Raw genomic sequence first — 144179 nt, forward strand, 5'->3', positions numbered from 1 at the left:
TTGAATTCTGTCCTAATTTGATACAATCATAGAACTTTGATAATTTCCATGGATCCAATTCAAATCAATTTTCCAGGGGCTTAATATTGTTGTTGTAATTTGAGAGGAAGATTTCAAAACCTCCACTGTCAAGCACCATAACTCTCAGAAGGCTCCAAAGGTTGAAAATTAAAATGGAGCAGTCGGTCCAAGTGCTCCCACTCAGGACTTCACAGAAATGGATTAGTGAGTTCTATGACGCAGTCTTCTCTTCGCTGGCCATCTCTGCTGGGTATTTTCATATTAATGTCTGATCTTGTCTTGTTTATGATGGTCTTTCTTAGGCCCTCTATGTCAATTTTGAATCTAGTTTTGTCTGACATCCCTGCATGGTTAGCCTCTTCTACTTATCGATCTTAGCTTGTCAAGTTTCTGTATGGGATGCTTAGTTCTTAAGCCACAGGCCTACTCATCCTGTAGGCTCTATGTGCAGTTAATTTTGGTCGGTCTAGCCTGTAGCACTATGCTATGTCTGGTTATATAGACCTTTTGTATTTTTATGTAATTTTGTGGTATAATATGCATCTACTGATTTACAAAAAATGAGAAAGACACTCGATGTTCCTTACACATTTGGCATGACTTCCAAAGTGTATTTTTTAACTTTGTAATTTTCGGTAGACTTCCTACTTCTTCCTTTTCACTGACATTTACAATATGATCAAAATTAAAATTCCCTAGTCTTATGGTCCACAACCAACTTCCATCAACTTTTGCCAAATAATAGTCCTCATTTTATTCCTAGAGAATGTATATATTGTTTGAGGTTCTCACATCCTTTGATACTATTTTTCATGTGTTTGATGACTTTATCAAGATATTTCTACTCAAAAGTAACATCATACCCTCTATAACACATCTAGCTTACACTCAATAGATTTTGCTTAAGTCCATTTACAAAAATAACATCACGAGATTTACCTTTTCCATTGCCTATACTCACCCTCCCGTTTCCCACAATATTACCTAGAGCATCATTACCAAAGGTGAAAACTCCAAGTTATTTTCAATGAGTGAAAAAAACTTACTTTTATCATTGGTCATATGCCTATAGCATCCACTACCCATATACTAGGCCATATTTGTGTTTAGTTTCTTGTTTTTTCTTCTCCTACATTTGGGTTTTTCTTGTATTTCCTTATCCCGCGAAGAAAGTTTGAAGTACGTGAATCTAGACTCAGTCTCCTTATGACCAAAGTTATCACAGTTAAACCATTCAATAGCATCAAATAATAGAGCAAAAGGACTAATGTTCTTTGTATTATTTTTACCTTAATTTGCAATTATGCTATTTCTATTTGACTGGTAATAATCATTTATTTTATTTCTTGTATGATTGATTCAAAGCTATTTTTAATAGTTCATAGCATTGTGACCAAAGTTTATGTAGAAATAACAACAACCATAGAATAAATTTATGTACATGGGAGTAGTTGGTCTTTGTGAATGTAATATCCTTGAAATTTGATGACTTTATCTTTTATGGAGGTAGGGATTTTTATGCTTTTCTACTTGATCTTTAAATATGCTCAATGGTTTGTTATATAATTTTCTTGGTTGTTGTTGATTTTTATTATTACTGTATTGCTATTGATTTTTCACTTGTTCAGTGTGTCTATTTTTGCCAATATTTATTGACTATTTCTAAGATGCATTGCTTTAATTTTTCTTATTTTTTGATTTCTAATTGATGTCCTTCCCATGTATTCCATTGACATTATTTTCTATGACTTCTTTGATGAAGATGGTAGGTCATTTATCTCTAGGTTTCTTGTCGCTAGTTTCTCCCTCATAACCGAACCTACATTTTATGAGAGGGGACCTATGAGTATTAAGAATTTTATATAACTTGTTAGATTCGTTAAGATACTTTATATTCAAGTCTGCTTTAGCCCATGATTTCTCAAATTCCTTTCTTAGAGAGACTAACTCTTCTTCTATGTTTTCAAATTCCTTAGCTTTCCCTTTTAGTTGTTTCAATAGAATGTCTTTCACATTTTTAGCTTCTTCGAAATCTACCTTTAGTACAAGGAGTGATGAGTCTTTAAATTCAGTTTCTTATTTTACATACTTGATCAATAACTCTTTTTGTTTGTTATTATTTTTCTTAAGTCTATTGATTTCTTCTAAGGAACTAATTAACTAACCTTCTAGGTGTACTTCATCCTCTTCTTCACTGATTCCTTTTTTATAATAATACTAGTCATTTTATCTTCTAAGGAGGTATTATATTATTGGGTACAATGGTTTTTATTTTTGAAACTCCTCTCCTTCTTAGCATTCCTATATTTATTATTTTCTTTGATATTCAGTTTATTAGATTCCTTATTCAATGGAAATTTTGATGCATAATGACCTAGTCTTCCATAATTAAGGAATTTGAAACATATTTTACCTTTATATTTGCCGATTTATTTCTTTAGTCTTCTGACAAACTTAACCTCTTGTTCATTAGATCTAGAACTTGAGAATTATTCGTCATTTATGACTTTTATAACTTCTTTAAATGTTTCTTTATTTTATGTATAATTTTGTATTTCTCATTTCATATATTATTAGCGTTCTAAGAAATTGATCAAGTTCTAAATCTTGAAATTTAGATGTCTCCTCAAAAGGTCATAACTTATAATTAAATTTTCTAGGAAGGGACCTCAACACATTTTTCACTATTGTGGAGTACTTTATATTTTCATCAACATCTCTCATGAAATTACCTATTTCATTAATGTTAGACATCTAATCCATTAGGGCTCTAGTGGATGACAACTCCATGTCTAAGGAACCTTAGAAGTTGAATCCAATGGTTTTTATGTTGTATTTATATGCACATTGTTTTGGTCTTGTAATTTATAAGATTAGTTAGTGATTATTTGTTGTTTTTCTCCCATGAGAGGTTGTAAATAATTATTTAATTCTGAAAATTATTTTCAAAAGTTAAAAAAAAAAGGATAAGAAAAATAGAGAAAAAGAGAGAAAAAGAAATAAATATGTGATATATATGTGTGTGTGTGTGTGTGTGTTTAAAATAAAAGAAAAGAATGAATAAATTTAGGAAAAAAAAAGAGCCCCCCTTAGCGAGCTAATAAATATGTTGCTTTCAAATTCCAAAATGTCAAATTTATAATTATTTAGACCTTGATTTTAATTTTTTGTGTTATGTAATAATATGATAAGATAAATTAGTCATATGTGATTAAGTATCTCTCTAGAGTTAACGACTAGGATCATCCATGCCAGGATGTATGGCGGAGGGATGATTCTCCCCCCGTACTCCAAACAATTAACAAAAGGGGGGTGAGGGGCGGGGGGGGTTTGAATTTTTTTTTTTTTTCGCCCAAACCACTTAGGCTAACGTGACAGCACCTAGAGTATTTCATTTACCACTAGCACACCCCTGAAAAACCTCAAACGTCTCAATCTTCTCCACCACTCATCTCTTGCCACATCTCTTCTCCTCCTCCACTCATCTCCCCCCACCTAGCTATTAGCTCTGACACTCCTCTCTGGCCATATTTCCTGCCATGTCACCCTCTCCATGTAAGAGATAGTCATTAAACATTTAAAATCTATCACCAAATTTGATATGGAACATTATTACGTTACATTTTCCCATTGTTTATCTATTTTATCAATAAAACACTCCTGCTCCATAAACGTTAAAATGTTTGTTACACAACCAAATGAAAATGTTATAAAAAAAACCTTGGAGGTGAGAATTCGTTCCTTTCAACACGATATTCATCATAAAGGTTAAGGTCAAGCTGCCACCAACTACTAGACTTCAATTGCGATTTTTCTTCAATGATTTTAACTTTTTTCTACCCGAGTAACCATTCCTCCTTTAGAATTATGTTTGTCAAGTTTTTACTAATACTTTTCTTTTACCAACCTTTTATTTCATTTTCCCAATATTTAAAACCGTAAAGGAAAGGGAAATGTTTCAGAGCCAAATCCCATGATTCTCCCTATCCCTGATTTTGACAAATCACCCCTAATCAACACCAAGTATAAGATTGTCGAAACCCAATTTGAATTTGACCTATACAAGCTCCACAAATGGGCAAATAAAAAATTCATGGATAAAGGTGATGATCTTAATGTCTGGGAATCCCTTCTCCTTCAGTTTATTTTCCCCCAAATTCACTTTTTCCCTTGAGTTCTCTATTTATGCCATCTTGAATATTTTCCAAGCCAAAAGGTTTTTATTTCCCACAATAATGAAGTCATTTTCTCCATTTCCCTAGAAGTATCCTCCAAGACTTGCGATTTGAATAATAGGCCTACCATATACCTTTCTCAGCTGAAGTCCTCATGGAATTATATAAAAAATTGACTTTCCCTAAGAGAGCACAAATTCTTGAATGTTTCCTTCTAAAAAATGTTGAATTACCATGGACAAGTCCCCCATATCCAGTCTAAAGTTTCCAAAAAATGTCCAAACATGTAATTTATATGGTAACACAACTACTTGGGTATCATAATGATCAATCGGTAGATGACATAATTCTAGGATTTTTATCAATTTTTGTACTTTGCAAACATCCATCAATTATTTTCATCTACAATCAAATTTTTTCGAACTCAATCCATGATTAGTTTGTAAATTTCAAAGAAGAAGGTGTTTTTAATTATCAGTAAGTTTTGGTTTATCTTATGCCATTTTATTAGTTAGACAGGTTCATATTTCCTTTACAGAAGACAAATAATGAAGGCAATACTTTGTCAGTAGTTCACTAGACTTCTCTGGTAAGAAATAACTTGGAAAAATATTATTATATTGATTTTGTTGATAAATTTATGCATACATCATTATTTTTTATTAACAGTGATATGGTCCCAAGGATTTCACTAGAAATAAAGAAGTTTTTGCACTTGTCAAAGAAATATAAAGTTGGAGACTCTTATTTATATCAGAATTACATTGAAATTAGAGTATACAGATCAGAGTTACCTCCTTACAAGTTTCCAGTGTTTGTACTAGTCCCAATATTTGTATTGGAATACACTAGGAAAATGCTAAACATGGATGAGATGCATTTTGTCTCCTACAAAAGGAAAACACAGTTCAAGTTGAAGGCTCCTATAGGTCCCTATATTATGAACACCGGAGCTACAACAAAAGAAGTGGAAGCTATTTGAATCAAATGAAGTTCAAGCCTAGTTTCTCTTGGTCTTATGATCCCCTAGGTATTGTTTCAAAGCTAAGATTGGAATAGAAGAGTACTTCCTGTGCACACACACCAAGGTTTGAAATTCAACGGTATTCTAGCGAGGAGAAATGGAAAGATGACACTTTATAGGAAGCTGAAGAACAACTATTTAGTTAGCCATCCAGGCAGACACATGTTCCCAGGGAAAAGGAGATTAAAAGGGAGAGAGAAATCATGTCCCCTACTAATTCTGAAAATCAAGGTGCAGAGTTTCTTGTCTTTAAAAGGAGAAATAAGGACCCAATTAATTCACAAAAATCAGATCCTCAGTTTAATCCTTAGATGATTACTATTCAATATGGGTCTTGAGAAGAAAGAGATACACAAAAGCCAACCACACTAGTTTTATCAAGAACTCTTGTCACTCCTTTTCCTCAAATAGAAGAAACAGTTTAGTCACCTACTATACAAACAACAATCCAACGTCCAGTATCATCTACTTCTCAAATTTCCACTCAAAAGATCATATTTTCAAGATACAGAGAGATAAGGTTGAAGAATGAAGCTTTGAAAGCTTCAACCTACTCAAAAGTTTAGAAGCAAAGAGCTAAAATCTGTCACATATTTCTCTTTGCATTCGACACATACAAAGTAAAGTTCCAAATGGACTTCATGGAACCTTTAGTGGTAGTTCCAAGGATTTCTCAAGAATAGAAAGCCTCCATTTTCTCAATTGATCCCAAGAAGATATATGAAATTGATCAAATCAATTTACACAAGAAAACAATGGAGTTTATATTTTCAACACTTACTACTGTGGCCATGGTAGCTACCAAACTAGATTCATATCTGAACAACCTTCATTCCCAGTTGAAGATTGAGAAGATGCCCTCATTTTCCAAAAGACAAAAGAATCAAATCTCTAGAAGATTTGATAATACTACTTGGAGAGGACCTTGCTAATAGCAGGGCAGCAAAAGAGCTCATAAAGAACAAAGAGGTAGATATTCAAGCACTAATAAAACAACTAAAGCTACCATCCACAGAATATCCTCAAACTAAGGAAGTTTCAAAAATAAAAAATGAAAATGAAAAAGTGTTTGCCATAGTTGTTAGCAGAATTCACAAATATAAAATATGGAGCAGGGCATGGAAGCAATGTTAAAAGAAAACAAACAGTGGGAAGCAACAACAGGGACATCTACATTAGGCACAAGTACAATAGTAAATACTTCATTAGAGGCAACATCTTCAGATTCTACAAACGAGCTTGCTAAAGATTTACAAGAATTATCATCATTTTAGGCAGAAAAAGAGAAGTTATCAACCTCATTCACTCATATGGAAGAGAATAAAACTAAAACTGATAATGCATATGTGACAACAATACAAAAGAACTACTTCAAAAAATTCAGAAATATGAGGACCAATATTTTGTCATTCAGATGTTGGCAGAAGCCAAAAACAACATTTTGCATAATATAAATGCCAATATAACAGATATGTGGCCTTCAATTCAAATTAATTTTTGAGAAAGGGGAACTCATTCAAAGAGTTAAGACAAAAAAACAGAACACTAAAGAAGATTTGGAGCATAGCCTATAAGAGGCACAAAGTCTTATCAAACTATTAACCTCTAAGATGAAGGATGAACTAGAGGACTTGAATCTTCCAAATAGGACAACAATAATAATGAAGGTTAAGAGGGTATTAACAAAAAATAATTATATGATACAAATGGAAAAAAAATGTAAAGATCTTGAGTTCAAGGTTAGGAGGTTCAACAATAAATTCACACTGTTGAAGGAAAAGGGTTTACCTACTCAGACGAATTATACCGGAAAATTGATTCCATTAGAAAATTACGAGGACCAATTCGTGTAACATAGTTGTTGATGCTTCAAAGTTTGTAAAGGAAAAGGGAGTTATTAGTGGAGAAGCATTTATAGAATGCCTACAATTTGACTTGAATATTCAACATGAGTGTTGGGCCACCAAAATTAACATCCACTTTCGCTATTTTTCACCTTTATCCTCATTTTGTCACCTCATTCCATTACAGTATCATTACATAACCCTAAATTATCATTACTACATGATTTTACATTTATTAGTGGAGAATAATTTATAGAATTCCAAGGGAGTTATCAATGGAGAAGCATTTATAGAACGCCTACAATTTGACTTGGATATTCAACATGAGTGTTGGGCTGCCAAAATTAACATTCACTTTCACTATTTTTCACCTTTATCCTCGTTTTGTTACCTCATTCCATTACATTATCATTACATAACCCTAAATTATCATCACTACGTGATTTACAAACTTATTAATTTTATGTATTTAGAGTGAAATTATGATTAAAGTTATAGAAATAACATATAGTTTCTTATACCTAGAAGTGGCTTGAGCTTTATGACATGTGTAGATCATTTGGAAGCTTCCAAGGCACCCTTATGTGGCCTCCCAAGATCAATTTCGAATTTAAACTCAAGAGGTGGACCATATTCCAAGGAGAAAGATCATGGAGATCTTGATGTGTCATGTGATTTGTATCTAATATTTAGGGATAAGTTGAGACAAGTATGGATCTAATAGATATTTAAGGGATCTACATTTATTGAGTAGATATCCCTAATTCATGTATAAATAAGAGAAGCATCCTTCAGAGGAAGGAGGTAACAATTATCAGTTATAGATTAGCATCAAATTTATGTTCATTCAGCATGAATAATATCATTTTCTTCAAATAATGAGTTATGAGTGTTGTTTGATTCTTAAGGTGTGATAGTTGTTCATGTGTGCTCATTGTGTGTAGAGTAATGTTCATAGTTGTGAATATACTAGTTTTAATTCTGGATTTTCATCTTATTTATTCGTTGTAAATACTTGTAGATAATTTCAGTATGAATTCATATTATGTCCATGTTTTGTTGATTTCCTTTCAATAGCTAGTTTTTATGTGAGAAGGAAAACTAGGAACTCCTAAGTTAGGATATTCTTCTTCATGAGGTAGACTAAACTAAAACAAGATTTACTTTCTTATATGCTTTCCTACATTATATTTACGTGAATATTGAATTCCTTTCAGTAGCTAGTTTTTATGTGAGAAGGACAACCAATTCCTCCTAAGTTAGGAGACTCTTCTCCATGAGCTAAGAACCAAACTAAAAACAATATTTACTTGCTTTCATTTATATGCTTTCTTTCTTGCTTTCTTAGATTTTTGGCAATGTTATTATAGAAAGATGGTAGAAGGAAAATCAGGACTCTTGAACAAGAGACTCTTCTCTATCTTCTAAATTAAACTAATTCCATTGATCAAACATTTTTATGCTTTCATAAAATAGATTTGAATCTTTTCGTTTCAAAATAGTTTAAATTTGTAATATGCATTTCCATTCAAAGCAAACTTCCTACACCAGTTTCATTTTAGGTCCCATATATTTTTGTTTTCTTCTAAGTTTACGAAACCTCCGGGTTGACAAATTAAATGACAAGGATTTAATAGACAATTAAATCGCCCAACAATGCAATTCACCACCTTTTTGTCAAGAAGCCAACTTTTGACATCTACACCGAAGTGGATGAAAGGTTCAGAAGCATGGTAAAATTTTCCATCCCAAGTGAAGAAAGGTGGGACTGGTTGCTATAATTGATCGAGTAAAGTGTAACTTAAGCCCTAAAATTTTGGCGGCAAAGGAACAACATTTGCAGCAAAATAACCACAGTGAGCACCAGATTCCTTCAAATCCTCAATGGCAGAGCAAATTTTTACTAGACTTTCCTTATTTTATTCTTCTATATCATAAATATATGTGCCTTCAAAAAATATTATTTCACAAATATATTTTATTTTTAAAGTCTGATATGAGATATAAGAGCTTCTATAAATAGTTTTAAATAAGGCTTAGAGAGGGTTGGAACTTATATTAAGAAATCAGACATTTTGATGTAAGATGTACATGTAATGAAGTGATCAATTTCAATAATACAAAGAATTCATTCCAGGATTCCTATGTCAAGAAATTGGTGATGTTTCTTCTCAAGTGAAATTGTTATTTTCTCAGTTTTCCATATGTTTTTTTTGTCTCTATTGTTTCAAGAAGATAAAGGGCCGAATTTGTTTAAGTACACTTTGCTTGGCTTGTAAACAATATTAATGCTTTCAATCTGATGTTAAGTATAGAATTCATCTTAACAAGTTTTATATTTAATTGAATCTAAATCATATTCACTCTATTCACTCTATTTACTCCACCAAATACTTTTAAACATCCAAAATATTTCCTACCCTACCCTATTACAACTCCTCTATCATTTTTGTATTTGATCACCCAAAGACTCATGACTCCATGCCCAATGGACTTTCCCTGTAGTTTTCAATCAAATGTTTGAAAAGCCAACCTCATAACTAAATAACTAGCCTAATACCTTAAGACATAATTTAAATCAGATAGAGAGATCATGCTTTGAAGCTGGAAGGACTAGATCCCAGCTTTGCAAGTGGTTTTATGGTTACCTTTGGGTTTCCCTCCAAAGACTAGGGAAATTACAGAGTGATAACACTCTCGCGACCATGCTAAGGAAAACCTGATACAAAATACATTATTTCTCTCATAAATACTCCTTTGACAGCTTACATCTATTTCCAGTGTTTGAATATGAAATAAATTTTATTAAAATTATTCTTTGACATAGATTGTGTACATACATCCATCTGTAAATAATCTATTAAAGATCCATATCTTAACCCACCTAAAATTGTAAATATCCTTGAGAACCTTATTAGGAAGAAGACTTTCGCTGAGAGCCAAGAAAGAAATAATCCATTGCCTAGAGTTAATTTTGTCCCTTAAAGTTTCATAACTGTAGAAGATATTGAAGTTGAATTATCTTTTAAGCACAATATTTTCCCGACTAAGTTAGAAACTTTTGTCCCTGACAATATTTTCCTGACTAAGTTAGAAACTTTATGTATGTATATGTATGTATTTATTTATTTTTAGATAAATTCATATGTCCCTTTGACTTTTAATTTATTTGATAATATAACTAACTTCCTATTTAATAAATTAAATTAACTTACTTTATGCCCCTGGTCCTAGTCCATCTAACTGTTCCCCAGTCAAACTTAGCCATTTGTCAATATTGTTGGCATTATGACACAGGTTTGGCTCTATGACACAGGTATTGTCCTTAATGGCAACTCTCTCATCAAATCACTCAGATGACAATTTAGGCTCACTAGCTCTTAGAATAAAGGAAAAGGAGGTATACACAGTTTCTCGTTGACGAATTTGTGTTTACACGTGGTTTCACATACTAAAAGGCCCTTATACGTATACATGCACTTTCATGCACAAAAAAGCGCGTACAGTTTGGAAAACTTGGTTTTGGTCCGTGGTATTTGGTCCATAGTATTTTGGTATTGGTCCATGGTATTTGGTCCTAGGTATTGGGTCCAAGTATTGATTCTATATGGTTTTGGACCATGGTATTGAGTAAGGCCTAAGACTATGAAAGGGGAAGGAGATCATTAGGCAAAGGCACTCAAGGATCAAATATCTTATGAAGAACAAGATCTAGAATACTGGTCTTTGGGTAATGGTGCATAGCTGGATCTGAATGAAGGAGGAACCTAAGCGCTAGAAGAAGGATAGTTTCTATTGATGGGTCAAGATCTCAAGGCTTGAAGAGAAGTATCTTTGTGTGATTTTGATCTGTTATATTTGGAAAATGACTTGATCTATAAATTTGATGATCTGGGTATAACTGATGTCTAAATATTTGAAAATGGTAAATTATATTTTATAGATTTGTACGCAGGTTCTGCATAGAAAAGGCCCGTGTACACGCTAGTTGGGTATTTCAAAAATGTGTATACGCAGGCTTGCCTTAATATAACAGCATATGCATGTAGGTTATACATATTGAAGTAGTGTAAGTCTCATGAAATATGTTTTAGCTACTTGTGTTTATTGTTACAGTGTTCTGGGTTCAGGATTGGTTTCTGGTTACTATTACTGTATTCTGGTTACAACATTCAGAGAAGTGATTGTTTGATTCAGTTTTGGTTGGTGCAAAGGAGATTGATTGATGTAGATATATTTAATATTTGATTAATTCTATTGATGGATCCAGTCTGAAAATTTATGAAACGTGGTCCTTGGAAGAAAAGAGAAGGTTGTAGCCTTCTGTAGGTTAGCACATATGTACTAGTATATCAGCTAGTACAAGAGCTAAGGGGGTGGTAACTCCCTTCCAAGAGAAGTTGGAGAACGAGAGAAGGTTGGAGCCTTCTGCAGGTAGAAGCCTACATACTGGTATAATACTGCACCAGTACAAAAATATTGTAAAAAGAAGTTTCTTATTAAAAGAAGATAGAGACAAATTGCAACAGGTGGTTTTCACCCACATTGGGTTTCCACCTTATATCTTGTATTCATGTATGTGATTGCCTGTACTGTTTACTACACCTGATTACTATTTTATGGTTCTGATACATAAATTAAGATCAACTAACTAAATTAGAAGTCTACAAGATATATGTGGTTTTGTCTAAACACAGTTGCGTAGATACGCAGGTTTAATTAACAGAAGTAGCATATAGCAATTTGTTTATGGAAATGAAAGATTTTTAAATTGCTAATACTGATTCACCTCCCCCCCTCTCAATATTATTTCCAACAAATATAGTTGTTTCCTGGTCATGAATTATAGTTGTTGGAGGTATGCTCTATATATTTAACATGCATAGCTTGATCTGTTTCTTCAAGTTGTCCTGACGATGAACCACACTGGTTGGTTCGATACATGTCAACAAATGAAATATCATGTGATTTATGCCAAAAAATCTCTCATAAACTTGATATGGATCACAGAAGCCTCAATTCAACAAAAATGCATATAGATCACAAGTTATGAAGGCACTAAAGATAGGGGAGGGAACAAACTCAATTTAACTGATGACCAACCAAAATTATTATTTGGACCTGAAGTTGAAGGAAATTCTTAGGATGGTAGTGTGCCACCCTTCTATGTAACTTTTAACATCCATGACTACAGTATACACAATGTCATGCTTTATTCTAGTGCCTCACGCAATCTTATGCCTGAAGTCATTATGGAAAAGCTAGGATTAGATATAAAAAGAATCTACAATGATTTATATTTTTTGGTTTTAAAAAAATAATATATTTAGGTCTCATCAAGGATTTATGTGTGAATTTTTCTCAAATCCAAACAAAGAGTTTGGTAATGGAAATTGTAGTGGCAAACATACCTACCAAATATGGAATTCTTCTATCAAGATCATGGGTAGAAAAGTTACAAGGTACCTTGTAGATGGGCATGAAATATGCTTCAATCTTGTTTTTTATCAATAGAGAAGGTTGTACAAGGAAGCATTAATGAAGTATATGGTGAACAACAAAGACAAACCAAATAATTATCCCTTGTATTCTATGCATTTAGATATGGATTCCTTCATCCTATATAATGACATATGTTCAAAATAGGAATTTTTTGACTTGAAAACTGAATTGGGAAGAATAGAAGAGATCTAATTAGATGTTAGGAAGGAAGAGAAGGAGGGTGAAACCCTTTGGAACATGGATTTTGATGGGGTAGTGACAAAGGAAGGAATAGGGGCGGGTGTTTGGGTCTTAAATTCACGAACATGTATAGCCTAGGGATATTCTTACAAGCTCAATTTCCAATGCATAAATAATATAGCTGAGTATGAAGCACTAATTTTAGGACTAAAACTTTTGAAAAGTTTGGGAGCTAAAATAATTTTTGTACATGATGTTTCTAAACTCATCATTAGTCAAATGAAATGTGAGTAGTCGACTAAACACCCTAGACTAAGGGCCTACAGAAATGTTGTCTTAGATTTTCTGTAGTGTTTCCCAAAATATCAGTTATCTCTGATTCCTAGGGGTCAAAATATCTTAGTTGATGCATTGGCTACTTCAGCCAACACTTGTAAGATTCATTTTCATCCTAATAGAAAATTTGAGGTGGAAGTGAAGCATAGGCCAACTGTTCCAGATAACATTAGATATTGGCACGTTTTTGGTAGTGATAAGAAGGTAGAATTTCTTTTATTTTGAAAAGAATAATTTGAGCTTATACATATTGATTCAAATAACGATGTAGATAATGATACGAATGAAATAATGTTGAATGAGATTTATGAAAATCTAGAAGAGCTTGAGGTCCTACAATTGAAAGATAATGTGTTTCCAAGGGGTTTAGTACCATTAGAAGAAATATTTGATTTTAATGATATGGCTAAAAGGTCAAAGATAGAGCCTGTAGGAGCTGAGGTTGAAGACTGTAATATAGGTACTATGAAAAATCCTAAGATTGTAAAGTTCTCCAAGTCCTTACCTCCCAATGAAAAACAAAAGTATATTAATCTACTAAAAGAATATTCTGATGTGTTTCTTTGGGTTATAGAGACCTAAAGGCATATGACACCAATATTATAGAACATACCATTCTCATCAGATAAAACCAAAAACCTTTCAAGCATAAATTAAGGAGGGTAAATCCAGTTCCGTTACCCTTGATAGAAAAAGAGGTTAAAAACTTTTTGATGCCAAAATAATTGTGCTTTTAATATTTTCAAAATGGGTGTCAAATCTAGTGGCAACAAGGAAAAAGACAGGATAAATAGGACTATGTGTAGATTTCAGGAATCTGAACAAAGTGTCACTTAAAGATAACTACCCTCTACCTAAAATGGATCATATTTTACATAAAGTAGTTGGTTCTAGAAGAATTTATTTTCTTGATGGTTTTTCATGATATAACCAAATTCTATTGCATCATGATGACCAGCATAAAACAACTTTCACAACACCTTGGGGAACCTTCATGTATGAAAATATGCCATTTGGCCTTATGAATGCAAGGGTCACTTTCCGGAGAGCAATGCATATTGCTTTCATAGATGAGAAGGATAAATTTATTGTGATATACTTTATTTGTATGACATTACTGTGTTTTCCAAAATAGATGAAGATCACTTGCTTCAGTTAAGGATAGTTTTTTAGAAATGCAGGAAATATGGTATTTCCTTGAACCCCAAAAAGATTATTTTTAGTTTAGAGGAAGGAAATTGCTTGGTCACATTATTTCTAAAGATGGTATCAAAATAGACTCTAGCAGAGTTGAAGCCATAATGAAGATTGACGCTCCTAGGAACAAAAAACAAGTTTAGTCTTGGATTGGCAGGATAAATTTCCTGAGAAGATTCATCCCAAACCTAGCAGAGATTTTGAGAGCAATCACCAACATGTTGAAGAAGGATACTGAGATAAAATGGAATAGTGAAGCTTAAAAATATTTCAGTGAAGTGAAAGTAGCCTTGAAAGGTTATCCTATTTTAATTAGTGCTTATTTTACTAAAGGTTTCATGATTTTTTCTTTTGCATCAAAGCACACTATTGTAACAATTTTGATGCAGAAAAACAAGGAGTGACATGAATAACCTATACCATTTTTTATCAGAGTTTTAATAGATGTCTCCTTGAAGTACAATATCATGGAAAAACAATATTTTTCTTTAGTAAAGGCATTGAAGGACTTCAGATTCTATATTCTACATTCCCACATAATTTCTTTTGTTCCAAGTGCAGTGGTGAAATATATCCTCACTCAAACTGACCCAGATGGGAAAAGAGGTAAATGGATTATAGTAATTTTAGAATATGACATTGAGGTAAAACATACTAAACTCATCAAAGGTCAAGGACTAGAAAAAATAATGGCCGAGTCAAATTTTAATGCATTGGACATAAATTTTGTAGTTGCTCTAGATGAACAACAAGATATGATGACTCTACATGTATCTAAGATTTTTCTTAGTTCCCCTAGGTATGCAGATATTGTATATGTTTTGTAGAATTCACAAGCTCCTATTGGTTTGACCAAAACCAAGGCTAGATTTCTTAAACTAAAAGCTGTAAAGTTTTACATTTTGAATCAAGCTCTACATTGGAAAGATGTTGGATGCATTTTACTGAATTGTTTATTAAAGGATTAAGAAGATAAAGTCATGGAGTAATTTCATAATGGTGACTATGCAAGAAATTTATATTTGAAGGCCACTGCTAGCAAAATCCTCAGATTTGGTTTTTACTAGCCTACCTTGTTTGTAGATGTTCATAAAAAAGTTTCAAACTATCATCAATGTAAACATTTTTAAGGCAAGCAAAAACTCCTACCTATACCCCTCGAGCCTATTTCAGTGGAGGTGCCTTTCCAGTAGTGGGGTTTGGATTTTATTTAAGAAATCCACCCAAGCTCTTCATCTCAACATACATGGATCCTAACAAGAACAAACTACTTCACAAAATGGATAGAATCAATCCCAAACAGATAAGCTACAAAATATGTCATCATCTAGTTCTTAGAAGGTAACATTCTTTCCAAATTTGGATATCCATAAAAATTAGTGCTGACAATGTTATTGCTTTCAAATCAAAGAAACCGATTGATTTCTACCACAAGTATCACATAAATATAGGACATTCTACATCCTATTAGCGTTAGGGAAATTTGTTAGTTTAATATTATAATAAAAGTTTATTCAACATTATAACGAAGATGTTGCAGTAAAATAAGAAATCCTGGGAAAAAAAGTTAATTAATTCTCTATGGGTTGATAGGATAAGCACAAAGAAATTAATTGGAATGTCACCTTTCCAACTGGTTTATGGAGTAGATGGAATTTTTACTGTTTCCCTAGGAATTCCAGTGTTGAAATTGTTGCAGGAAGAGGAAACATAACCAAATTATGCTTAGAGAAGGATAAATCAATTAATACATTTACAATAGACTAGAGAATATGTTTACAATAATACACAGGTCATTTAAGATAAAATCAAGAAAATTCATGACATTAGGATTCACGCAGATGATTTTCAACTAGATGGTGATGTTTTAAAGTCAGATGCAAGGAATGAAGAAAAATGGAAACATCGGAAGTTTGACAATTTGTGGAAAGGCCCTTACAGGATTGCATTTTTCGAGGAATTCATGTATTTTTACTCGAAGATATCACTAGAGAAACATTTCCCAGAGGGCCTGTTAATGACGGGTTTCTCAAGCACTATTTCACTTAAGGATAGATAATTTTTCATACATGTGATTCTGAATATGATTTTATCTTTTGTTTCAAGTGAGGGTGGTTGACATCAGGAATTGAATCTCATAGAGAAGGCCCCAAGCTTCTGATGAGTTGCGGCCAATATTTATAATAACAACAACTAATCAAATCAGTTAGAGAAAATGAATAGAGGATCATTACCCAGTGGAAATAGGCTTATGATCTATAGCGTTCTTGACACCTCAAAGTGAGGATTCCATCCCCATTGGAGCCATTTTTAGGGTCCTATAATTTATAGGATCGGCCACTGATTATCTATTGTTTTTCTCCTATGAGAGGTTGTAAATAATTATTTCATTTAGCAAATTATTTTCAAAAGTTCAAAAAAAAGATAGAAAAAAGAAAAATAAAAAGAAATAAATAGGGGATATATGTATATGTATATGTATATATATGTATCTATGTATATCTATCTATCTATCTATCTATCTATCTATCTACCTATCTATGTATGTATATATATGTGTGTGTGTGTGTGTGTGTGTGAAACAAAAGAAAATAATGAATAAATTTAGAAAAAAAAAAAATGAGCCCCCCTTAGCGAGCCATTAAAAAATGTCACTTTCAAATTCCAAAAATAATAAATTTATAATTTTTTTGACCTTGGTTTTTATGTTTTATTTGATTATTATGTTTTGTCTTATGTGACAATAAGACAAGATTGATTAGTCATATGTGATTGAGTATCACGTTGGAGTTAAGGACTAGGATCATCGCCACTGAGATCTATAGTGGAGGGATGATTGTTACCCCACCCACCCACTCCTCAAAGTTTACACGAGGGGGGCATGCAACAAAAAACGGTTTCCACCCAAACCACTTGGGCTACCATGGCAGCACCTAGAGTATTTTGGGGTGTCCCCTCTTGATGCCATTTACCACTATCAACCCCCCCTGAAGTAACACCACTCTATTTCCTACCATCGGCTCATTCTCGTTTGCCACTCATCTCATGCCAACTAACCGTTACCTCTACCACATTGCTCTGGCCATGTGTGTTAGAATGTCACCCCCTCCACATTAGACATAGTTGTTCAACGTTCAAAATCTACCACCAAATCTGATATGGAATGTTGTTCTATTAAATTTCCCCATTGTTTATTCATTTTATTAACAAAAGGATCTCGCTCCATAAAAATTAAAATGTTGGTTACACAACCAATTGAAAATGTTATAAAAAACCCTTCGAGGCCAGCATTCATTATAAAAAACCGTAAACTCCTAGCCTTCACTAGTGATTTTTCCTCCACGATTTCAACCGTTTTCCACCTAGGTAACTGTTGCTCCTTTAGAATTATGTTTGTCAAGTTTTTACTAATATTGTTCTTCCACCATACTTTTATTTCATTTTACCAAGCTATCAAACTGTAAAGTAAAGGGAAAACTTTCAGAGTCAAATCCCATGATCCCCCTTGTCCCTGTTTTTGAAAAACCACCCCTAGTCGACACCAAGTATAATATTATTGAAACCTAGTCTAAATTTGACCCATACGAGCTCCATAACTGGGAAAACAAAAAAAACATGGATGAAAGTGATGATCTTAATGTCTGGGAATTCTTTCTCCCTTAGTTTATTTGTTTCCCCCAAACTCACATTTTCCCTGAATTCTCTGTCTAGTGCCATCTCTGATATTTTCCAAGCCAAAAGGTTGTTATTTCCCATAATAATGAAGTCATTTTCTCCATTTCCCCTGAAATTATCTATGAGGCCCTCCAATTTGAATACCAGGCCTCCCATCATCCTTTTTGAGCTAATGTTGTGATGGAATTATATAGAAAATTGACTTTCCCTCACAAAGCACAAATTTTTGAATGTTTGCTTCCAGAAAATGTTGAGTTACCTGAGACAAATCCCGCATATATAGTCTAAATTTTCCCAGAAATGTCGAAATAAGTAATTTCTATGGTAATCTAACTACTTGGGTATCATAATGACCAATGGGTAGATGAGATAATTCTAGTATTTTTATCAATTTCTACAGTTGGCAAACATCCATAAATTATTTTCAATTACAGTGTGTTTATATCCAATTCAATCCATGATTAGTTTGTAAATTTCAAATCATAAGGTGTTTTTAAGTATCAATATGTTTTGGTTTATCTTATGCTATTCTATGAGTTAGACATGTTCATATTTCCTTTAAATAAGATATATAATGAATTCAATATTTTGTGAGTAATTCACTCGACTTATTTGGTTAGAAACAACTCAAAGAAATATTCTTATACTGATTTTGTTGATAAATTTCTACATACATCATTATATTTCATTAACAATGATCTGATCCCAAGGATTTCCCAAGAAATAAAGAAGTTACTTCACTTGTCAGAGAAATCTAAATTTGTAGACTATATTAGAACTACACTAAAATTAGAATATATGGATCAGAGTTACCTCAATATAGGTTGCCAGTGTTTGTACTAGTTATAATATTTGCATTGGAATACACTAAGAAAATGTTAACCATGGTTGAGTAGCATTTTGTGTCCTACAAAAAAAAAGCGCAATTCAAGCTGAAGGCTCATATAGGTCCCTATATTATCAACACGAGAGTTATAACAAAGGATGTGGAAGCTATTTTGAATAAAATGAAATTCAATCTTAGCTTCTCTTGGTTTTGTGATCTGCTAGGAATAATTTCAAAGCACGTATTGGAATAGAAGAGTACTTCCTATGCACATACACCAAGGCCCTACATTTATCAAGATTCTAACTAGGAGAAATGGACAAAGGGAACTTTAGAAGAAGCTAAAGAATAACTGGTTAGTTAGTCATCCATGTAGACACATGTTCCTAAGGAAAATGATCTCAAAAGGGACAGAGAGGAAATGTCCCCTACTGATTCTAAAAATCAAGGTTCAAAGTTTATTGTCTTTAGAAGGAGAAAAATGGACCCAATTAATACACAAAAATCAGATACTCACTTTAATCCTCAGGTAATTACTATTCAAGATGAGTCTCTAGAAGAAAGAGATACACAACATCCAGCCATAGTAGTTTTATGGGGAACTTTTGTCACTCCTTTTCCTCAAATAGAAGAAATATTTCAGTCACCTATTGTAGAAACAACAATCTAATCTCTGATATCATCTAGTTCTCAAATTTCCACTCAGGAAAGAATACTTTCAATATACATAGAAATAATGTTGAAGAATGGAGATTTGAAAGCTTAAAAATACTCAGAATTTTGGAAGAAGATAGCTAAAATCTAACAAAGATTTCTCTCTACACTCTACTCAGAGAAAGTACAGTTCCAAATGGCCTTCATGGAACCTTTAGTTCCAACTCCCAAGAGTGTTGAAGACTACAAAGCCTCCATTTTCTCAATTGATACCAAGAAGATACATGAAACTGATGAAATAGATTTAATCAAGCAAATACAGGAGTTGGTATTTTCAACACTTACCAATTCAGCCACGGATGCTTCCAAACTATAGTCATCTCTCAACAATGTGCATCCCATTGAAGATTGAGAAGATTTCCTCATTTTCTAAAGATGATAGAATCAAATCTCTAGAAGATTTGATAATAGAACTTGGACATGACCCTATTGATATCAGGGCAACAAAAGAGCTCATAAAGAATAAAGAGGAAGATATTCAAGCATTAAGAAAGCAACTAAATCTACCATCCCCACAACATCCTCAAGCTAAGGAAGTTTCCAACATAAAAATGGAAAAGGAAAAATTGTTTACCATAGTTGTTGAGAAGAATTCACAAATACAAAAGATGGAGCAAGGCATGGAAGAACTATTAAAAGAGAAACAAGAGTAGGAAGTAGCACTTGGGATGCTACATTAGTAATAGGTACAGTAGAAGATACTCCAACAAAGGAAACATATTCAAATTCCACAGAAGAAATTGCTAAAGCCTTGCAAGAATTATCATCATTTTAGAAAGAGAAAGAGAAGTTATCAGCAACATTGACTCATATGGACGAGAATAAAATTAAAATTGATAATGCATATTTGACATAAATATAGAAGAATTAGAAGCTCATTTAGAAAATTCAAAAATTTCAGAAATATGAGGACCAATATTTTGTCGTTCAAATGTTGGAAGAAGCTAGAAACAACATTTGGTAGAATATAACTGCAAAAATAATAGATATGTAGGTTTCAATTCAAATTACTTTTGAGTAGGAGGAACTTATGCAAAGAGTTAAGACAGAAATACATATTTGGAGCACAAACCGGAAGAGGCACAAAATATTATCAAACTGTTAAACTCCAAGACCAAGGATGAACTAGAGGACCTGAATATTCTACATAGGCAAACAATAGTAATGGATGTTAAGAGGGTCTTAACAAAAAATAATTTGATGATACAGTTGGAGAACAAATGTAAAGATCTTGAGATGCAGTTCAGGAGGTTCAATAGAAGGTTCACATTGCTGCAAGAAAGGGGCTTACCTACTCTTAGGAATTCTAATTGTTAAACATACATATGGCAGCAACAAAATATTAAATATAAGCATGAGATTACATCTATTATTTGACAATGATATGCATTTATAGTACATTCGTGTGACCGTTGGGTTCCACATCCCAAGGTCTCTTGGACTCTCATGGTTGTTCACATTCTACACCAACCCATAGAGGATTAGGTGTCCAACATTCCCCCCCTTAATCCGAAGGGTTATGTATGAGTCCAAGAAGAGAGTTGTAATACAAAATGTGAAAAAATGCATGGTAGAACTAGGTTGAATGTGCTCTCTAAAATGTTGGTATAAAGGGTGGTGGTTTAAGGATGACCACCAACACTGGAATTCTTAGTGCAGTGTTATGTGTGGAGCATGATTGTTTAGAGGTCTTTGTTTCAGCTGGATGTATACCCCAAGAAGTTTGTACACACCTCCACACGGGGGGGACTTGTCCCCCCCCGCGGGGGGGCAATCCCCCCCGGCTGGGGGATCCGGGGGCCAGCGGTCCCTCGGCAGGGGCTCGGGGGTAGCGCCCCCGAAGCTAAAAACAAATGTAAAATTTCCTTGTAAAAGTATAGTAATTTCTAGTCAATCTGGGTCGTTCATTAGGCAGATGATTTGACGGTAGAACTTATGTTTAGTTTAGGGTTTTTTGCCCTAGAAGGAAACCCCTCTCTTTGTATGAGGGCCTTGTATTGGAGGCTGAGATATAGATGTGTATTCTGTGAGCGAGAAACTGAGAGGTGAGACTCTGAGAGAAAACAGAGGATGTTACAGTAGATTTGCTGTAGGTTGTGTCTCTTCATTTTGCTGGATAATAGAAAGGAAGGACTGGCTATTCGGGGTGGACGTAGCCCAAACTAGGTGAACCACATATATCTGTGTCTCTCTTGTTTTATGTGTTCTCTGTGTTTATATTTCTGCAATATTTTATGTGTTCCATTGCTCCATAATATATAATTTTCTAACAACTGGTATCGGAGCCGAAGGTCTATTTGGCTGATAAACTTGCAGGAAAGAAGGGTTCCTGGTTTGAGTGGGAGCAATGGCGGAAGATGGTAAGTTTAGGGTCGAGAAATTTAACGGCCAAAACTTCTCGCTGTGGAAGATGCAGATGGAAGATTATCTGTATCAGAAAGATCTATACCTACCATTGGGCGGAAAAACAAAGATGTCAACGGGTATGAAAGATGAAGAATGGAAACTTCTCGATAGAAAGGCACTCAGAACAATACGGTTGTGCCTCGCTGCATCAGTCGCCTTCAACATTTCGAAGGAAACAATGACAAAGGGTTTGATTGAGGCATTGTCGAAAATATATGAAAAACCCTCGGCCTCGAACAAGGTATTTCTCATGAAACGGTTATTTAATATGAAGATGTCAGAAGGTGGATCTGTTGCAGACCATTTAAATGATTTTAATACTGTTACAAGTCAGTTATGTTCTGTTATGGTGGTGCAAACATTTCTCTATAGGGATATGTTGATGCAGATATGGCAGGTGACAGGGATAACAAGAGGAGCACTACAGGATATGAATTTACTATTGGTGGAACAGTTGTCAGTTGGATTTCAAAAATCCAAAGTGTTGTTGCACTTTCAACAACAGAAGCAAAGTATGTTGCTGCTACAGAAGCTAGTAAAGAAATGATTTGGTTACAAAGGTTTATGGGTGAATTGGGTAAGGAGCATGATATGGGCACGTTATACAGTGATAGCCAAAGTACCATTCATCTTGCAAATAACTCAGCATTTCATTCTAGGACTAAACACATACAGCTCAAGTACCATTTCATACGATCAGTGTTGGAAGATGGAGAGTTGAAGCTAGAAAAGATACACACTAGCCAGAATCTTGAAGATATATTAACACAAGTTGTAACTAGGGAGAAACTAAGAATATGCTCAGTTTCAATTGGTCTTCAAGGATGACGATGAAGATGAGAAATAGCCTAGTCCAAAGAGGAGTCATTGTCTAGAAAATGAAGTAGCGGTGGAGTTTCTACAATCATTCTCCAAGTGGGAGATTGTTGTGTGTGGAGCATGATTGTTCAGAGGTCTTTGTTTCAGCCAGATGTATACCCCAGGAAGTTTGTACACCACTCCACGTGGGGGGGGGGGTGCGGGGGGGACTTGTCCCCCCCCGGGGGGTCCCGGGGGGGGCCAATCCCCCCCAGCTGGGGGGTGCGGGGGCCAGCGGTCCCTCGGCGGGGGTTCGGGGGTAGCGCCCCCAAAGCTAAAAACAAATGTAAAATTGCCTTGTAAAAGTATAGTAATTTCTAGTCAATCTGGGCCGTTCATTAGGCAGATGATCTGACAGTAGAACATATTTTTAGTTTAGGGTTTTTTGCCCTAGAAGGAAACCCCTCTCTTTGTATGAGGGCATTGTATTGGAGGCTGAGATATAGATGTGTATTCTGTGAGCGAGAAACTGAGAGGTGAGACTGTGAGAGAAAATAGAGGATATTACAGCGGATTTGCAGTAGGTTGTGTCTCTTCATTTTGCTGGATAATAGAAAGGAAGGACTGGCTGTTCGGGGTGGACGTAGCCCAAACTGGGTGAACCACGTATATCTGTGTCTCTCTTGTTTTATGCGTTCTTTGTGTTTATATTTCTGCAATATTTTATGTGTTCCATTGCTCCGTAATATATAATTTTCTAACATGCAGTTCCCAGAACTCTTCCAAGTCTGGCATGAAACTCAGGTCTTCCACTAGAGGAAGTGCTCCTGATGTTTTGAAGAGGGAAACCTTCAACCAATAAAGGGAGGTCTCACCCCACATAAAAGGGAGAACCTCAACCTGAAAAGGGAGGTATCAACCTATGATGGTTTAAGGATGACCAACAACTTTGGAATGCTTAATGCAATTCCTGGAACTCTTCCAAAACTAGCAAGAAGCTAAAATATTCTGCTAGAAGAAGTTTCCCCAATTCCTTGAAGAGGTATCACCAACTGAAAGTATTATTAGGGGCATATTTATCTCTACCTACAACTCTGAATCTGGTATGGCAAGTTGTGGCTCAGACTCGCCTGATGTGGATTTGAAGCTTGTAGATGATCATCATTTCCACCCTATCAGATAGAAGGTGAGATGATGGAGAAAACTCAATTGCAAGACTTTTCAATAATCTAGAACAAGTTTTGACATATTATTGGAATATCTTCTTGGTTGTTGATGCCCATTGCCAAGAAGCGATCCATCCAAGATGAATATTTTTTCTTGCAGGAGGTTTGTTTTTGAAGCATCTGTTTGAAGAATGACTGGTTTTATGACAATGCTTACAACGATGAAGATCAAAACAGTGATATTTCAGATGGCTAACTCGGTCACAGTGTTGGCATTTCATAATATGTTGCTATGGAAGAGGGGCTGAATCTAGAACAGCTGGAGGTGAACTGTCATGAAGGAATCCAACACTCTAAAACTAGATGGACTTTGAGTAATCTGGAATATGAAAGGACACGCCCTTGTCATATCCAAGACCAGTTCTATGCTTGTTATGGACAAGCTCTTCCCAAGGTCTAATGACCGACTTGGGAAGTGAAAATTGAACTTCTACATCTATCCTTGTTGCCTCATTGGGAACTGGATCTAAATTTGTAACATTATTGACTTGTTTTTTTTCTGCTAAATAAGATTAATCTATTATGTACAAAAAAGAGCACTGTTACAACTTTGCCGAGCAGAAATCCTTCAGGCCTTTGAGAAAGGCTGATTGTTCATGACAGTTTCTAAAATGGAGAGCATGAAACTTATATCCCACATAGGGGAGAACAGTATGGTGCAGGTAGCCGGAAACAGAGTATTGGACGACACAGTCATTATCGCCACACATTAGACAGACAACATACCAGACACAGGCATTATCGCCACACATTAGACAAACAACAGACCAGACAATAGACATTATGATAGGTACAGAAAAACTTGACCAAAGATTTGCAGACCGAACCATTGGTACGCTATTCCGTCGTTGCAGTGAGCCTTCAAAAAAGTGGAGGACTGGAACTTGGATTACTCGGGCGGCTTTTCCTCTACAATTCTACACCAGCCCTCTTCTGGTTCCTGCAAATCCGGCTGAGCATATGCCTCTGGCATGAAATTGATGGCATTGGCTGGCTGGGGTTGCCCCTGATTACTTTCGGAAGTAGGCTGAGTAAAACTGAGATTGTGGACTTCCTCAGATTGGGGGATAGGAGCACTGGGTCGCCCTCATTCTGAGCTTCCTCTGTGAAAAGAACAGACACATGGGCCGTAATACGAGGGTGCAGGAGTGAGCAGTTGAAAGAAAAAGTTGCTGAGCCAAAAGCTGAGGAATTGTCTGATCCTGAGTGTTCGAATCTAGGAATTGGCTTGGGATAAGTAGGCATGTTGATTCCCTTAGATGCGCTGGAGACTGAATGGACTCCGTCTCAGCAGGAGGCCTCGCCGGATTGCCGCGACCAGAGCCTCTGTGGCTCAATAAACGTTGTCGAGGTCTCATCATCTTGTGGCAATGAACATTAACTGCGATAACAATGTCACCAACGGCTGATGGAGCTTTACCCTTTATGCTTCCACACAAAATGATGTTGGCCTCAGACGTAGAAAGACACCCCTCTTCGTCCACAGAGCAACCCCAGAGCCAGTCTTTCTCCCATCTCCCAGATATACCAAACAGAATTTGTCTCTGGTTCAGCGAGTCGGGATTGTGGATATTTATTAACTGAAATCCGAACCCTCAAGACTCCCCCTCCATTACTCTGTCCAACGAAGTCATATCAGACCAGAATCCTTTCAAGCGAGTGGAGACGGGCTGCTCTTTAATGCTCACCGCACAACGTCCTACCTCATTTACCTTCGCGCAGACGTTCATCTGCCTGTCCTTATTACACCTCCTGCGTTCCTGTCTGGCGCGCATGCTGGCCATGTGCCAGTCATGCAGGTCCCTGGACAGTCTCATCATTGTTAGCGTCCCTGGCACCCGCATCCGGGGAACATTATTGACTTGTTGTTTATGGGAGTCTGTTTCATTGTTGTGAACAGAAACAGGTTCATAATGATGACTCCATTGTTGTAATTCTGCTTGCTCTATCTGAGATTCAAGCTGCAAAAAGTCAATTTTCTCTTGTGCATTTTCTCTACAGCCCTGAATGTCTGTGAGAGAAACTTTGCTGAATTTTAATATATCATGAGTAGTAGACAATATCAGAGTTTTGAGGAACTCTAATACTTCATTGATTCTGGCCATTTTTATTGAAAAAATAATGTGAATTTCACAAATAGAGATTCTTGATCTCAAGCCATATATAAATACACCAAGTTGCAGATATATATAATCAGCTCAAAACCACAATAGAATATGCAAGCCTTCAATGTATTCAAAGTAGCATACAGCAATTCGAAGCTGTGGAATTTCACCCACCCCTACTCAATTTTGAATAATACAACACCAAGGGGATTTCCTTATGAAATGCTCAACACTGAACATTAAAATGCTCATGCCAATGCACCAATACCCAAGGCAGTTCCAAGTTATTTAATAGCTGTATATTTCCTGTGAAATCATTGATTTCAAGTTTCAATTCTAATGCATATATCAACCTCAAACAACGAATAATTAATATATATATATATATATATATATATATATATATATATATATATATATATATATATATATATATATACCATCTTCAATTCAACATGCTTGGTTGTCCAACGCATTTTGGGCAAATGGAATGCCTGAAGTCTATTGCATCTGCTGGCTTTCCTCAAAAACACATAGGATATCTTGGCCTCATGTTACTTCTTGATGAAAGATAGGAAGTGCTTATGCTGGTTACAAGTTCTCTCAAACATGACTTGAATCACATGAATCAATGCATAGTAGGGATTTCACTTTGTATATATATATATATACCATCTTCAATTCAACATGCTTGGTTGTCCAACGCATTTTGGGCAAATGGAATGCCTGAAGTCTATTGCATCTGCTGGCTTTCCTCAAAAACACATAGGATATCTTGGCCTCATGTTACTTCTTGATGAAAGATAGGAAGTGCTTATGCTGGTTACAAGTTCTCTCAAACATGACTTGAATCACATGAATCAATGCATAGTAGGGATTTCACTTTGTGCACTAGGAAACATATGCTCAGCTGAAATGGCTCGCGACCTTGCCCCTGAAGTTGAGAAAATTGTTCACAATAGCAATCTGAACATCTGAAAGGAAGCTTTATGCTCTGTGCGGATTATACAGAAAGTTCCAGCCCTTGTAGAGAATTTTATGAAACCTACTTCAGTTCTCTGTCAAGTGGCTATCTAGAATGTTTTTCACTCACAAAATACCATGTTAAAACTTAAAATGGAAAAAATGCAACATATTAAGTAGTGTATCTCTATGAATCTTAGAAATAAATAATGTGAATTTTTGGATCAGGCATTACTTAATTTCTCACACCTATTATTTCCATATGCAATATAAATATCAAAACAACTTAGTTCGTGTTTACTCGTCAAAGGTTTGAATCTTGTTTGGTGACCATTAAACCCTCCACGAGCGTTCGATTAGAGCTATCATGCGTCTTTAAATCCAATAGATGGCATAAGACCGATGTTGTCTCCAACAACAGTTGAACAAGATAGCTCTCACATTGTCTGCTTTTGCTGCTGCTATAACCTAAAAGATAGAAGTTCTCAAAATTTTTATGGTTACAAGGATGTCGAATCCGTATAAGGACATCTAGTTTTCATACTTGACATCCTAGAATGACCTTTCAGCTTTGTGCATTCTCCATTAAATCTTTGCAAAAAATGGCAATTCATGTAAACTGAAGAGGATTGAGAGTTTCCAAGCTCATTCCAAGCATAAAGAGGGAGTCATGTAGCTAACCCGTTGCGTTTAGCACAACTCACGAGGTTCAATTATGGATTTCACTCACCTTTGAAGTCTTCTATCACTCATACACTCGGGGATTTCATAACCTTCTACTACCTCAGCTTTGGCTTCTTTTTATACTCAAAACATCTTTGTATTAGCGAATTGTTACAGTATCTTCAACTGAAATGCAAGGGGAGCCTGCATTCCAAGGCAATAGTTCCACCATCTACTCCAGCTAGAGTGTTTTTGTCAACACTCCCTTCAACTTGAACACAGTTACAGAATTCTGCACTGGTGCTATCGGATTCTCATGGCCACAGCTTGAAATCGCAGGAAAATCAATGCTAATCCATATACATCATAAATTTAATGTAGAGAGATGAATACATATACCCAACACACCTAGACATATTTTCTGCCAATGCAAATGTAATTTGAACCATTCAATGTAGAGCTTTGAAACAACATCCAATACTTCTCTTCAAAAACTCAACACTCCATTTCTAGTCAATGATGCTCCCTTTCCTGCTGAGAGCTCCATTCCAACACAGTCAAATAGCACGACTAGTGATTAATATATTCCAGTCACATGACCGGAGATTTAATGTTTTGCTTCAATTACTTTCATAGGAACTACTTCAATTCATTTCTCAGGACTTCAAATAAAATAACAAAAAATGCACCAGGAGTATGGACTTGTAATTAATGCACAACTAAAATGCAGAGGTAATGTTTAAACGAGGAATGGAGAAAGAGCGTACAACTTCCATTGGTTTACAGGAACAGGTGTGAGTGGGAGCATGAAACTAACAGAGAGTGTTAGATCGTTGCATTGGTAGAGAGGGACAGGTCTAGAAATATTCCTCTTTTCACTCGCAGGGGCAAGTCTGCTCACAACAGAGGAATGGTAAAGCTCATAGAGGTAACAACCTCTATTCTAACAAATGCTCAAAAAGGCATAAAATCCACAAGGACGAGAGCATTAGTTTACTAGGGCCACAAAAATAGGTGGCTCACACTTGAGTAGGGTAGGAGATCACCTACTCTGATACCATGTTAAACACACACATGGCAGCAACAAAATATTAATGATAAGTAGGAGAGTACACCTATTATTTGAAAATGATATACATTTATAGCACATTCGTGTGACCGTTGGGTTCCACATCCCAAGGTCTCTTTGTTAAGGGATAAAATCCGCTAGGGATTTGGGTCAAAACCCTAGCAAAGCAGGAGTAATCTACAGCAAGAAACAAGCATATAACACAAGAAAAATACTTAAACGAGCAAACTATGTGAGGATGTACATACCCAGGGGTCCTTCGTTCAGGTAGTTCCAGCCATGGTTCAAACCCTCTGCAACTCCTCATGATCTTTGAACCTACAAAACAACCAAATTCAAAGACGCACAACAACAAATAGATAAAGCATTATAGTGAAATCAACTTTATAACATATAAGTCAATGGTTAGTTATACATTGAAATAGTCACTCATATATAAACCATAACAACAACGTCAGATGCATGAACAAAGTTGATAGCAGGAACAAGCCAATGTTTCTTTTTATTGCAGATAACTATAACAGAACATAGAAAGAGTTCACCTGAGTCTTCCTCTTCTGGCTCCAAGTGGAACTGTCCTCCAGGTCCGTCCAATCCTGGTCTTCAAAAGGCTCCTTCCATAACCAATACAAGGATATCTCCAACAAGTGAAAGGATATCAACTATCAAGGAAACAAAGGTTTCCTGAACTTGGGGAAGTGATTGAAGCACAGGGATCTTCAGACTTGATATAATCTCAGCAGAGTAATTGTCTATTTTCTCTCCTCATTAAGGCCTTCCCATTGAAGTCTTTTTATACTTCTCCCAAAGTATTTTTTTAGTTGGGAACAGTTGGGCCATGGGCAATAATAGGTAACCAACAGGTAAAACCCATGATCTCCACCCATAATTAAGGAAATTTAATTTTCTAAAGTGTTTTAATACATATACGCAGGTTGGGTATATACTGACCCGCGTGTACACATGTTTAATATAGGGCAAAGTCATGTACAGGGAGTAAAACACTGTTTTTAAAATATTTGGACCAAGTCTGGAAGGAGGGGTTGCCCTAGGCCATAATCCAAGCATCACAAATACATAAGGTGATATTTGAAGCTATAAAAAATGCCCCCTAATATATGAGGTTAGAAAGGTAACATGATGGTCGAAACGTATTAAGTATATGGAAAGGAAACCTATCAAAAACTAAGATGGACTTCACCAGATTTTAGCCTGCCAAGACAGCAAAAGAAGATTAGAAAGAAACAACTGTCTGAGGCGGGCATACCCATGCTCAGAGAAATTAAATCACGTCCGCATATCAATTACAAGTAGATCCACTATGTATATAAGTATAAGGAACTGAAAGTACATAACGGATCATTTGATCACGATCGAACAGGTACATGTATGAATATCACATATAACAAGATGATCAATGAAGTTGATCACTGATGTCAAAATCTGATCCCAATAGTACCAAATGAACATGATGGAATAAGATCATACTACATCGCAACTTGGATGCCAGCATATAGGATGTCACTATGAAGGACTGCAATATATAATGTGGAATGGTGTCAACTAGCAGCAACAGAAGAAACTGACAAGTGAACCAAACAATGTTGATGCAACCCGAGGTCTTCACTGACCGCCATGGTACATTTTACACAATGGGAAAAAACAATATGAAGTCAACCATGTGAGAAATCATTTGCTTACTAGTCATTGATGTATACCATTAACGAATGCGAGACTAATCATCGATAATGATAATGAGAGTCAAGGTGCCCAGTAAAATCTAACAAGTGCAAATAGATGAGTTGAAGTGGAGCGCCTATAAGAATCTATCAATCAGGAGACAATGATGGTTTCCCACTGTTGATAGTGAAGGATCTGCCATTAATGACTACAAATCGAAGGTACTACCAAATGGTCTCTAGACCTTTGCCCTAGAGCAATGAGTCATAGCCGATAGGGAAAGATCTGCTAGAAGTAAGGCATTAAGGAATCCTTCATCAATCTAGCACGAGTGTAACCCGTATGCCAATAATGTCGAAGGAATCAAATGAAAAAGATGTAGTAACCTGACCGAAGCACGTTTTCGGCATACACAATATGTAGCTAGCACACGATAGAAACCCTCTGAACCAACCAATAATGAAAGCTGACACAGAGGAAAGGAATCCACCAATAGGGTCAAATGGAAACCAAGGAACTACATGAATCCCAATGTGTGATAATGAAAAATGATGTTGAACACAAGGGAAACCACTCAGTCAAAGACCCATGATACTGATCGATGCTGAGTACAAGGTGACCTATCAATAATGAAAATAGGGCTAAGGTGCAGCTTTAGGCTTGTCCTTAGAGTAAGATGTCTTCGTCGATAAGGAGAATACCCACCAACAAGAAGTTAATGGAGACCTTCTCAAACTAGCACGAGTAGAGGACCAATATAACTGATGTCATGCCAAAACAAGATACTCATAACCAGGGATGACCGACTGAAAATAGGTCAAGGGACACCGCAGAGAAGATGACTCAAGCTTACTTCCCTTGAACAAAAACATGACTCAGTGATGACCATGTGGTAGCATATGATGACTTTGTATAAGATCGTCATGCAAGAGGGATGAATGAACTCTCCATATGATTGGAAGAGATAACCAATCGAAGGAGAACTGACTCAATAACAAGGTTAAGGCGTACCTAAGTCAAGCTAAATCCCACCCAAATGGAGGAGATACTTTGTTCAAGTGCTTTGTTCAAGGGCGACATGACTGACTCTAGCTGCCAAAAATAAATGGAAATGTTGTCCCATTCACGCTCTTTTTTGGAATATATATTTTTTTGTCGTTTTCGTTAAGCTTGAAAAAAAAAATGCTATAGTACAATGGAAAGAATGAGTGTCAGTGAAACAGATGGTCTAGTTCCTAGGATAGGAATAATCCTATGCTCAATGCAGGGAGGTGAAATTGGTCAAGGACACTCAAACGCATGTTCCTTCCATGGGTCTCAGGGTGTGTTAAGTTGCAAAAGCTAAGGGATTGCAAGTTTGATTTTGCAAACATCATGGTCAAAAAGTGGCTTAAACATGAGTCCAAGTGAAGTCGGCTCAAGGCAAAAAAGGTGCAAATGGTCAAAATTCAATGCAGTAGTACAACTCAACACAAAGAAGCCTCTTGGGTATAAGGCCAAAACAAAGAAAAGAAGCAAAGAGGAATGAGTCTTCAATGCACAAGTCATGGTGGGACTAGAGAGGACTCTCGAGCCTATTCAATGAAGCAACATGGGCAACCAATGTCAGTGAGGTGCTAACTACAATACCCATGAAAAGGATGGCTCTACCATTGTGTCATGATTTGAAAAGTCGGTGAGTGAAGATGGTTTACGAACCATAACATGATGGGATTGACCCTGTGGAAAGTGTATTGACAAATGGAGGCTAGTATGTAAAATGCAACAGAAAAATGGCTTCCCTAACCTATATTCTAGTGAATAAACGATACCTGCCATGACGGGTTAGCAGTCATGGAACCGACGTGAAATTTCTGAAAAAGCCTCCAAAATGTTCTGAAAATCAACCTATTCTCGACAATCCAAGCTCCCTAGTTAAAAGATTCATGAAACGAAACAAAATCAAGTTTTGAAAAAAATTTGACATTTTCAAAGCTGATAAAATGACTTTTTGACTCACCATTGTTACCATTTGTGTTGACAACAAAATTTGTGGTGAAAAAGAAGTAAACTTGCTCCTCAAATAATTAAACCATTCAAATTGGCTCAAAATCATCAGGTAACCCCCAAATCTAGCTTGCATCAATTTGTGATTGTTTTTAGAAATTTTAATTGAGGTTTTACCATTGGAAATTATGTTAAAAATTTCAACGCAGTGTATACACTGGTTGGTTATGAGAAACCCGCGTATAAGCTGGCCCTGCATGCGACTGTGTATGAAATGGACCTGTGTATATGTGGTTTGGAATTAAAACTTAAAAAACTAAAGGTTAAACTCGATTTTCTTTAAGGATGACAATTAGCTGGAGGGAAAGGGAGCATGCTACTATTGATGATGAGCTTATGAATGATCGGCAAGCCTTAGATGCATTGAGGAGATGCAGCTTATTAAAATTCTTCAAAATGCCAAATATGAAAGCAAACACCCGCTTGCTTGAAATGTTAATCCACTATTGGAGTATCGAAGATGATGCATTCATGATTGATCAAATGCCGTTAAGGATAGATATAGAAGATATTTACTTTATCACTGGTCTCTCCCAGAGAAGAGAAGTTGTACATTCGACAGGTCGGTCATGAGGTAGTCTTTTAGTGGAAGACTACATACACATATATTGTCCAGGGCATCCGGAGAGGATTGGAAGCTAAATTCCAATCAAACATGTAGAGAGTTTCTCACTGAGGATCATACTATTCACCATAGCCAGGATACATAGATCAGCCTCATTGCACTAAGCATCACGACTATCCATGAGCTTGGCCATATATTGTCTCACTACTTTGTTTGATTGGTGTATGCCTCTTTTGACCAATATGAAGAGTCAGCTATGCGCCATTCAGAAAGGACAGAACAAGAAATTCGAATATGGGACCATTTTGTGCTCCTTCTTCTTCGAGAAGGTTCCAGGGTTACGTCCCAGAGTATCAGTTCCTATCAGTAGCCCCCAAGATCCTCAGATAGGTAGGTAGGCAGAACTGATGAAACGCCTTGGAGGCAGAGACATATTGAGGACTACTTTTGATGATGATTTCTTCTCCTGGTGGGAGCAGTATATCATCGTTGTGGATGACTATCCCTATGCTGGCATGGATTTCAAGGGAGATCTAGATCTGGCGCTGCTACCAGATGCAACATGGGGAGAGATAGGTAACCATTTTTTAAAATTTTGTCAATTTTTATGATTTTTATGTTTTTCAAATATGAAAATGAACTTAAAGATATTTTGATGGGATTAAATGACTGATATAATGATCATGTTCCAGATGTGGGTCTGGTATGACTGGATGGATTTCCGCGGCACAGGCATCGCAGAAGAGGTGCCGAAGAGGTGGTTGTGGAGGCTGAGAGAGTCTTATACGCAGTCCAATGAAACTTGGTGAGATTGACTCACTGGGTACCAATGGAGGGTGTAAAATATCTACCAAAGGATATGCAGTGCTGCATGGTAGGAGTTCCACGCGACTGGGTTCACCTTTTTTGGCTTGTGGCCAAAGCAGTAGTCACCTACTTAGTCACTCATCCTGAGCCAGGCCATTAGATGTACTGGACATGATTATGGGCATTTTAGTCCTGGTTTTGTATATTATTTTTCAAACACTATATGTACACACTGGAGATTTTATGATATATATATATATATATATATATATATATATATATATATATATATATATACAGTTCTGACCTTTTGATGTTTATTTTTATCTTGATGAATGAATGATGTGCCAATCTAAAGCTTGATTAGTGATAGAATCTGCTAATGAGTTATCAGATCGTGGAATGTGCAAATAAGTAATATAAATAAATGATCTTTGCAACACCCTCACTCTCAAATATTGGTTATATAAATAAGGAACCCAAACCCGAAAATGTTATTTAATTGTGACACTACTAGTTGTGGATCAAGATAGACTACCAAAGAATCGTTTCCATAAGAAATAACTTTGGATAGTAAATTAATGATGGCAATATACGCGGCCATATTATTTGATGCAGGACCAATATATACTCCCCTTGATAGCATCAACTAACTAGTTGGGTAATATATCACCCAAGCTACGGAAGTGAGGTTCCGAGTGTACCGACTAGCACCATCAGCGAATCTGAACTAGACCAAGTCATCCATCAAAACCTACCAAAGTATATCAAAAATAGTGTCAATATCACAAAAACTCCCGATAATATATGTACAAAAATACAAAATATACAAAGAATCCATTACTCGGCCATAACCTAGGCAAAGTACTTCTTGAGGTAGAGCCCATTTCAGGACTCTGCTAACTTGTTCCCTTCAAAATTGACTAACTCATAAGCCCCTTTTTCTAAAACTTGTTTCACTATAAATGGACCATACCACATAGACTTGAATTTTCCTGCCCCTAAGGCATATTTATCTTGGTCATAGACCAAGGCAAGGTCGCCTTCAGAAAAGACTTGAGGACAAACAACTCTATCATACTGAGTTTTAACCCTTTTCTTATGAGCCTCATTGATTGTGGTGGCATCTTGACGCTGCTCATCGAGATGTTCCAAATGAAGGAGGCACTCTCTGAGACTAGATTTCTCTGGAAGGAGCTCAACAACTAGCTTAAGAGATGTAATTTCACATTCAACAGGAAATATAGGTTCCACCCTATAAACTAACTAAAAATTTGTAAAATTGGTGGCAGTCTTTACCAAGGTTCGGTACGCCCAGAGAGCCGGATACAACATGAGATGCCAATTGGGGCGATTTTTTTCAATTGTCATTTGTAGGATCATCTTGAGGGACTTATTCACGGCTTATACTTGGCCATTGGCTTGAGGATAATACAAAGATGAATGCTCCTGCTGGAAACCCAATTTAAGAGCCAATTCGGACATCAGTTGGTTCTGGAAATGACTGCCATGGTCAGTGAGAATCTCTCTTGGGATACAAAACTGTGAATAATCTGATTGAATAGCAACAATGCTACTATTTCACTATCATTTTTATAAGTGGGCATGGCCTCAGTCCACTTCATAGAGTAGCCTACGACCACAATAATGTACTTGTGATTCATTGTTGAAGGCCGATTAAAAATAGTAAAGTGAATACCCCACTTTGTAAAAGGACCGATAGTGATAATAGGGAAAAGAGGAGCTGGACGCGCACGCATATTTCGAGTATAGACTTGACAAGGGTGGCAAATTTTGACCGCTTCAATACAATCTTTGAAAAGTGAAGGCCAAAAGTAGCCGGCACGGAAGATTTTATGGGTTATAGGAAGCCCTGAAATATGACCACCACAAGCTCCCCTATGGCAATCATTAAGCACATACTCTGCTTCCTCTAAGGTTAAACAATGCCTAAGGATTGAATCGACCCCTCAACGATATAATGTATCAACAATGATGACATAGTTCTTAGCCAGATGACGTAATTTTTTACGTTCATCCTTGGAGGCAGCAAGAGGGAACTTTGAAGTCTGGAGATAGATTATGATATCTCCATACCAGTGATCTTGTGAAGAGATGAGGAACATATGTTCATTAGGAAAAATTTCCTCATAAATGATATCTTCTTCACAAGGTAGCTCAAAAAATAATTCTGCAAAAACCAATGATTTCTTAGACTTGGCCGAGAACAACTCAAGATTGAACTCTTGTAAAATAACAATCCATCTATTGTATTTACCCCCAACCACTCACCTACTGAGGACAAATTGGAAAGGATTGACCACCTTTAAGACAAAAGTTTTGTGTAGTAGAATATAATGGCGAAGCCGCTAGACAACATGGACAGCTTCCAAGGCTAATTTCTTAACCGAAGAATAGCATAGTTCAGGGCCTACCAAGCCTCGACTCAAATAGTAAATCACATGCTCTGTGAGAGCATCATCTTCCTGAAACAAAACCATACCTATGGTTGATTCTGCAATTGCATGACATAAAAGGAAATCTCTACCATAATCTGGTGGACTCAAAAGCGGGCCAGAGATCAACGCCTGCTTCAAGGCATCAAAAGATCGTTGTGCAAAATCGTCTCATAAAAATGGAACTCCTTTCCTGACCAAATGCATAAACCCTTTAGTTATCTCAACATAATTCGCGATAAACCGTCTCAAGAAATTTGCCTTCCCCTGAAGACTTTGAAGTTGTCGGATGGAAGACGGGGGAGGCAACTGAACTATTTCCTCCACCTTGAAGGGATCAACTTGAATCCCTTCAGTTGACACAATGAACCCTAACAACTGACTAGATGTAACTGAAAAAAAAGTATTTATTTGGATTCAACGGGATCTTGTAAAAATGACATCGTTCAAACACCAACTGAAGGTGATTAGGATGATCAACTCTCTTCTCGGAATGAGCAGCTAAATCATCCAAGTATGCTTTGATGGCATGCTTGATGTCGTGGAAAGCGTATGACATGGCCCGATGGAATGTAGCTCCAACATTTTTAATACTGAAAGGAATAATTTTGTACGCAAAGGTACCCTAGGGACATATGAAAGATGTCTTGTGCTGGTCTTCTGGACAGATAGATATCTGATTGTAACCAAAGAATCCATCCATGAAGGAAAAAATATCATTACCCACACATTCATCAACTATATGATCGATAAACGGTGTGGGGTAATTATTTTTCAGACAAGCTTTGTTTAAATCCATAAATTCAATGCATACATGGATTTTTCCTTGCTTTTTATCAACTAGGACTGGATTAGAAACCCAATCCGTTAGAGGAACGAAGTATATAAAACCCGCCTTGAGAAGCTATTTTACTTTACCTTTAATAGCTGCTTCTTTCCTAGGATTGACCATCCAAAGCGTCTGACGTATCGACTTAGCATTTTCATATGTCTTGATCTCATGTTGAATGATGGATGGATCAATACCAGGCGTTTCTTCATAAGACCAAGCGAATAGATCCCAAAACTCTTTAAAAGGGTTGGTATAAATCTGAATTTCTTCAGGGGAACATTCGGCTCTGATGAAGACATTTTCTATCACATTAGGGTTCCTAGAGATGTTTAAAGGTACCATTTTTGAAATGACCGACATATTACCTTCAACATGGATATGTGTTGGAGCCAAAGGGTTTGAAACCATACAAACATCGCTAGTTGGATCAACTTCCCCTATCACTGAAAGTAAAGCAGTTCATTGAGTTGGACATGATTGGAGTACCTCTAAAGTAGACATAGCACATGGAATTTGAGCCAGATCCTCAACAATGGAGTACTTCTCAGCTGCCCTAGCATTACAGTTGATTGTCGCATGTTTGGCCAAAGCTTTCGGTATCTGAGGTATAGACTCGACAGAGGGTCGCTCAATATGAAGTGGATCCATAGTGTTAGTGTCAGTCTTTGCAACCTTCCTCCAGTGATCAAATACGCTCTTACAAAGTAATTTTAAGGTGTTAAGGCCAAATTTTGTCATTCCAGTGAGTCTTCAAGAAAAATTTGGTCACTAGGTATTAGGTCTAGGGTTTGTTTTCACTCCCTTCAAAGTTGTCCAAATGTCGGTCCAGGTCACCACTCAACTGAGTGTACCCTCATTCATAGGGTTGTCATGATCATGTTAGGTTCCAATGGGTCATTTTACACCTTGACCATGCTTCAGTTCTGCCTAGGTAAGGTTCGTTTCCCTCTCCTAGGGTTTTGAAGGTAATTTGATCCGGATTTAAACAGGAACGCAACAAATTACAGAGATAACCATATACACAAAGATGCAGCGGAAATAATACTTCATTTCATTAATGGAAAATACTCAAATATGCTTACAACAGAAATGGAAATAAACTAGCTAGGGCGATGGTAGCTTATCTCTGAGAAGAGATGTGATGGCTACATGCCTCTGAACTGTCTTACAATGAGGCTCGGAGGACTATTTATTGTTGAGAAACAATAGAAAACCCTTCACATTCCAAAATCTAACCCTAGAAGATGAAACGCCAAATTGTGGGCCCTGTTTTTGGGTAAGTTGGTACATCAACTTCCCGGGGTCGCGAATTGGTCATACTATCTCCGTTTGACGTGCATGATAGCCCGTTGGAAAGATCTCTCCGAGGACTACAACGGAAAAGACGATTTTTATTAGAAAAATCGTTGGCGGTCCCAAAAAACGTCGTTTAGGGCCTCAAAACGGCTCCGGAAGTTCAGGACCCGAAAAACTGCTAAAAATAGTAAGTTGTGCTACAATTAAGGAAACTGAAAATGCTGAGAAAGACAATGGTGGGGGTCCAGGTGGACTTGGTAGGTGGCCACCAATATCCACCTGGATCAAGGTGGCCACCAATATCCACCTGGATCATTCCTCCCCCCTTAGGAAGCAATGGTCCCCATTGCGTTGAGATCCTCCATGAGATGAGGAAACTTCTGCTGAACTTGTTCCCTGGTGAGCCACTTGCCCTGCTGAAGGAGTTGGCCTGCTTTGACAACTCGATACAGTTGGATATTCTGTTGGCGAGTGTTCTTGATCTGTGTGTCCATGATCCGATCAGTTGCAGCTTGTTCCATGCAATCTGGATTTAATTCTGTGGGTTTGAGCTGTTCTGCAATGTCGGATGTGTCTAGCAATGGTGGAAAGTATGGCCGAAGGCGGTCCACATTGAACACTGGGTGCAGGCCAAGGAATGGGGGAATGCTGAGCTCAAATGCATTGTCTCCCATAGCCTTAGTAATGGTGTAAGGACCATATCGGAGTGGTCTCAATTTCTGATAGGCTCCAGTAAGGCGTTCCTTTTGCAAATGCAACCAGACTTTGTCGCCCACCTGAAACTTGTGTGGCACCCGATGTTGATCATGTCGCTGCTTGTACTTGGCATTTGATTTCTCAAGAATTTCATGGACCTGCTGGCGAATATGTTGGATGCGCTCAATGAAGCTGGTGGCCTTATCTGTTTCGGACTGGACATGAGCTGAATTCATGTGAGTAGAAGCAAGTGGCATGGCCACATCAATGGGGCACAGTGGCTGGAATCCCAAACCCACCTGAAAAGGGCTATGGCCAGTGGAGCTGTGAAGAGCTCGGTTCTAGCTATGCTGAACATAGGGGAGGCTCTCGTCCCATGTGCGTGGATGCTTTGAGTTATACATGCGCAGAATGTGCACAATCATCCTATTGACAACCTCTGTCTGGCCATCAGTTTGAGGATGGAAGGCTGTGGACTTCGTGAGTTTGGTGTCCATCATTGACCAGAGACTAGACCAAAATGTGCTGAGAAACCGACTGTCCCGATCTGAGATGATAAACTGTGGGATCCCAAAGTGCACCCACACTCGTTCAAAGAAGAGTTTAGCAGTGGCTTCTGCTGTGATATTCTTCTTGCAGGCCATCATAATGGCCATCTTTGAGAACCTGTCGACGACCACAAAAACACAGTCATTTCCATGCTTAGTGGAAGGAAGGACTGACATGTAATCCATGGAGATGGATTCCCAAGGTCGACTAGGGGTAGGCAACGGGGTGTAGAGGCCTTGCTTCTTAATGGTCGGTTTGGTAATGGCACAGGCAGTACATGATCGGATGTACTTCCCAACATCCTGTCGAAGATTCGGCCAATAGAAATAATTTTGTAGTACTGCCACTGTTTTCTCGACCCCGAAATGCCCAGCAGCCCGACTGTAGTGTGCTTCCCAAATCATCTTGGCACGCTCGCTTGAAGGAACACAAAGGTGACCGAGGTGGCATAATAGGGCATCCTGGAGGTGAAAATCTGCAACCTGCCGACCCTCCAAGAGTGTCTGGTATGTGTGGCCGAATTCTGGGTCGCTTTTGTAGAGAAGTGGCCAATCAGAAGTCTGGTGCCCGCAGGAGTTGAGCACGGTGGTTAGCGCCATGATCGGTGGTCGACTGAGGCAATCTGCAACATTATTGGTGTTGCCCTTTTTGTACTTGATATTCAAGTGAAACTGTTGCAGGTATGTAGACCACTTCTGATGGCGATCATTTTGCAATTTCCCTTGGGTCTGTATGAACTGCAGAGGTCGGTGGTCTGTGTGGATGACCGTTTCCTTCCCCAAAATGTAATGCTTCCATTGTCGGCAGGCCTGTACAATGGAATACATCTCTTTATCATAAGTGGGGTACTTCCGGACTGTGTTTGAAAGTGTTTCACTGTGATATGCCACTGGATGTCCATGTTGAGTAAGGACTGCCCCAATAGCATAGTCAGAGGCATCTGTCTCGACCTCAAATGGTTGTTGTAAATCTGGTAACGCGAGCATTGGTGTCGTGCAGAGGCGATCCTTCAACTCCCTGAATGCCTTCTGTTGAGATTCAGACCAAAAGAATTTTGCTTTCGCCCCGCCCTTGGTGACTTGACTCAAGGGCCAAGAAATATGAGAAAACCCCAACACAAACCTGCGGTAGAAGTTGGCAAGACCTAGAAAGCTGCGTAGCTTTGTTAGAGTGGTTGGAGAGGGCCAATCCCGAATGACTTGGACCTTGGCTGGATCGACATGCACCCCCTGTTCATCAATGATGTATCCCAGATACTGAACCTCGGTCATGCCAAAAGTGCATTTCTCCAAATTGGCACATAGCTTGTGTTGCCGCAGTGTTTGGAGAACCTGTCGGATGTGGTGGAGGTGCTCTTCCCAACTCTGGCTGAAGATCAGAATGTCATCCAAGTATACTACTACAAAGGAGTTGGTGAATGGCCGTAAGATGTCATCCATTAGCCTCATAAAGGTTGGAGGAGCATTCGTCAATCCGAAAGGCATGACCAACCATTCGAAGAGGCCCTCCTTGGATTTGAAGGCAGTCTTCCACACATCTGAGGGTTCGATTGGTACCTGGTGATATCCTGACTTCAGATCGATCTTGCTGAAATATTTCGCCCCCTTTAGTTGGTCTAGGAGGTCATCAATCCGTGGGATCGGGTACCTATTACGGACAGTGATCTTGTTCAACGCCCGATAGTCAATACAGAGTCTCCACGTCCCATCCTTCTTCTGTACCAACACGATCGGGCTCCCACAGGGCGATGAACTTGGACGGATGTGACCTTTCTGCAAGAGCTCCTGAATCTGCCTCTTGATTTCATCGTTCTCTAGAACGGAGCGCCGATAAATTGGTCCATTGGGTAGCGGTGCACCTGGGGTCAGATCGATGGAGTGCTTGACTTGACAGTGCAGAGGAACCCCTGCCGGGGAGGTGAAGATGTCCTCGTACTCCTCCACAATCTTGTCCATCTGTAGTTGTCGTGCAGAGGGGCCCCGTTTGGAGGCCGCGGCCACTGTCTTCTTCTTTCCTTGAGGGCGTATCATCAGGAAAACAAATTTCCTGGTTTTGGAAATGATCTTACTGCATTGTTTTGCAGTAATCAAAGAGAGGGCGGCAGGTGGTGCTACCTCTGGTATCCTGAACAACTTATTTCCCAATGTAATAATAACTGGACGGGGCCTCGATTCATACACAGCATGTCGCTTCCACAAGTATGGTTGTCCTAGTAATACATCACAAACTTCAAGGGGAGCAATTTCACACAATACCTCATCCGTGAAGGGCTTGATGTTGTATGGAAGGCGACACTGCTGGCTCACGCGAAGATCTCGTCCTTGGTGAAGCCACCCAATGGTGTATGGTTGTGGATGTGATGTGGTCGGTAAGCCCAACCACTTCACGACCTCTGCCGAAATGAGGTTCTTTTGACTCCCGCTATCAACAATGAACTGTATCGGGGAGCCCTTTACCCACATCTGGGAGTGGAAGAGACGCTCCTCCTCCTCTGGATCTTCAGGTTCATTTTTCTGGATCTTTGCGGTAGCAACAGTGGCGCTGGGGTCCGCATCAATGATCTGCTTCCCTTTTTCATACCCCTTATCGGGTTCTGACTTCGTGTCGGAACATGCATCTGATTCTGAAACCTTTAGCTCAGCCACCAGTGACTGCTTGGCCCGACACTCACTTGTGTTGTGAGTGGAGCTCTTATGGAACTCGCACCATTTTCCAGTGTCCTTTCTCGGCTTCGCGGCGCTGTTCTTTGCTTGCAGCTTCGGCTGGTTGTCTTGGGCTATCCCGCCTTGGATTTGTCCTTTGTTCTGTGGTTTAGGGGCACCTTTCCCCTGCTTTGGATTCGCAGATCCAAAGTCTCGCTTCTTTTGTTTAAACTTCTGCTCAACCTTGACGGCATACCGGTATGCTGCGCCAAGCGAGGGGATGTTTAGGAATTGTATTTCTTCCTGGATGTACTTGTGCAGGCAGCCACGGTATTTGAGTATCAAATGTTGCTCTGAATCCTTGATACCCAACTTTGTGCGAAGGGTATGGAAAAGATTGGTGAACTCCGGCACGTCTTGGTCCCTTCCCTGCCGCAGCGTGGTCCACTTTATGTATTCATCCTTATAGCTCCCAACAGGGTAGTACTGCTCCTTGATAGCATCCCGGAACGAATCCCAGGTGGGTGCGGCTGAAAATAGTGAGCCAGTACTTTCATCCTTCTGCTCGCAGTAGGTTTCCCACCAGTCCTTGACGTGGGGGGCTGCTTTGAGGAGAGCAAAAACAATCTTTTCCCGACTCGAAAATTCATGAACAGAAAAATAACCCTCTAGCAGATTTAACCATTTATCTACGGCATCTGCGTCTATCTGACCTTCGAATATGGGGATTTCAAAATTAACTTGTACCTTAAAGGGTGTGGCGTTTCCAGAGTAGCTGCTGGAAGCCTATGCGTTGCTTCTCGGTAGCCGCTGAAGGATCTGGGAAAAACAGTCCATCATCGCGTTCCGTTGTCGCTCGAGGGCTTCTTCGAGCAAGATTTTGATGGGATCTCCTGCCCCCTCGTCTTTCTTCTTGTCCGCCATGGGAGGCCGTCGGGATTTGCGAGGCTGGTCTTGCAAAGGTTCAACCAGTTCAAGCCCTAACTCCTTATATCCCGACCTTGTTGGGGACATGCAAAGAAAAACAGAGAAAAAGCAGATCACTCTGATACCACTGATCCGGATTTAAACAGGAACACAACAAATTACAGAGATAACCATATACACAAAGATGCAGTGGAAATAATACTTCATTTCATTAATGGAAAATACTCAAATATGCTTACAACAGAAATGGAAATAAACTAGCTAGGGCGATGGTAGCTTATCTCTGAGAAGAGATGTGATGGCTACATGCCTCTGAACTGTCTTACAATGAGGCTCGGAGGCCTATTTATTGTTGAGAAACAATAGAAAACCCTTCACATTCCAAAACCTAACCCTAGAAGATGAAACGCCAAATTGTGGGCCCCGTTTTTGGGTAAGTTGGTACATCAACTTCCCGGGGTCGCGAATTGGTCATACTATCTCCGTTTGACGTGCATGATAGCCCGTTGGAAAGATCTCTCCGAGGACTACGACGGAAAAGACGATTTTTATCAGAAAAATCGCTGGCGGTAGATTTCCCAAAAAACGTCGTTTAGGAATCTACCAAAAAACGTCGTTTAGGGCCTCAAAACGGCTCCGGAAGTTCAGGACCCGAAAAACTGCTAAAAATAGTAAGTTGTGCTACAAGTAAGGAAACTGAAAATGCTGAGAAAGACAATGGTGGGGGTCCAGGTGGACTTGGCAGGTGGCCACCAATATCCACCTGGATCAAGGTGGCCACCAATATCCACCTGGATCATAATTTCTCTTGGATGGTCAAATAATCAACAAAAGTTGTATCCTGATGTTCATACACCTTCCCCTATCCTTAGTGTACCTTATTAAACACTTCCCATCACTGATATCCCTCAAATTTCTCATTTGGCACAAACCCTAGCTTCTTGCTACAATTTGACAATTTTCTAGGCTAGGCCTGTGTTTTGCCCTTTTGGACCCTTTCCCCTCACTCAATCTTTGAGATTCTACTTTCCTCTGCTTCCTAACATCCCTCCCTACTACCCAAAATTTTCTCAAGAATTTGGAATGTTAGGTAAAGTTGACTCAGGATAGAGTCAAAGTTGACCAGGTTAAACACTGATGGTTTTGGGGCACATGGTATTGTGCACCCATAGTATTCTACCCATGGTATTATATGTAATGGAGCTTATAAAACGTTGGAAGGACTTCATTGTAATGTAAGACCTGGAGGTGAGTGGTGAAGGCTCACTTGGTCGGATTGGCCAGGGTTTTGGCCAATGCTAATAAGATCTTATTAGGTTGGGTTTTTTCCCGGATTTGGGGTTTTCCCGAATAAACATTTGTGTTTGTGTTTATGGTTGTTGCTGGTTATTTTTATATTTATTCCTTTTAGTAATTATTTATGTTATGCAGTAAATTTCTTAAAAATTGGTATCAGAGCCAGATATTGGTTTCAAAGGGATTCTTTGATGCTAGGGGTTTATAGTGCATGATAAGATCAATGCAGCCTTTTTATAGATCTGGGTCTGGAAAATAATGGTGGAACAATCGTATGCGAAAGAACCTCAAGGAGAATGTGAAGAAGATAGTCCCGTAATTGCTAGGGATCGCAATGAATTTGTGATATTTACCGGCTTGGAAATTGCTGACGAATTGTTCGGGATTCATGCAGCTATTTAAAGAAGGTTGAGAGATACCTTTGGTAATATTAAAATTCAAGGCTGATTTTGTTCGGAGCTTTTCTCGTGGGGAATCAATAAGGGATATTTCCTGTGTGTTCTATGCCATGTTGAAAGATGGAGTAGGCGTGGGCTGCATGGAGGTCAGTGGAAGCAAATTGTTCATGCGGCTTCAAAAATTGTTCATTTTCTGCTATGTGAGGCCACTGGTGCTAGAATTTATGAGGTTCTCATCGGGCTCGTAGTTGGAGCAGTTTGATAGAAGTTTATGACCAAATCAGATTGAGAGAGGATGGATCATAATGGTAGCAGCAATAAACAAAAAAAAATTAATGAATTCAAAATTATTGCATGTAAATGGGCATACTACTGTAAGCCCTGGTAAGGCATGTGTACCCCTCAGTAATCACCGGTGAAGTTTTGGTTAGACCTAGGTGATAGGGGGGATGTCGGGTTAATAAAACCCCAGGTAAAAACTCTGAGGGGGGTAAGCACTAGAGTGAGTGGGATTGTCTCACTTAGCAGGTTTGGCTGGAGTTAGTCAAGGAAACCAAGTCAAGTTTAAGGGGGGAATTGTTAGGTAAACTTAACTCAGGATAGAGTCAAAATTGACCAAGTTAAATAGTGATGGTTTTGGGGCACATGGTATTGTGCACCCATAGTATTCTACCCATGGTATTATATGTAATGGAGCTTATAAAAGGCTGGAAGGACTTCATTGTAATGTAAGACCTAGAGGTGCGTGGTGAAGGATCACTTGGTTGGATTGGACAGGGTTTTGGTAAATGCTAATAAGATCTTATTAGGTTGGGTTTTTCCCCAGATTTGGGGTTTTCCCGGATAAACATTTGTGTTTATGTTCTTATGGTTGTTGCTAGTTATTTTTATACCTATTCCTCTTAGTAATTATTTATGTTATGTAGTAAATTTCTTAACATAGAAGCCCCTTATCCCCTTCATTTCACTTCATTTCGACAAATCCCTTGTTCCACACATCGGGATAGGTTTTACTCCAATGATGTTTCTAAGCAAGAAAAGATGAATTTGGGAAAACTAAGAGGTATTTGTCCACAATAGGCCAAGGAAGAAAAATCTCCTTCACTTTTTACACAGGTGCAATGGTTTTAGATAAATGTCAAAAATACAGTTGCCTCTAGAGAATTGATGCACCTTTGTAATTACCTTGGGAAAATCAAGATTTATCCTAGCTTGGTTGGCCAAATGACTTGCTTGATGATTCAAATGATAACTAGACACGAAGTGATTTCTAATGAGCTATGATGAGCTCAATTTCGGGTTGAGAAAGACCTTCAAAAGTTGACTGCAACAACACTTTGCCTTGATGCAGCCTTATTTTGCACATTTTGACCAGTCTTGGGAGATTTGACATTTGACAGGGAAAATGAACTCCAAATTAAAAAATTCAAGCTAGTTTGGAAATTAGACTCAATAATATTTCCAACGAGCTATCCTACACCCAATTTAGACACTGGTAACACCTCCAAAACTTGTCTGCAAAAAGTCACTGCGCACTCATCTAGCGTGGCACATTGGGCAGTGATTTATAGTGTAATTTTATAACTGGCGCTATGCATTGGGCAGCACGGAAAATTGGGATAAAAAGCCTGAAATCCATTCAAATCTTCCACCAAAGCTCCCAAAATTGTAAATTCCTCATTTCCCAAGTAATTTCACACTCCAATATGCTCAATGCATGAGTTTGTCTCAGTCCTCTTGGTGATTTAATAGGGAAATATTAAAACCCTATCTCCTTGCACAGTTTCATTGAAAATTTGCCTAAGGTTTGTAAAATTGCCATTTTTTGCTGTCTTATTCCCCTATACCACCTTTACATCCCCTTCACTATATTTCACTAATTTTGTTTCCCATTCCCCCTCTCATTTCCACTCATCCTACTCCCCTATCCCCAAAACCCTAAAACCCTAGCTTCTAGGGTGAAACCCTAGTTTTCTTCATTGCACTAATGGTTGTATACCCTATCCCCTTAATCCCACTCCCCTCATACATTTTCCCCTTAATCCCATTCTCCCCATATAATTTCCCAAACCCTATCCATATCCCTAAACCCTACTCACATCCCTAAACTCTTACTCCCATCCTTAAACTCTGTTCACACATACATTTTTACACTCTCTTCCATACACTCTACCCATTTCATTCCTCCACCATATTTTGACACTGTTATCCACCAAACCATCCATATACAACCACATTTTTCAAAACCAAAGGAAAACAATGGAAAGAGACAGTGATCATGGGTATGAGCAAGAGATTGAACATGACCGGGAATCTTGGCTTGACAAGGAAAATATCCACTTGGAAAAGATGCTAGAGAAGGCCAACAGAGAGAAAAACATGTTGAGGAATATGGTATACCACTACTTGGCAAGAAACATGGTGTGTCAAGCGCGAATTAGGAATTTGAAGGCCAAGTTGAAGAAGGCATCGAGGAAGCGAAAAGAGCAAGATAGACTTCAGATCTTGGCTAAGGCTTCCTTGGCCCAACACATCACTTGATGAAGGATACCCAGCCCAAATTTCAAGAAATTTGGGACACTTTTTGCAATTTTGAAATTTTTGGCTTAAAAAACAGGTTTTTCTGCCTGATGCGCCGCACCACCTGGTGCGCGCTTTTTCCAGGGACCTCCTTTTGAGGAAAACTCAGCAGTTCTAGATTTTTCATGGAAATATATGAATTCCTACAAATGGAAAATAAATTTTGACAGGTTTTGAGCTTCCAAAAAGGTCAAAAACACCTCAAAAATGACCTTTCTGCCCCTTTTTAGACACAGAGGAAGCAGTGTTGGGAGAACTCAGTTTTGGAGGGCCAAATGGAGGCCAAATTTAGAAATTCCACTTATTCTAGAAAGTAGACAGGTAGGCCTTTCCAGCAAGCCCACTTGGAGAATATTTGGACATAGGGAAGGCCTCCAAAATTAGCTGCAAAATGGTGTTATGCATAGGGAAATCAGTGCGGCACATTGGAGGAAGTTTGCTCATTTTGGCCAAAAAACTCTATTTTTCACCTAGTTTCTTCACAGTTTGACTTTTATCTTTCTAATAGTCGAAATCATGATGTAATTTAATGTGACTTGATGGATTTTTATGTAATTATGATAGATTTTCACTCATAGAGGTAGATTCATCGTGAAAAAGTAGTTTGCAACTGAATGAATAAGTTTCCTAGGTTTTAGAGGCATGATGTTCCACTGCCTACTTTTTAGTTATTAGTTTAGATCTTCTTGAAACAACTCCTAAACTCATGAACTCGACCCCTAAATCTTAGTATGAGTTGTTTGATGCCTATATCTAGTAGTTTTCAGTCATTGAGAAAGGTTGGACTCTTGTCAATGCTTTGAGCATTGTTGTACACTCTTTTCAGCAGTTTGGCAAAGGAATTGACCAGGGTTTGCAACACTTAATGGGATTCTTGTGGCATATTGATTTGGTATTGTGTTTTCTTATGTAATTTCAAGTTTTACATGTGATTTATGTATGCCATTATCTCTATTTTCTTCATCTTAACTAAATCAAAAAAGGATAAAGGTAGAATACATTGAAATTGTGGTGCTCTACCTAGGGTTTGTTTAGTTATCTATGTTTTCAGCTATTGAAGAAGATACCTGAGTCTTTCATATCCTCTCCAAATTATCACTAGTCTAAAATCTCTCCATCTCACTCAAATTTGAATTGCTAAACCATTTTCCTACCTCGCCCCATAGAGATCTCTGCAAAACAATGTCCATTCCCTGCACCCAAACCTGCCTTTCATAATTGAGCCAGAAAACCTATTTTAAATTCAATCAAACACCTCTTTACACATACCTAGCCTAAAATTAGCCATTAAATTAGTCATCTCAAGCCTCATATGCCATATTTTCTGAGATTGACAAGGAGAGAGCCCTCTCCCGACCTAGTAGGGCTAGCTACCAGGTTAAGCGTGGTTTGATGTTACCCTAGATCCTGCCTTTCTTAGCCTGAGGTAGATTTAGGCCCTAACATGTAGTTTCAGGAACAGATTTATCCTTGGATGTTTCAGCTCCACCATAATCACGTGACCATGTGTCCACATTGACGTGAGAACCCATCATGAAAACATATGAGAAATTGTCCCTCTCCTGGTTGGTCCCTGCAGAGGTCCTAGGGTTTGAATTCGCACCAGCAAGCAATAGATGCCCTTGGGGGAAAGGGTTAGTTAAGACAGCTTGGGAGCTAGAAGACCCTTGCTACACTAAAAAGCACTAAGCATCTTGAATTTTTGGGCAGAGATGAGTCAAATGGTCTCCACTGCATAGCTTGCATGGAAGCATAACTTTCTTCTTAGACTCTTTTCCACCCTCACCAGCATTATTTCCAGGCTTATTCGCATTACCCTTCCCATCTTGATTCTTCTTTTTACGTCGTCCTTTATTCTTCCCATCAGAATTTTGATTTTCTTTCGAGTTAGAATTCTGAACGCCGTTTACAGAAGAAGTTTGAGAAGGTGGAGTACTATACAGTGTAGCCTCATTGGAAGAAGCAATTTTTATACACAACTGCTACAATTGGCTCAGAAGGTTCACCGCATTCTCATCAATCAATCCAAAAATATCGTCAACATGCGGGCCTGGATTCGGTTTCGCTACATCAACCATGGATCTAGGAGCATCATGAAAGATCTTCTGAAGGGTCCCAAACTGAGAATATATTATTTCTAACTGCTAGGCATGAAAGATAGCCTACTCTATGGAATAAACTCTGGACATAGAAACATCCTTGGAGATCTCAGTTTGTAATGATTTTAAAAACCATTTGAGATGGAATTTAGGTGGAATTTTGGCTTTAATGAGCCTCTTTCTCTGTCTCCATTCCTGGATATGATCTGCAATGTGAGTAGTTGTGTCTTGATGAAAATTGACTAGAAATTCAATTTCGGCTTCGTAATGGATAGGTAACTAAAAATGGTTTATGAAAATGTTAGCCAAATCGATGAAAGATGTACATGTTCCCCCTGGAAACACTATATACCACTTAGCTGCATTGCCAGTTAAGGTGCGTTGAAATAGTCTCAACCTAATTGAATCATCGATGAGGGAGTTAGATGAGCACCATAAATGGAATGTGGTTACATGGTTGCCTGGGTCTTCACCACTCTTCCCTTTGAATTTTGGAATATCTGATGGAAGTTTGGTTGGGATCAAAGGCCAAGCCGGATTGTATCTGATCAGATCGTTCGTCAACTTAGTTAAGTCTGGCAGATTGAGTGTGGCCAGAAAAGGAAGTCTCAGAGGACCTTGGGGATTCCAGCCAGATTGGGCGGGGTTCCCGAAAGCCTGAAAAGAATGACCTAGATTTTGAAAGGCACTAGGTTGCCCGAAGTAACTGGTAGAACCAGGTGAACCAAAATATGACCCTTGTGGTCTAGCAAAACTCGGAGTTTGACCAACTCCAGCCGAAAAACCTCTGTAACTGGCAAAGTTTCCCCCTAATGAATTATTATAAGGAGTGGACAACCCCTGGTAAGGGTTCCAAGCATTAGCTAAGGATGGAAAACTTTAAAATGAATTGACCAAGGAGTACAACAAATTCCCTTGTTGGCTGTAAAATGGATTCCCAGCTCCTATGCCACTAACCGCAGGATTAGTCCAACCATGAAAGGGATTACTACCTTGAATCATGAAAGAGAAAGGCATAGATCCTACTGTCAGTTTGGAATGTGATATATGACCACTTCCAAAAGGAAAACCTTGAAAAGATGACGATCCACTCATCATGGACATGGAGGCAGTTAATGGTACATTAAACGGAGCTAAAGGAATACCCTGAGAGTGCATTCCAAAAGGGAAGAATCCAAAACTAGATGCATGCACTTACGAACTTCCACTCGTTAACTGAATGGAAGTAGACCCAAACAAGGATGTGCTGGTACCAGACCCAAATAAAGATGTAGAAGGGATGGAAATAGTTCCTTCCCCTTATACTGATATAGGAGTAGACTGCATACTTGTAGCACTCATAGTGGATGTCATGCTTCCAACAGTGGTCAATGAAGGGATGTTTCTGTGTGTACCTAGGCTTGAAGGCATGTGTGTTGGAGTTCCAACATATAACAATACATCTGGATGATTAGAAGGGAGAGGATAATTTGTAGCTACAACTGACTCTAAGAGCTCTTCTACCTCAATATTATCTTCCGACTGGAAGAGTACCCAAGAAAGAACTAGTGTGTTCTTCTCTATCTATGTGGTAGTACCAGGTCTACCTTGTACACTGATGCCCCCAAGTAGAGGATCAATCTCCGATGTGCCAGCGGCCACTGGTTGAAAACCACTGGCAGAGTTGCTCCTACACCTTCTAGGAGAAGGCTCTCGACTCACAGGTGAAAGACCATGAAGTCTATGGGACCATCTAAGTGATCGGTTAACCTTTTTGAATTATTTTAATAAGATCTACTTAAAGACTCAAGAGAATTGAAAGCTAGGCTGAATAAGAGGACAAAACACACACTAAAAATATCCCTGAAGAATTCAGCAGTCAAACAACTTCCAAGTATTTCTGCTCTGGGTGATTAGGATCGGACACCAAAATATAATAAAGTGAATAATAAGGGCCTTCCGAAAATAGACTATGGTAATTACACCCCGGGTCTACTAGCGAAAATATCAGAGGAAGTTACGCTGACCTCCAAACAAAAGCCTCTGCCGGTGTAAACCCCCATTATTCGCAAGGGTGCCCTCCAGAAGTACCGCTGAAAGTGATGCAACATCAACCTCAGGTGCCCCGGGATTCCCCTCTGTAGTCACCTGTGTAGATCCCTAGGATAGGCAATGAAAGGTACCAACTCGTATCAAAATTCAGGTGAAACAGTTGTGAGGTAAGATCCAACAAGTAAGAGAGGGGGTATCTCTCGTCCTTATCTTCAAACACCCTCCTGATTAACTCCCAGTCATGGAGCTTTCTCAGTCTCCCTAACGCTATTGGATTTTGACTCTTTATTCCGACTTCTACGTTTCACAATTTAGAGTGGCCTTGGAGAGTTTACTCTCCTCTCGCCTAATCCAAGGCCCTAAATAACCTAAAACTTGTTGGTGTACTTATTGAAAATATAAAAAGTTCTAGTTTATTTTATTAGCACTTGATTTTAAGTGGTTGTTCTTTTTGAGTCAAAGGGACAATACGGAAGTGAAACTGATGGTGTTCATTGCTGCCAATGAAATTAATTTAAAACTAACTTATATGTAATGCACTTGTTTTTTCTTCGATGAAAAGCAACTTCTACTTGGGTTCTAAGAAACTTCTATTAAAGCAATAAACTTTTTTCTTCTTCTTTTCTTGTAACAAACTTCACACTCACAAAACTAAAAGACTATTGATGCTCTAATGATGCAAAAGTACCCTAATCCAAGGTGTACATGATAATGCAAAAAATTTAGATTACTCCAAAAAATAAAATGAAAGTAATTTGTTTTATAATCCAAGTGTTTTGAAAGGAATAATAATTTTGAGCACAAAATCTTTCCCAAAAAAGAAGGGCTAAACACAAAGATCCCAAATCACTCTCAAAAACCAAAAGAAACCAAACTCAAATTCGGCAAAGAAAGCAAAAACAGTGTTTTTGAAGGACATTGCTTTTTCAAAAAAGCAATAAAAGCAACTTTTTGAAAGTACTCAAAATGCTACTAAAGACTCAAACACTGAACACAAACAACAAGGAAAATTTGCAAGTTGTCAATTCAACATGAATGAAAACTTAACAAAATAAGTGTTTCAAGATGCACTAAACGATCCAAAGGCAACAAAATGAAGTTTAAGACACTAATCAAGAAATCAGGAAAGGCACACTTTCAAACTTGTCAACAAAAACTTTCAAAAAGCAAGAAGAAGTGAATGGCCACAAAATTAACGGGAAGCGAAGCAAGAAAACCATAAAAATGAAGTTTGACACAAATATTGCAAGCAATCTTTTTTTCCAGAAAACTAGAACAATGAAGAACCTCTACAAGAAGCCTTGTCTATTCAAACACAAATGATAACACTCATTGTAAAGCAAATCGAGACCAAAATCTCTTCAAATCAAGAGAGAACTCGAAACACTAAGCTCACTGAAAAAATAAAATCTGAAAACAGAAACTAACCACTCAAGAAACACACAGGCCAAGAAACAAATCTTTCCAGATAAAAAGACTTGAAAAAATCATGCAAAACAAATGTATACGCGACTGTGTATTTACACAGCTGCATGTACACGTGTTTCGGCAAAAAGAAACCCATGTATAAGCGATTTCATTTCAGATGAAATAGCGTGTATACGCTTTTGTAACCCGACAAAGGTGCGTATATAAAGGTTTACAAGAAAACACAAAAAATGAGGCCTGATGAAAAGGATCAGACTTGAAGTCTGAGTTCCTACAAGAGCAGACAGTACAATCAAAACAAGAAAACTAAAAGTTGAGCCCTGATTGGCACTAAATAACCCAAACTAGGAACAACAATATTTTTGTCCCCAGTGGAGTCGCCAATTCTGTTAAGGGGTAAAGTTCCCTAGGGCTTTGGGTCAGAACCCTAGTAGAGCAAGACTAATCTACAGCAAGAAGCAAGCATATAACATAGGCAAAATACTTAAATGAGCAAACTATGTGACGATGTACATACCTGGGGGTCCTTCATTCAGGTAGTTCCATCCAGGGTTCAAACCCTTTGCAACTCCTCACGATCTTTGAACCTGCAAAACAACCAATTCAAAGACGTGCAACAACATATAGATAAAGAATTATAGTGAAATCAACTTTATAACATATAAGTAGATGGTTAGTTATACATTGAAATAGTCATTCATATATAAACCATAACAATAACCTTAGATGCATCAAAAAAGTTGATATCAGGAACAAGACAATGTTTCTTTTTATTGTAGATAACTATAATAAAACATAGAAAGAGTTCACCTGAGTCTTCCTCTTTCGGCTCCATGTGGAACCGTCCTCCAGGTTCGTCCAGTCCCGGTCTTCACAATGCTCCTTCCATAACCAATACAAGGATATCAAATCTCAAGGAAATAAGGGTTTCCTGAACTTGACGAAGTGCTTGAAGCACAGGGATCTTTAGACTTGATCAGGGGATAATCTTAGCAGAGTAATTCTCTATTTTCTCTCCTCCTTAAGGCCTTCTCATTGAAGTCTTTTTATACTTCTCCCAAATTAGTTTTTTAGTTTGGAAACAGTTGGGAACAGTTGGGCCACAGGCACTAATAGGTAATCAATAGGTAAAACCCATGATCTCTGCCCATAATTAAGGAAATTTAATTTTTTAAAGTGTTTTAAGAACTATACATGGGTTGGGTATACATTGACCCACGTGTACACGCGTTTAATACAGGGAAAAGTCATGTAGAGGGAGTAAAACACTGTTTTTAAAATATTTTGACCAAGTCTAGAAGGAGGGGTTGCCCTAGGCCATAAACCAAGCATCACAAATCCATAAGGTGATACTTGGAGCTATAACACTCTTGGACTCCCATGGTTGTTCACATTCTACGGCAACCCATAGAGGATTAGGTTTCCAACACTAATGACAAATTGATTCCATTAGAAAACTACGAGGAGAAGTTGTGTAACATAGTTGTTGAAGCTTCAAAGTTTTTAAAGGCCAAGGGAGTTATTCGTGGAGAAGCATTTATAGAAGGCCTACAGTTTGACTTGTGTATTCAACATGAGATTCACCATATTTTTTTCAACAAGCCAACTTTTCACATCTATGCTGAAGTGGATGAAAGGTTCAGAACATGGTAAACATTTCCATCCCAAGTGAAGAAAGGTGGGACCAGTTTCTAGAATTGATCAAGTAAATAAGAAATGAAGCCCTAAAATTTTGGTAGCAAATGAACAACATTTGTAGAAATGTAGGCAGAGTCAACACCAGATTCCTTCAAAGCCTCAACAACGCAACTATTTTTTATGAGACTTTCTTACTTTCTTCTCCTATATCTAAAATATATGTGTGTTTAACATATATTATATTGTAAATATATTTTATTCTTGAAGTCTGATCTGAGATATAAGAGTTTCTATAAATAATTTGAAATAAGACTTGGAGTGGGTCGGAACTTGTATTAAGAAAGAAAATATTTTGATGTAAGTTGTACATGTACTAAATTGATCAATTTCAATGGTAGAAAGAGTTTGTTTCAAGATTTCCATTCCAAGAAATTGGTAATGTTCCTTCTCATGTTAAATTTTTATTTTCTCATTTTTCCATATGTTTTTATGTCTCTATTATTTGAAGAAGATAAAACACTGAATTTGTTCAAGTGCACTTTGCTCTGGCTTGTAAATAATATTAATGTTTTCAATCTGATGTTAAGTATATAATTCATCTTAGCATGCTCTATATTTAATTGAATCTAAATCATATTCACCGTATTCACTCCGCTAAATACTTTTAAATATCCAAAAGCTTGCCTACCCTGGCTTGTTACAACTTCTCTCCCATTTTTGTATTTGAATGCCCAAAGACTCATGACTCCATGCCCAATGAACTTTCCCTCCATATTTCAACCAAATATTTGAAAAACCAACCTCAGAACTCAATAAATATCATAGTACCTTAATATAGAATTTAAATTAGATAGAGAGATCCCTCACTGAAGTTGGAAGGGCTAGAACTCATCCTTGCAAGTGGTTTTGTGGTTAGCTATGGGTTTCTCTCCACATCCTAGGGAAATTATAGAGTGATAACACACATCATTCTTAATAATAGTGGAATTCATTTCCAATGGTGATATCAAAACAATGGTATATCTACTTTGTATAATAGCCTAATCCACTAGTTTTTTGGCCTCCCAATTCTTGTGTCTTTTGCACTTGTGTCCTTTGAAAGAAAGCATTGATCTATTTTGGAACTGTTGTTCCATTTTGGTGTATCATCATACTGCAAAATGTTATATTTTGGATTTTTTAGATAAACCATGATATGAGTGAATAAAGACTGGATTATTATTGCAATTTTTATTATTATCTGAGTAGGGGCTATGATTTTATTTAGTAATAGAGGCTATAAATAGAAGCATCATGGAGGCTAGTCAATTATTGTTCGAACCTTAGATGCAACAACGAGTTTGATTTTTTATGGCGCATGTTGATGTTTTTTTGATCAAGTAAGAGTAGGAACTTCTATTAAGCTAGCCAATAATACATAATTTACATGAAGCCGCACCCACTTTGTTAGAGTTCAATAGTCAGAAAGGCAGGTAGAAACTGAACCACTCACCCAAAACCATGAGAAGCCTAAATAGGAAAAACCAGGAAGAACCACCAAACAATTAGGAAAATAGACCAAATGATAGTGTTGGTGTGCACCAAATGAACCTTGAAAATATTGGAAGATGAGTCCACCAAATCGGGGCCACAAAAAAGGCCACAAATGACCTGTCGAGTGTCCACAAGAAGTCCCACCACAAACCACACTTAAAACTTTCAAACAGACTTGACAAAAATTAGAAGCATAGCACTAAAATATTTTTTGGGTCCGAAACTCCCAACAAACTAACACAAACAAATTGCCACCATTGATCACCCGAACTAGATCCAATGACCTTCTTGAATATCAGGAGGACGAGAAGCACGTGAGTTAACCACCCGATGAGGGAAGTTTTCTCTCACCTCTCGTTGTAACGTGTCGCACGAAGAGTGGAATCAGAGGACAACCTCAAAAAACAAGAAACCATTCGGACCCCGCCTGATATACCACTTGTGGTTTTGAATCGGTTGATTCACGAAAATGAAAACACCAAGGTGATGTGCATCAGTCTAGTCTAGTGGGCAGTTCTTGAGCCATTCCAGTCCCCCCAGCTTCTCTGTCAAACACCAACTAAGCAAAATGAAAACAGATGACCAAACCTACGATACTATCAGATTCAATAATTTCAACATTCAATCAAAAGTACTCCAAGCTTTGGAAAATAGCTAAATCAAATAGGGTCATACGGTTTAGGGTTCTCCATCCTCCTGCCTGTCTCCTAGATCCCTTCGATCCATCCTGTTAGTCCATAGTTCCATATCTTGGGTCACTTGACAGAGACAGTCCTACCACAATTTGCCTGTGGGTATCGAATCCCAAGCATACCTAGAATCCTTGTCCATATTGGTGACTCCTTTGTTCACCAACCGATCCGCTAACATATTAGCTTTCCTTTTCACATGAAAAAATCTAATGGTTTTAAGGGTTTGCAGGTGGGAGTGGATACGGTGAAAAACCTGCAAAATCTTCCAATGCTTCGACACTTTATCTGGAGAGGTTCCATTGCATATTTTCTTGGCCACTCTAATAATCAATTCTGAATCTAGTTCAATTATAACATTGTGTGAATTTGAATCCACCACGATTTCCAAGTATTTCTTTAATGCCATGAGCTCAACCATGTTATTAGTGGCCTTCCCCAAGGGGCCATGGGAGATTTTCTTAATTTTCCCCTGATCATCGCTTATGGCACCCCCAAAGCCCACTAATCCTGGGTTTTCCTTAGATGCTCCATCAATATTAACCTTTAAGAAACCATAAGGATGGAACTTCCAAATGTTAACACCTATATTTATTAGGCTCATGTCCTTTATTCTTCACACAGGACTGATGGACTGGAGACCCGTGATGTATAGTACTCTTCTCTTGGGGCAGAGGAATATCCTTAGGAAGAGTCCTGAACAAGCTTCTTACTGTGTCTTTGAGATGCCTTAGAATTTGATCAATTATATGTTGGGGATTTCTTGTTTTGTTTTTGAAGATCCAACTATTGCGCTCATTCCAAACATTCCAGATGACAAAGCCTGGAACCAAAATCTAGGCTTTATTAATAATATCATTCCTTGATAAATTCTTCCTCTAGTTCTTCAAAGTGTTGGATATGCTCACACTATCCCTATCAGTTTCTCTAAAGATTGAGGCCACCCAGTCCTACACTGGAAGTGAAAGGATAGAGGTTGAGAAGGTGTTCAATCGTCTCCTCATGAGAGCCACAGAGGTAACATTTGGAAGGATCAATGAAGCCTTTATTTAGGAGATTCTCCCAAGTTAAGATCTTCCTTTGGTGCACTAGCCAGATGAATAACTTTATTTTCATCCAGTGGGGGCTTTGCCATAGTTTCTTCTAGACTTGATCAAGATTCACAAAGTTAAATCCTGTAACGTCTTGTTTAGCCTCTTTGAGGTTAAAGTTACCTTTGGTGTTCTTTCCCCATCTTAATTGGTCAGGTGAGGAGGAAACCAGAATCCTTCTAAGATCTAGATCCTCGGTGAGAGTGTCTACCTTGGCCTTCAAAGGACTCTCATCATTGTATCATAGAACCTTCTAATTCCTCCATTTTCCATTATTCCTTCCTTGGTCCTAGAAATCTTTTACATAAAACAAACCTTTGCTATCTGTGTCACTTTTGAGATCTGCTAAGTCATCCCTATAAAGGTTGGGTTCTTGTTGCCAGTTGTCCTCCCAAAATGGAGCAAGGTCATCTGCTCAGGTTTCCCAGAAACAGTGTTGCTGAATAATTCTTTTATTTTCCCAAGGAAGGTTCCAAATATGTGAGACCCTGATTTGCCATGACATTCTAACATGATCCTTCTCCTGCCAATACTTGGCATACTTTTGTGTCCAAAGCTTAGCCCAAGGGGCATTCGACTCCTTGATCCATCTCCACCAAAGCTTAGCTCCCGAAACTTTGCTGAGGGTCTCAGGATCATGAAGCCCTCGACGACCATGGATTTTGGGCTTGCAAAGCTTGTCCCAGACTACTAAAGCCCACTTCTTTTTCTCTTCCCCTCTACCCCATAGAAAGTCCCTTTGTATACTTCTTATCTATTGCTTAATGCCTTGAGGAGCAGGAAGAGATGAAAACATGAAAATGGGAATTTCCTGCAAGACCACCTATGTGAGCACAAGGTGCCCTGCCAAATTTAGAGACCTGCATGCCCATTTTCTGACCTTGTCCTAAAGTATATTTAATATTGGCTCCCACACTTTCTTGCTTAGAGGTTTGTCAGTAAGAGGGATGCCAAGATATTTGGAAGGTAGCTGTTCCCTTTGAAATCCAAGAATTCTGGTAATGTTTCTTTGAATAGCAATATTAGTGTTAAAGAAAAAGACTTTGGACTTATTAAGGCTTACCTCTATGCCTGCTACCATAGCAAAGTCATTTAAGATGTTTCTGATTGCTTTGGCTTCCTTGATTGTGGGTACGCTCAGCAACATTGTATCATCCACAAATTGTTGATGAGTGTTTGCGGCACCATTTGAGGCGAGTTTGATGCCATGGATTAATCCTTCAACATCTTCCCTTTTGATCACTCTGCCTAGCCGTTCCATCATGAGGACAAAGAGGAATGGTGAGAGTGGATCTCCCTGTCTGAGTCCTCTAGAGGCTGTGAATGTTCTTGATGGAGCTCCATTAAGTAGCATGGAAAAACTGGTCGTGGTGACTAGTGCCATAACCCATCTTATCCAATTTTGATCAAATCCATAAGCTTTTAGAATTGCTCTTATGTAAGACCAGCTTAGCTTGTCATATGCGTTCACTAGGTCCAACTGAATGATCATACTTGCTTGTTTATTGCTTTTGAGAGAGTGTACCACCTCATGAGCTTGGATGATATTGTTGAGGATTTGTCTTCCTTCCACATAACCTGTTTGCTACTCCAAGATGAGAGACGGTAGAAGGGGCTTGAGTCTATTGGATATTACTTTGGAAATAATTTTATACACCACATTACATAAAGCTATGGGTCGAAAACCATCCGGAGTCATGGAATTTTCTTGTTTTGGGATCAGAGCTATGAAGGAAGCATTAAGAGCCTTCAGAACCTTTTTGGACTTTCTTGAGTTTTCCACAACTTGGAGGATATCCTGTTTGATTGTTTCCTAGCAGGCTTTGAAGAAGTTTACATTGAATACATCCGAGCCTGGTGCTTTTCCATTCTTCATTTCATTAATTACTTCAGTGACCTCCTCTTCCGACACTACCCTGTTAAGATTGTGGTTGTCCTCTCTAGTAACCAGCTAAGGGATATACTGAGTGAAATGGTCAATTAACCTGGATCTATCCTCCAATGGATCCTTTGCAGTATTGAATAAGTGTTGTACAAGGACCAATTCCATATCATTGTGAGATACTAGCTCAATCCTTTGAGAATCTTTGATCTTTGTGATTTTGTTGTGTGCCCTATGAGCCATAGTAGATTTGTGAAAGAAATTTGTATTTCTTTCTCCCTCTCTAATCCATTGTATCCTTGATTTCTACCTCCAGAAAATCTCCTCTTGTAAGCATCGACCTTTCCATTCTTCCTGCATAGAGTCAATTCATTTTTGCCACTCTTTGGTGAAGCCATCTGTGATGCTAATCTGATTGATCTCCTGGAGCTTCTACTTAGTTTCTCTTTTGGCTTTGAAGATACCACCAAATTCCTTTTTTTCCAAGCTTTAAGTATGGATTTGATATGTTTAAGTTTTTGTTGGAGCATGAACATTTTAGTGCCTTGACTTTTCAACTCCTCTCTCCACCATTTATCAATGTTACTAGTGAATTCAGGGTGTGAGAGCCAGACATTTTCAAACTTGAAAGTATGTTTCTCGGTGTGCCCATAAAGCTGGCTTCCAACTATGCTGGCTAGTGATCCAATCCTCCAAAGTGTAGAATGGAAGCTGTCATTGTAGGACCTATGAGAAGGAGGTCCTCTGAAATAATAAATCTATCAAGTTTGGAAGAAACTTGAGAATCCCCTCCCCTCTTGCTGTTCCATGTGAAGGTTCCATTTATTGTTTCAGTGTCCACCAGTCCCATGTTCATGATGAAGTTCTAGAAGGCCATGGAGTCTCTACCTAGCTGTCTAGTACCTCCTTTCTTCTCTGAAAGAGATCTTATCATATTGAAATCTCATGCAACGATCCAAGGCATATTGTGATGTCTTACTCTTAGATCCTCTAGTGAGGTAAGAAGCTTGAGTTTGTATGCTTGCTTTTGAGGTCCATAAACATTTGTGATCATGTGTATCTCCTTATCACCTACAAGTTGACATACTAAGGAAGGATAGTTCCTGGATGCTTCAGCATCCAAGATTCCCAATTTTTGTGGATCCCACAGTGTGAGGATCGCCCAATGAGTTATGTTCCTTAACCTCTATATACACATACTTTATTAACCACTTATTATGAATTTCTATTATCTTATCCATCGAACATTTTGTCTCCTAAATAGAATCCATATCTGGTTTTTCTTCTTTCATTGTGTTACTGAGATTCCTTTGTTTCCTTTTGTTTCCTATTCCTCTAATATTCTAGGTTGTGAGATTCATTAAGAAAGGTTTGTAAAAGAATAATTGGTGAGATATTTCATCTTACCTGAGTTAATCAATAGTTTCCCACATTCATTCAACAGCTCATTCTATCTTTTTCTTCCTCTTTTCCCGCCTAAGCTCTTTGGAGATTGTGCCTGTGAATTCTCCATAATTTTGACCCCACTTGGTTCCCGAATTTCATGATTCCTTTTGAATCCAACTCCCTTCAATTATTACTTCCATAGAAAGAGCTGTTGTACTCTATCACAATCCTCTTTCGGCAGCGTGTCCACTCCTATGTTCTTTCCTTGTTCCAGAAATTTCTCTAGATCTAGATTTTCCCTATCTAGAATCCCCTGTAGTTCATGGTCCTCTGTTCTCGCTTCACTTGGAGTCATCTCATGGTCCCTACTGATATCCATGCAACCTGGTAGATCCTCCTTTTGCTAGTTATTTACTGTGATATCCTCCATTTCAGCTTCCTCATCCTGCTCCTTGGTTATATTTTCCATGTCTTGGACTGTATTTTTGTTCCCCTCTTCTTCCTCTAGGATCTTGAAACTACTTTGTCTTTTATGTTTTTCCTCATTTATCTTCTTGTGTGGATGTTTACCCCCTTTCCCTTTGCCCCCAACCTTGGTGAAACCCTTGTGATCTCTATCCACAGTATTTTTCCCATTACCTTCCATATTGATCATTGGGCAGTCTTTGAATAGATGCCCATGTTCATGGCATTTGTGGCACCTAAATGGGATGTTCTCATAGTCCACAGTCTGCACCCATTCTTCATCATATAGTTCTAATATTATCACTTCCATAAGGGATATAGATAAGTCTATTTCCCCACATATTCAGGTGAAGGAGGTATATTTTCCTTTCAGATTTTCCTCTAAGATCTTTAGAAAATGCGCGAGCATTTTACCTATTGTTCTCAAAGATTCTGGTAGCCAATAATATAGAGGAAGGGAGTAAACTCTAACCCAAACTGGTACTGATGTGAATGCTTCATGTTCTGGGACAAAGTTCATCATCCATGGCCGCATGTCGAGTCCTGTCACAGCATAGAAATATGGCCACCCTTCGAACACTCTATCTTTATCCTCTAGGCCTATGAACACCACTGTGAAGAAGCCCTTAGAACCCAGATGTAGATGTATTTTCCCCTTTGGCTTCCAATGGCTCCTTATCCAGACATGTAATGCCCTCTCTATTGGCCATAACCCCATGAACTTGCATATGATTGCATGTTCCATCATATGATCCCTATGCACTTGTATCGCTCGATCGCTCAATATGACCTAGGGGATAATGCTTGACTTGGGTTTTCAGACCCCAGTTGTCCTTATGGAAGTTGGTTTTTCACCACTACCTCCATTCTCCTTTTCTTTACTTGTTTCCTATTGATCCCCTTCTTGATCCTGAAGTTCATTCCTTCCAAATGTTCCCTTGCTTCTTGCCTCTGATACCTTCTCTAGAGATTTTTTGAAATTCTTCTTTCCTACTTCCTTGTTTCCTTCTGTAACTACCTGACTATAGGAAGAAGCAGCACTCCCCCCTGCACATCCTGCCATGGTACCCTGAGTCAAAACCATAAAGTCAACTCCAACCCTAGCTCAAGTTCACTTTACTAGTGTCTGTCTGTGCACTTTGTACATCATGGCACATGTTGATGTTGAACCGCCTGCACTGAGAATTTGTTAAGGAAATATTGTAGGTTATATGTGAAAATTGAGGAAAAATACTTTGTCAAGTGAGATCATGGGCATAAATTAGCCAAAAAAATACACACCAATAATACAAGGAAGACTAGTGCCTATAATAGCCTGAGAAAAAGAGATTTCATGTATGTTGGGCAGAATTTGTAAATAAGGCCCTGAATTTGAGCATTGAAAAAACCATTTGGTTGTTCTATGTATTCAAGGCCACTCAAAATAGACTATTGAAGCCAATAAAGTGTCACTTGAAAGTTACACTATCAACTCTTTCTCTCTTGTAAGTTCTACAGATCCTAAATGGTCTCATTTTGGTCATATTATGTTCATGTTTTATGAACTACGACGCTATGCTGAAACACATTAAGGGACTTACTTTGATATGGACAAAAGGTTGTAAGTAAAGGGTTTCAAAGACCATTTTTTGTGGCACTAAAGAATCTCAATGCTTGAAGGACCTCTTTTTCATGCAAGCTAATTTTTCATGACTAGAAATAACTTGTGCTACGTGGTTAATTTTAATAGATATCATTAACTAAATAATGGAATAATTGTCATATTTCATAGGTATGGAACTTTGATATTTTCTGGAGTATCAATGACATTATTAGCTGGATATGTAAATTATACTAATTTATGCAATTTGTTTGGAAAAATGGGGTATATGCATTGAATTACACATAAGGATTGAAGTAGGTAAATATTTGGAAGGTTGTGACACCCTAATTTTTTTGAAAGATAAACATTTAACTTTATTACTCATCCATGATATATCATTCTAGTAGGTGACTTCATCTGAAACCTTCTCTCATTCTCGGGTGACACAAAAATATATGCAAATAGGATATTTGTTTCTCAAGTTTGATTTCATTCGATAGGATGTGACAATCTAGAAAGTTTTATTTTGTTAGAACTATTGGATATTCCATATATTGAATCTAATAGAAAATGGGGATTATTTTCCAAGTTGTTTCATTTGTAACTAGCTTTATGGGATGTATACGAGATTGTGTGAAGGAGATAATATGTGGAAGTCGCATGATCAATGTAGCTTCCACAAATTGGTGATATATTAGCCTATAGTGGCCATCAACACTATCTAAATGTGAATAGTGACTTTGATGGGAGATATTCCTCTAGTGCATGTGACCTCCAAAGGAAACTATCGTACATAGTTTTTTCTTTCCTCTCTCGAACCTTTCTAATATAATCTGTAATTTCATACTCAGTTTCCGAATGATCATTGGAATTATTAGGACTTGAAGGAATTTCATCTTTGGTGTATGAATTATATTTATCCAATATTTTCTACATCAATTACACCCCCATATAGAAGTCATTAGATCCATTCCGAACATGTTCAAGAAATAGATCACCTTTGTGAACGATGACATTGTTTCGACTAATAAGATTGCAACTACCAAACCTAGTTTTTCTTAACCATATTGAATGTAATAATGTTTTTTCAAGCTATAATTACAATTATTACATGCCTGCAAATTTTAATACACAGTGAAACAAAATCCTGGCAAGAATTATTACAACTCATAATTGTTATATTTGTTCACCATATTGCAAATTAGGTCATAGTTAAATATTAACTCCACGAATGCTTGTTCCATAAGTGGAACATCTATTCATTATATTCAAAATTATTACTATAATTTGATTGTAAGGGTCCACGTTCTTATTTATAAAGGAAATTTTGAGATCATATTCATTTCTACAGATTTTAAGAAATACCACCAAGCATTTCCCTACTATTCTTGGATGAAAATACAAGGGGCAAGCCTGGTGGAAACCCATGCCTTACTGTTTTGGAGAGATAAAATAGAGTTATAACCACTAAATAATATGTTTTTAAGGGATATCCATTCATTACAAGGACAATTGATGTGTTTAGGACCACAATGAAGGTCTTAGATCCCTACAATTTGTGGGGGTCTATCAAAGAAATTCCCTTCAGAGAATTCGATATTCTAACTAATTGTGAAGAAGGCACCGCTATTTTTCTTAGTTTGAGTTATTATAAAATGGATATAATTACTAATGTATTATAGTTAATAAGCACTATAATAATCTCAATTTTTCATAACCTAGTCCAAATCAACAAGGAAACCTTATCATATATTTAGACTTCTTTACAAAATGCATAAGAGAAGATGAAGTTTCTACAACTTGAATATTAGTTATAGCAGGATGAAATATAACAAAGGATTTCTCATTTTTAATTGATTCTTGTTCAAAACAAAACCATTTTTGAGTCTCACTCCCAATAAACAGTTAGAAATAATGAAATTTGTGAGGTCCTTTTAGGAGAAAATTTGCATAAATATGTAGAGTTTCGGCTTTGATTTCCCAAGCCTGTCATCAAACCTTATGAAGATGTCATCAAAAATAGGAAAAGAACGAGTGCTATATATGATAACGATGCTTCCTCTCATATTTTCTACAATTCCAAGCCCTTCCAATTTTGTAGCATTGGATTTGTTTGGGATGATTCTTCTTCACTTCCTCTTGTTCCACATACACAATAGATTTGTATATGCGAACATTGTGATTGGATTAGCCATATGAATGATCAATGTTTTTACATTCACCCCTTTAAGAATTGTAGTGAACACATTCATCATTTATATGGGTGATCTAGAAACAGAACTCTTGTAAGAATGAAGATTCAACTTAGATGGATCGCTCCTTGGTAATGGTATTCAAAAACCAAGAATATATTCTAGTCATACAACATAGTTTTTCTTGAGTATTGACTAGTCTAGAAGTTAAAATTTATTCATCTTCTCACCTTGTATCTGATGGGGGGGACTGATGGTGAATTACGAACTTCAAAGATTCATCATTGAAATATTTATCAAGTGATCTTGAGCTACATCCTAAACCACAACTAGGTACCAAAGCATAAATCTAGAGTTAGCCATAAATAGATTTATAGTTATAGCAAAAGACAAAGTTAGTTTCCATAAGCATGCCTTCTTTGTTTGTGGACAACCTCAAGCCACCACCTGAAAAATAATTCTATTTGTGTTACATTAGTTTATGGTCATATTTAAACCGTTAACATGGAGCACTTCCACTAGCATCATACTTCAACTTCTAGCATGATTTGGAACTATTACAGGATATGCTTTGAGATTTATTCCTAGAGTTGGTTGTTATCCTTAAAGCACCACTAATTGAGACATTGACTTCTCTCACCTCATTGGATTTGTGTTATTTATTAAAAACAATCATTTCAGAGAGCTCATTTAGTCACTGGCTTCCGTTCATTTTTAGATTTTTGTATTTTAGCTCTCTTCATGGACTCTCATATACACCCGTTGAGATTTAGGGGGGCAATTATAGACACCTAATCTATTAAGATTCTAGTGAATGGTTATTGCATGTGAGAAAACCTTGGAAGTTGAATCTAATAGTTTGTATGTCACATTTATATGTACATCATTTTTAAGAATAATGGAATTCATTTCAAACAATTAACTTGAAGGAAAAACGTTTCTATGTTATCATAATAATTCAATTTTATTGACTCAAATTTTGTCCTGTAGACTTGTAATTTGGTTATTTATAGCTTAACGTCATATCTATATTTTGTCTTTAACCTATCCCACATTTTTTACAATCTTCTGGTGCATAAATTTAAGAAATGATGATTTAGGCAACCCAATTATGATTGAATACATCGCTTTGGAATTAAATTAGAACTCAAAATTTTCCTCTCTATCAACCAATATTGGTGGATTTTCATAGCCATTTGCCAGTGCATCTATGACATCTGCACCAAGGGACATTAGATATGTCCTCATTCTGATTGTATAGAAGGTATAGTTCATTACATTAAAAGAAGGAGATATATTTGTAGATCATCCTTCATGGATTGCCATGTATAATGTTTAAATCATTCTTGTAGTTTCTAGAATAATGTTGAAGGAATGAACTACAATACCAGTTGTTAGAAACTAGAAAAATACTAAGAGGGCGGGTTCTAGGGTGATTCAATATTTTATAACTTTTAAAATATTTTAGCCAATTTTACTAACAATGACCATATCTATTTAAACATTCAAGAATTAACCATAAAATCAAAACACAATAATAATCTCAACATAACACACATATGCAATGCATAGAGACACCATGTATATGTGGAAACCTATATAGGGAGAAAACCATAGATAATTTTTATTTTTTTATGTAAATGCAATCACCAACTTATTTTTCCATCATATTTTGCAAGTACCAACCTACACGATGATCCAACCTTTATTTTCTTTCCAAGCACCCACTTGTTGGAAGCACCATCTCCCACTATTTGTAGCAATCAACTCATAAATATTTTTCAAGAACCTACCCGAAGGAGACACTAATCCCATAATAAATGAGGAAGATATTGGTTATTTCATGTTCTTGTTATCTCATGTTAGTAACTCTCTCCTTGTTTTTTATCCTCTACACTTTTCATTACAATAGCTTTAGATTTCACCCAATCTACTCATGAAACCTATATTTTATTTATAAATTGAGCTAATGACTTATGGGATAAGATCTTGTTACAAATAGGGATTATTAACATGAATACAACGTGAGTGTATCAAAGTCATTTATTAGTTAATTCAAGTTAATTTGTTCCCAAATATGAAGTTAGGTACAATGAGAGAATGTTTGGCTCTTCCATAAAAGCTAGAAGACTCATATTAGCTTAGGAAGAGAATCTTGAGAATCAGAGTTCTCAGGATGTTCCTTATCTATTAGATCTTCTATTGTAGCTTCCCTTTTTTCGTATGATAAAAACAAAGGAAGTTTCCCCTTGTGGGCTGATGAGAATGTGTAAGTTTGAGACAAAATAGTGAACTAAGTTCTGATTTTTCTTACTCTCTGAATATCATAATGAAAATACTTATCAATTAATTTCTATTTTCATTGATTATATTTTGATCTGAGTTTCTTTTAAAAGTAAGTTTAACTCGTAGTGGTTTCAGCTTACTTCTTGAACAAAGTGGTGTCTTCCATGTGTACAATAAATTAGTTTAATTATGTATTTTTTTCCTTTTTCAAATGGTTCATGTTCCTTCATCTAAGTAGTGAATAGCTACTGAAAATTTATTTTATATTTTCAATATAATAAGATTTAAAGGATTTTTCCTAATTCTTGTTTCCTAAGTAGGTATTTGTTGTTCCTTCGTCTTTTGTTGTTGTTCCTTTGGGTTTTTATTTTTGTTCCTATAGTTTCCTATTGTTGTTTCTTGAGATTTCTTGAGATGTTGTTTTTTTAATGTATGTTGGCTCATTTCAACAATAGTTAATCAAAGTATTGAATTAAGATTCTCTATGTTGTTCCTTGACTTAAGCTTGATTTAGGGTAATATGAGCAATAAGATATATGCTTGAATTCCATTTTTCCACACAAGGTTTGATTTTATTTAAATATAAAGTTCACTTTGGGATCAATTATTGTGCTCTGTTGCTAGGTAGAATGGTTTACATTTCATGGGAAATATGCTCATTTTAGTTTACTTCATATAAAACCAAATTTGGTTTTTAGTAGTGCCTAGAATAGATTTTTCCAACTGCCTTCGAATAAAAATATGAATCCTTGGGTTGATAGATTAATGTTAGATGAAGATATTTTTATTTTAAACAATTAATAGTCCCAAAATTCGAACGTTGTTGTCGGGGAGGCTATCAAAAATAGTGTTACCATACTAATGACAAGTTGTAGATGCATACTTGATTCCATGATGGCTGGATATTAAAGATAAAATGTAATAAGTTTCACACACACCTTGGATGAACTTCTGGTGGATTCTTCCCTCAGGTGTAAGTTTAAGGCCATATAACGTGCGTGGCTAGGAAGGAAAATAGTGGTAGAAATAAAAAGGAAACAAATCTAAAAACTACTCCAATAAGTAACAAAACCTTGGTCTCGAGACTATTTATTGCTTGAAAGCAACTTAGTAGTAAGCATTGATCTATCAATCGAGTGATCCATGTTTCTATCTCAAAGAAATCAACAAAGCTTATGCAAGAGTCTTTCAAGAACTAATTGTGGTGCTATATGAGTTAATCTAAGGTATAAATTACTCTTACACAAGGAAATTGATCCTAATTATCAAAAAATCATTTTACATCTAACGAAACCAATTTTCATTACAAAAAGGAAATTCAAATGTGTAATTAATTACTGAATAGATGTTATAACTAAGAAAAAACATAACTAATCTTCATTCTAAACCTATTGATGACCTAAGAATTCATAAAATAATATTGGAAATAATCTAATTTAACAACAATTCTTCAGGAAATAACAATAAAGAAATGAAAATAGAAAATTATTGAAACAACAATGGAAAATTGAGGAAACAATTATCGTCTATCAAGGAAACAACAAAATGACATAATCTTATGAAATCTATTTCTATTGGAAGCATAATAAAAATTCTTTACTAAACATCTAACAGAAAATTACTATTCAGGAAGAGGAAACAACAAATGCTAAACTAATTTACTTTACAAAGATAACACAATGCTTTATTTAGGAAGTGGTCCTGAACTGCTCAAAGGCATGTTGCCTCTGAGAAAAGTTCATATTAGGAAATATTTCATAACGTTGAAATCAGATAGGACGTATTTTCATTACAATCCTTCAAAGAAAGGATTACAATTAAAATATTTGTTCATAGTTTTTCCTTTTACAAAAGGTTCAACTAAAAACCAAAGGTAAATTCTTTTGTTTTTATATTACAAAAAGGTGAGTTGTAACAAAAAATATACAGAATAAGGAGCATTCCTAAGAATGGAACATTCCCATAACATTATTTTCAAATTATGCTAACTCTCCTATATTCAACAAAGAAACCAAGAATTTTGTCTTATAACTAATTCTTCAATTAGGAAGAACATCACTTGAATTAGCCATGACGTTTTTCAACATGGTCATTCTCCATATATCTTCACAATCCTTCTTTTCAAAATGATATTTTCGAATCAATTATTAGCTGAATTATAAAGAAACATTTTTGGTTTATCTCATTAAAGCATAGTTATAAAACAAAATTAGAAAAGTTGAAACCATATTGAGAAATGAATATGAATATAAGGAAACAAGAACAAGGAATAATTAAAATACTTAGGAAGTTAGATCGAAGAAAATATAACAATTAAAAGGCCCAATATTAGCCCCCAACTAACTTGATTTCATGTCCTCATGCAATTAATCTCTAGACTGAGAAAAAAAAAATTAACATGGAAGCTAGTTAAGTAGTAAGCTTCATAGTTTTTTTCTCCTATGTAATTGAATATAGCCCTGTATTTTATTTCTTGGATATCCAAGTACTCATTTTTTTAGAAAAACCATGATCAGATCGATAACATGATAGGGGACACCAAATCATGGGGCACCAATACCTACATCCCATTCAATTAACATGTGCCTCCATTAGAGTAGTAGTATCGACATGAAATTAGGAGAGTCATTACTAGAAGTTATGGAGGCCAAAGGGTTCCATATTTTCCACCACTAATAAATATATCATCCATCTCATTCTATCCCCTTTTATTACATCATCTTTGATGTCTTTCAGATAGTCAAGGAATGAGATCAATACTCGCAAATGAATCTTTTATAGTGTAGAGAAAACAGTTGGTTCTTGAGAAAAACCTATTATGACTATAGAATGTAATGAATGCATTCTCAAGTTCTCCTCGAACCAATAAATCACAATTTTCCTCATTCTACTCGTAGGTATTATAGGACTATTTCATTTTATATGATTTTGAGGAAAAAATATAAGGGATTGAAGTTGCATGTCTATAACAAAGGGTGCAATATTTTAATTGTTTGTTCCATAAGCAAAAAATTATGCATATAAAGTTCACATAAAGGATAATGTACACACTCATTCTACTTAAGGAAAACATGTATGAAATTTAAACATTAGTGAGCTCATAGGGAAATCCATGTTGTATTGCCTAAATCTTGAGCATTAGATATTTCTCCACTAGAAATAGAGCATTATTGCGTCATGGAGTTGTGCAGGACAGGACATCTAGGATCATGGAACAAATTCCATCCATTTCTTGAGTCAATTTGTGAACTTGTTCTTGCAACTCATAGATATTTTTTAGTGCATCAACCAAGTGCTTAGTTGTTTCTAATTCCACATGTGTAAATGTATAAAATCCTTTAGACAACTTTTAATATTCATCTTGAGAAACCATCTGCCCTTGATACTTAGCTACAATATTCCTTAATGTTCGTATTTCAACCTCCCGGATCAGGGGAGAATATGGAAGCACGACATCTATTTCCACTCATGTATCCGTAGGAATTATTTCTTTTGTATGCATTTCTATGGTTAGATATTTAGAGACTTTTCTTTTCTTACTAACCTTAAATTGCCTAGGAAACTTTCTCTTCTGACCAACACATGCTTGTTTTCCTTTTTCTAATTGTCCCTCTAATTCATGTATCCTCCTTTTTAAAGCAAAATTTTCCCTTTTCAAGGTGACAACCTTTTTGAAAAGCCTATTCTTCATGTTGTCCCTCCCTACTTCTAAATTTTCTTGTCTGTGTCTTCTACTTTTACATCTATAGGGAACAGATAGGGAAACAACAAGTGGAGTATAAACTATAGCGTTGGAAAATTAACAGGGGACTTTAAACTTTTAGTGGCTAGAAAATCATTCAAAATCCTTTGAGTTATAATAGCTAAGGAAATAGTAGAAGGATAAAAAACCATAGAAACTAAGGAATCAACACAAGGTTCCTATGTAATAGTCACTAAGGGGTCAATAAAGGGTTCTTGTGTCATGGTTGTCGATGATTCAGTAGAATTCTGTTGAACCATAGAAACTGAGGAATAAATAACGGATTCCTTGATATTTCAACAAGCATACATCATAGTCCTCCCATTAGTTCTTCCACCATTTCAAATCATGAAACTTCCACCCACTCTGCAACTAATACAACTCAAGAGCATTCTACTAGCTCTGCAACTATTACAATCAAATATTTTTCTATTGATTATCTGGTTGATGAAGTTGAATAGCCTTCCATTTGAATTTCCTCAACTAAATAATCAATAGGAGATTCTTTAATCTCATCATCTAGAGAATTAACAAAAAGTTCTTTAACTTCATCAACCAGAGAATCAACAAAAAACTATTTAAATGTAGTAATTGAAATTTCTTGAGTTGTAGTAGTTGCAGAGTCAGTGGAATTTTTGTGAATTGCAATGGTAGAAGAATCAATGGGAGGAGTCTAAGCTATTGTTGTTGAAATATTAGTGGGAAACTCTTGAACTATATCGACTGAAGAATCAATAAAATTTTCTTAAGTAACTACAATTGTTCCTTCCTCCATACTTAGATATCCTTACAAATATTCCACCATTCCTAATGTATGCACCACTTCTACACTAATTATTTCTTGATATAAATCCATTTTCTCTATTACATGTGCATCTTCGATATTCTTAGCAATTCGATCTAAGTTATCTTCGGATGATTCTTGTACTTTTTTGAGGCCTTTTTCCTTTGCATGTTGTTAGTGTCAGTAATTGTAGCCTTCCACCAGTGATCAAACATGCTCTTACAAAGTGGTCTTAGGGTGTCAAAGTTAATTTTTTTCATTTCAGTGAGTCTTCAAGTAAAAATTTGGTCACTGGGTATTAGGTCTAGGATTGTTTTCACTCCTTCCAAAGTTTTCCAGGTACTGGTCCATGTCACCTGTCAGCTGAGTGTGCCTTCATTCAAAGAGTTTTCATCATTATTACAGGTTTCAAACTATAATTTGTAAGTGAGTGGGTCATCTTTTACCTTGTTGCCTCAGTTGTGCTTTTAAGGCTCATTTCCCTCTCTTAGGGTTTTGAGGGCATTTTTCTTGTTTCCATGAATCCCATGATAACAAAATCCACAAAATTTATATCCTAATGCTAATATACCTTCCCCCACCCTTCATATACCTTATTAAACACTTCCCATCACTTATGTCCCTCGAATTAACCATTTTCCCACAAACCCTAGCCTAATGTTACAATTTTACATTTTTTTAGGCTAGGCCTGTGTTTTCCCTTTTGGACTGCTTACCCTCACTCAATATTTGAAATTAAACTTTCCTTTATTTCCTAACATCCCTCCCTACCTCCCCAAATGTTCCTAATAATTTATAATCCCCCATCCCATTCATCTCCCTTCATTTCTACAAATCCCCTATTTTCCCTTCACTAAACCCTAATTTCCTCTCCCACTGAGCTAGGGTTTTCTATGGAATCAGAGATATCTCAGTAGAGGAGGCATAATGGATATCATCAGGTATGAGACCATTTCATATCATCAACATCAGGTCTCTATCATTTGTCAATAATTCATTCCAAGGGACAAGTCATTCACCACACATAAGGGTCGGGTTTTCTTCAAACTGTGTTTCTAACGAAGCAAAGATGAATTTGACAAAAGTGAGAGAGGTTTTTGTCCATAATAGAACAGGGAAGAAAAACCTCCTTCATTATTTACACAAGTGTCATGGTTTTGGAGAAATGTCAAAACTACAGGTGTCACAGGAGAGTTGCTACACTTCTGGAGTGACCACAGGAAAATCAATTTTTCTTCTAGATGGAGTGTCCAAATGACTTTCTTGATAAGTCAAATGGAAATTAGACTAGAATATATTTCCAATGAACTATAACGGGTGAAATTTTCAGTTTAGGAAGACCTCCAAAAGTTGCCTGCAACAACGCTCTACATTTTTTCACCCTCATTCTACATTTTTGACCAGTTTTGGAAGATTGAGTTTTTGACAAGTGAAATGACATACAAATTAAAAAATAAAGGTAGATATGGAAAGTAGACTCAAAACTATTTTGAACGAGCTATCCCAAGCCTAATTTGGACACCGGGAAAGCCTCCAGACGTGGCCTGAACAAAGTGATGCGCATAGCCTTCTAGCGCTGCGCATAGGACAATGTTTCTACTAAATTGGCTCTATGCAAAGTGCCACTGGCGCTGTGATTTTCCTAGGAGCATCCAATTGCGAAAAGAATACCACCATTGGATTCCTAATGATGTAATCATGCTTGCTTTATATTTTCTAAGATTTTGGAGCAAAACTAGTCAGCCCAAAGGTAAAAAAACACCTAAAAAATCATGTTTTTGCACATGTTTTGACCATGGCACTATGCATAGAATAATTCTTGGGAGAATCCATTTTTTTAGGATTCAAATCAACTCCAAATTGGAATATAAAGGAATATTTGGAAAGTAGATAGGATGGGCTTTCCAATGAGCTATCATAAGCTCAATTTGGACACCGGGAAGGCCTCCAAAATGGCCATGCAAAACGTGTTGTGCATAGCCTTCTCACGCTATGCATAGGACAATTTTCTGCAAAATTTTCACTTTACTGTGCCATGACTGTAACTTTTGGGTTTTCTCTCATGCATGATGTTTTTACTGATGTAAATGGTGACTATGCATGTAAATAAGATGAATATTAGTTACTAGAGGGTAGATTCATTAGATCAAACGTTCTCTTGAAGTCAAATGAATCACTTTCCTCCCTTTTAGAGGCAAGTTGTTAGGGTTATCTAGATTCCAGTATCTTGTTCATATTTTGATGGATTAGTTCCTCATCTTAGGGATTTGACCCCTGCGGATGCGAAGAGGTTGAATTGAGGTCTATATCTTCTTTTTCTTTCTCATTGTAAAGGGTTTGATGCACTGGGATTGCTTAGGATTTGATAGACATCATTTTGTACCATTTATAGCAGGAGATTAATGAAAAATTGCAGCTATTTCTTTGGGATCCATGTGGTATGATGCTCAGTTCAGTTTTCTTATGTTTTCATTTGTTAAAATGTATTATTGACTCCATTTCATCATTTCATACTCTTTATGTGAATGTATACAAGGCTAAAAGGCAGAATCCATAACTTTTATGATCTATTTTGGGTAGACATTTCACAGCCTGTGTTTTCTTTAGTTTAAGAAAAATCCATGAGGTTTTAATTACTCTTCCTAGCTCCTCATTTGTCTTTCCATCTCATCGATCAAACTCTAAGGTCCATCAAACCCTAAGGTTTTGATCATTGTGCCTACCTTGCCCCATTGAACACCCTGCAGTTTTGACCTAATTTCTTTGCCCTAACTGTTTGGCTCCTCCTGATCCAACAAAACCCTTCAAAAATCAATTCAAACCTTCTGCTACTATAGCTAGCCTAATATCAGTTCCTAGACCCAGTCAATTTGAATGATATCCTTACGGAGAGAGCCCTCTCCTGGCCTAGTAGGGCTAGCTACTTGGCTAAGCATGGTTTGTGGTTACCCTCGCATTCCCTTCCTTCAGCTTGAGGTTCAATCCAAGTGCTAACACATGCAAATTTTATCTTTTATAGTGTAAGCCAATTATCATTTCTTATTTTTGTATTTGACTCAAAGTTACCATTGTTTCCAATAATTCTTGTATGGGTTGATCGTGACAAATTTTTCCTTTCTATCCTGAATTTTCCTCTATAAAATCTATTTCTCCTGAAAAGAATGTTTACTTCCCTATAAACACAAGAGGGGAAAAACTATGGCCTTGGAGAAATTTATAAAATCGATATGACCTTATCCTTCATCTATGTAAGATAGTGACAAAGGAGGCAATTTGATTCTCTATCTTAATATATTTTTCAGTGACCAGAGTTTCTAATGGTGAAGGTTCATATTGTTAAATTTCATATGGAGTACATGTAGGTATTGCACCTTACAACTGTGAAAATTCAACTTGGAGAGTTTTTGCATAGATGGTTTTAGAATGAATAGTCTTAGAGTGGGATATACTTGAGTAAGTACCTTTAGCCTCAGGAGTGTTGAATTGGGGAATTACTTGTGCAACTATGATTTGTTCTCCTAATGCTACAAATATTTTGTTCCAAACTTCTCTATTTACATTAGAATTTCACTACTCTAGCATCAACAAATCAACCGAATTATCCTCATCCTCTTTTTGTGCATCAATTTCAAAAATTTCTTCCTCAGAATAAATACTTTTGACTATGATTTCGGGATTTCCTTTACTCACTGTGGTTTTAGGGTTGTCGCTAGTATTTCCAATTTCACAATTCTCATTACTTATAACAAATTCAGGGTTTTCTATAGAAATGTTTGGAATAAGTTCCTCGCCATTATTTGGTTTATTTATAGGTTCTTAATTTAGTCTAATGAAGTTTTCTGAAGTTTGTTGATTTTGTTGCAATCTCCTCATAACTAATAATTTAATAAATCCATGATGGCTTATGATTACAGAAAGTTATTTGGCATTTATAATTCAAAGTATTGTTTCATGCAACATATATTTCAAGAAAAAGGGAATATTCAAAATCACCCTCTATCGAAAATACCCCAACAAATTAATGTGGAAATCTCTAACCACATCATGTCTGCCTTCACATGTGATATATCTTTTGACTATTTTTTTCATCTTCTTTCAAGGTTCTCAAAACGAGTTGGGGTTACACCCCTTCTCTTTTCTTACCAATTCCTCTGCATAATCTAGGAACAATAAGGCTATATTTTGGAGTGAGGTATGTGGTTTGTACTATGTTTCACCTGCTATTGCGAGCCATGTAACCTTACCTATAGCTTCTTCATCTACTTGAACTTCTGAAGCCTTTACCATTTTCATTCTATTGTTCAAATTTTTCGTGAATTCTAATTCTCTGTCAAAACCCTGAATTTTTCTGAAATACTGCACCCATTCTACCTAGTTCCAAATATTGGGTGTTTCATATGTAGCTTGTATATGACTCAACTAATATCTAATCGATTAAAATCCCATACTTATGTGCAAATTACATTGAGAGTTGTAAAATGGTTATAGACCTATGTGAATTACTGAAGTGGGTTGTTCTAGATTTCTAGATTTCCTAATCATAAATGTATTTACAACTCGCGAGTAATGGTACAACATGCAGACATAACAAGAGAAATTGATAACATTATGAAATCATACCTTCACCCCACCAATTAAGTTGAATGTTTGTCATAATTTAGTGAGTACATTAATTTGAATGGCAATGGGAGGTCAATAATGCGATCATTTTAGATCTCAAGAATAAAAATTGTACCTCCATATGACTTATTGTGTGATTTATTGATTTAGTTGCTAACGAAAAGTCGATCATTAAATTAAGTGATTTCTTTTGAAATATGAAATTTGTTATTATAGTGATTAATTGACACGACACCCATCAATAAAAATAATGATATGATAATCATTGAGGAGCATGGATAAATGTAAGAGTCGATAAAATGATATTTGATTGATACATGCCATTAATGTTAGTAGATTAAATATTCCCTTTTTGTGGAAAACCTATAATAATTCGAACAGTGTAAAAAATATGTGACAACTTGTCGTGATCCCACGTCCCATAACATAGTAATATATTTAAAGTATAACATCAAGGAATTAGTCTTTATAAGAAATTTTGAATCATTCCATAAAAGCCAAAGTATGGGGTTCATTGTCCTTGCCTTAACCTATGCGAGTTTTACCCGGCATAGCCCCGCTGCCATCACGCTTGTTTAATACCCCGATAGGTTTAACTTGGTACCATACAAGTATGGCCCCACTGCTAGCAGGCCTATTCAATATGTCGACATGTTTGCTTGTGTTTCTAGCTTCCTATTAAAGATTTAGTGTATATGATAATTTTAATTGATGGAAGGTGGATGCTATATAAGTTTAATTTTTTTAAGAACATTGTTTTAGTTCTTGGGTTGTGTTTTTGAAAATATCTCTCATCATTGTCCCTTTGTTGTGATCGTTTCAATATGAAACAAGAGGAGCTGCAAGGCAGCTAGTCCCTGCATAGGGTAGGACGAAAAATATTAGAACTAGACCTAGCAAGACGATTAGGAGTTTCTTAGTAGACTTGGCAGGAGGAATTTATAGCTCATATATATGTTCATGCTGCTTGCTCTATTGCTCTTTTGGAGCTCAGCATTTGTAAAACACAGAGCTTACGCATTTGCCTCCAGTAAGGGCCATATGGAGCAGAGCCGACGTCCGAATAATTATACAACAAGTAATTACCTGCAATTGATGGAGGTCTGCTGGCAAAAAGCAGATCACGAGTCTTCATAAACTCCCTTGCCATATCATGAGAAGAGATGACTAAGACGAGCTTGGAGCCGAAGTAGAGAGAATGAGGGGCCTGAATTTCACAAATTTCTTGCGTTCTTTGTTAGCTTTACGATTTGCCCCTTTGTGTTTTCAACTTAAAATTGTTTGGCTTTATCTGTCCCTGCTAGTACTTTCTACAAGCCCAAAACTTCAACAGATGTTGCAGCATCTCTTGAATTGGCACAATAGGCTTGTGGATGACCTTTTCCAGTTGTGGTTGTAACAGTTGGTTTGTTAGTGAAATTTATATGCTTCTAAATTGGTTCTAAGGATACACGAGATAGAGAAACAAGCAGTGGCTTGCGAATGAAGAGAAATATCCCCATGTCTACAACCGAGGTAACAAAAAACCATATAATGATCAGTCGCTGAAGCTTGTTGTTGAATATTGTGTTAGTGGTATATGCTTCTGAGCTGAGATTTGTCAGCTTGTGAAGGATTTCGTGGCACTGAACTCTGTAGTTACCCCGTTGACATCTCCAATCAAAGAGAATGATGTGATTAATGCTGAATCTGATCATTCTGCCAATGGTAGTCTAAGCCCCACTGCAAATTTACCATTGTTAAGTGATGTTCCTTGGTTCGAAAGGCAGGATCTTGATTAAAAAATTGAATCTTTGCTGTCTCAAATATGATTTCTCAAACCTTAAAGAAAATATTGCAGACAAAGAGTTCAAGCGGCAAACCTTACTGGAGCTTGTTGACTATGTTCAGTATGGAGCAGGCACACTCACAGAAAGAGTTCAGGGGGAGATTGCCAAATGTTTGCTTCAAATCTTTTTCATTCCTTGCCTCCAGCTTGCCATGAAAGTACAGGATTGGACAAATTTGACCGGGAAGAAGAAGATCCCTGTATGGATCCTGCATGGCCACATTTGCAGATAGTGTATGAACTCTTGCTGCGATATATAATTTCTGCAGATACAGATCCCAGATTAGCCAAGAGGTATATAGACCGCTTCTTTGTACAACAATTGCTCAACCTATTTGATTCTGAAGACCCTAGATAGAGAGAGAGTATGCAAAAATTATATTGCATCGCATTTATGGAAAATATATGATGCATCGACCATTTATAGCAATTAACAACATATTCTATCAATTTATTTATGAAACTAAGAGACACAATGGCATTAGTGAGCTGTTGGAAATTCTGGGTAGCATAATAAATGGTTTTGCATCACCTCTAAAAGAGGAACATAAACTCTTTTTAAGCAGAGCTCTTTTGCGTCGGCATAGCCTAAATGCCTTGCTCTCTATCATCAACAACTATCACACTGTATCACTCAGTTTGTGGAAAATGATTTCACGTTAGTGGATACTGTTATTAGGGGTCTACTAAGGTATTGGCCTGTCACAAACAGCCAAAAGGAAGTTTTGTTCCTGGGACAACGGGAGGAAGTTCTGGAAATAGCGCAATCTTCTGAATTCCAGTGTTTCATGGTACCTCTGTTTCGGCACATAGGCCGCTGCCTCAATTGCTCACATTTCCAGGTTTGTAATTGAATTTATGTAGGTTGTTTTATTTTTACATATGTACGTGTTATTGCTTGGTATTATGTAACTTATGATTGATATTGTGGATTGATAAGAAACATTGCAAAATTGAGATTTCTCATTTTTTAATTGATATTGTGGGTTGATAAGAAATAGTGACAAATTGAGATTTCTCATTTTTAAATGGTTCTTAATGTTATGTCGCCGCTCTCTTTTCACTTGACAAAGCCGATTGCAAATATATAAATATAATTGTGATTCCTCCGATTGCAAATGTATAAATAAATTGTTATTTCTAGATTATAATGACATTTAATCTTATTAATGACGAATTAAAAAAATAATGGTAAGACTTAATTATTTTAGACTTAAATCCCAGCTTGTATTGCTATTTCTATTAGGAGTTTCTGGAAGTGATAAGAGAACATGTTTATAGTGGGCTTACAACAGATGCAAGTGGTGGCGCCATCACAGGTGTAAACAACTTGCTTAGCCCGTTAATGTGAGTCTTCCACGATAACGGATTACACATCGTATGCAAGACGTTGAACCGATGGCCTAGTAGGATCACATGAAAGCTACTGAAAATGAAACGTGGCATGCTCATGGAAAACGAAAATGAAACATGTTGCATGAAAATGAAACATGTCTTAATGTTTCTGAATAATACGACCATGTGGTAAGAGAAAATAAACACTGTAAAAACACCAGCTTATAAAAATCGCAACCGCAGCAACAGCGGTTGTTTCAGCTTGTCTGCCCTGACATTTTTGTGTCTGGATTTCCTGCATTACTAGGATTATTTCGTCGTTTTGTTTGTAGCATTCTCTGTATTAAGTCCGAGTTATTACACAGATGCTGATGCAAATGTCAGGGATGTTGGGAATAGAAGGCCTGCTTGGCAAAGACGGCTATAGAATTGATGGTGAATGATGTGAACAGCAACGAGAATTTGTTGGACAGGACAAAACTGGTGCTTACTACAGTGGATTCTAGCTGCAATGCCTTCGTCAGAACTATGGAAGGTTCACAACTGAACTTTAGTATTCTAGTACACACACTGTTCTCAATTTTTTAGCATATCACATCTCTGGTTCAACAACCGAAGTGCATTGATGAAAATGAGGTATATTATATTGTTGTTTGAATATGTATTTTTTTTTAAGTCACAAGTTCAGAAGATAGAATTTCGCAGATGTTTACAATCTAGATGATTCTCAAAATTCTAAATCTTTCTATATTCTGACTGTCTATATATTTAATCCATTGTGCCTGGGGTCTACGAATGTTGAATTTGGCCGGGGAGTTCCTCTCGAATCTGATCAGTCTTCAAGTTGTAACAAGCGAGGTGAAGAAAAGGAGAAGATTGTCAAATTTATGGACGATCAGAAGCTGCCTTCAAAGAAGAGGAAGCTAAATTACATGCAGTTGGAACAGACTGACAATAGAATCACTTCATCCATGGATGAAAACCTATGTTACCAGAAATAGGACGGGAGCTTTCGTTTCCAAAAAAAAACGTACACAAAATGGCATGGCATGGAAAATGGCGTTTTGTACGGCCGTTTTCATTTCTCGGTCCAAGAAACTGTTTCTCCATATACGGATACAGTTTTCTGAGAAATGTTGTTCTGGTTCTTTTGTGATGTACCGAGGTTGGTTTTCGAAGGTTGCATGGTTTGCAAAACGATGTTCTGGTTCTTTTGTGATTTACCGAGGTTGGTTTTTGAAGGCAGTTGCATGGTTTGGTATTAGAAGTAGAACAGGGGAAGTCCAATTTTGGCCGTATTATTTTAGAAACCGCGAGTCATATTATATAGCGATCCAAGTTTAATGGGTGTTAGTATTTAAGATGTTTGAAAATCGGCTATATATGTGGCAGTGATTGGGGAAGAAGACTGAGCTCGATTTGGGGAAAAAGACTTCAGTTTTGCTGGAGAGGGAATGCTTTATATTGCCTAGGGTGTATATGGCAAAAGTCAACCATATATCACTGAGGAACTTTGGTGGAACGGGATGAGCCTATGAGAAATTAAGGTTTCATAAAGGCACCTTTCTCATAAAATTGATTTTGAAGGAAATCGTGGTCACTAAACAGATGTAGTGCATAGAAGTTGGGTGAAAAAATATTTCCTTAACAATATTAATCATTTAGGGATTTCTTTATCAAAATTATGTTATTTTAAATGCAGTTATGGATGTGTAGTTATTGTTATGATTTTTCATTTTTTATTATTATCCTTTTCTCAATTTTTGTGTTCTTCTATTTAAAAATGCATTTAGTGTATGGTTTCATTGTATTTAATCTTATACAAAATTATAAATTTAAATTTAAATGTTGAGTGTTACGTTATATATAATTTTATAAACGAGTGGTTAAATATAAATAATAATTTAGTAAACTTCATTCACAAACAAAAAAAATCTTATATCAATTTAGTATCTAGTTCAATTATATTTTTAAAATATATTATTTTTATTATTATAAAGATTAATTTACTATTATAATAGATTAATAATAAAATATTGAATTTAGTATCTAGTTCAATTATATTTTTAAAATATATTATTTTTATTTTTATAACGATTTATTTACTATTATAATTGATTAATAATAATTTTTTGAAAGTTTACTAATAACTTTGTTTAAGTTTTCTCTCTAAACACTAGTTGTAGCAGTGGAGAAAGTGGCACTCCTTTTTATACTAAGTTTGTTGCAGGTGGCAATAGTTCCCGATAATCCTTCTAACTCTATTCCCAATGGAGATCTGCTCAATCTTCATAATCTTGTTACCAAACCATGGAAACAAAGGCCCATTAAATGCCTTCTAAACGCTAATAGACCCCAAATTTGAACTCCACTCAACTGACATCAGAGAATATATACAATATATCGAGAAGTTTTTAGTGATCTGGCCTTAAAAAAATCCCACTCTAAGTAGGTGCAAATCAAGTGTAAATGCAAAGGCCAAATCAAGCTTGAATTCAATACCATGGGTTTCTTCACCATTGTATTTTCCATCCTAGAGGATCAAACATGAATATTCTATAATGGCCCATGTGATCAATTGAAGAATAAGTATTCGAAAATGGTCCATGTAAGCAATTGAATCTTATGAGCCATTGACTATGAACCATAGTTTTATACAATGTTGAACCATAGTATTATAGAATGTTGATGATGAATGTATTTTTTTATATTTTTCATATATTATTTTGTTTTTTCTCTCTCCTCATTTCTTGAATGCGAAATTTCCAAAATTCGTTTCTAGTCTCGTTGTTGTTTGTCGTTCCATTTCTTCCAAAATTCGTTTCTCGTCCCGTTGTTGTTTTTCGTTCTGTTTCTCGTTTCTGGTAACATAGATGAGAACCATTGCCATCAGGGGGAGTCGCCGAACAAGAGGCTTCAGGTCCAAAGCAAGGGCTTCGACGAACAAAGGGCAGCCGCGAAAAAGAGGATCGTAGCAGTGTGGACAAGATCCGAGAAATTTGTGGTAATCAGCCAATTTTTTTATGTGGTTTCATGGTGCATTCAAATTAATTAGATTTTAGAAATATTTTGAAATTTAATAAATTAATGATATGAATTTTTTATTTTGATAAAATTTCATTTGAAACAGAAAACATTTCGGAAATAGATCCTAAGAGGATAAGCTATACACAGAAAGCATTTTGGAAATGAATCCTAAAAGATTTGAGAATCCTATGAGTGATGGGTGCTGGATATATAACGATACGGTAACTCTGCCCTTTCCAATCTTTACAAACTGGTCCTCTAGATTTTTAATATCCCTCGGGCTCTTAGTATGGTGAAAATTTATTCCTTGTTAAGTACAACATTGTGAATCTCCTGCCATGGGACCACATAGGGATAAATTAGTCAGAATAAAGAAAAACAGAAAAGGTAAAAGCAAATCCACTTCTAGAATTTATTAATAGCGAAGTGATTTCCAGTAACAATGAAATCCTCAAGATAGAATGGTATCACTGTGTAAATCAGAATAGGATAAAGCATGCCAATTGAGGCATTAAATAAAATATTAGGGAAAAAAAATCCAATTATGAAACTTCTTCGTGAGTAAAGTCTCATACACGCGTGTTGCTCCTATAGCGAGGTTGCGTTTCATCCAAGGAAAGAAGCTTTTGATACAGCCGGTCTTCGCTGAACTGCACTGCACGGGTTTGCTGGGCATATTTTGTTGCCATGTTCGGGCTCCTACCTCAATAGGGGCATGGATTATCGCTATAACACTTTGGCAATAACACGTGGATCACACTATGATACTATACTCATATGCTTGGAGAGAGCTGGGAGATAGTTCATCAACATAAAAGAGAGTTATTTTGATAGGCCGGGCCTTGTCTACCTTTTACTTTGAGGGAAAAGCAGCAAGAGCAAGTACAGGAGCAGCAATTGAAGAAACTGACTCTGTCTGCACGCAATCTAAATAATGGCACCAGGTAACTAGTAATGAATCGTACTACTTGTAACCCTTACTTTGTATTGCAATCATAACATTTTCTAAATTTAAAAAGAAAGAATTATATACCCAATAAAGCCTGTGGAGATTACCTTGATGTCACCGCGAATTTTCATGAAATGACGTCAACCTGACTGATCTGCGCCCTCTGCACAGAAATCCCGCCATAGCCGAGACAGTCTCAGAGATGGCCGACGAGAGGGAAGAGATCCTAAATAGACAACGATCCAGCACGCCCGCAAGCAAGGAGATTGCCAAGACCAGAGTTCCTCATTCAATTGATTCAATTGCCTGAAGCTTGGGCACTTAGAAGTTAGGTTAAACTTGAACTACAGGTGGCAATGGAACCATAGGTGGCAATGCATGGTGTGCAGGTGGAATTTATAAGATAGAGTAATGCATGGTGTGCAGGTGGAAGAGCCAAGTTATATGGCATAGCCAACTACTCAACTAATAAAATGCAACAGATTCAAGTAAACAACATAATATTGTTCAAGTATCCTAAGCTAATGTGCCAAGCATTATCCCAAGCATTAAACGCTTAGGATTAATGCTAGCAATTAACTGCTCTAACACTGAATGGAAAAAACTAACTATTTATAACCTATGTTGTTGCCTCCGGCCTTGGGAAGAGGCCAAATAACACAGTGAATTATTATGTACGAAAAAACTTTCGATATACTCCCTCAACCGGCGCTAAGAAGCAGGTCACAAGCAGGTCAATTAATGTTAACATCATGCTTTCTGATTCCCTGGCCATTGCCAGATGTCAGGGACTCATAAAATGGAGCATTTCAGGAAATAACAAAAAGTTCCAATATACTAACACCTTTTTTGTTATTTTTACTATTTAATATTATTCTCATGGGAATGGGCATCTAGATAATTCATGCCACCAATGATTTAATAATGATTAATACAAATTTCCCAAAAAGGTACTTAACAAAGATAACCAACATGGATGGAATAATAACCATTCAAAATATTAGGAAGAAACAATAACATAATTTTCTCCATCCATCTAACTGTCAAATTGGAAAAGCAGGCTCTTCAATCAATCCTAATAATTTTAAATAGTTGTCAAGAGATTATTTTACATAAAAAAATATTGCAAATACATAATAGTAATACTCTTATTCATATTCGAGTAAGGGAATGATGATTGTACCAAAGGTAACAATGATGGTATTTAGAGGTAACAACAATTGCAACTTTAACTAAAAACAATTATGACTTAGAAAACAACAGTTGTGACTTAGGTAAAAGTGGTTGTGAATTAATATATAACCATTCATAGAAGTAATATACATAAAATAAAACAAAAAATAAAATAAAATAGAAAAGTAGCCAAAAAATAAAACAAAAACCACAAAAATAAACATAAAGACTCTAATATTCAATCTCTCTCTCTCTCTCTCTCTCTCTCTCTCTCTCTCTCTCTCTCTCTCTCTCTCTCTCTCTCTCTCTCTTTATTCTTTTTAACATTAAGAGGGAATGAATTTTACCTAGTCACAGGTGTGGGGATTCCCTATCCACCTACGATCCACAAATTTTTATCATCTATAAATTTGTGAAGAAAAGAATCCTTTCTAACTACTTGATGGTATAAGTCTATTCGATGACTCTCTCTCTCTCTCTCTCTCTCTCTCTCTCTCTCTCTCTCTTTATTCTTTTTAACATTAAGACGGAATGAATTTTACCTAGTCACAGGTGTGGGGATTCCCTATCCACCTACGATCCACAAATTTTTATCATCTATAAATTTGTGAAGAAAAGAATCCTTTCTAACTACTTGATGGTATAAGTCTATTCGATGACTCTCTCTCTCTCTCTCTCTCTCTCTCTCTCTCTCTCTCTCTTTATTCTTTTTAACATTAAGAGGGAATGAATTTTACCTAGTCACAGGTGTGGGGATTCCCTATCCACCTACGATCCACAAATTTTTATCATCTATAAATTTGTGAAGAAAAGAATCCTTTCTAACTACTTGATGGTATAAGTCTATTCGATGACCATTGGAAAGAAAAGAAATACTATAGTGCTCGATAATATTGAGGCACATAATTCCATTGTAATATTGTTATGAAACCAACTCAAGAAAAGATAGAAAAGATATATCAATGCCTTATAATTCAGCCTCTTCGAGGGGGCAACCTCCTTTACATTACATAAATGAACAATTCTTCGATGATTCAAATGACAAAACCTCCTTTCTATATATAGGAGTCTAAGGAGTCACAATATAATCCAGCCAACCTAACAATAATAATATAAGCCACAAAAATAACAATAGAGGGATTCTATGGGGCACAGTAATAACAATATGGGGGCAATAGGGGCACAACAATATTAATAAGGGGTATAACTACAATAGTAATGGGGTAATCACTAGTATTGTAGGGACCCAACATTCCCCTCGCCTTCAAAAAAGTGTTTTCCTCAACGCTTGAGTAGTTCTGGATACTTCTGCATAAAATTCTCATCCTCCCATGTGGAATCTTCAGTGCATAATTTCTTCCACTTGATAAGATACTCTGAAATTGATCGATTTCGTAGCTGCCAAATTCTTGTTTCTATGACTGCTTCCGATTCCAATATAATTTTTCCTTCCTCGTCAAGTTCTGGAAATATTGTTTGAACTGGGAGCTTGTCGCCTATAACCTTCTTTAAACATGAAACATGGAAAACTGGGTGCAATCGAGAAGCTGCAGGAAGCTCCAATTTGTATGCCATAGTACCAATCTTTTGCAACACCTTGTACGAACCATAATACTTTGGTGATAATTTATTATCCTTCTTAGCTTACTTGAGGGATATTTGCTTATATGGTTGTAGCCATAGGAATACCCAATCACCTACATCAAAACTTCTTTCACTGCGATGTTGATCTGCCTGTTGTTTCATTCTATTATGTGCCAACACGAGGTTATCCTTTAAGAGTTGGAGGATTTGTTGTTGATGTTCGATGTGATGTTCCACTGCCTGAACCTTAGAATTTTCTCTTAAATATGATGTGATGGATGGTGGTTGATACCCATAAAGTGCCATAAATGGGGTCATTTTTGTTGTTGTATGGAAGGAAGTGTTATACCACCATTCAGCCAGAGGCAACCATTTGACCCATTGTGTTTGTTTATCAGATACAAAGTAACGAAGATATCCTTCCAAACATTTGTTTACTATCTCAGTTTGTCCATTAGATTGAGGATGATAAGATGAGCTATGAGCTAACTGAGTACCAAGACAAGAAAATAATTCTGTCCAAAAATTTCTAGTGAAAATGGGATCTCTGTCACTTACAATAATCTTTGGGTTTCCATGTAGCTTTTGAATTGTTTCCATAAATGTAGTAGAAACTGTATTGGCTTTAAATGGATGTGATAATGCACAAAAGTGTGCATACTTGGTAAGTCTATCAACTACCACCATGATGACACTCTTTCCCTTAGACTTGTGTAAACATGTGATAAAATCCATTGAAACCTCCTCCCAATGTTGGCTTGGAATGGATAAAGGTTGTAATAGACCCGGTGTCTTAATTGTTTCAACTTTATTTTGTTGGCAAACCAAACATTCCGCCACAAACTTTTGAATATCTGATTTAAGGCCATCCCACAAAAATTCCTTCTTAACCCTGTGGTAAGGTTTTAGAAATCCTGAGTGCCCTCCTAAGGGAGAAGTGTGCAATTCCATAAGAATCTTTTGTTTTAGCTGGGAATTATTACAGAGGTATAAGTGATCTTTGTACCATAACGAATCATTTTTCCAGTTAGATTTATCAGACATACTGGAATCTTGTTGTAGCTTTCGAATAAGTGCCCACACTTCTTCGTCATTCTTCCATTCCTCCCTTGCTTCGTTTATCCAATCTGGTTGGATAATAGAATGGTGCACAACAATGCTTCCACATCCTCATCCTTTCTTGAGAGTGCATCTGCCACCACATTTTGCTTCCCTAGATGATTTCAAAGTCATAACCCAACATCTTTGTGACCCACTTTTGTTGCTCTTCAGAGGATAATCTTTGTTCTAAAAAGTATTTAAGGCTATCATGATCCGTTTTTACCTTGAAGTGTCTTCCCATTAGGTAGGGTCGCCATTTCTTAAGTGCATGGAGTATTGCCAACATTTCCTTCTCATAAATAGATTTGCTTAAAAACTTTCCCTTGATTGGACGACTTTCAAAAGCAATGGGTCTTTCATCTTGCATCAGAACAACACCAATACCATTTCCTGAAGCATCACATTCCACAATAAAGGTTTTTGTGAAGTCTGGTGTAGCTAAGACCGATGCCTGGCACATTGCCTCTTTAAGATGTTCAAAGGCCTTTGTTGCTTCCAGAGTCCATGAAAATGAATCTTTCTTCAATAATGTTGTTAGCGGTGCTGCTATTCTCCCATAATTCTTGACAAACTTGTGATGATACCTTGTCAACCCAAGAAATCCTCGCAGATGCTTTATGGATGTCGCGATTTTCCATTTCTTAATGGCTTTAATTTTGCTAGGGTCTACCTTAACTCCTTCATGAGATACAATATGACCCAAATATTCCACCTCCTAGACTCCAAAGAAACATTTGGATATTTTTGCATATAATTGTTTCTCCTCCAATAGTTGTAGCACCCTGTCAACATGTTCAACATGATCCTTCCAAAACTTGTTGTAGATTAGTATATCATCCAAAAATACTAACACAAATTTTCTAAGGAATGCTTTGAAAATTGAATTCATCAAACCTTGAAATGTTGAAGGTGCATTGGTAAGGCCAAAAGGCATGACCAAAAATTCATAATGACCCTCATGAGTTCTAAATGCTGTTTTCAGAATGTCTTCAATCTTCATTCTGATTTGATGATATCCTGAACGAAGATCCAACTTGGTGAAGTAAATTGATCCATGCAATTCATCCAATAATTCATCAATGACAGGAATGGGGAACTTATCTTTAATAGTGAGCTTGTTGATCTCCCTATAATCCGGACACATGCACCATTATCCATCCTTCTTGTGTACCAATACTACTGGAGCAGAGAAAGAACTTTGACTCGATTGAATTATACTAGACTCTAGCATTTCTACAACCATACGTTCAATTTCACTCTTTTGGACATAGGGATATCTATACAGCCTAATGTTTGGAGGAACACTTCCTGGAATTAGATGAATAGCATGATCATGATCACGCATAGGTGGGAGACCTTTGGGAGTCTCAAATACCTTGGAATGATTGTCTAGGACTTTTTGGAGATCTGGAGAAATAGATGATTCCGATGTGGAAACATCTAGCGAACATAATTGTGCAATTACACCTCTTTGCTCCTTTTTTATAAGCTCTGTCATACCATTAGAGCTGATTATATTTCCTAGTTTCCTTGCAATACCCCTTAATTCAACTTCCTTTCCTTCCGTAGAAAATTTGTTGAAAAGTTCTTGAAAATTAAAAGCTATTGTACCCAAGGATTGTAGCCATTGGACTCCTAGTACAACATCAGCACCTCCCATTGGAATGGAAAGCATTGGGCTAGTCAATACATATTCTCCCATGGATAGCTTCATATTATGGCACTTTCCAGAGAAATTTATTGTTCCTCCATTTGCAATCATCACTTGACACTCTGGTGCTGGATATAGGAAGCAATTCAATTCTTTTGCTACCCTACAATGAATAAAATTTGTTGGCATTTTGGCACAGGTGTGGCTCTACGGTACAGGTGTTGTCCTTGATGGAAACTCTCTTTGATAACAGATCTTAGTCCAGTCTACAAAAATGAAGAGAAATTTCATATACGCAGGTTCATTAAGCCCAAGATGCGTATACACGGTGGTACGCTATATACTAAGTCGCGGATACGCAGGTTTGCTATATACGAAGTCGCGTATACACGCAGTTTCATGAACAGAAAAGAGCGTACATGTTGAGAAGCTTCCCTTTGGTCCGTGGTAGTTAGTCCTCGGTACTTGAGCCTATGTTGTTGGACCAAGGTATCTCGACAGTCATGTTGATCCCAAGTTTTGAAGTTGATGGTATTGTATTACTATGGTTTTGGCTCGTGGTATTGAGGAGGGCCTAATGCTATATAAGGAGAAGAAGATCATTAGGCTAGTGCATTGAAAAAGTCTTGAATATCTAATGAAGAAAGAGATCTAGTATGCAGGTTCTGGGTTGATGATACATTGCTTGATCTGAGCCAAGGAGAGATCACATCGGTTGATGGAAGGATAGATCGGGATCAAATTGTTTGAAATGAACTATCGGTATATGGTTGATTACGCATATTTTTAGATCTGCATACTGACGCAATGTTATGTTCTGAGTATGACTGATGACTGGTACAACTGCAAGTTATGAGAAATTATTTTTAGATCTGTACGCAGGTTGGCTTCGGTAAAAGCGCGTGTATACGCGGGTTTGTTTCATTGAAGTAGCGTATATCTTTTGAGGCTTAATTTTTGGGTTGCAGTTGGGTCTGTCTGTTATTGCAGGGTTCTGTAGTCTACTCTTTGTTCTGGTGACTGGGCGTTGACAGGGTTTCAGTGGTTCAATGATTCAAAGTTTGATGATGCTAGTGTTGGTTGTTCTGTTCTTCTATGATTTGCTATGAAAAGTGAATGAATCGTGGTCTTCAAATTGAAATGTTGTGCTTCAGGAGTATCCAGTCTGAAAATTGATGAAAAGTGGTACCTGAAGGAAAGAAGATTGTAGGCCAGCACCTACGTACTAGTATCTTAGCTAGTACAAGAGCAAAGGGGGTTGGAGCTCCCTTCCAGGAGAGTTTGGAAAACGAGAGAAGGTTGTAGCCTTCTGCAGGTTGTAGCCTGTGTACTGATATAAGGCTGCACCAGTGTGTGGCTTCTGTGTGATGATCTGTTCTGTTATACTGCACCTGTTTACTTTTAATATGGTTAATAATGTCATGATGGATTTACTGAAGATAAACTAACTGAATCATAAGATTTCTGGTTATACGCTGGTTGCTTTAGACACAGTAGCGTGTACACGCTGGTTCACTTAACTGAAGTAGCGTATATGTCTCTGAGTATTGAAAAAGTTTTATTGATCTGATAATACTGATTCACCCCCCCCCTCTCAGTATTATTTCCAACAATTGGTATCAGAGCAGGTCCTTCAGAGAAGCTTGATCGCTTGAAGGTAGATCATTCATCATGAGCAACTACGAGAGAGAAGCATCAATTAGGCCACCGGTTTTTGATATGACAAACTTCAATTATTGGAAGGTAAGAGTTACTGCCTATCTTCAATCTCTTGGTACAGAAGTTTGGGACATTGTAGAGACAGGCTACGCTTTTCCTTCAGCTACTACTACAGATGCAACCGAGAAAAAGAGGTATGAAACAAATGCAAAAGCAGTCAGTACCCTATTAGGATGCATATCCCAATCAGAATTCATGAAGGTAATGCACTATAAATCCGCAAAAGAAATATGGGACAAAATTGTCACGAGCTATGAAGGAGACGAACAGGTAAAGCGTGCTAAACTTCAAACTCTCAGGATTAAGTATGAGACTCTCAGAATGTATAATGATGAAAGTGTGGCTAACTATTTCCTTAGGGTAGATGAGATTGTTAATTGCATGAAAAAATTGGGTGAAGAAATAAAAGAGGCTATTGTGGTTGAAAAGGTTCTAAGATCATTGTCCCCCAAATTTGAATCTAAAGTGTCTGTAATAGAAGAAAAAGAAAATCTACGAATTCTTACTATGTCTCAGCTTCACGGAATTCTAACTGCTTATGAAATGAGAAAAGGAGGTCCATCAGACAGAAGAGAAGCTGCTTTCAAGGCTTCGGGCAAAGAAGATTATTATGAAGCAAGTCACATGCCAGAAGATGAAGAAGAAGAATCAAATTTTGTCAGAAATCTTCAAAGGGGTTCTGGAAGGTTCAGAGGTAAGTTACCTTTTAAATGCTTTGCTTGTGGAAGAGTAGGTCATTATGCTGCCAAATGTCCTCACAAAGATAAGAATGACAAGGGAAAGGAACCTGTTAAATGGAACAAGAAACAGAATGAAAAGAAGAAAAGCTATTACACTCATGAAGATAGTGATGGTCTTTCAAATAGTGACGAAGATGAACAGGGTTATAGATATAAACTTTTAATGGCTTTTGAAGATGATGACTACATGGATGCTATAGATGTAGAAGGCTTTTATAAAGAAATGAATAATCTCAAAGTTTGCTTAGAAGAGAACAGTGCTATTATTGATTCTCTACAATGTCGACTGGCAGAAAAGGAAAAACATCTTGAAAAATTGGAATGTGAGATTGTTTGTCTTAGAAAGGAGATTGAGAAAACAAAAGCAATTAATCTTAAATTTGTTAAAGGATCTGAAACCTTGGATGAGATTATCAATGTGCAGCGTTCTCCTCTGATCAAGACAGGTCTGGGATATAATGGAGAAACATCTCAAGCTTCTACCTCTAAAAGTTATCTTGATGTAGCAAGGAGGAGCGAACAAAGATCAAATAAAAGTCATCAGGTGAATCAGGGATAGTTTACCTCAAGAACAAATAAATACTATCAATAAGTTCGGGGACAAGCGGCCTTAAGGACAAACAGAAGCTACAATCAGCCACAGGTAAAATCTTCCCAATTTGCCCCAAGAATGGATGTCAATAGAAGCTACAATCGGTTGGATGATAGATCTGATTATCGGAGAAATTTCTTTAATGACCAATGCTTTTCTTGCCATAACTTCGGTCACAAAGCAGCTCAATGTGTTGCCTACAAGACAATCATGACTAGAGAAGCTCAAAAGCAAAGAAGTATGAATGGAACCATGAAAAGGACTTATAACAACTTTTCGGTTCTTGGAAATGAAGTTGAATGCTCTATTTGTAATAACTTTGGTCATGAAGACTCTGAATGTGGGAGCAGGTTCTAGAAGACAACTCAGAAGGAACAAACCTCAAATGTCAGAACATGGAGAATAAAGGAACCGCAACCAGAAAGATGTGGGATAGCCTTTTATGTAGAAGGTCAAGAAAGTCTATGGTACATTGATAGTGGATGTTCGAAGCATATGACAGGGGACAAAGATAAACTTGAATCATATACCGCATTAGAAAAGGGAAAGAAAGTTTCTTTTGGAAACGATATCTTTGTAGCCATAAAAGGAAAAGGCGTTGCTCCGTTGAAAGAGAAGGTCAAAGCTGGAAATGTTCTGTATGTTGATGGATTGAAGCATAATCTTCTAAGTGTCAGTCAGATGTGCGATCAAGGAACAGAGGTAATATTTAGATCAAATGGATGTTGTGTTCGTGATCTTGATACAGGTGAAACAATGATCAAAGGAAGAAGGACTCCAAATAATCTATACATATTTGAAGAAAGACAACAACAATGTTATTTGAGCAAGAATGATGAACACTCGCTATGGCATTGGAGGTTGGGGCATCTAAGCTTTCCACAAATAAGGAAAGCATGCAAATATTAGGCAGTTCGTGATCTTCCAGATATCAAAATTCCAGACAACACCATATGCAAATCATGTCAGTTTGGAAAGCAAACCAGAACTAATTTTCCTAAGAAGGAAGGATCAGCTAGCATGCCTCTTGAGCTAGTACATACAGATACATGTGGTCCATTCAGAAAAAGAACACCTCGAGGAGAAGAATATTTGATATTATTCATTGACGATTTCTCCAGGTTTGTCTGGTTAGGACTTATGAAGCACAAAGATGAAGCATTCGAAAAATTCAAATCCTTCAAAGCCTTAGCTGAAAATGAATCAGGACATAAGATTAAGTGCCTCAGATCTGACAGAGGTGGGGAGTTTACCTCAAATGAATTTTTCGATTTCTGTGAAGAACGTGGGATAAGAAGAGAATTCTCTACAGCTAGAACTCCGCAGCAAAATGGAGTTGTGGAAAGAATGAACAGAACAATCCAACAAATGGCTCGTGCTATGCTTGATGAATCAGGTACTTCCGCAACTTTCTGGGGTGAAGCTGCACATGCTGCAGTTATTATTCTCAACAAAACAAATGTCCGAGTAAGCAGCACTCAAACTCCTCATGAGCTTTGGTGTGGTAAGACTCCTTCGGTGAAGCACTTCAAAATCTTTGGGAGCAAATGTTATATTAAGAATATTGATGAGAAACTTGGCAAACTTGAACCAAGAGCAAACGAAGGCATTCTTCTTGGTTATTATCCACATAGCAAAGCATACAAGTGCTACAATAAAAGACTTGGCAAAATTATTGACAGCATTGATGTTGTGGTTGATGAGAAGGGATACATTCCTAGGCAAGTTCATCATGAAGACATCGAAGAAGATGAAAGCTACCCTCAAAGACAGAATGATGAAGAAGAACCTCAAGAAGAAGAAGAACCTCAAGAAGAACCAGATGAGTAGACAAGAATAGAAGAGAAGACTCCATCCAGATATGTCCAGAAGAATCATCCAGAATCTCAGATTGTGGGACAGAAAGAAGCAGGAGTACAAACAAGAAGACCAATTGCAGAAGCTTCAAGCTATTTGGCATTACTCTCCTCCACTGAACCACAAAATGTGAAAGAGGCATGCAAAGATGAATGTTGGGTCAAAGCAATGGATGAAGAACTTGAGCAGATCCAAAAGAACAACACTTGGGAATTGGTTCCTAGACCAAAAGATAAGAATGTCATAGGGACAAAATGGGTCTTCAAAAATAAATTGAATGAAAATGGAGAAGTAATTAGAAACAAGGCCAGACTTGTTTGTAAAGGGTATGCACAACAAGAAGGAATAGATTTTGAAGAGACCTTTGCTCCTGTTGCAAGACTTGAGGCCATCCGAATGTTCCTTGCTCTCTCAAGTTTTCAAAACTTCAAGGTATTTCAAATGGACGTAAAATCAGCCTTTCTGAATGGAGACTTAGAAGAAGAAGTATACATTGAGCAGCCAGATGGTTTCATTCTTGGGAATGATCCAAACCTTGTGTGCAGATTGAAAAAGGCTCTCTATGGTCTCAAACAAGCTCCAAGGGCTTGGTACTATCAGTTGGACAAATATCTTCACCAACAAGGCTTTTCAAAAGGATCAGCAGATAGCAATCTCTATATGAAAGTTGAAAATAACAAATTGCTAATACTTGTTGTGTATGTAGATGATATTATCTTTGGCAGCAATGAAGAGGCTATGAGTCAAAACTTTGCCTTGGTTATTCAGAAAGAATTTGAAATGTCATTACTTGGAGAATTGACATACTTTCTTGGATTGCAAATCCAACAAAATGAAGGAGGTATTTTCTTGTCTCAAACCAAGTACCTCAAGTAGATCTTGAAGAAGTATGGCATGGAAGATTCAAAGCCAGTATGTACCCCCATGGTTACAGGATGCAGCCTTAGTACAAATTATGAATCAGCAGCAGTTCATCAACCAACTTATAGATCCATGATTGGGAGTTTGCTTTATTTGACAGGTACCCGACCAGACATTATGCATGCAGTAGGAATTGTTGGAAGATTTCAAGCCAACCCAAAGGAAACTCATCTTCATGCAGTCAAAAGAATCTTCAAGTATCTTCAAGGGACTCAAAACTATGGCCTATGGTATCCTAGAGATACAGATCTCACTCTTCATGCTTACACAGATGCAGATTGGGCCGGAAGTGTGGATGACAGGAAAAGCACAAGTGGTGGTGCATTTTTCATGGGTTCCAGATTAGTATCTTGGTTCAGCAAGAAACAGAGTTCAATTGCCTTATCTACAGTTGAAGCAGAATATGTGGCTGCGGCATCTTGTTGCACACAACTTCTTTGGATGATGCAGACCTTGCAAGATTTTCAAATCACTTGCACTCCACCAGTCTCTATCTTATGTGATAATACAAGTGCAATCAACATTTCAAAGAATCCAGTCATGCATTCAAAGACCAAACACATACCAATCAAGTATCACTTCCTCCGGGAACAAGTGCTTGAGCAGAAGGTCAAGTTGGAGTATGTTCCTTCTAAGGAACAAGTTGCTGATATTCTCACAAAACCACTGCCCAGGGAAACTTTTGAATATCTCAGACAAAAGCTGGGAGTAGTTGATGCTTCATCTTGCTGTTGAAGCTTGTCTGTTCTAAAGAAAAGTTGGTGTACACGTGTTGTATAAAGGATATCCGCGTACATACGCTGTTTTATGCGGGGAAAGTCGAGTATATGGTGTACGCGTGTTGTATAAAGGATATCCGCGTACATACGCTGTCTTATGCAGGTGAAGTCGCGTATATGGAGTTCTGAACAGCAAGGGAAGACTCTGGTTGGAGAAGGTCTGAGATGGGTATGCCAGAATTCTTCAGGCACAGTTTCAGGGGGTGCAACAGACACAGTTTCAGGGGGAGCAGCTTAAAGTCTAATAAAGCATTGTTGGCATTTAGATGTTTTTGGTTCTAGTTCACAACTGTTGTTGGTTTCAGGAGAAGGAGCACAGAAGGAAATCTTGGTTGCTGATCTAAAAGATGATTATCAGATGCTGTTGATGACTTTCATAAGTCTTGATCTAGATCTTTCGTCTCTATGTCATGTATCTCTTTTGTGATATCTCTATTACGGTGTCAATGTCATGTAACGGCCTATGTTGGTTTCCCCACTATGCCTGGGATGAATGATGTAATATAATTGGTTGTTATATGTAAATTTATGATGTATCCCCTCTTGGTTGGGAGTATGGATGTATGTATTGAGTCTTTTGGTGATAGGAAGGTCCTTTATGTTGTATAAGGCTTGGTTTTTTTTTGAAGAACATCTTTTGCAGATCTTGCCTACAGTCAGGGGAAGCATGTTCAGCACAGCAGAACAGAGATATCAGCACATTCACAGGGGGAGCACAGCCCTTTGCCCTTGATGACAAAGGGGGAGAATGATTCTAAGGATCTTGGGGTTGCCATCAAGTCCAAAGGGGGAGATTGTTGGCATTTTGGCACAGGTGTGGCTCTACGGTACAGGTGTTGTCCTTGATGGCAACTCTCTTTGATAACAGATCTCAGTCCAGTCTACAAAAATGAAGAGAAATTTCATATACGCAGGTTCATTAAGCCCAAGATGCGTATACATGCTGGTACGCTATATACTAAGTCGCGGATACGCAGGTTTGCTATATACGAAGTCGCGTATACACGCAGTTTCATGAACAGAAAAGAGCGTACATGTTGAGAAGCTTCCCTTTGGTCCGTGGTAGTTAGTCCTCGGTACTTGAGCCTATTTTGTTGGACCAAGGTATCTCGACAGTCGTGTTGATCCCGAGTTTTGAAGTTGATGGTATTGTATTACTATGGTTTTGGCTCGTGGTATTGAGGAGGGCCTAATGCTATATAAGGAGAAGAAGATCATTAGGCTAGTGCATTGAAAAAGTCTTGAATATCTAATGAAGAAAGAGATCTAGTATGCAGGTTCTGGGTTGATGATACATTGCTTGATCTGAGCCAAGGAGAGATCACATCGGTTGATGGAAGGATAGATCGGGATCAAATTGTTTGAAATGAACTATCGGTATATGGTTGATTACGCATATTTTTAGATCTGAATACTGACGCAATGTTATGTTCTGAGTATGACTGATGACTGGTACAGCTGCAAGTTATGAGAAATTATTTTTAGATCTGTACGCAGGTTGGCTTCGGTAAAAGCGCGTGTATACGCGGGTTTGTTTCATTGAAGTAGCGTATATCTTTTGAGGCTTAATTTTTGGGTTGCAGTTGGGTATGTCTATTATTGCAGGGTTCTGTAGTTTGCTCTGTGTTCTGGTGACTGGGTGTTGACAGGGTTTCAGTGGTTCAATGATTCAAAGTTTGATGATGCTAGTATTGGTTGTTCTGTGCTTCTATGATTTGCTATGAAAAGTGAATGAATCGTGGTCTTCATATTGAAATGTTGTGCTTCAGGAGTATCCAGTCTGAAAATTGATGAAAAGTGGTACCTGAAGGAAAGAAGATTGTAGGCCAGCACCTACGTACTAGTATCTTAGCTAGTACAAGAGCAAAGGGGGTTGGAGCTCCCTTCCAGGAGAGTTTGGAAAACGAGAGAAGGTTGTAGAATTCTGCAGGTTGTAGCCTGCATACTGGTATAAGGCTACACCAGTACAAAAGATTGTAAACTGAAGTTTCTTATTAAAGTAAGATAGAGACGACTTGCAGCAGGTGGTTTTCACCCACATTGGGTTTCCACCTTATATCATGGTGTTCATGTGTGTGGCTTCTGTGTGATGATCTGTTCTGTTATACTGCACCTGTTTACTTTTAATATGGTTAATAATGTCATGATGCATTTACTGAAGATAAACTAACTGAATCATAAGATTTCTGGTTATACGCTGGTTGCTTTAGACACAGTAGCGTGTACACGCTGGTTCACTTAACTGAAGTAGCGTATATGTCTCTGAGTATTGAAAAAGTTTTATTGATCTGATAATACTGATTCACCCCCCCCCCCCCAGTATTATTTCCAACAAAATTGTGGGTGCTTCCTGAATCAATCAACACTATTACCTTTTTCTTCTTGATTTGTTCTTCTATCTTGATGGTTTGAGGAGTGGTAATTCCTGCCAATGCATTACAAGATATGGTTGGATTTATTTGTTCTTCATCTAGGCTTTGTTCCTGGATTATGTCCTCTTCTTTTGACCTTTCTTTCTCCTTTTCTTCTTCATCTTCACAACCTATGTAGAATAATTTCTTCTCAGCACACTTATGACCTATAGTGTATCTGCTATCACAACTGTAACAAAGCCCTTTTCCTCTTTTTTCTTCCAATTGTTGTGGTGTCAACCTTATAGGTTTTGGAATACTAAGGGAAACAATGCTTCTGTCTTTATAGTTGTGAGTGGTATGCTTCCTGGTTGCCATAATTTTGCTTTCCATTTTTCTTGCTAACCTGAATGCCTTCTCTAATGCATCAGGTTCCCAAAGGCAAACATCATGTTGGATATTATCCTTTAAAGACCTTATGAACACATCAATCCTATGCTCCTCTGGAATGTCTTTTACCGTTATGCTCAATTTTTGGAACTCCTCAATGTGCTCCATTATTGAACCTTTTTGTTTGAGACTTATCAATTGGCTAAAAAAGTGTTGCTTTTTGTATCCTCATAATGTGCTATCAATTCTTCCATAAAAATTGCCCAAGTGATAAATTGTTTACGAGAGCAAAGCCATTGATACCATAAAAATTGATTTGGTTCCAAATATAAAGTTGCCATACGTACCTTTTGTGTGTTTTGCACATTATTGAGATCGAAGAACTGCTCCATCTGTAATATCCATGTGGCGGGATCCTTGCCATCAAACTTCCTCATATTGATTTTTGGAATATGGTGAGTCTTCAATCTGACATTAGAGTCTATGATATCATGATTAACATTTCTTTTGTTCGCATCATGAGTTTCCATTACTACCCTTTCACCATTAGTAAGTATTTCTTGTAGAAAATTTGTCAAATCTGTCTTCATATCTGTCATGCATGTCTTCAAGTTTGTGTTCAAATCTATATTCAATTCTTCCATGTTTGTCTTCAAATTTGTCTTCCAATCATCCATCTTAGCTTCCACGCCCTTTATCTTAGATTCCATGCCATTTATCTTAGCTTCTGTTAGCTTTTGTGAGCATGACATTTGTTGCACTTGTTCTTGTAATTTTGATATATCATGTAACATTTCTTCCTCTTCTTCATGAGTCATGCTAGAGCTTTCAGGTTCCTTACTAGGTGTTTGCATTTTCTTTCCTCGGGGCATCAGTTACCAATAATAATTCCTTCAAAATAATTTTCAAACCAATCTTAAGCAAAAATTTAAGAAAATCTAAACACCTTTTTTCACTTTGTAGGAGCTCAATATTGCCTCCGATGTATCTCTATACTTTTCAATCATCTAGTTCTTCATTTGTGACCTGCAGTAGCCCTCTGTGTCCTCTTTCCAATGCCACAAGTCTGACCCAAATTGGATTCTCCATGGAAGAGTTATGTGAAATCTCCCACAGTGACTTGATTATAGACTAGTTCAGTAGAGCGAACTTGTACGATGTGGCACGAGTCACTATTTCGACCTTTGGATTTGAAAAATGCATACAAGAAACTAGAGCTCGTCCTATTTCTATACCTTCTTATGAAATTTCAATCCGACCCCCAGAGAGAAAGTTATGACGATTTTCCCCAGCTCACCTGTTTGGAATGTAATTCAGGAGTTTGCAAGAAGACCAACTTCCTCAGATCATATCTCCCCAAATATAGCACGAACAGCTCTACAATTCGGACCCACGGTTCAGCGTGATTTCTTCTCAAATTTGTTTTTTTTACAACTTCTGAAATGTCCCAGAAACAAAGTTATAGCAAAAATTCCACGATGACCTGTTTGGAGCGGCGAAACCCTAGAATCCAAAGCTCTGATACCAAATGTTATGAAACCAGCTCAAGAAAAGATAGATCAACGCCTTAGAATTCAGCCTCTTCGAGGGGGAAACCTCCTTTACATTACATAAATGAACAATTCTTCAATGATTCAAATGACAAAACCTCCTTTCTATATATAGGAGTCTAAGGAGTCACAATATAATCCAGCCGACCTAACAATAATAATATAAGCCACAAAAATAATAATAGAGGGATTCTATGGGGCACAATAATAACAATATGGGGGAAATAGGGGCACAACAATATTAATAAGGGGTATAACTACAATATTAATGGGGTAATCACTAGTATTATAGGGACCCAACAAATATATTTTATTGACCAATTTCTAATTCATGGCTCATTTTATTGTTTACAGTACAATTGTGAGTGCATATTACTATACAAGTCAGTTCTAGTGTGTCATATAAGGGCCACTCCATGTCTCTGCTCAATATACAACATATCCATCTCCTTGTATTTAGATGTGGTACAATGTAATGAGAATGCTCGAGGCCTTTCACCATAGAATTTTTTAATTTAGTTAAGCACTATATATGGTATTAATCATAACCAAAACAACCTCTACCCAAATTCTACAAAAAGGTTTATTCACTATATATGTATACCCCATCTTTAAGGACATACTTTACTATATACACATAATCAAGCTTTAAACATAGATATATAACCAACCTTCAAACTTATGTAGCCAAACACCTGGAAAAATTGATACAAGCCATCACCATACACACATGTTATCAACATTTGCTAAAATAGACACAAGGCATTGCCATAGACGTAGTTCATTTTTATACTTAAACTCTATCGAAGTCAGAATATATATGTATCGATACTAGTATAAGAAGAGATTTATTCATCAATTAACCCAATGAAATCATACTTGGAGTTGTGTCAAGAAACGTTTCTTGACTGTGGTCAGAACTTGGACTCATTTTATCACCATGTATGTTCATTGTATGTATGTCTATTAGAATTTCAATCATTTTTATGTATATAAACAATTAAGTGGACCTACGCTCATGATGGATCTACCATAGGAATGGATGATACCACCAGAAAACTGAGGTGATTTCTTAACCATAGGACCCTACACATCTAATCCTTATGACCAGCTTAGATCCATCGAAGACTGGATCTATCATGTGTCAAGAGGGATCAAATCCCTCAAGGAACAAATGTTGTTTTCAAAGTGTATAACTTGGGGAAATTTTTTCACCTTCAGGGATTTGATCCCTCTCGGTGCATGATAGATCTGGTTTTAGATGGATCTATGCTGGTTCTAGTTGATGGAAACAATGCCACATTCTTAGATTATCATTATTATGTATATGCTTGAGATTAACTTGCAAATTCACATTATGTTTTATTTTCTTTGCATGACCATATCATTCTATTCTCTAATTTAGTATGTATTACTTTCATTGAATGGTTTATAAGATTGTGTTTGGATGCCATGTGCGGTTTGTGCATTTATGTCTTTGGATTTCAAAGGTATTGTTTTTGAATGTTGCAGTTTTGTAATATTTTCATGTGTATGTAATTATCTATTAGTAACTAGTTCGTGATGAATAAGGGGGACAATGTTGTCAATAGTTTGCAAGAGGATTGGCATTGCACATCTGTTTCACTTAATTATAGGTGTCACAACTTCTGACAACTAATGAATCTTAATAGTGTCCCTCAAGGTATTGCTAAATATATATTGAATAGTAGTTTTAATAATTTACTGCATCAAAGTTACTCTTGAAATAATTTGTTTCTTTGCTAATGTTTGAAATAATTTATTTCCTTTGAGAATATTTTGATGAATTTTTTTCTCTATAGTCTATTTTTCAGAGTCAAGAAATAATGTACTTTTGAATTCCTTTTCTTGAGTGGTCATTTTATAAAATCATTACATTATTTTTTTGTCCAAACAATTATCAAATCTCCTTTAAGAATATTTTGATTTATTTTGAATGTTTATAAATATATATTTTCCTCTTATAAAACTTTTGAATACATTGTTGTATGCAATTATCTATTATTGATTTTGAAGATATGAAGTCTTGAATACATTTTAAATATATGTACTTGTCTATTAAAAATTAGTTGGTGATGAAGAAGGGAGATGATCTTGTGAAAGATTAATTTGCACTTTGCAGGAGGATTGCTTTTGCATATCTATTTCATTTTAAGTCTAGGTATCATAACTTTTGACAACTAATTAATTTTAATAGTGTTCCTCTAGGTAATATAAAATATATCTTGAAAATTATTTTGTTAATAATCTACATCCTCAAGATTAATAAAATCTAATGCATCGAATGTAAGCAATCAAATAGTGTTGTAAAACAACATCTACACTGACATCAATGCGTCTAGTGCAAGCAATCAAATGAGATTAGAGATCAACATCTAAAGTAACATCAATGCATGTATTGCAAGTAATAAAATAGGATTATAAATCGATATCTACAAAGAAATCAATGCATTTAGTGAAAACAATAAGATATAATTAGAAATCAACATCTACAATGACATTAATGCATCGATGACAGAGGCACCCCTAGATTCGGCGGGAGTGAAGAGGGAGCATCTAGGGTTTGATGTTTTTTGAGGATTTTCCCCATGAATGGGCGCAGAGGAGGGAGATCCACTTCGTCTTACAAGGAGGCAGTGGCCAAAAAGTGCAAGAAACCGCCAGAGAGAGGCAGAGGTAATGCCGAAGAAGTAAGGAGAAATGAGGAAGAGGACACAGACGGTTCCATTTCGAAGGAGAATGATAGCGCTAAAAACAAGGAGGAAACTGACAAAAACAGGGAACAAAAGACAAAAAATAGAAGGGACCGTGCAAACCCAAGGCTGAAATTACTCCTAGAGTAGTATTAAATATTTTAGAGCTATAGGCGCACAGGGAGCACATGCAGACTTATGCAATCATATGAAAATTCATGGTTCTATGGCCCATTGAAAAAGCATTACAAACTTGGATTAGATACCACTGGAAGCCTAAAGGAATCATTGATCTTCATCTAGGGTCCAAGGGGTTTCTTCACTATAGTGTTCACCAACATTGAGGATAAAGACAGAGTGTTTGAAGGCGGGCCCTACTTCTATTCAGCGGCAGGACTCTATATGAGGCCATGGATGATGAATTTCATTCCAGAGAGGGAAACTTTTACTTCAATCCTAGTTTGGGTAAGACTCAATTCTCTACCTCTAGATTATTGGCAAATAAAATTGCTAGCTTCCATAGGCAATAAATTAGGAAGGTTTGTCAAAGCTGCTGAAGCCACAAGGAGGGGAAAATATACCTCATTTGCAAGGATCTGCGTGGAGATGGATCTATCTAGAGCCCTTCTAGACGAAGTTATCTTGGAGGTTTTTGATGAGGAATGGGTGCAGACAGTACACTATGAACATATGCCATTCAGATGCCGTAGATGCCATGAACACGGGCACCTTCTAAGAGACTACCCTCTCACTAAAGAAGAATTCAAAGGAAACACGAACACATCGAAAGACATAGACAATTTTCACAAAGTAGTTCATAAAGGAAAAAGTGGAAAAAAATGGACAAAGCAACACCAAGTGGCAGGACAAAAGGATAATCAAAATTAGTTCCATGTTCTTGAAGAGAATGAAGAAATAGTAATAGAAGATCAAGAAATGAAGGAAGGTTATGAGAAGAAGGATAAGGAAGAAGATAATGACTATACATAGGAAAATGAAAAATAGAAAGGGAACGTGTTGAGTTATTCAGAACTGGAAATGGATCAGGAAACGAACCAGAGTGAGATGGAAACAGAAGACAATGAGCTACAAGAGATTCTTTATAGAGAAAACCTAGATCTAGAAGGGTTCTTGAATCAGGGAACTACAGGGGGGGTAGAATCACTACCACAAGAAGAGATCAATAGAATACAGTAGTTATTCTTATGGAAAACTCAGGCCAAGGGTTTGAAGGAAGTAAAAAACACTGAAAGACAGAGCAATGAAGGGGGGAAAGCAGTAAAAACAACTCCAGGGTTAGCATCGAGAAATCCAGGAAAAGAAAGAGGCAGGAAAAAGCAGAACGAGCTCCTGATGGAATGTGGCAAGCTCATGGTAGACTCAGGTAAGATGAAATATCTAACCAGTTACTCCTTTACCAATATTTAATTATGAAGTTCACAACTTGGAATATTAGAGGTCTAGGTAGCAAGAGAAAACAGAGATTGCTAAATAACAGAATGCAACAAGCAGCCCTGGATATAATTTTTGTCCAAGAAACGAAATGCTCTATTCAAAAGTTAAGACAAATCCATAGTAATTGGCTTAGCAGATTTGAGTTTCTAGAAGTTAAAGCTAAAAGCATAGCAGGAGGTATCCTCACTCTCTGGAATCCCCAAAAGATTGGAATAATTGATGCAGAGGCATCAAGGAACTATCTATCAGTGGTCATACAACCTATAGGAGACAGGGACACTTATCTAGTCACGAATTTTTATGGCCCCCAAAGGTTAGATGACAAAATCCGGTTTATAGACTCCTTGGTGGATCTCCAGGCCAGGCATGTAGGGTTACCTTGGGTCATAGGAGGAGACTTCAATATGATCAGATCTCTCTCGGAGAAAAAAGGAGGCACAAGAGCTTTAAATAAAGATTCCTCAACCTTCCAAACCTTTTTAGAAAGTATGAAGCTTGTTGACATTGAGACAAACAATGGCTTCTACACATGGAATAATAAAAGAGGAGGAGACTCCCAGGTAGCCTCCAAGTTAGATAGATTCATGATCTCTGAAGATCTCATGCTTTTAGACAAGGAAATAATGGCAGAAATTCTACCTTTTGGAGGCTCATATCACTGGTTGGTTCAAATGGAGATCAAAGGCATAGGCAACCCAAGAAAGTGACCTTTTATATTTGAAAATATCTGGCTTTCACACCCAGATTTTAGTAGCAACATTGAAAAATGGTGGGCAGAAGATTTGTAGATTTAGGGATCAACAATGTTCCTGCTTCACAAAAGATTAAAGCACATCAAGATGAAAATAAAGGACTGGAACAAGAATGAATTTGGAAATATTTGTGCAAGTAATAAAGAAGTTGAAAAAAAAATACAGGAGCTCAACCAAGCTTTGATCAAGGATGGATTTGATAGGAACAAAAATGATCAGGTAGAGAAACATCATCAAGAATGGGAAAAAATGTGCAAACAAGAGGAAATTTTTTGGAAACAAAAATCAAGTGTCCAATGGCTAAAGGAAGGAGAATGCAATACCAAACTTTTTCACTGCTCCACCATTGCTAACAAGACTCACAACAAGATATCTTCGATCAAGGACGAGGATAGGTAGATTCACCAATCACATGAGGATATACAAGTTGTGTTAGTTAGACACTTCAAAGACATTGCACAAGAAAACATCTTAGTAAGGGAACCTTTCATCAAGGACTTCACTAAACATATCCCTAAGTTGGTATCCAGAGAGGACAACTGTAATCTAAATAGACCTGAATCTGAAAAGGAGGTCACTGAGGTACTCAAGGAAATGAAAAATGGCAAAGCTCTAGGTCCAGATGGATTCAATGTGGATTTCTTCAAAGTTTGTTGGAATATTGTCAAAAAGGATATTGTAAGGGTAGTGGAAGATTCCAAGTTGAACAGAACTATTTTGAAAGCTCTCAACACCTCCTTCATTGCCCTAATTCCAAAACAGGATAATGCACAAACACCAAAGAGGTACAGACCCATCGCCTTATGCAATGTAGTCTACAAAATAATTTCCAAGGTAGTGGCCAACAGACTAAAACCTTTGCTACCTACGCTTGTTTCGGGGGAACAATCTGGGTACATGGAAGGAAAACAAATTCTAGATAACATCATTCAAGATCGCGAAGTGGTTCACTTTCTAACTAGTAAAAGGAAAGTGGGATGATAATGCAATTGGACATAGCCAAAGCTTATGATAAAGTAAACTAGACATATATCAAGAAAGTGCTCAACGTGTTTGGTTTTGATCGTAACTGGATCAGATGGGTCATGGCCTTGGTGAATTCCTCCAGCTTTTCAATTTTAGTGAATGGATCACCCTCTAAAATTTTTCTTCCTTCTGGAGGACTCAGACAGGGGGATCCACTCTCTCCCTTTCTTTTCATCCTCATGATGGAAGGGCTGGGGCAGTCCATTAAGCATGCCAAGGTAATGCGAAAAATTCAAGGACTCCAATTATCGAAGAATGGTAAAGTTATGACCCATTAACAGTTTGTAAATAATACCATGTTACAGGGAATCCCCATAGTCAAGGAAGCGCTTGCTTACAAACAAATATTGAATGACTTTGCAATGGCAACATGTATGGAGGTCAATCTTTCCAAATCAATTTTTTCTTTTTTCAACACCCACATTGCCATTTGGCATTATGATTCAAGTGTTGTCCTTGATGGCAACTCACTCAGAGGTTGGTACAGGTGCTCAGAGGTTGGTACAGGTGATGGCAACTTAATCAGAGGACAGATCTTAGTACAACATGCCAAGAAAGTTCATACACGCAGGTTCGTTAAGCCCAAGTCGCGTATACAAGCAGGTTCACTATATACCAAGTCGCGTATACGCAGGTTCTCTATATATCAAGTCGCGTGTACACGCTGGTTGGCTTTAGTAAAAGCGCGTGTATGTGGAAAACTTATCTTTGGTCCACGGCGGTTATTCCTTGGAAGTTGTGCCTATGGTTTTGGACCTTGATGTCTCGATGAACGTGTTGATCCCTAGTTTTGAAGCTGATGGTATTGGGTTACTATGGTTTTGGACCATGGTATTGTAAAGGACCTAAGGCTATATAAGGAGAATATCATTAGGCAAGTGTGGGCAAGCATTGTGTGTCTGACGAAGTGAGAAGATCTGGTATCACTGTTTATATGTTCGGGACGCTTGGCAAGGGTCGGATCTGACAGCGAAGGCATAAGTAATTATTTCTAGATTTGCACGCGGGTTGCCTTTGGAGAAAGAGCGTATACACGCGGTTTTGGTACAGTGAAGTAGCGTATGCATAATAAGATTTGATATTTCAGGTTGCTGTTGATTCTGGTGGTTGTTGCAAAGTTCTGGGCTCTGGTTTGGGTTCTGTGTTCTTGATGACAGGGTTTCAGTGATTCAGTATTGGGTTGTTTAATGAATTATGATGCAAGTATAAGTTGATGATTGTATTGCAGTAATGTTTGTTTTGTACTCTTGGATCCAGTCTGAAAATTGATGAAACGTGGTCCCTGAAGGAAAGAAGGTTGTAGGGTCAGCACCTACGTACTAGTAAATGGATCGGCTAGTACAAGAGCTGAGGGGGTTGTAGCTCCCTTCCAGAAGTAGTTGGAAAACGAGAGAGGGTTGTAGCCCTCTGCAGGTTGTAGCCTGCGTACTGGTAAAGGACTGCACCAGTAAATTGTAAAAGAAGTTTCTTATTAAAGAAGAAAAGAGACGATTTGCAGCAGGTGGTTTTCACCGACATTGGGTTTCCACCTTATATCATGGTGTTCATGTGTGTGGATCTTGTGTGATGTTCTGTTCTGTTATACTGCACCTGTCTACTGTTAAATATGCTTAATAATGTTCTGATGCATTTACTGAAGATTAAGCTAACTGAATCATAAGATCTCTGGATATACGCTAGTTGCATTAGACACAGTGGCGTGTACACGCGGGTTCACTTAATTGAAGTAGCGTATATGTTTCTGAGTATGAAATTGGAAAGTTTTTACTGATCTGATAATACTGATTCACCCCCCCCCTCAGTATTATTTCCAACAATTGGTATCAGAGCAGGTCCTTCAGAGGAAGCTTGATCGCTTGAAGGAAAAGATCCATCGGAATGGCTAATCCAGAAAGAGAGGCACACATCAGGCCACCAGTCTTTGACGGGAACAATTTTACTCACTGGAAGATAAGAACCACTGCATATCTACAATCACTTGGAGCAGAAATTTGGGGAATCATAGAAGGAGGATACAAATTCCCATCAGCAACTCCTACAGATCCAGCAGAGAAAAATCAATATGAGCTCAATGCTAAAGCTGTTACTATCCTATTGAGTAGTTTGACACAATCAGAATTTATGAAGATCATGCATTTCAAATCAGCTAAGGAAATATGGGACAAAATCGTCACAAGCTACGAAGGAGATGATCAGGTAAAAAGAGCAAAGCTTCAAACTCTCAGAATCCGGTATGAAACTCTTAAGATGCATAGTAATGAAAGCATAGCTAATTATTTCCTGCGTATGGATGAGATTGTGAATTGTATGAGGGATTTGGGTGAAGAATTTGAGGAAGTTGTCTTAGTTGAAAAGGTTTTGAGATCTCTGTCTGCTAAATTTGATTCTAAAGTATCTGCCATAGAAGAAAAGGAGAATGTGCAGAAAATCACCATGTCACAGCTTCACGGGATCTTAACTGCTTTTGAAATGCGACAAGAAGTACCACCAGAAGCCGCATTCAAAGTGTCAGAGGAAGAAGATGAGGTAAATTTTGTCAAGAATCTTGAACGGGGAACTGGACGGTTCAAAGGTAAGCTACCTTTCAATTGCTTTCTATGTGGTAGAGTTGGTCACTATGCTGCTAAATGCCCTCATAACAAAGGAAAGATATCTGAAGAAGATGGTAGAAGCTATTATACCCATATTACAAGTCCATTCAATGATAGTGAAGATATTAGAAGTCTCATGGCACATGAAAAGAAGAATGCTTCATCCAATAATAGCAAAGATATTAAAAGTCTCATGGCACACAAAAAGAAGAATGCAGAAACTGAAGAAGTTACCAAATTAAATGAACAATTGGAGATAGTAACCAGGGTAAGGGAGAAATTGCAGGATGTAGTAAAGGATCAGAGCATAACTATTCAAAGGCTTGAATCAAAGATCCTCTCTCTAAAAGAAGATCTTAAAAAATCAAGAGAACAGAACAAAGAAGCTCTTGAAGATCAAGAACATGAAGTGATCAAACTAAAGCGACAAGTGGAAGAAGGAAGAAAAGCTGAAGAAGATCTAAGGAATCAGTATCTGATAAAGGAAGAACAACATCAAGTTGAGGTAAATATCTTGAAAGGTAAACTAGAAGAAAAGGATAAGCTTTTACGATTTCAAGATAGTACTAAAGTCTTGGATGATATTCTTAATAGCCAAAGGTCTCCTGCTATCAAAACTGGTCTTGGTTTTCATGAATATGTTGAAGGTGAATCTAGTTCACAAGGTGAGGCAAGAAACTCTAATGAGAAATCTGAAATGCTCAACAAGGAAAAACCAAGGAAAGAAATTCCTCAAGGAAGATCCTTTACTCCTAACTATGGACGTGATAGACGATTATTTCCTCCACTGAATAATGTTGAATGTTATGTATGTCATAATCTTGGACATGTTGCAGCCAGATGTAGAAGTAGAATGGTTCAAGAAAGATCATCACATCCCAGGTATTTCAGAGGATATTGCTTTGCCTACAATGCATATGGACACAAAGCAATTGATTGTGATAGAAGGAACATGAAAAATGTAAGGTGTTATACATGCAACAACTATGGGCATAAAGCAAGGGAATGCAGGAGTAGATTTCAAAATTCAAAACAAGAGGACCATACATCATCACAGTTCCAGGAACTGAAGAAGACAAAGACAGAAAGGTGTGGCATAATTCAGACAGCTGACATAACAGACACAGGGGAATCTGAAAGTGATGAAATTCAGTATTCCATCCTGCATACGCTGATATAATGAAGACAAGTCGCGTATATACGCGAGTTACAGGCTGCAAAGTCGCGTATATGAAGAAAGGGCAGCAGAACAGACCCAGGTTCAGTCATGGTTGGCTCAGGCTCAGGGGGAGCAGAACAGACTCAGGAAATGGTTCAGTCATGGTTGGCTCACACTCAGGGGGAGCATATACTTCAAATCATTCATTGTTCGCATTATGGTTAGAAGTTGCTGATGAAACTAAATGATACATCTTGTTGTTTGATCAAAGGAATAGTATTGCAAGCTGATGCTTATGGTACAGATCTGAATGGCTGGTCTTAGAACCTGCATCTACTCAGGGGGAGCATGGATGGATTGATACAACTTGGCACATACAAAGGGGGAGCCAAATCAGAAACTTCAGCATGTACTCAGCGGGAGTATGGACAGCAGTATGGACAGTAAAAGGTATACCAAAGAAGAGAATATCTTGGTCCGCCCTTTGCCCTTGATGTCAAAGGGGGAGAGTGACTTGGTGTGGTGGTTGCCATCAAGTCCAAAGGGGGAGATTGTTGGCATTATGATTCAAGTGTTGTCCTTGATGGCAACTCACTCAGAGGTTGGTACAGGTGCTCAGAGGTTGGTACAGGTGATGGCAACTTAATCAGAGGACAGATCTTAGTACAGCATGCCAAGAAAGTTCATACACGCAGGTTCATTAAGCCCAAGTCGCGTATACAAGCAGGTTCACTATATACCAAGTCGCGTATACGCAGGTTCTCTATATATCAAGTCGCGTGTACACGCTGGTTGGCTTCAGTAAAAGCACGTGTATGTGGAAAACTTATCTTTGGTCCACGTCGGTTATTCCTTGGAAGTTGTGCCTATGGTTTTGGACCTTGATGTCTCGACGAACGTGTTGATCCCTAGTTTTGAAGCTTATGGTATTGGGTTACTATGGTTTTGGACCGTGGTATTGTAAAGGGCCTAAGGCTATATAAGGAGAAGATCATTAGGCAAGTGTGGGCAAGCATTGTGTGTCTGACGAAGTGAGAAGATCTGGTATCACTGTTTATCTATTCGGGACGCTTGGCAAGGGTCGGATCTGACAGCGAAGGCCTAAGTAATTATTTCTAGATCTGCACGCGGGTTGCCTTTGGAGAAAGAGCGTATACACGCGGTTTTGGTACAGTGAAGTAGCGTATGCATAATAAGATTTGATATTTCAGGTTGCTGTTGATTTTGGTGGTTGTTGCAAAGTTCTGGGCTCTGGTTTGGGTTCTATGTTCTTGATGACAGGGTTTCAGTGATTCAGTATTGGGTTGTTTAATGAATTATGATGCAAGTATAAGTTGATGATTGTATTGCAGTAATGTTTGTTTTGTACTCTTGGATCCAGTCTGAAAATTGATGAAACGTGGTCCCTGAAGGAAAGAAGGTTGTAGGGTCAGCACCTACGTACTAGTAAATGGATCGGCTAGTACAAGAGCTGAGGGGGTTGTAGCTCCCTTCCATAAGTAGTTGGAAAACGAGAGAGGGTTGTAGCCCTCTACAAGTTGTAGCCTGCATACTGGTAAAGGACTGCACTAGTACATTGTAAAAGAATTTTCTTATTAAAGAAGAAAAGAGACGATTTGCAACAGGTGGTTTTCACCCACATTGGGTTTCCACCTTATATCATGGTGTTCATGTGTGTGGATCTTGTGTGATGTTTTGTTCTGTTATACTGCACCTGTCTACTGTTAAATATGCTTAATAATGTTCTGATGCATTTACTGAAGATTAAGCTAACTGAATCATAAGATCTCTGGATATACGCTAGTTGCCTTAGACACAGTGGCGTGTACACGCGGGTTCACTTAATTGAAGTAGCGTATATGTTTCTGAGTATGAAATTGGAAAGTTTTTACTGATATGATAATACTGATTCACCCCCCCACTCAGTATTATTTCCAACAGGGGATCCACTCTCTCCCTTTCTTTTCATCCTCATGATGGAAGGGCTGGGGCGGTCCATTAAGCATGCCAAGGTAATGCGAAAAATTCAAGGACTCCAATTATCGAAGAATGGTAAAGTTATGACCCATTAACAGTTTTTAAATAATACCATGTTACAGGGAATCCCCATAGTCAAGGAAGCACTTGCTTACAAACAAATATTGAATGACTTTGCAATGGCAACATGTATGGAGGTCAATCTTTCCAAATATATTTTTTCTTTTTTCAACACCCACATTGCCATTTCGAAAAATGTCTCTAGAATTCTTGGCTTTCAAAGAGAATACCTCCCCTCTAAGTATTTGGGAGTTCCTCTAATGGCCAAACCTTTGCATAAGAGAATTTGGGAACCTTTAATCATCAAGATGGAAGATAAGGTCAGAAAATGGACAATCAGGTCTTTAAATCTAGCTAGTAGACTGGTCCTTACAAAGGTTGTGCTCCAAGCTATCCCAATCTTTATGCTATCAGCTCTCCCAATTCCAAAAGGAGTCTTGAGTAGCAATTTAGAAATATACAAAGAGATTTTCTTTGGGGCAAGGAGGAAACCAGGAAAAAATGGGCTTTAGTATCATGGGAAAAGATCTGCAAACCCAAGAACCATGGAGGCCTAGGATAAGATGATCCAGAGACTCTCAATAAGGTTCTTGGGGCCAAGCTTTGGTGGTGGTGGGTGAAGGATCCTAAGGCTCAATGGGCAAGCATCTGGAAGGAAATATATGCTAACTCCTGGCATTTTTCTGAGCTAATAAGAATGTTTGGAAATATAAAGGGCTCTCTGATATGGAACAAGGCCTGGGAGAATAGATGGGTGGTATAGAAAAATGGTTTCTGGGAAATCAGAGATGGAGATCATGCACTATTCTAGTAGGATAAATGGCAACAAGAACCAACACTCTTGAAAGAGGAATTTATGGGCCTCAAGCATGAGACAGACAACCAAGGTTTAGTAAAGGTAAAGGACTTTTGGGATCAGACTCACAATACATGAAAATGGAGAGCATGGAAGAAAATAGATGGCAGAGAGGATAGGACCCTCAACAGTAAAGCAGAGACCCTAAAGTGGATGATGGATCAGAGGATGATTCTTGTAACAGAAGGGCAGGATCAACTAGGATGGGGTAGCAACAAAGAGGAAACTTCAATATTAAGGAAGCAAAAGGTATTCTCCTAGGGCTGGAATTCCAAGCTTTGGTCAGAATTTGGCAGCAGCTGTGGAGGAGCAAAAGTTGGATGAAGATCAAACTCTTTATGTGGTTAGTTCACCATAGGAAAATCCTAACCTAGGACAATATTAGCAAGAGGGGTATGTCGGGGCCCTCCAGATGCTAGCTCTATGAAGCACAAGACGAAACAATGGAACATCTTCTCAACAACTGCATTTTCACCTCAAGGTTATGGGATTTTTCGCCACCCTCTTCAAGAAGTCTGACAGAGACAAAGATAGTATCACCAACACCCTAAACAATTGGAGGAATAATGTTTCAGATAATGAAGTTCTTAACTCCGCCTGGGCTCTCTTGCCAAGTTTCATAATATGGAATTTGTGGAAAGAAAGAAACAAAATAATTTTCAAAGAAGAGAAGAATTCCTCTCTTTGCCTGATGGAGGAGATTTTGAAACAGTTAAAAGAGACAGTAAGCACAATAGTTAGGGATCTCCCCAAGAATCCTCCCTCAAAAACAGAGTTGGGAATACTCAAGTAGTTAGACATGCAGGGGCTCATTCCATAAGCTCTAGATAGGAAAATAAGCATGAAGGAAAAAGGTAAAGAATTCTGGAATCCCCCCCCGGAAGGCTTTTTGAAATATAACATCAATGGAGCATCAAAAAATAACTTGGGTATAGCTGGCTTTGGAGGAGTTCTTCGAGATGAAAATGGAAGCATCATCTCCCTTTTCCATTGTCATTTAGGAAAAGCCACCAACAACATGGCGGAAATAATGGCATTGGAGCAATGCTTAGAACTTCTAAAACGGGAAAATTACCAAAAAGTGATAATAGAAGATGACTTAGAGTTAGTCATCAATGCAGCCAAGAAAATTAGTCATGGAAAAAGGCTGGAAAAGGTCACAAAATGCTGGAGGTTAATAAGAGTGCTCCATAAAATTCAGGATCATCTTCAAGGACTACGCACACTTAGATTCATCCATGTGCGCAAAAAGTCCAAGAAATTAGCAAACATTCTAGCCAACCAAGGTGTCACCTGCAAGGACAACAAAATTTCAAGGGGTTGGCTTGCAATTCCACAGAGCAGCCTAAAAGAACTTTGCCATAACTAGGCAGAAGAGGATAAAAGAGTATATCAAGAGAAAACTAAGGAAGCTAATACGCAATGAGAAGATTGATGCAGGACTTTCATTTTTGGTTAGACAGGTCTATGGTAGCTTGCTCGCCAAGGGAGGCCTTAGCAACTATGGGTACCATAACAATAAAAATCCCTGGAGGTGGAAGTTTGGTTCTCACAGCCAGGGGAAAGGATGAGAAGAATAACCGATGGCCCTGTTCGGGTGGTGTCACTTCCCTTTTTCTTCTAGCGTTGGGAGATAAAACCACTTCTTGGGTGGTTTTGGTGTGATTTCACAGCATTCAAGCTGAAGGCGGTTTTTAATTCGGGGCAGTGATACCACACAACTATTGACAAATGGATGAGGGCAAGGTCTAAAAACCACCCTCATCACACAATAAACTTCGGTTATTTCAGGTGAGCGATTATCACTGTTACCGTCTGATCATTAAAAGCCTGATCAACGATCTAGATGAGGCGAGCGGTTTGGTGGGGCCGGGGGGTTAAACATCTGGCATCTTGTTGGAGCAATACGCATCTCCACCGTTGGGTTTATGTAGGATCATGAACGGAAGCTTTTTTGAGGCAGGCTAAGGGTTTGTCAGCGTGGGTATTCGTAGGGAGGGTACATGGGCCATACGTCTCCCGTTGCTTGCATTTGACTGCACTCAAATGTGTTTAGTGAACACTTTTTGAGGTTGGAGGGCCAAGATTCTTTAGGACATCTTTCTTCAGTATATTTCACCACTCAATGGGGTGGAAAAGTATATATATTGTAAATTATGTTTGATTTAATGAAACAAAAGGCACGACTCTTGCTTAAGCAAAAAAAAGACATTAATGCATCAGTGCAAGCAATCGAAGAGCATTAGAAATCATCATCTACGTTGAAATCAATGCATCTAGTGAAACAAATATTCTTCCCGCTCCCTCCCTCCATCTCATCATATTCAAGATTAATACTATCTAATCCATCTAATGCAAGAAAAAAAATAGGATTAAAAAACACCATCTACACTAAAATCAATTCATCTAATGCAAGAAATCAAATAAGATTACAAATCAAAATTTACACTTAAATCAATGCATATGGTGCAAGCAATAAAATAGTATTAGAAAACAAGATCTACATTGAAATAAATCCATCTAGTGCAAATGATCAAAGAGGATTACAAATCACTATCTACGCCGAATCTAATGCATCTAAAGAAAGAAGGAAAATAGGATTAGAAATCAACATATACATTGAAACCAATGCATATAGTGTAGGAAATCAATTATAATTAGAAATTAATATCTGCAACGAAATAAATTCATCTAATGAAAGAAATCAAATAGGATTGGTAATCATCATCTACATCGAAATCAATGCATCAACTGCAAGAAATATTATTCCCTCTCCCCCCTCCATATATATCATTATTTTCCACCATCTCTCTTTCTTTGTCTCTCTATCTCACCTAGCCCCCAAATCTACATTCTCTCTCTCTCTCTCTTTCTCCATATTTATCTATTTTTGCTTCAAGCCTTCCCTCTCTCCACCTCCCATCTATATCTCTATCTCCTTAAGGCTCTCCTTTGTCTCTCTATATCACCCCCAAAACATACACACTCTTTCTCCATATTTATTTATCACTCCCTCCCTCTTTCTCTCCCTGTCCCTCTCTCTTCCCCTTGTCTCCCTCTCAGCCCCTTCTATCTATCTTCCCTCTTGCTCTTCTCTCTCCCTCTCTCTATCTCCCTATCTCTATCTCCCTCTCTCTCTATCCACCTTTCTCTCTATACGTATTTCATTTTAGAGCACTCTCTCTCACCCTCCAACTCCATCTATCCTTCTCTCTCTCACATCCTCTCCCTCTTCCTTCTCTCTCCCTTTCTCTCCCACCTCCCTTTCTCCCTCATCCCTTCTCTCTCTTCACCATCATCTCTGTCACTATCTCCCTCCCTCTCTCCTTCTCTCTCCTTCTCTCCCTCCTTCCCTCCATCTCTCTTTCTTTGTCTCTCTATCTCACCATAAAACTTACACACTCTCTCTCCATCTCTTCTTTATCATTCCCTCTCTCCCTATCTCTATGTCCTTCTTATTCACACACTCTCTCCCCTTCCAACTCCATCACTTTTTCCCTCCCTCTCTATCCGTCCTCTCCTCCTCTCTCTCAAGTAATTCCTTTGGTCCTTCCCCTCTCTCCCTTTTCTCTCCTACCTCCCTCTCTCACCCCCCATCACTCTCTCTCTCTCTTTCCCCTCCAATCATGTTACTATCTCCCTCCCTCTCTCCTTCTCTCTCTCCCCCTCTCTCCCCCCTTCATCTTTTTGTCTCCCTCTCTCCTTCTCTCTCTCTCCCTCTCTCCCCCCTTGATTCGAATGGAAAATGGCATCAACCCATGGTACTCATCCACCCATGGAATTTACCCATGGTATTGTAAATGGCATCCGCCCATGGTATTGTAAAATCCACCCATGGTACTCATCCACCCATATTATTCATTGACCCATGGAATTTACCCATGGTATTGTAAATGGCATCCGCCCGTGGTATTGTAAAATCCACCCATGGTATTCATTCACCTATGGAATTGACCCATGGTATTGTAACTAAAAAATACTATAAGTAACAAGTCACACTTTGTAAAAGGAGAGATTGTCTGCCACAATGTAGCCTTTATAGTTCAGAGGCATGTAGCCGCAACATCTCTTCTCAGAGATAAGCTACCATCACCCTAGTTGGTTTATTTCCATTACTATTTTAAATAAAAGTTTCTTTGTGGTTTTTTTTATTGGGAATTCTCCTTATTTTTCTTCTGGCAATTCAAGTTTTCAGATCTTGGGGGTCTCTTCAAGGACTACGACGGAAAAGATGTTTTTTAGACAGAAAAATCGTTGTCGGTGGATTTCCCAAAAAATGTCGTTTAGGGCCTCAAAACAGCTCTGAAAGTTTAAGACCCGAAAAACTGATAAAAATAGTAAATTGTGCTATAATTAAGGAAACAGAAAAACTGAAAGAGATAGTTGTGGGGGTCCAAATGGGATAGGTGGGTGGCCACCAACATCCACCTGGATCATTCCTCCCCCCTTAGGAAGCAATGGTCCCCATTGCGTTGAGTTCCTCCCTGAGATGAGGAAGCTTCTGCAGAGCTGGGTCTCTGGTGAGCTGTTCTGCAATCTCTGATGTGTCTAGAAATGGTGGGGAGCATGGTCGGCGGCGGTCCACATTGAACACTTGGTGGAAGCGAAGGAATGGAAGAATGGTGTGCTTCAAAGAATTGTTTCCCGTAGCCTTGTTACTAGTGTAAGGACCATGTCGAAGTGGTCTGAGTTTCTGATGGGTTCTGGTAAGGTGCTCCCTCTGCAAATGTAACCAAAATTTGTCACCCACCTGAAACTTGTGTGGTACCCCTCTGGGTAAGGAGAAGTTGTTACTGTGTTCTGTCACGACTATATCCCTCTGTTGCTGCTGCTGTGTGGAGGAACCCTTCGCGGGGGTCATGGATGTAGCAACGATCTTCCCCTTACTTTGGGAGTGAACTAGATAGAAAATAAATTTCCTAGTCTGTGAGATGAGCTTGCTGCCTTTCTTAGCAGTGATCAAAGAGGTGGCGATAGGTGGGGCTACCTCCGGTATCCCGTATAATGAAATTATGACAGCGCGAGGCCTTGACTCATACACAACATGTCGCCTCCACAAGTATGGCTGGCCTAATAGTACATCACAAACATCCAGAGGTGTAACATCACACAATACCTCGTCTGTGAAGGGCTTGATGCTGTAAGGAAGGTGGCACTGCTGGCAAACTTTGAGATCTCGTCCTTCGTGAAGCCAACCGATACTGTACGGCTATGGGTGTGGTGTAGTTGGTAGGCCCAACCGCTTCACGACCTCTGCTGAAATGAGGTTCTTTTGGCTGCAACTGTCGACAATGAATTGTAGCAGCGAACCCTTCACCCACATTTGTGAGTGGAAAAGATGTTCCCCCTCCTCTGGATCTTCGGGCTCATTTTTCTGGATCTTGGCAGTAGCAATAGTGGTGTTGGGATCCGCATCAATGATTTTCTTCCCTTTGTCATTCCCCTTGTCGGGTTCTAACTCAGAGTCGGAACATGCATTTGATTCGGAAGCCTTCAACTTGGCCACCAACGACTGCTTGGTCCGACACTCAATTGTGTTATGAGTGGGACTCTTGTGGAACTCACACCACTTTCTTGTGTCCTTCTTCGGCTTCATGGTGTTGTTCTTTTCTTGCGGCTTCGACGGGTTGTCTTGGGTCACCCCGCCTTGGCTTTGTCCTTTGGGCTTTGTATTTGCAGATCCAAAGTCTCGCTTCTTTTGTTTGAACTTTTGCTCGATTTTGACAGCGTATCGATATGTTGTGCCGAGTGAGAAGATGTTCAAGAACTCCATCTCTTCCTGGATGTATCTGTGTAGGCAGTCGTGGTATTTGAGTACCAGATGCAGCTCAGAATCTTTGATACCCAATTGTGTGCGAAGGGTATGAAAAATGTTTGTGAACTCCAGCACATCTTGGTCTCGTCCTTGCCGCAGTGTGGTCCATTTGATGTATTTGTCCACATAGCTTTTGACAGGGTAGTACTACTCCTTGATGGAATCCCGGAAGTCATTCCAAGTGGGTGCGGCTGAAAACAGTGAGCCTGTACTTTCATCCTTCTGTTCGCAGTAGGTTTTCCACCAGTCATTGACGTGGGGGGCTACTTTGAGAAGGGCAAAAACAATCTTTTCCTGACTTGAAAATTCATGAACAGAAAAATACCCATCGAGTAGATTTAACCATTTATCTACGCATCTGCATCTATTTGACCCTCGAAGATGGGGATTTCAAAATTAACTTGTACCTTAAACGGCGTGGCATTTCCAGAGTAGCTGTTGGAAGCCGATGCATCGCCTCTAGGTAGTCGCTGAAGGATTTGGGCAAAGCTATCCATCATTGCCTTCCTTTGTTGCTCGAGGGCTTCTTCGAGCAAGATTTTGATAGGATCTCCTGCCCCCTCATTTTTCTTCCCATCCGCCATGGGAGGTCATCGAGATTTGCGAGGCTGGCCTTGCAAAGGTTCGACCAGTTCCAGACCTAACTCCTTATATTCCGACCTCGTTGGGGACATGCAAAGAAAAACAGAGAAAAAGCATACCGCTCTGATACCACTGATCCCTCTCTCCCTCTCTTACCCTTCTCTCCCTCTCTCACTACTCTCTTTATCTCTCTCTCTTCACTCCTCCTCGCCCTCTCCTTCATTTTATCTCCATCTCTCCCTTGTCACTCTATCTATGTCTCCACCTCTCACTCTCCATGTTTTTGTTCTTCCCTCCATATATATCTAGAGTTAATATATATCATGATATACTAATATATATTCTAAAATGACAACTTGGATATTATATTAAATTTAATATTGTATTTAATCCAAAGTTATGAAATTTAATAATATTATAATATATTAATATTAATCTTTTAATCTTAATATTAGAAGTAATGGTTTTTACATGGAATGGTAACAAAATCTATAATGAAACTACATCAAATTAATATTTTCAAATTTGACAACTTTGATGTGGAAATATTTATGTCTTTAAAGATTTTAATATATCCATAGCATATGCTTTTTCCTTTAAAGATTTATTTTATAAATATTTATGTAAAAAGAAATTAAAAGATTTTGGACCAAGATATTTTATTCTTTGTGTTCAATTAACCTTTTTCTTTTTATTTAAGAAATGGTATTGGCTTTATCAAAGAGTAAAAATATTTAAAATTTTATCTAATTTGGAACTCTATTGTAGTAATATTTCTTGTTAAAGGTAAATTTATGATGCATTTAAATTCACATATATGATAAGCATGAGATAATTTATTATCAATTAAAAATGTATATAACAATACATAGTTATATTTTAAGAATTAATATTAGTAAAAATTTATATATAATCTAAAGATTTAAGTTATATATAGTTTAAAATTTCAGCTAATGTTTTGGCCGGCATTAGTAAAAATTAAATTTGTTATCTTTTGAGGATAGTGGAACCATTCTTAATGCCATAGAATTCAAACTAACATTCGCACCTACTAACCTCAACCCAATGTGACCATGTGGCCATCCCATGTGACCATGTCCCGGTGGAGTCACTAGTTGTTCGCATGATGACACATAATGCCACATGGTAGCTCGAGAGGGGTGTCACATGTTTCCCATTTTACGCCATTCCACCAATCAACGCAAACCAATTATGATTGCCACATGTTGGCATAAAGCAATGCCACATCACCCTACTAACATCATCGCCATGTCATACTTATTGCCATGTCATCCCTTAAAATCAATTTCCATGTGTTAGAGCTGCCACATCATCACTGAATGGGTAGGCGAGCCACATGTCGTTCAATAATGGGTTTATGTCATCATTGTTTCATCATCACTTTGGGTCAATCATAATATTCCACATGTTAGAGTTGGTTGACTGTGCAAAATGACGAAAAGCCATGTCTTCATTTATATAGAGAATGTGATTAAAGATCATGCAAGTTGTAACACCATATTCCCTTGAATCTCTTCATCGAGTCGTCAGATCCATCCAATCTAAAAATAATTCTTCACCCTCAATTCTATTAAGTGTTTTGCATGTTTTGTAGTTATCTGCCACTGAATGGGTCAATGAACCCTGGGTGTGTCCAAAAGGTGCAATCTCTTTAACATATCAGTATTTTGGGTTATTTCCTTATACTTTTTGCCTCCAAAAGTATTGATTTGAAAATGTACATAACTTCTTATCTGGGAGGAGATTTTGAGAGATATATATACCATTGGAAAGGTCTGAAAGATTTTTTTGAAATTAAATTTACATGAAGAAGAGAACATAAATTCTACCCAAGCCACAATTTCTGAACTTTTTTTTTAAAAAGAACATCGATTTTATCTACTAATGTGCATATGAAAACAAAAACATAGTTTTTATTTACTAATGTTGATGGGACCAGTAGGAAGAGCAATAATATTATCTATAACTTCCAAAGTAGGTAATAGAGGAAATATATTCTACTCAGAATTCTTAGCCATTGATAATAAACTACTTACATTCAACCATTAAATCCAAAATATACTTGATGGTAGGGCTTCCACCTAGAAATGCCTTTTTAACCTACCGTGGATGGTGGTGATTATGCTAATAAAGGCCTTTTAAACTTGATTCAGTTTTTTCAAATTCACAAAACTCACTAATCTTTTAATAATCATACAACAAATTTACACTTGGCTCCATGTGATTTGTTATGAGCATCATAGTGGACAAAGTCCATTCATCGAAGCTTCTTTCCATTCTCCATTTTCCCTCGTCAGTTTTCATGGACTTAGGTTCATTGGTTATTGCTACTCAAGGTCCATATATAGTGCTAATTCATGTTGCTCGGCTTCTTCTACTCTTTCAATGAACCCTGCAGTGGTTCATTTCTCCTAATTTGAGCCTTGAATCCACCCCGCTCGTTCTGAGCATCACATGGATGAAGGCCATTTATCGATTCCTCTTTTAATTCTTTATCATGTCACGTTGAATATCATGTGCTCTAGTTCATGGGCTATTTTTGTTTAAGGTTTGTTGGATACTTCTATTCCATGCTCCTTAGAGAGGTTCCTCACTATTACTCAACCTTAATTACTCTATCAATGGAAGTTTCAGTTTTCTCGGCAGTTTTATTTCATGGCTTAATTACATAAGGGAGGTCTCTTTTCACTGTGGCTATTTCCATATATATTTGTACAAAGATGCCTCTATGTTCATGAACTTCTGGAACTCCATGTCAATTTTTGTAACTCTTTCCTTTTATATGCTAGACTAATTAAGAAAGATATATACAATTTCAAGCTTCTCAATGTGTGCTACTAGGTTGGTTTGCTAGCAATTATGCCAATAGTACAAGGAAATATCCTTTGTAATGCTCTATTTAAATAAAATAATTGAACTTCAAATAGAAAAAATGAATAATTTGTGTGTTATTATCGCGTGCTTGTAATTTTATAGAAAAAAAAATAAATTGCATACTTAGGAATGGCTCCTGCAAGTTTGGTCATTAAGGGTTATTAGTTAGGGAGCTAGAACCAAAATGGAACCTATTAAAACATATTAGTCCACTAATCCATTACCTCTTCACCACATATCTACAAATCCTTAAGCTCTAACAATGAAAGCACTCACCTCTAATGTACAATCAACTAATCCATTAGCTGCTCACCCACTTCTCAGATTCCTAGCACACTATCCTTTACATGCTACTCGATTAATATGTTAGGAGAATCACTTTATTGAAGTACTAAACCAACTTAGATCAATCTAACACTAGATATATCATGTGCCGAGAGGCACATTCTACAACCTAGTTTGACACTGATGTGTAAGTATGTCACATCCTCAAAAAATAACAAAATTAATTTTGACTAATGTAAGGCAAAACATTAGCTTGAATATTCAACTATATATAACTTGAATCTTTAGATTATATATAACTTTTTACTAAGGTTAATTCTTAAAATATAACTATGTATTGTTATATACAATTTTAATGGATAATAAATTATCTCATGCTTATCATATACACAAATTTAAATGCATCATAAATATACTTTTAACAAAACAATTTACTACATTAAAGTTCCAAATTAGGTAAAATTTTAAATATTTTTACTCTTTACTAAAGCCAATACCATTTCTTAAATCAAAAGAAAAAGGTTAATTCAACACAAAGAATCAAACATCTTGGTCCTAAATCTTAAAAGAAAAATCAAAGGACAAAAAGAATGAAAAAGGTAAAAAAATATGAAAAATGAACCCCAAAGAAAAAGAAAAAGAAAAAGACAAGGAAAGTGTGCAAGTCCAAATGCCACTGCTATTTTACTTTTTGTACAATAATGATTGTGTGCAAAGTATTGTTATGCCACAATCCATGGTAACCAAATAGTTTAATCTTGGTTATTCCATGATTTCAATTTCATGCTTAGAGATAGAGAATAAAATCTAACCAAATTGTTTAATCTTTGTAGATAAGTAGATAGGTAGAGTAAATAAAAAAGGAGCTCAACAATTTAATCTGAGCCCTTGGATGTAATAAGGATAGACTTAGATAGATCTCTATTGTAAAAGGAAAAGAAAAGTTTGATAAAGGTTTGCCAGATTAAGTGCACCCTAATAAAGAGTAGAAAAAAATGGTAGGATGAGTAAATGGGTAAGTAGTTGGATGGTTGCAGAATTATGGTGATTTATCTTGTCATTTAATTTCATCATCAAATTTCTTAAAGTGTGGATGAAAATGGAACAGTTAAAAGGTCAAGTGATTAATTTTTCCCCATTCATTTTACTTTTTCACTAATTTCCCTCAAGCAAAAATCAAAAGCCTAAAACTTTAAGTTAAAGGAGCTCAGAGCATTTCTTTGACTTCTGAAGGGACCAGACCATTGGCCCAATAACTTATCAAGGTTAAGTACTTCAACCCCTTTACAAACATTCACTCCATCCATAAACATTCATCTCACCTAAAAATCCATTTTCCTAAGGTAAAATTACCATTTACCTAGGAAAAGTAATAAACCTTACCTAAAACCCTCTTTGTTTACATAAAAACCCATAAAATATCATTAAGCCTAAGCTATGATGTGTAAAGAAAACTGCATGAACTAATGTGTCAAGACATTATACTCAGCGCGATTTGTTCTCATTTCCATTTCATATTAAATTTAACTTTTATTATATTTAAACTTCCGAGAAACAAAACCATTTTCCCATATAGTTTATTAAAATCCCATATGTTAAATATTTCGCGCCGATGGTTTGAAAAATAAACCATAATAATAAATAATTAAATGGATTAATTAGTCGAGTTGTGACTAATTAAGAGCCATAACCCTTCACCTTACAAAAAGGGATTAATTGATCAAACCGTGATTAATTAATAACCCTTCCTCCAATCACATCGCCCCCGACGTCATTAAGCCGCCCTAACTCGTAATTAAAATCCTATCGGGCCCCTCCATTAACACCCCGATCAAGTCATTCTCTCGATCACCATACAATCTGACCCCTTAAAATCCAATGGTTGTCGCTCATATCGGGCGGCCTTCGATGCCGACCTTTACTTGCCCGATGTGAGCGGTTTTACTATTCATCCCGCTGCTACATGTCGCCCGGTGAATGGAATCAAGTGGACCTCTCCCAATACCACCAAGTCTCTAAAAATGGTGTGATAGGCTCCGCTTACCACCTCCGCTTGCCACCTCCACTACATGATAAAACATCACCTCTTTCAGTTGGCGCTAGCTATCATTTTCCATTATACCTGCCAAAATCATTGACTTTGCAAATAAACCAAAAATACTCATTGTTTTCATTTTCTACCAAGAAAAGAACCTTTTGTTCTCCATGTAAGCACAAAGTACATTCGATTTGTCAAGTTTCTACCAACTATCAACCTTCCATAGTCACTGAACTCCAGACCAATGTGCAAACTTGTGCACTTCCTGCGAACAGTGCACATGCACCATTTTATCATTAAAACAACAAAAACCTGGTATTTATCTTACTTCTGAGTGAGAAACCCTGTTTTCATGCCTAACATGAGCTAAATTGCTTTAAAACTTAAGTAATTTAGTAAGGTAAGTTGTGTGATAGTCCTTAAACACTCTAAAATAGACCAATTGTGTCCAATTTCCCTAAAATCCTTTGCCCCCATCTTTGAATCCACAAGAACCAAAGATGGAAGCCCAAATTGCTTTGAATTTTTTGCTAATTACTACTCCCCACAGAGATTTAGACCATCTTCACCTGGCTGATCAACATTTTCAGATTAAAGACCTCACCTTTCAAGAATCCCCTCTAAAATTTCATTGCAGACACCAAGATAACTACTTGAACCATGCAGATAAGATAGGCCTCTAGGAATCAAACCTACCCAAATATCAATTCCCCAGTGTTCATGTCTTCTCGAAAATTTTTCACTACTGTCATGCAAACTATAACCCTATCATGAGAGTTGTAATGTCCGCAGATAAGAAAATCATATTTACTATCATTGCAGAGTCCATAAATGAGATGTTACAGTTACAACATGGTGAAAATCTTACCCCCCTTACTATTGTTGACTTGCTTGATAGATTTTCGAAGATATCTAGTTCCAGAAGTACTCAAATCCTCCAAACTTTCATTATTGAAGAAAAATACATGCGAAAGGACCCCCCTCCTTACATGTCATCCTACTTTTCTGATCTGGGGAAAGATATTAGATCAATGATATCATGCATTTTAGGTTTTACCACTAGTGAATATGTAGATGATATCATTTTTGCTTACATGTCTATTTTTACCCCTGGCCAGCCTCCTGCAGTCAAATTTGATTATGAAAAATTCATCTCAGATAAGATGCATGATCAATTTATGAGATTTGAAAATGAAAGGGTGTTCAAATATTCATCAGTCCTGTACCATTTATTTATTTATTATCAGACTAGTAAGTTTCCCTTCACTGTCCAAAAACTTGATACCAAAGGTAATCATAGATCTGTCATCTTCTAGACCCATCCGTTCCACATGTCTAATTCTCCCTACCCATATATAGATTTCATTGATCTATTTGTACACCCAAAGGCTACCATGTTGCTAGGAAGCCCTTCTCCTAGAATCAGTGCAGACATCAGGAGTATTCTTTAGTTGTCAAAGCAGTACAAAGTAGGGGACTGGTACTTGTACCAAAACCATACAGAGATCAGAATCTATGGATGTGAGTTGCCACCTTACAAAATGCCAAAGTACCTCACCATGAGATTATTTTCTCTGGAGTACTACGGGAAAATGATAAATTCTGATGAGGTGCATTTTGTTAAGGCCAAGAAGAAGACCCAACTAAGAATAAAATATCATTTTGGACCATTCATTTGTAATAGTAGAGAGGCAGGAAAGGAGGCAGATCAAATCCTACAAAGATTGAAATTAAAATAGAGTTTCATGTGGACCTATGATCCGCACAACTTCATTTGTGATAGGAGGCAAAAAAATAAGCTATCTCCTTACATCTACCAAAGGATCCCAGAAATTGAATAGTATGCAAATCAATCTGATTGGAGAGAAAACACATTAGTAGATCAAGATAGTACACAGGTTGCAGTTGACAATGTATTGATGGATTTAGATAGGAGGCTTGATGAAGGTTTATTTGTATAGGTGCTTTGGAGAAACTCCATCTCAAAGGAAATCACAGGAACACAGTGGATAGACTTCGGAGTAAGTAGGGCCATCAGGCCAACCAGGATCATCAGAAAAAGAAGAGCCATCAAAACAGCAGGAGCCTTCAGAACAACAACAAGAATCTGAATAGTGTGAAATCTCATAGGAGCTTGCTCAACCTGAACAAATCATGAGTAATCCTCTTGTTTTGCAAACTCCTCTCAATGAGGAAAGAAACCTTAAAAGAGATAGAGATGAGGCCACTCCTTCTAGCAGGTGTATTGATCAAACATTTTCTAAAAGGGAAAGGATAAACCCATATGCAGAACAAGAGTACACTGAGGAAACAGTAGGAAACATAGTGGTAGAAAGGATAGAAAGTGGGCACACTATCCCTTAAGGAGGTTCACCGTCCACCTCATAGTTCCAGGTATTAGAAAGGCAACAGAGCATAGAGGTATCTTTCTTCAGAGCTCCTTCCGGTCAAAGCCAAGATATAAAAGAAAAGTATAAAGATATCAAAGCAAGGAATGAGAAACTGAAGGTTCAAACGTATGCTCATTATCTCATAATGGCACCAACTAACTAGATAAGGTTGATGTCAGCCTTTGATATAAATGAAGGCAAGATGGAGATGAGCTTTCTCAATCCAACTGTGCAACAACCAAGATCAATGGCTGACTATTTGAAAACTAATTTTGAAGTTTTGGCAAAGGATATTCATCCTATTGACCAAATAGAGCTGCATAAACAAACAACTGAAATGGTCTACTCTACATTGACCAACAAAGCAATCATAGCTCATCAATTACAAAACTCACTGCATAACACATCTACACAGCTTCAATTGGAAAAAGCCTCTTCTCAAGTCAAAGACACAAAAATAAATACTTTGGAGGACTTGATCATAGAGTTGGGACATGATCCCAAGGATGTCAAAGTAGCAAAGAAATTAATAAAGAAGAAAAATGATGATATAGCTACACTCAAGAAGCAACTCAAGATCCCTCCTCTTCACCATCCTCAAACTGCTGAAGTTATAGAAAAACAAAAGGAGGAAGAACTTATGGACCTAGTCCTTAAGTTGAATGATCAATTAAAAGAAACTAAGAAAGAATTGGAAGATGTGATACGGTCTAAGCAGAGTGAGCTAGCCACCACTCCTCAAACTGTAATCCACTACAGTGCCCTCCACTCTGGCAACCTCCTTAGCACCAACACTTCCAATAGCAACAATATTGCTAGTAGCAGGTACTACTTCAGCTACAGGTACATCAACTAGTACATGGACAACAATAGAAAGAACAAATGAATTAGTTAAGGCTATGGAACAAATGACCATCCAGGCCACAGAACTGAAGAAGCTTAGAGACCAAGTAAGAAGTATGGAAACAAATCGTGAACTTGCACAGATTCAGAATAAAGAAGAAGCACGAAAAAAGCAAAGGATGGTGGAAAGAATAAGAATCCTTGAAAAGGATTGGACACTAGAAAATCAATTGGGAGATATCAAGGATATACTGTGGACTAATATCATTGATTCCATCAATGATATTTGGCCTTCCATTCAGATTATTTTTGAGCTAATTGAATTAGTCAAAACAACCATGGAAGCCATACAGAAGACAAAGGAAGAACTAGGAGACAAGCGTAGGGAAGCAAATTAGTTGAAAGAGTTTTTGAACAGTAGAAATAGGCACCAAATTGATGAACTAGAAATTGAAGACAGAACGACAACTATTATTGAGATTAGGAAGGTTCTTACTAAAAGGAACTTGATGCTTAATGTGGAGAAAAGATGTCAAAGAATTCAAGTAGACATAGACAGCTTCATGTTAAAATATGGGATTTTGAGAGAAAAAGGACTTCCTAGTCCTCTGGTCATACATGAAAAATTAATGACACAAGAATATTACATTGACATATTGCACAAATATTCCAAGAGCCAAGCTAGTTCTTCAGGAGTAAAAGAATTACCTATAGGAAAGGTATTATGACGGCTTGGAGAATTTGTTCTACATAGAACATGAAATCAAACACTTATTCACCAAAAACCCTAATTTTTCGAAATATACAGAGACCGATGAAGTCTACAGGAAAATTATCAGAATAAAATTACCAAATAGTGAATGGTGGACCAATTTTAAAGATTTACTATAAGTTACTATAGTAAATCTAGACAGGTAATCCTAACTACCAAGTGTAAACAGTTAATTCAAGATTAACCAGCACAGGTAAAGAGTATCAGTAGGTGAAAGGTAAGAGTGAATTCAACACATAACTACCAAGGCAACTGCAAGAGCCAAATCCAAATTCCAGTAGCCAACACATTCACAAATAAAGGGATAGCAAGCAAACAGATCTCCATCTGTCTCTATATTCGTGTTGAAGATATTTTTTTTCCTAGATTAACTCCCATATAGTTATGAGATATTTTGTATCAAATTTTGTATAAATACTTCACAAATTGAAGTAATTAGGGTGGATTAAAAAGAATTTCTGGAGACATTCTATTGTAAGCTAAGGAGGTATTGTAATCAAGACTAGACTGGTTTACTAGCTTATGAAATAAGGCTAAGGACATTTCACTCGATTCTTGTGCACATCTGGAACAAATAAGTATCATTTTCTCATGTTTAAATATTGTATTTTCTTTATGTTATGAAATATTCATGTGTTTTTCTTATGAAATCTTAAAAGCAAACAAGGAATGATATCATTAGAATTAGCTTAAGTGCTCTCTATTTTAACTGTTTGCTTTATTTATGTTTTCTTCGAAACTGCCTTGGCCTAGAGATTGCTAATTGCCTCCTTACTTCCGTAGTTTACCCCCCTTTGGCCCATAGTATAGGATTCTTCATTTCCCTTTGCTAATGGCCCTCCTTCTCTTCCTCGTTTCAATCCCTATTAAGGATTCTTTATTTCCCTTTGCCCTGGTTTGGACTTTCCATGCATTGAAACCTTCACATTTGCTCTTGACGTGTTAGCCTACACTGTGAACTCTTACCTCAGTGATAAATCAAATATAGTTAAGCCTTTCTTGATTGACCCCATAGCCCAATTGCCTAAATATTTGCTCTGCCCATCTGTCTTCTTAATTCCACCACTCAATCTAAACAAAAAACCTTGAACATTAAGAAATAGCCTAAAATATTATTTAAAAAAATTTAAATCATAAAGAGAGAGCCCTCTCTAGACTTAGGTTGGCTACAACCTAAATCTAAAATATTCATTTGTGGTTACATCGGGCCATTCCTTCTTTAATAAATTCCAAGGAAAAACCCTGAGCAATAACATAGTGGCGACTATACTAGGGATTCAAAACCCTCAGTTTTAATAAACCTTTGAGGAATTCAAATTTTTATTTCTATGTATCTTAAAGGGTTATTAGAAGCTATTTCTTAAAAAAGTTCATAAAAAACTCGAAAACTGGCTTTAGGGACAACTCACTATACCAGGGCCAACCCTGATCCAAATCCTCCCTCTGTGTTTGAAAATCCCAACCTTATTCCGAGAATAATCAGAAGATAGGAAAGTTCAATAAGACCTAGACCTATTTTTACATCCCATTCATGCCATGCTGAGTGGTTGTTCCTTGAACACATCCCTTTTGATGAGTATTTTAGTTTTTCTCTGTTTAGAACCACATCTGATAGTGAACTGTTGGACATAGTCCAAGATCTAGAATTCACCAGAGAACTTGAAATCCAACAAGCCAACTTGTCAAGTAACTGAAACCTTCTGAACTCCCCTCAGTCATCCCTTACCACTGATAGACTCCCTGAACTTTCTGAAACAACTTCAACATCTTTTAGTTCATCACAGTTTCCCCACATCTCTAAAGATCATCCTTCATCTCCATTCATACCTTCACTCCCCCATCAGCCTATCACTACCCGTCAAACACCTATCACCACTGTTACATCAACTTCCCTTGTTGTCCCAAATCCCCCAGTTACCCCAACACCCGCCCTCAATCCTGTACAACTCAGAGCTATGGCACTAAGATATGCTCCCCTCATAATGCCTACACCTCAAGGTGCTTTTCCAGTAGATTATCAAGGTAAAATTACCACATTCAATGGCACGGGAACGTACACAACATAGCAACACACTAACAAAATGACTGATTATTTTGAACTGGATGAGATTGACATAGGAGATGTTCAAATGAGAATATTTGTTCAAAGTCTAGCTGAAGAAGTGAGAACATGGTTTAGATCTTTGCCCCCTCAGAGCATTGATAGTTTAGGAGTCCTTTACTAACAATTCCTCAATAGGTGGGAGAAGAAGAAGAACCCCCTTTAAATTCTATCTGAATATGAAAACCTTAAAAGGGGACCAAACCAAACTATTGAAGACTATGGTACCAGGTTTAGTAATGTGTATAATGCAATCCCTCTTGACCTTAGGCCTCCTAATCTGAAAACGGGGCTCTTAGGCTTCTTGTCTAATTTACAAGAACCTCTCCCACTTCCAAGCTTTAAATTTTCCCAAGTCTTAATGATTGACCAATGCAGAATTAAGAAATTCTTGAAAATATAGGTGTATGCTTGTATTTGTTTTTTATTGTTGAGTGATTATGTTCATTTTCTTATGCTGATGTGAAACAAAAATAACAGTAAATAAAGCAACAATTGAACAAACCCATAAGACAACAATATAATATGGAGTTCACCCAGATATCTTGGGCTACATCTCCTTGAGCTCTAATCAACTCAATTAGGTTCTCTAGGATTATGGATTCAATTCTTTTACAAGTTCTACACTTAACTCCATTGGTCTATAGCTGAACCAATGGGCTTCGAATTCCATATTACCCTTGGTTGTCCTTGTTCTATAGATAGGTCTAGGCTCCTCTGGACTTGACTCCTTCAGTTAGTGCTCTGGGCTTCTCGAGATTCTAGCTTCTCTGACTCCCTCAGAATTTTATATTTGTCTTTGTAACTCCTTCTCCTATCTTTGACACACCTCAGGCAACCAACCACAACTCGATCACTCGATCTCCTGCTATGCTTCAACTTCACTACAGCCTCATGGCTCTTTAGAAGTTTATTAGAGCTCTCTAGCTCTGCGGCTCTGCCTCAGCCTCTGGTGGCTCTGCCTATTAAAGTGAGCTCAATTTGAGTATAACAAAACAGATACAATCAGTAGCACTGTACTTGCATCCCTTAAGTCTCTTTGGAGTACATAGACTCTCTAGAGTACACAGACTCTCCTACTATGTTGATTATCCTGGCTCACTTTCTGCCTTTACTTCTTCAGGTTAGCTCAGCTCTTGTTTCTGCTTCCAGTTCTGCTTACTGCTTCCTTGACTACTCTCTGGCTGCTCTCTAGCTACTCTCTGGATGCTCCCTGGCTGCTCTCTAGCTACCCTCTGGCTACTCCCTGGCTTCTCTCGTTCTTCTCTGTCAGTTTGTGGCTTTAAAGCCAATCTTCTTCCTCACTATTCATTTCCACTTCTTGATTTTTTGATTCCCTACCTCTGTCCATTCGGATCCCTTCTTTCAACAGTTAAAGTAATTGCATAATGCCTTATAGGGAGGTGGCCACCTATTCCTTTAACGAATGAGCGTATCAGGTTCACCAGAAACACTCAATCATTTGAAACGACCATTATTTTTGTTTACTCCAAGAATGCCTGCGAAACATGAATCTCTACCAACTCATCATCCACGTCGGACTTCAAAATCCTGCACAATATGCTTTATAACTTTGTCAAATCCAGTCATCCATTGGGTCGCATCTCCGTCGTTGATCTAGGCCCTCCAGATCCTACGGTCATCGCACATATTGGGCAGATAACTTGCTCAACATTTACCCGTCTGATGTGAGCAGTTTTCTCTCTCTTCCACTGGGTGCGAGTCACTCTTTGTGTGGCATCAGGTGGGACTCTGTCTAAACTACTTACCACTTGAGGCCCTTCCAATATCCTACCAATTTCTGTGGAATCCCGCCTCGGACAGAACTGAAACACTTTCGGCAGCATTTCTCGATTTTTCGGGTCTGGGCACATGTGGCTCTCCTTCTTCGAGGGGTTTGCCCTGCGATATGCTCATATTAGATTCCTCCCTTGTTGACTCAAACCATCATTGACTTTGCTAATTTGTGATACCGCATGTTACCATGGTTCTCGCTTGATCGACGACCCTCCTTAATCTGCACTGATCGTAGTTAGCAACTATCATGAGGATTCCTCTGACAAGCTTGATCTTCACAAGATTTTTAATCTTTGGCATAAATTATAAAGTGTTCATGAAGACTTAGAGAGTTTTAGGATCCATTTTGGATTACACCTTCCCACTAAAAGAACTTTTGGTCAACCAAAAGACTGATATATTGATCTGAGAAGTAAATGAGAGTAACAACACCCTCTTCTTTCAACCTCCCTACTGTTGTGGGGAAAAAGGCCTATGCAGGACAATCCTATCCACCTAAGGTGTGACAGTGCCTTAGCAACAAACAGAGACAGCTATTCTAGTATTCTTCCTTTATGAATTAAGAATGAAGAGAGATGGATGGGCTAACCGGTGTCTTCCGTTTGTCCCTCGATCTGGTTTCTCTTCTCTTTGAGAGTTCCCAGCTACTTGCCTTCTCGCTCGCCCAGCTTCAAGAGGTTTCTGCAAGATCACAAGAAGAGAACACTACACAAGACATGTATTCATATTCATAACTAGTTCAGGATTAGAAATAAACTAAACATATTAATGCAATCATACATCAAAGATACATCAGTATATAGGAGAAACCAAGATAGCTTTATTGATGAATAACAAGGTTCAGGAAGAGATACAACCCAAAGGGCTCCAATCCAGCATCTCCTTCCCAGCAAATGGAATTCCTATCTTCACCCCCTTCAAAGAATTAAGCACCCAATGATTCCAATCTCAAACCAACAACAATTCTTTGCAATAACAAAATTCCAGCCTCTAGATCTCATGGAGGAGAGATCCATATATAGATGTTTGGAGAGAGGATGAGTCAGCTTGAGATCTGACTAGTGTCCTCTCCCTCTGTCAGTTCTTGATTCCACTTGGAGGTTCTTGCTTCCACTTGGAGATTGGGAACCTCTTACTCATCACTAGTCAAATTCATTGAGGCAAGTGTCATTGAGGAAGATTCTGGAAGCTTCCTGGGTCTTGACACCTCTTGGAATGAACTTGCCATTTGTCAACTCTCGCTCAGCGCACCCTGGTAGTGCTTCTACCTGCATTGCAGTGCAGGTAGCCAGTGTTGGCTTTGACATTCAGCGCAGACAGCTAGTGGAGCCACTGAATTGATCCTGAATTGACTTGTTTTTGAGCAGTTTCTGGTGGAGAACTTCTGTGAATTGCTGTGGTTTGTTAGCCTTGTTCCTCTAGTGGTAGGAACAATATGTTTAGGGACTTAGGATCCCTTAGATTATGGACATTTCATGCTCAATGCTGTAAGGCACAAAAATGTCTATAACAGTTGCCCCCTAAAGTATGAGGTCGTTTATCGGGTGAAATGCTTTATCAGGAGGATCCGAAGTTCATCCAATGCTGGGAGGAGACCTGTAATAAGATACAATACAATACATTATTTTTCATACTGCTTTCATGATCTAGCTGAGGCGGGCATTCCCATGCTCAGCTTTATAAATTCATTTTTCTGTACATAGAACGGACAATCGTCTGATCGTAGACTAATAATTTTGATGAAATTATCATCCTTTGGATAGGATGATTATCTGCTGCAATGATGTACATGTCAATGTCTTTATCTTTCCTGAATATATATCACAACCTGGATGGATGAAACCAGATCCGGGGTCTTCAAACTCGTTCGATCTTCACTCTAAGTACAAGTCGATCCATGTGAGAAATGTTCTGAAGTCGAACATGGAAAGACATCGCTTGATTACCGGTCAATGAGGTAGACCGTTAACAAGCGCAAGAGGAATCATCGATAATGATAATGACCCTCAAGGTACTGCAGTACAATTCACGTGGTGTGAATAAAGGACTTGGCATCGAACACCACGCAAAATCTTTCGGTCGAAGGTCATTGATGTATACCTGTCGCCGGAAGTGAGAAACTTGCCATTGAGGCATGCAAGCTTCAAAGTACTGAAGGGGTTGTTCCTAGATCAACTTCTTGGATAATGAGCTGATGTCGACAAGAAGCGATCCATCAAAGGAGGGCCTTAATGAATCCCACATCAGTGACACGGAACGGAGCTAATGATTTTGATGGAGGTGAAAACGATTCGTGACATATGATTCAGGGTGGCGGTCATGAAAGGATGAAGGATAATGTATGGCAGTGGATGGGACACGGTTGACTTTTCTGAACGACTTCTCTTGAACATATGGCGACACTTATGCAATGGATCGGTAGCATTACCCCAAATCTGGATGGTATGGCGAGACCATGGTGATGTGACCGGTGAATGAAACAACCCAACCCGATTTTGGTACGGAGGAAAAGTGTCATGTTCAAGAGCGACTTGCTACCATCAAAGTTTTCTTGAGCTTCTCCCAATTTTTCCCCAGTCATTGCTGACCAGTACCTCTTTATTTTTGTCAAGCTTGAGGAGGATAACATATGCTTGTTCTATAACCTGCCCTTCGGGCAAGCCCATCGCGATGTTTTAACGAGCCTAGCGATAGTGAAACTCTTTCTCGTCTAAAGACAAGTTTGTCGCTATTTAATGATTTTAACGAGTCTAACGACAAAGATAACTCGGTTCTTTTCATTTTTAGAGAGTCTGAAAAGATACATAAAGTTAACTCCAAAAGTCCTTTTTCGTCATCTAATCCCTTAGGTCCGAAAAAGTATAAAACAATACAGAAGGGATGAGTTTTCGATAGTTATAACGAGCCGAATAAAACAAGCGCTCGATATTTTTGTGCAATAATCCCTCAGGTCCAAAAAGATTAAAATCTAGAGGAGGGATAGCACTTCCTATCCCTTTAACGAGCTGGAAGGCCAAGGACTCGGCAATCTTTTCATATTTTACGAGTCAGATGAAAAGAGCTTAAAGAAGACTCGTATTTTGAGGAACGAGTGATAAAACGGGTTAGCAGCTGATTCCAGGTACAGGTTGGAATTTTCCAATCACGACAGTGTCACAAGGATGGCTAGTGAAATCACTCTTCGCAGCTGTTCCTCAAAATGGGTAAACAAACATATGGAGGTGAACGATCGGCCAACGGAAAAGTGGAGGTGACGGTGCAAACATGACCAAGGCTTTAATGGCTGATAATATTACATTCACTGTGGTTATTTACCAGGATGGTTTATTTTTTAACGAGCTTAAACGCGGGTGGAAACATTTGCTCGATTTTATGTTTATTTTTTAACGAGCATGAACTATACGATAAAACTGCTCGGATCTTGCGTTTATTTTTTAACGAGCATGAACTGTGTCCTAAAACTGCTCGATTAACCTAGTCATATGATAAGAGTGTCTCATCAAGATTCTATTTTTTATGGAGCTTCATCTCACTAAGCTTTGCTCCGGATCCTTTCGTTATGCAAGTTCGGAAACGACTAATCCTACGAGTTTAAAGGGTTAGACCTACAGGTTTAAAGGGAGGACCTAAAAATTTAAAAAATAAATAGCTGCCCCTTGCTTGCACTCAAAAAGGTTTTCATGCCCCCAGGCATAAAGTACGATTTCAAAGTTACCTCTACTTCATTTCCGTCAAAACATTTGTTTCACCGAGAGAGGCCTACCTCTTTCAGGTTACCCAAAGATTGTCTCGTTAATCTTTCAAACAAAACACTTCCTCGGCAATGTCTACCGAAATAGACAAAGGTGAGCGATGAAGCCCGCCAACTCACATAACTTTGACAAAAGAATCTTATTCTAAAATAACCCCTCTTCCTAGACGGACGGGGTACAGACTAGTCATATTCTCCTACGGAAACCTACTCTATACCCGAAGTTTTCTTGCCGAAGCAGACCAGGACGCATGCCCCCTGGGTTCCAGTCATATCCTCCCGGATTACTCGCACTCATCAGGAGGACGGACCATGGGTTGAGACATTTCTTGCGTGAAGATACCATTTAGGGATGGTATATGACTATTTGCGATGTGTGATCCGGGAAATGAAAGCTGGTTCACGAGCTTGACCACTCTTCCTTCATGCGGAAAACACATTACTCTAAAGAGTGAGGAAACGATGGCTCCCATGCAATATATATAGTCTCGTCCAAGGGAAGACCGTTCAAATGAACGTGATGGTCCTTGGACGACCATGGCTCCTTGAACGACCATCACGTTCATTTGAACGGTCTTCCCTTTCAATGTTATGGGCACATTGGGGAGGATCCCTAAAGGTCGACTGGTTCCTTTATCAAAGCCTGATAGATTTCTCATTTCAAGCAAAAGCGCTGGCGACCCAAGCGCTTTCCAAGAAATAGAGGAAAGGATACTCACAGATGCCCCCTCATCAATGATAGTGCCAACCATTACCATTCTGTATATTTGAACGATAATTCTGAATGGTATGCTTGCTGGCAAACGGGGTCTGCCTAGTTGGTTCCAGTCGAACGAGACAACTAGGTTGCTTGGTGGTGGGACCGAATAGACGGCCGGGTATGACTCTGACGAAGTTCCTTCCTGCGATAAAGGAATGGGCAAATTTCCCCCTTGTTCATCGGAGTTTGTGTTGATGAAGAGAATTTGGATGGTGTCATCTTTATTCTCCTCTGTGATGGTATCATTCGAAGATAGAGCCTCTGAAGGCAAAATTGGGTCAATTGTTGCCTCAACCTTTTGACTTTCGTCAGGTATGGATCCAGACGATTCATCTTCAATGATAGGTGCTTCGGCTGACCACCTGGGCAGGCCAGCCGGGTTCTCAACTAGTGAAGGACTTGGCAAGAGTTTTTGATATCCAGGAGGAAGTTGTGCTCGTAAAATCGGGTGATCTTCCAAAACTCTTTTAGCCTCATCTAAGAAGGGACAACGGTGGATGGCATGGTCGCCTTCACACAGTTTGCAGGGAAATCTAGTTTTCCCTCTCTGTCCTGTGACTTCACTTTCAGTAGTTGACGGTGAGCTGTCAACATGGCTATCAGAGGTTGACGCCACCAAATTGTGCAAACGGGGAGACCAGTCCCTTAGTATCCGAGGGATGCAGGGAAAATCTCTGTGGAAGTGGTCTCCCTTGCATATGACACATGGCGATTTAGGCCTAGTCAGTGCGGTGTGTGGATTTTTATCAGACGCCACTTGTTTGCCCCCAGTCACTTTTGGCTCCTTCTTCTTCTTCTCTTTCTTCTTCTTTTCCTTCTTCTCCTTAGGAACTTGGTTTTTTGTTTTACCAGTTCCGTCAAGCGAAGAGGAAGGAGGAGAGGGAGAGTTAGATGAAGTAGAAGGCTGGTGGGTAACTTTGGTCTGGTCTGACTGTTGATTCGACTATTCAGGAATAGTGGTGTTCTGAATGACATTGGTTGAGAAGAGCCAGACCGGCATGCCAATTGTCAGTCTTGGAAGCAACGATGTGGCCATATGGGGCGCACCAACATCTCCCCAAGAGGAGAAGGGACTAGGATTTCCACCAAGGGGAATTCCTTGGTTGGTGTGCTCCATTTTCTCAACCTAAAGATCAACGTAGGAATAGGGGTGATTGTTCCGTTTAAAATAAATTTTTAACGACGCTTAGACACAACTTGCTTTTTCCATTTTAAAGAGTCGAGAAAAAGCTAAAGATGACTCTAGTCTCCTTCGATGTTTTAACGAGCCCGAAGTGACAAATGCTCGGATGGACTTTTTCCATTATAGAGTCTGAAAAAGGCCAAAAGGAACTTCTCTGGAGTTCTAGCCAGAGGGTGTGCGCCAAACTTTTCGCAAAACCGCAGAATACTTTTTAAGGTACGGGTGGTCGATCTTCCTGAATGTTGTGTTCAGTGCATTGCGATCAGTAGGGCGACCGACACGGCTTCCTAAGGATAAAGGTTTTATGCCTATAGGGGTCTCCCAATATATACGCGACGGTACATGGGAGCACAATCCGTACTGGCGCTATCGTCCCTCAGGAGGAATCACCCATCATCAACGAGATCGACAGTCACCAGGCTTTACGACGCCGGAACACGTCTCTAGCCTAGACCTCTATGTTGTGCGTTATGTTGCAAAGCGTTGTTAAGTTCATTCAATTTATTTTAGGTTGATCTTTTTAGAAGTTTGCCTTTTGAGGTTCACCACGAGATGTATGATACAATTCCTAAATGCAGTCTAAAGATGATAAGCAAGCTTTATATCTTTTCAACTTATGAAAATCCTAGCTACAAAGGGAAAAGAAAGACACCATCTTTTCTCAAAGAGCAATCAGCACACTCTAATGCACTTTTCCTAAATCAAACATGCAAACTATCAAGATGCAAATGCACAATGCATGTGTTTGTTTTCCGCTTTCTTAGTATTGATGCCTACAAAGAAAGCTTTTTGTACAACTTTGAATTTGCTTTTAAATGATAAATACAAACAAGTTTACTTTTTCCGAAATCAGAGAGGGTAGAAGAGATTACAACACTTAATGATTTCCGAAATGAATACTTGTTTCGACACTTAAAAGAGACAAACTCAAACCAAAAGCAAAAGTAAATGTATAATCAACTGTAATCAGCCAATGAACTCTCTCCTAAGATCACAATCAACAGATCTGAATCAAGGGCTACAGGATGACTATTTCACTCTTGCAAAGGAAAACTGTAAATGATGCGACAAACACATAAAAACACTCATAGTCTTTTTGTACAAAAGGAGGCGGAATTTAAGTAGAGAAAAGGAGTTATCAGACTGGTACCTATGCTGGTTACAGGCTGCAAAAATCAAAGATCAAAACAAGGAAAAACAGAGCAGAGAACCCCAGCTGCACAAGGCCTAACTGGATCAGCGCAACCTCAACACAGGGGTTTTGACATTCAGCGTAGGTAGACTTCACGGGACCTGCGTTGAAATGCAGAACCTCTTCACAGGGTCTGCGCTGAAGGAGAAACGAGAGTTTCTCACTGGGTTCTGGGTCACAGATTGCTGATTAATCTACTGTTTCAGGCCAAATAAAAGCAACAAGCAAGGTGCAATCAAAGGGATGCTTTGAGGGGGTACTAAGATCTATCACAAAGGATCATCAAATCATTTGTGAGTCCATTGTTCATATCATAGACAAATCTAGTGATTGGATCAAAGCAGCAGCTGTCTACGTTGCATCTGAGAATAGCAGATGCAATTCGATTGTTGCTGTTGAGTCTATGAAAGAAACAATGATAGAGACACAAATAAAATGACTAAACAGATCTCCCCAGCGGAGTCGCCAATTTGTTGTGGGGAAAAATGCCTATGCAGGACGATCCTATCCACCTAAGGTGTGACAGTGCCTTAGCAACAAACAGAGACAACTATTCTAGTATTCTTCCTTTATGAATTAAGAATGAAGAGAGATGGATGGGCTAACCGGTGTCTTCCGTTTGTCCCTCGATCCGGTTTCTCTTCTCTTTGAGAGTTCCCAGCTACTTGCCTTCTCGCTTGCCCAGCTTCAAGAGGTTTCTGCAAGATCACAAGAAGAGAACACTACACAAGACATGGATTCATATTCATAACTAGTTCAGGATTAGAAATAAACTAAACATATTAATGCAATCATACATCAAAATACATCAGTATATAGGAGAAACCAAGATAACTTTATTGATGAATAACAAGGTTCAGGAAGAGATACAACCTAGAGGGCTCCAATCCAGCATCTCCTTCCCAGCAAATGGAATTCCTATCTTCACCCCCTTCAAAGCATTAAGCACCCAATGATTCCAATCTCAAACCAACAACAATTCTTTGCAATAACAAAATTCCAGCCTCTAGATCTCATGGAGGAGAGATCCATATATAGATTTTTGGAGAGAGGATGAGTCAGCTTGAGATCTGACTAGTGTCCTCTCCCTCTGTCAGTTCTTGATTCCACTTGGAGGTTCTTGCTTCCACTTGGAGATTGGGAACCTCTTACTCATCACTAGTCGAATTCATTGAGGCAAGTGTCATTGAGGAAGATTCTGGAAGCTTCCTGGGTCTTGACACCTCTTGGAATGAACTTGCCATTTGTCAACTCTCGCTCAGCGCACCCTGGTAGTGCTTCTACCTGCGTTGCAGTGCAGGTAGCCAGTGTTGGCTTTGACATTCAGCGCAGATAGCTAGTGGAGCCACTGAATTGATCCTGAATTGACTTGTTTTTGAGCAGTTTCTGGTGGAGAACTTCTGTGAATTGCTATGGTTTGTTAGCCTTGTTCCTCTAGGGGTAGGAACAATATGCTTAGGGACTTTGGATCCCTTAGATTATGGACATTTCATGCTCAATGCTGTAAGGCACAAAAATGTCTATAACACCTACACTTGCCTTTGCCTAGTGCCTTTGAACCAAAATCTATGACCACTTCCCTTCTTAAATGGGTTGGTCATCTCCAGAAGAACTGTTTTCCTCCTTGACTTCATGTAGAACTTCTACTGTGAAGTTTACAAAAGGTAGTTTGAACTTCTTTTCCTTGATCCTTGATCGAAGGTGGCTCACACGAATGTGAAGTACATATTCTACACAAAACATTCATTTGTACCTGTTTGAAAAGCTGTCAACAACAATTGTTAACAACAGAAAGCATACAGACAACAACTGGATGGACCAACTCCTACTTCAACAAAGAAACAGATTTCACAAATTGTGAACCCTTTCATGTCTTATATCTGCATACAAATGATTGACTAGATCACAAGCCAATAAAACATTCCCTTACCACAAATGACTCTTCAAGTCAAGGATGTAGAAAAATACCTTTAGGACTCTTTTCCAAATGATGAAACACTTCATCATTATCTCCATTTTAGAGACCAAGTTAACTTCTCCCAATCCAACATCACATGCATCTCATGCTCATGCATGCATTCCATCTTTCAACTTTCTCTTAAGTACATTGTACTTTTGGAGCTGAAATGAACATATTGTTGTAGCAATAAAGTGAGTTTCCTACTCAACTTATTTCCATTTAAAATTTTGGTAAGATCCTGCATCCTACATTTATTCCACAAAGAAATGAAAACAGATGCATCAATAGACATGTAGTCTTAATTGGATAAGAATTCTAACCATTTCTTACCAATCCATTTCAAATGTCTGTCCTTTTTTAACACATCAACATCAATATGTGAATCATCCTAAAACACATCAATCATGGAATCTTTATTTCCATCCCTGCCATTTTCCTTTTCCACCTTCTCCTTTAGCTTTGGTGGAAGTAGTGCTAGATTCAAAGTCCAACACCTTTCAGCAAGATGCCCTTGCTTATGGTAGTAAGTGCAACACATGTGCATCCTTTTGACAACATGATTTGCCTTGTCATATGGACCTTTAGCTGCTTGCTTCTTTTCCTTCAAAATTTTCCTATATGTGGCCATCCTCTTCCAACATCTAGAAACAAAATGGTTATCCAACCCACAAAAGGAACATGCAATTCTTTTTCCATGCTTTACAAAATCAAAAGGAATGTGTTTAGAACCAGATTTATACCTGCCTCTTTCACCTTTTTTTCCTTCATGAGGAGGTGAAGCAAATGAAGAAGTGGCTCCCTTTGGAACACCATCACTTTCTTCAAGGTTGTCATAGTTTCCAAAACTCTCTGGTTCAATTGTGTGCTTCTGAACACTTGCATCCAGCGAATGATGTTTTGAGCTATTGCATTACTCCTAAATACAATCCTCACACTTCTGAGGTAGAGGACCTCCAATGAAACTCCTTTTTGGAACTATTTTAATGGCCTTCATGGTAGCTTTGGAACTCGCTCCATAAGACTGTCCATAGCCAAGACCCAAATACTTAGGCCTTTCCTCAACAATACCTTGTGCATATTTGCCCAATCCTTTTCCTTCATAGCCCATCTTGGAAATTAGCTTGGAACCTATGCCTCTAGTGTTTTTTTCAAAAGAACCAATATAAGCATTTCTTAGAAGAATTTGAAGACAAACAGGAATGGTTTACCTCTTCTTCAAGATGATACTTGGCCAAGGCTTCTTTGGAAACAAAGAGTTGTGAATCCAACTCATGCATCCATTTCAGGTACATATTTGCAATATGAAGTTACCTTTCCATTCCCTGCAATTTTCCAGAAAGAAACTGCTTCTCTTCCTTCATGGAATTCAACTGCTCTTGAAGTCCAACACTCATTTCTCTCACCATGTCCATCATGATGAAAAAGTATTGCTTCATTTATTCATCAAAGAATCTTGTGAAGAAACAAGATTTTGATGACTCACTTGTATAATTTTTCATTATCAAAATGAACAAAAGAACTTCAAACAAGATTAACAAAGAACTTATTCAAGCAGCCTTTTGCAACAAGCCTCTTGTGCTTCAAGGATTGACTTGAGGTCCTTTGGGATGATAAGAATACCTTCAACCCTTCTTCCTTCTGGTCCTTCCTGGACTGAACTATCAATAGCTTTCCCTTTAACTCTGCAACTCAAACAATAGTCAGTTTGCAACCAAAAATCAATCCTTGACTGTCCAAACACCTTTCAAACAAGCAATCTTTGCCCTGTCAATCAAGAATTCTGATTCAAATTTCCTTGAAGGTGGGGTTAATCAATCTTAAGCTCTGATACCACTTGATCTGAAAATGGGGCTCTTAGGCTTCTTTTCTAACTTATAACAACCTCTCCCACCTCCAAAGCTTTAAATTTTCCCAAGTGTTAATGATTAACCAATGCGGAATTAAGAAACGCTTGAAAATATAGGTGTATGCTTGTATTTTTTTTTTACTATTGAGTGCTTATGTTCATTTGCTTATGCTGATGTGAAACACAAATAACAGTAAATAAAGAAGCAATTAAACAAACCCATAAGACAACAATATAATATGGAGTTTACCTAGATATTTTGGGCTACGTCTCCTTGAGCTCTATTCAACTTGATTAGGCTCTCTGGGATTATGGCTTCAATTCTTTTACAAGTGCTAAACTTAACTCCATTGGTTTGCAGCTGAACCAATGGGCTTAGAATGCCATCTTACCCCTGGTTTTCCTTGTTCTGTAGACATGTCTAAGCTCCTTTGGACTTGACTCCTTTAGTCAGTGTTATTAGCTTCTCGAGCTTCTAGCTTCTCTGACTCCCTCAGAATTCTATATTTGTCTCTGGAACTGCTTCTCCTGTCTCCGACACACCTTAGGCAACCAACCACAGCTCGATCATTCAATCTCCTGCTGTGCCGCAACTTCACTACAACCTCATAGCTCTTTAGAAGTTTATTAGAGCTCTCTGGCTCTGCGGCTCTACTTCCAACCTCTGGTGGCTCTGCCTATCATAGTGAGCTCAATTTGAATCTCACACAATAGATACAATTAGTAGGACTATACTTGGATCCCCCAAGTCTGTCTAGAGTACACAGACTCTCCTACTCTGTTGATTATCCTAGCTCACTTGTTGCCTTTGCTTCTTCAGGTCAGCTTGGCTCTTGTTTATGCTTTCAGGTCTGCTTACTACTTCCTCGGCTGCTCTCTGGCTACTCTCT

General features: G+C 37.8%; 1 pseudogene; it reads left to right on the forward strand.

Moving 5' to 3' along the window:
• The first annotated feature begins 33422 nt into the window (after window positions 1-33422).
• LOC149146756 (serine/threonine protein phosphatase 2A 57 kDa regulatory subunit B' beta isoform-like) lies at window positions 33423-80532 on the forward strand (annotated as a pseudogene).
• Window positions 80533-144179: the final 63647 nt, after the last annotated feature.

This window comes from Pinus tabuliformis, chromosome X, assembly GCF_031772625.1.
Source record: "Pinus tabuliformis cultivar Carrire ecotype Pingquan chromosome X, CPIR1, whole genome shotgun sequence".
NCBI lineage: Eukaryota > Viridiplantae > Streptophyta > Pinopsida > Pinales > Pinaceae > Pinus > Pinus tabuliformis.